Raw genomic sequence first — 144,179 nt, forward strand, 5'->3', positions numbered from 1 at the left:
TCTCTACCACATAGAAGTTCTAAGAGGTTTGGAACTGGATATATATCATTTACCATTATATCCCTGGTTCCTAGTCCAGTGCTTGGCACAAAGTAGGTACTCAATAAATTTTTGTCAAATGAATGAACGACTACATGAGAGAGACTGAAGGAAGATCTTGAACGTTGACAGTCAACTACTGCTTATCTGTTAATTCAATCCACCTGCTTGAGTCTTGCAGTTCCTCCTATTCTAAGTGGAGATGACTTCCAAACAGCTGAGGAAGGAAATGATGTGAGGCTGGTTTGCAGCGTGAAATCCAACCCCCAGGCTCAAATGACGTGGTACAAAAACAGTAACATCCTGATTTTAGAGAAGAATTACCAAGTCCATCAGACAAGTGAGTCTCTCCAACTGTCAATCACCAAAGTCAAGAAATCTGACAATGGAACCTACAGCTGTGTTGCAAATTTATCCGGGCGAATGGAGACCAAGGACTTCCACCTCATCGTCAAAGGTAACTCTCTTTTCAAGTAGAGTATGCAAAAAGTCAGAATAGGTTTTCATAAATATTTTTGTGGCAACAGATCACGATGACAATTATGATTAGTAGCCATGATTTTCTTCGGAGAGTCATCCCTATCCAAGGAATTTCCACTAAGAACTCCAGTTCTTCCATTTAGGATACCCATTCCATATACAGCACCGCTTTTTGGGCAAAGGTCCTTTTTAGAACCAAGTGGTGGAAGACAATTCTGGTTGGCTTTTAGGGAGGAGTACCTTTCCTGAATTCTCTTAGGCAACAAGGTTCGTAGGAACTGGACTTTGGAGTTTATAGCCTAATGACAAACAAAAAGAGAAGTCAGAAACACAAAGAGAAAGAATGATAGATAAGGAAATGAATCTTTAAAATCACTCCTGACTTTGAAATTGTATCTATAGGCTAAGCAGCAGTGAGGGAGGGGGAAGATGGTGTAAAAAGGTCTTTCTCTTGGCTTCATGCCTCACCTACCCAGATTTTTCACCCCTGAAATAAATAACAGGGAACAAATGAAGTTCCAAGTGTTCTTCCCTCCTCATACTTCTCATTCATACGAAAAGAGAAAGGGGACCTGTGCCGAGAAAACGAGGAAGATAGTAGAAAGAAACCAGGTCAGAGAGCGAATGGAACGCAGACCAGTGTTCTCACACCTCCACTTAACATAGGTGATTGGGGCAAAAATTGACCTTGAGGGGAGCCTGGATGGCTCAGTGGGTTAAGCCTCTGGCTTTGGCTCAGGTCATGATTTCAGGGTCCTGGGATCGAGCCCCGCATCCGGCTCTTTGCTCAGAAGGAAGCCTGCTTCCCCCTCTCTCTCTGCCTGCCTCTTTGCCTACTTATGATCTCCCTCTCTCTCCCCCTGTCAAATAAATAAATAAAATAAAATAAAATAAAATAAAAACTTACCTTGAGGTGAGCATCAGAAAAAGAAATTGTCAAGAACACAGGTGTGATCACTGGAATGGGAACGGCCATCTTGGTAGTAGGGTAAAGAGAACCACAGTCTAAGCACAGCAGAAAAGACCCTTGGAGGGTGTTCAGTCTTGAGGACTTCTTTAGACAATGCCCAGCCCTGAAAATTTTCAGATGTTGAAACAGGACAGTGTGAGATGAAAACTGGCAGCCATCAAGCTTGTCACTCATTCTTTGCTGCTATGAATCCAAGTTCAAAAATAACTTCCTTTTTGATACAAATTCTGAAAGTTTGGTTAGCATAGTTAAGTTTTCTTAGATAACATCTCTCTTAATTTGAAACAACCATTTATTAAGACCCTTAACTGTCAATTTTAGTTGCTGAATATACAGACAAAAACACACTAAAAAAAATCTTTAAAGTTTGCTTTCATGTTAAAACTGTAATTATGAAGTTGAGAAACATACCAGTTGATGTGATCTGCAAACTCGGGCAAGCCAAGTTAATTTTCTGGTTACAAAGCCTTAGTTTGGATACATGTAATGACTCCCTTCTCCTTCTAATTGGACAATGTGCATCGTTGAAATAAAATTTAATTTTTCTGAAAAACAAAAACAAAAACAAAAACAAAAAAGAGAAAGGCAAGATACCTGGAGTCGCAGATGCTGGAAATGCTCACACAAACATTTCCTGGTCTGAGGCCAATATGCTAAGAGCAGCCAAACAAGCTGAGGTTCTTATTTCTTGTTAGAACATTTTTCACTTTGTCATTTGCTTCCCTGTGCCCACACATTGCTTTTCTTGCTAGTTCCTGGGAAGCCAATTGAACCCCTGCCAGAAGTGTTGGACGATGTGAACACCAGGCTTATTTCCTCCCTCTCAAGGGGAGGTCGGGAACAGCCACCCAGTTGAATGCCCATGACTGTGATTACTGGCCTGTCCAGTAATTTGTCCTGCAGAGCGGTGACGGTATGCCCAGGGGCTGCTTGCTTTCAAACCCACAATAACCCAAGTACTCATGGGATCTAGAAGTGGAGGAGGAGGCCCCTTATTGAAGCCCTACCTATTCACCTCCCCTCCAAAGCATGGCTGGCGGGCACCTCCAGCCACAGCATTCTAACCAGTTGTGAAAATTACACACGGAGATTAGGGAATTATATCATCTCTCTTGGTTAAGAAGGAATCACAAGTTCTCTGTGCCATAAAAAAAAAAAAAACCAAAACCCACAACAACAAAAACATATGACTCATGTGGCAAGCAGGATGCTAGCCTGGCAACTTGGCTCTTGGATGGGTGGGGTTTTGGATGGAGCTCTTCCAAACCAACTTGTTTTTCTGATTTCTTCCCGCTCTATTATTTCCTTGGCTGTGGGCTATCTTCAAAGCATTAAGTGCTCTGCTGCTGGGGCTCAGGCTAAATACGCTCACGGTGAGCCTGGGCAGGCTTTGTCCTTCAGTAGGGTGGTTTCTAAATGAGGCCGTGGAAGCTGGAGTGAAAGCATGGATCTTGGGCACAAGAGTGTAGCCTGTGTGTTGGGATTATCTTGCCCTAATAAATATGGAAGGGAAAAAATACCAAGAGAGTAAAACAGGACAGCAGGAGAGGTGCAGTACACTTCTTATTTCCAATAAATTCCTAAAACACTATCTTAGCCAGGATTGGAGCCCCTCCCCCTCTGAGGGTGAATGCAGGGGCCTTAGACTTACACTTGCCAAAGCCACTCTCATGGGAAACTTGGAATCTGAAGTGAGCCAGTGGGTCAGGCAGTTTTCAGCTTGTTTGTGGAGTGAAAGCTGCCAGGAGTGGCTTCATTTTATTCAGCTTGGTAAAAATATTCAGGTCTGTGGATGATTTCTGATTTATTTTCCCAATTGTTCCTTGGCACTGAAAGTGGAAGGGGTCCCTAAGAAGGTGAGGGCCGTTTGGTGTCTCTTAGGGCTAGCTAACAAGAAGGCCCACGGAGGAGAATTTCTCCAGAGTGTTGGTGCAACTCACACCCTCATGAGAAAAATTTTTAGTAACAGCTAAAAGAGAGCGAGAGTAAAGGATGTTTAATCTACGTACTCCCCCAAATTACCCTGAGCAGAAACTGGATACATAACAAAGAGGAAAACAAGTAAAAGGTAAGTGGTTATTGTGTCCTACAGTTATGGGGGGATAAACCCTATTTTCCAATATTGAGGAATAGAGGACTTGGGCTTTGAATTGAGATTTATTTAAACTCTTCTCTTCCCCTCCTTCCCATCTTTTGCCCCTCGTGTACTATCATGTGAACCTGTGTCTTTTATAACACTGATCTCAATCTATAGTTTTTGTTTGTTTAATGTCTGTCTTCACGACTAGAATGTGAGCTCCTTGAAGGCAGGAGCCTTCCATATCTGGCCTATCTTTTGCAGGCTGAGCACAACCTACTGCACAGTAGTTGTTCAATAAAAATGTTTTGACTACACTCAATCAACAAACTCAATTGTATGATAAATAACACACTTTTAATTTTCTACAAATTCCTAAAATAATATCTTGACCAAGATTGGAGCCCCTCCCCCTCCTAGGGTGAATCCAGGGGCTTAGACTGGGTCATTTAAATATCTTTGTTGATCTGAATTAAGCATTCTTGAAAGTTTCATCCCATATCATAGCAAACATATTAAAATGAAGCTCATTAAGTATACTTTTTTGCTGTAAAATTTTTTTTTAAGATTTTATTTATTTGACAGAGAGATCACAAGTAGGCAGAGAGAGAGAGAGAGAGAGAGAGGAGGAAGCAGGCTCTCTGCCGAGCAGAGAGCCCGATGCGGGACTCGATCCCAGGACCCTGAGATCACGACCCGAGCCGAAGGCAGAGGCCCAACCCACTGAGCCACCCAGGCGCCCTGCTGTAAAATTTTTGAAAGTTGTTTGTAACTTGCATACATTTTGAATCTTATTATAAATAAGATATTAATTTGGTTCCTAAGGTTTAATTATTATTGTTATTATTATTAAACAGTTGAGTTACAGTTGACACAAAGTTATGTTTTATAGATGTTTAAACATTTATTAATTTTGAGTAATTTTGCCACTTTATTTTCACATTTTAGAAACTATATACATATATATTTTAAGATTTTATTTATTTATTTGAAAGAGAGAGTGCAAGCCGTGAGGGGAAGAGAGGGGTGGGAGAAAGAATCTGAAGCCGACTCTGCCCTGAGCCAGGAGCCCGATGTGGGGCTGATCCCACGACAGTGAGATCATGACCTGAGCCGAAAGCAAGAGTTGGATGCTTAACCGACTGAGCCACCCAGGCGCCCTGGAGTCAATTTTTTCCAGGTCTCAAATATTTTCATAGGCTTTTGGGACTGTGCCCACAGTGCTTGATGAACAAAATAGCTCTAGGTTTCCCTGGTGTTCAGAAAACGAGGGGATGGGTTTTCATTTCTAGCTGACACGATTGCTGCCGATCTCTTTCTAGCCCAAGTTAGAAGTAGACTCTGTTCTTCCATGTCGTTTAGAAAGGTATGAACATCTTTGCCAAATTTGGGAAGGCTGGAGCTTAGAGTCCTACTTCCCTCGGGGCACCACACAGCCCCCTTGTATAACATTTTGTCCCCTGCTTGGGGTATTATCACAACACTTCTTCTCGGGCCTCTCTCCCCTCAGTCCAGCAGGCTCTTTCACTTTTCTATTCCTTTTTTTTTTTTTAAGATTTTATTTTTAGGGGCACCTGGGTGGCTCAGTGTTTAAGTGTGTGCCTTCGACTCAAGTAATGATCCCGGGGTCTTGGGATCCAGCCCCGCGTCGGGCTCCCTGCTTGGCAGGAAGCCTGCTTCTCCCTCTCTCACTCCTCCAGTTTGTGTCCCTTCTCTCACTGCCTCTCTCTGTGTCAAAAAAATAAATGAAGTCTTTAAAAAAGAAAAAATATCTTATTTTTTTAAGTCTCTACACCCAACATGGGTCTCGAGTTCACAACCCCGAGATCGGGAGTTGCACGCTCTACCGACTGAGCCAGCAGAACACCTCTCAGTTTTTCTCTTCTTGCTTTTAAGTCCTTCTTCTCTCTTTTGTCCCCTGTGGAGATACCTCCAAATATCTTTGGGGCTTTTTAAAGTGCAGGAAAAACCACTGATATCAGCCTATTTCTGCCTTCTGTGTAGCCAAAAATTTGGATGAGGAAATCACAAAATGGTCTCATTACCTGCTTTGGGGGAGTTATTCCCATTACAATAAATTATCCTTCTCCAAAGTAATGGATCTAAAGCCTATCTCTGCTAGTTACTAGCTTGTGACTTTGGGTCAGTGGTTCATCACCCATAAAATGAGGGACCAATACCTACCTTCTTGGGTTGTTTGAAGGCTTTAATTAAGAGGATGGTCTATGTTAAGTATAAGGCACCATGGCGGGGACATAGTAGAAATATGTGAACTAGATTCATATAAATGTTAGCTCTTGTTCCTTATGTTTGCCTTTCCAACAGATAGAACTGTGATTATGCCAATAGAACCCATTATTGCTGCGTGTATTGTGGTCTTTCTGACGCTGTGCTTTGGACTCATTGCTAGAAGAAAAAGAATAATGAAGGTATCTAAGTATTCTAAGCTATGTGGGTAAAAAGTCATCTAAATACAGGGAGAGAATTAGCTGTCTAAGTGACTATGGAGTCTAAAGGTCTAAAATGGAAGCTGCTCAAAGGAGTAAAACTTGTACAAATACTCTGAGTACAGCTTTAACAAAGAATGGAAAGTCATCGGGACAAACCCCGGGTGAAAATAGCTGCAGGGGGTTGGGGGCTGATTTTTCTTTCCTTTAAATTCTCCTTTATTGTTGCTATGGTACCTTCGGTACAATAAATAAATATACGGAGAAACATCTGCTGTGGGTTCAGAGATCTGCATGAAAAAAATGGCCCTTGCTGCTCAACTTCTGAGGGTAGCCACAGGCCCTGTGACCCAAGGGTTGGAGCTTGAATTGTTGCATGGTTCACCTTGTTGGTTAGCTTGGTACAACGAATGTGTGTGCATAGGTTAATGCCATGCATTTGGCTCCACCAGTTATTCCAGTGCCAAAGGGAGGCAAATGCGGCAGGAAGCCTGTAAGAAAAGCCCAGTACGGTCTAGGCTTGTCAGTTACACAGCAAGACGCAGGCTTCTTGAAACATATGGTAACTGTGTGTGATTCGGGGCAACAACATCTCCCAAGAAGAAATTCACCCACCTTCTGGTGCCAATCCAAAGCAAATTCCCCCCCCCCGGGGGGGGCGGGGAAGAAAGAAAAGGAGAGTAAAAAGAAATATTCAACTACCTAAGAATCCTAGAAGCATTTTGATTTAAGAATTACATCTCTGTGGGTTCAATAGAGATAATTAATATGGCCAAAGACGTAAGACCTGCACCTGTGCAGAGGTGTCTGTATTTTTAGCCATCTCTGTATGGATGAGTATTTTTCTCGGTAGGAGATTAACAGCCATTTGGGTTTCTTATCCCTTGAGCCACTCTGGTGCATTCAAAATGTTTATCTACAGCCTCAGCAAAGCAGGCAAACTCATTGCCCTTGTGTTTGCTTTTAGCTGTGCATGAAGGATGAAGGTCCTCAAAGAGACACGGCTCTGTAAGTACTCTGGGCTGGGGCCAGTGATTTCCCAGAAGCAGATGGGAGTAGTGGCGTGTGTCATAAGCCCATCCTGGGCAAACTCCTCCTTAGATGGGAGGTGTTGGGAGGTACTGGAGGTGAAGAGGTTCAGACAAGAACAGAGGGTGGAGGAGAATCTGCCTCCACTTTAGAGGAAGACAGGTGAGGCGAGGTTGGAAGGTTGCCTAGAACTGAGAATACTGCTGCCATTGGTCTTCTTCTTTTTTTTTTTTTTTTAAAGATTTTATTTAGGGGTGCCTGGGTGGCTTGGTGGGTTGCGCCTCTGCCTTTGGCTGAGGTCATGATCTTGGGGTCTTGGGATCAAACCCCACATTGGGGGCTCAGCGGGGAGTCTGCTTCTCCCTCTCTCTCTGCCTACCTCTCTGTCTACTTGTGATCTCTCTCTCTGTCAAATAAATAAATAAAATCTTTAAAAAATTAAAAAAAATAAACATTTTATTTGCTTGTCAGAGAGAGAGAGAACAAGCAGGGGGAACATCAGGCAGAGGGGGAAGCAAGCTCCCCACTGAGCAGGAAGCCCAAAGCAGGGCCCGATTCCAGGACCCTGGGATCATGACCTGGGCTAAAGGCAGACGCTCAACTGACTGAGCCACCCAGTGTCCCCCTACCACTGGTCTTAAGCCTGCTCTCCACTTAGGAAGTTTTGGGCTAATGCTGTGTGCCTGCGTTGTATTGCCATCTAATGTAAATGGCTGAGAGGGCTTACCCTGGGGGAAGCAATACTGCTTTCTCCTTCACAGCGGGGTCACGTACCCCTCATTCTTAACATTGCTTTCTCTGTGACAGTTCCTGTAGTCTGTCAGCTCCAGCCTTGGAGAAGTAAGCAGTGGGTAAAAAGAACAAAGGTGTTCTTTCTGAGAGCATGAATTTTGTTTTGATTTTTTTTCTTATTGCCATGATCGTCATTGTAATTGATTTCTTGGTTCATTTCAGATGAGCAAGCTGAGATACCATCTCACACAGAAAGAGGTTTGGATCAGGACTTCCTTGATTTATGTAGTCCCATCTGTATTTATTGCTATTATTAAATTCACTCCTGTCAAATTGTCAGAGGTTATGAAAAGTGTTTCATTAAGCCCTGAACAGTAGTTGTTATGACTAATTTGATATCCTTGCATTTTTATGGAGAACACTATTAAGAAGGAAAAGTAAGATTCTGTTAAGGCTTCTCCTGGGAGGTTATGTTAATTAATGGAAGTTGGTTCCAAAAAGGTTGGTCACCATTTACCATTGAGTCTGTATTTTTCTAGGGAGGAGATGAACACACAATTTGGTTTTCACGAATGAGTGCCATACCAAAATGAAAAGGGAACCGAACACAGAGTGATCAATTTCTAAGTTGCCAAGGAAGCACATAAATAATATCAATTATCATCTACTTTCACTGTTGTCTCATAAAAGAAATGTTTTAGGACTAAAAAAAGGACGGATGTAATCTCAGAATATAAGGCATTCCTTTAAACAGAATAAATTTAGCATTGTGAAAAAGTCAGCATATGTCCTTATTTTTCTCATCTCATCCTGGTTTGGTGACACAGTCGCAGACTTTGCGAGCCTGCGTAGAGATGGAGATGAAAATGGCAGGGGACCTGGGCTAGCCAGCAGTTCTGCTCAGGGGCAGTCTTTACCCTTCTGGTGCAGTCCCTTGCCTAGATCCAGCCCCATTGATTATTAATCAGCCTGTATGTACTTTCCTCATTTACCTCCATTTTAAATTTCGGCTCTTCTGATTTATCATTAACCTTCCCCACTTCCATTCTTTCTTCATTCTTTTCCTCTGAGAGTCTGCTTCTCTGCCCCACGCAGGTGGGATGGGTTAGGAAGAGAGGTTGTCCTGGCCAGAACCACCTTAGATGTCTCTGCTGTGCTCACCCTCTAACTTAGAAACAACAACACAATTTTTGGCCTAATATTGCAGGAGCTAAATGTGCTACAGCAAATGATCTGCTATCAGCCAGGTGGTTCAAAGCTTCTTACTGACATGGAAGCAAAGAGAAGAAATGAGCAGATTGTATGAAATCTTAACAGTCTCATGTGTAAGAGGGACCCAGACACATCCTCCTGGAGGCTTCTCTCTGCTTCCTTGGAAACTTCTGCTTGGAATGGAGAGAGAGACTGTTGAAGACTGTGATTTTCAGATTTCTCTGTCTTCTTGGAGGCCCCAACAGGACTATGTGGGGAAGCCTCCAGATCTTGCTCCTCATTCAGGATTTCTTTTTTATTTTATTTTATTTTATTTATTTATTTGACAGAGATCACAGGTAGGCAGAGAGGCAGGCAGAGAGAGAGGAAGGGAAGCAGGGTCCCTGCTGAGCAGAGAGCCCGATGCGGGACTTGATCCCAGGACCCTGGGATCATGACCTGAGCCGAAGGCAGAGGCTTTAACCCACTGAGCCACCCAGGCGCCCCCCATTCAGGATTTCTTAAAGTAGACTTTGGAAGCCTATGAAAACGGTGTAAGGACAAGGTAGGAGGATTGTGAAAATCCGGAAGTTTAGACAATGAAGGAGAAGCCTGGAGACTATATGGAAAAAACACACATGTCTCTGGCAATGAGAGGGTTAGGATAGTTTAAAGTGGAAAGGGAAATGGGAAAAACTTACCTATCTAATTGGACTTGGAATCGGGAGACCAGAATTCCGGTCTTGGCTGTGTTACCTTGGGCAAATCCTTTAAGGTCCCTTGGGCCTTTGGAATATGAGGATGCTGGATTGGAAGAAGGATTAATTTTCATGTTAAATTTCATGTTAACTCATGTGATTCTCAAAGGATTCCCAAATACTTTAGTTAAATGCTGGAAGGAGTTGGCAAGAAAAACTGACAATGTAATACCTTTGACCTACGTGGTAGAATTATGAATCAGCTTTGTTCTAGGACATATAGCAATCCTTGAGTATTACGGGTCATCAGTAGGGAATTTCTTCACCCTTACAAACTCCAGTGACCTTGTACATTAGCACAGACAAGGAACATCAGTTTTAACAGAGCATAGCAATGTCGTAAATGATCACTGCCTTTCATTTTGCCTTAGTTTGGCAAAAAAAAAAAAACACAGAGCCTTGGGGCGCCTGGATGGCTCAGTGGGTTAAGCCGTGCTGCCTTAGGCTCAGGTCATGATCTCAGGGTCCTGGCACCGAGTCCCGCATTGGGCTCTCTGCTCAGCGGGGAGCCTGCTTCCCTCTCTCTCTCTGCCTGCCTCTCTGTCTACTTGTGATCTCTGTCTGTCAAATAAATAAATAAAATCTTTTAAAAAAAAACACAGAGCCTTTATTAAAAACTGTGTCTATTGTTATTTTTTTGAAGGGGGGAGGGGCAAAGGGAGAGGGAGAGGAAGAGACAGAATCTTAAGCAGGCTCCATGCCCAGCACAGAGTCCAAGGTGGGGCTGGATCTTAGGACCTGAGATCATGACCTCAGCTGAAGTCAAGTCAGACACTTAACTGACTGAGCCGCCCAAGTGACCCAAAACGGTGTCTCTTATTTAAAATTAGAAGTTGGGGCGCCTGGGTGGGTCAGTGGGTTAAGCCTCTGCCTTTGGCTCAGGTCATGATCTCAGGGTCCTGGCATCGAGCCCCACATCAGGCTCTCTGCCCAGCCTGCTTACCCCTCTCTCTCTCTGCGTGCCTCTCTGCCTGCTTGTGATCTCTCTCTCTGTCAAATAAATAAATAAAATCTTAAAAAAAATAAATAAAATTAGAAGTTCAGCCTACAACTTGTCTTAAAAGGACATGAAATTCAGAATTTAAAAGAAGCCCCTCTAGCCTTTTCCTAAATGTCTTCTCTATCTACTATCAGATTCTTGAATTTCCAACAATAATATTCTGTTTTTGACACTTTGGACTACAAATACCAGTGGAGAAGTGACAAACAAAGCCAGTTCTATCTTCTCAGCCTTTCTACCAATAGGGTCACCTTTTATAACTATCATTTTTCTCCTTCTTGGGCCCCATTTTTTGAAAAAAAAAATATATGGTCTATCAACTAACCAGTATTTATTAAGTAATAATATTTGCTTTCCCAATTTTCAAAACATCAGTGATACTGGGGCACCTGGGTGGCTCACTCAGTTAAGCATCCAACCCTTGATCTCAGCTCAGATCTTGATCTCAGGGTGGTGAGTTCAAACCCTGTGTTGGGCTCCACACCAGGTACGGAGCCTGCTTAAATAAAAATAAAAATAAATAAAACATCAGTGATCTCTACTTGCCAATCTGAACTTCCTTCATGATGACGCAATTACCCAGTTGATGTAATTCAATTTCAAAGCAAAGAAATCTGGTGCTTTACTTAACCTGGACCATCTTTTATAGGTTAACAATATAATCACTGCCGTTAGGTTTTTTGGATCACTGAAAATAGCTTACAAACTCCTTTGCTCACCAATTTTACCCCTGTTATTGTCACCATCACCCGAACCTACTGGCCAGGGGTCATAAAGTTAAACTCTTACAGTGGTCAAGCAGATCAGTGAAATAGGCAAGTTGTTAAACAATAGGGAGCGGTGAGGACAGGGGCAAATGTCTAAAAGAGGGCGAATAGTTGCCATTGGGGACAGATCTTCTGATTCTTTAAGAGAAGCCAGAACTCTGAATTTTTATGTGTAATTTTCTTAATTAAAAAATTTGGGGGGGCACCTGGGTGACTCAGTCAGCTAAGTGTCCAGTTCTTAGTTTTGGCTTGTCATGATCTCGCGGTGGTGGGATTGAGCCCCGTGTTGGACTCTGTGCTCAGTGGGGAGTCTGCTTGTCCTTCTCCCTCTGCTCTTCCCTCTACTCTTGCTCCCCACCCCCAATAAAGAAATCTTAAAAAAAAATTTTTTTTAAGTCCTGGATGTCTAGAAGTAGAAGAATCCTCTCACCCCAATACATGCTAGTCTCTGTTAGTTAAGTTACAACCCAGCCTTGTCTTGGGTTTTCATTATCTCATGGAGATTTTTATGAAATAACTCATGTAATTTTCACTCCTATCCTCCTCTCCTCCAAAGCTCAGGCACGATCACGAATAAGTAAATCAGAGGGAAATTAGTTATATAGTGCTGAGGACTTTTCCTGCATTTTTTTGATCCTGTCAACAACCCTTATGAAGTACTCATGACTGTCCCAACTTTGATGGCGAGGACACCAGGGCTCAGAATGCTTCACCAGCTTATAGAGAGTGACTAAGCTGGGATTCATATAGGGCTGATCCCAAGCCTGGGGCCTGGAGTAAGGGAGAGGATATTACAGAAGGAACAAAGGTTGAATAATAAAGACAAAAAACCTCACTTCGTTCATATATTGCCAAGAATGATGTCCAATCCTACCTTAGTGACCTATAGATAACTTAGTCAGTCAGGGGAATTTACGATTGTAGTTGGTGAGCATTTTGAAGTTGTTACAACACTCCCTGAGATCATTCGAGATGTCCTACAGTGTTGCAGTCTGGGAGCTGAGAACTGCTGCCCTACATATTTGCTTGTCCTTCTGATGATCGTAATCAACAAGTATTACTCTTTGCCAAAGGGTTTGCCTAGATAATTTCTTATCATTGCAACAACCCTGAAAGGTAGGTGTTGGAATCCTCATTTTATAGATGAGGAAATTGAGGATTAGAGAAACAAAATAAATTGGTCCGACTAGCACAATTAGCAAGGGGTGGAGCTGGGAGTCACTGACCTCACACTGACCTCACAGTCCTTGTTCCTTTCCTACACTGCACTATCCTGGGGCAGGGGGGGGACAGGGGTAAAGATACTGGAATGTGATTGACAGCATCTTACTGACCGGGATTTTGGGGTTGGGGCAGATATTTAGCATTAACTGAATATCCTTCTGTTCTTCACACTTCCCTGCCCCCTTTGCTATTAGGTGGTACATGTGACTAGTTCTAGCCTATTGATAGAATTAACAGTGTCGCTTTTGGGCAAGGCAAAGCAGAATGGGTGAGTGTTCCTTAGGTTCTTTTTTCCACTGATATGGCCACTATGGAGAGAGGTTAAGAGCATCTGTCCGCCTGAGATTCTGAGTAACAGTGCGGAACAGAGCTCCCTGCTCACAGGCAAGTGAAAAATAGACCCTTGTATTAACCCACTGGATTTTAGGATTAATTTGTTACGGCAGCATAACTTAGTCTATCCTAACTAATACAGGTGTTTCATTATAATAAGAAATCAAGAGAAGGTTTAATCTAGTTTAATGAGATGATGTTTAATTTCAGGCACAAGTTCATCATAAGCCCCCCACCCCCCCAACCAGGGACACTGAATCATTTAAAATGCTGAAAAACCTGCAATAAAATCACATTTTCCTCTTTGAATAAACTCACATCTTTAAAGAAATAGGGCAGCAGGGCACCTGGGTGGCTCAGTCATTAAACGTCTGCCTTTGGCTCAGGTCATGATCCCAGGGTCCTGGGATCAAGCCCCACATTGGGCTTCCTCCTCGACGGGAAGTTTGCTTCTCCCTCACCCTCTCCCCTTGTTTGTGTTTCCTCTCTCACTGTGTCTCTCTCTGTCAAATAAATAAATAAAAATCTCTATTAAAAAAAAAAAAAGAAAGAAATAGGGCAGCAGTAAGGCAAGCCAGAAAAAAATTAACTTGTCTCTCTAAAAAATCCGAATAATACTTAATCTCATGCCAGTGACTGTAGAACATAAAACCCATAATGAATCGCAAATTCTTGAACACTCAGGTAATCTTTCCTCAAGAGCCTATCTCTGCAACACCAAGGTTATTCTAGAACAAACAACTTAGAGCATGGGGAGTTTTCATCGACAGAATACTGGAAAACACGGAGGACACTATCGCAAATTCCCCAAAACCTGAGTTCTCAGAGAATTGCACACATGTAAAGAAAAAATTGGGGACTCTGACATCCCTGCCAACAGATTCCTACAGTCAAGTATTGCTGTGGAAATTCAGAAAATATCTGACTTTATTTCTTCAGATGCTCTCTATGGCCACAACAATAGCTTTAGCCTTTGTTTAAATTATGGTTATTAGTAACAATTTCTTACACTTTCAAGCTGCCTTACAGTTAGGAAACATTTTCACATAGATCTTGTTTGATCCTCACAGCCACCCTGGGACACAGGTAGGGCTGTCTTCTTGTATGATTTGCAACCGGAAATTCTCAAGTTCAGAAGGTCGAAGAGATCCATCCAAGGTCACACAGCTAGTAACAAGAGTCACCCCTCCTATCACCTGCCTTCAGGTTCTATGTAAAGTATTACAATTGCTTTCGGGTTTTGTTTTTTGTTTTTTTTTTATTTGACAGAGATCACAAGTAGGCAGAGACCAGGCAGAGAGAGAGGGTGGGGGAGAAGCAGGCTCCCCGCTGAGCAGAGAGCCTGATGCAGGGCTGGATCCCAGGACCCTGGGATCATGACCTGAGCCGAAGTCAGAGGCTTTAACCCGTTGAGCCACCCAGGCGCCCCGACATTTACTTTCAGTTTTGTCCAGGACGCTCATTCAGCCCTTTTGCCTCAGAAATATGCCAGGAAGAAGGAAGACAGAAGATGAGAAATTAAACTAGCACACACAATGACTTGGAACTGTCAAAATTGAGTTCTCTGAGTGACCTGAAGACAGGGACATCACATAACAATAGTTATACTCCTATACATACTTACCTTGTTCTGTCCTAAGCACCTGAAATATATTACATTTCACTTAATCCTCATAACAACCACACAGCAAGGGTCCTATTTTTATCATACCCATTTTATAGGAGAGGAAAACTAGGGCGCAGAGAAATTTAAGTCATGTGCGCCTTGAGTCACACAGCTTATTAGAGGCTAAACCAGATTTAGACCCAGGTGGTATGGTTTCTGAATTTTTAACCACCAGGAAAAATTACCTTTACATTAACAACTGACTTACACAGTCCTTCTTACATGGTAGGAACAAACATCCATGGACTGATTTAATCCCTATTAGTGACACTAATTGAATTAATTCAAGTTGTAGGTAGATGCAGAGAGATAGGGAGGGAGGGAGTGAAAAATGGGCAAAAAAAAAAAAAAAGGGCAGGGGTGAGGAAGGAGGGAGAGAGGATGGAAGGCAGGGAGAGAGAACAATGGGAAAGTACTGGGAGAGGCCAGCCATTCGAGTCAAAGAACATGTGGCTTGATATGAGCAAAAGAGGAGGAGGAGAATCAGCAAGTTCCCTCACGATTCTTTTTTTTTTTTTTTAAAGATTTTATTTATTTATTTGACAGACAGAAATCACAGGTAGGCAGAGAGGCAAGCAGAGAGAGAAAGGGAAGCAGGCTCCCTGCTGAGCAGAGCCTGATGCAGGGCTCAATCCCAGGACCCTGGGATCATGACCTGAGCCGAAGGCAGAGGCTTTAACCCACTGAGCCACCCAGATGCCCCTCCCTCATGATTCTTAAAGCGTGAGCATCTCATGAGCGGAGGACGAGTCTAGTGTCCAAGGATGTGCACTTTTCTTACAACACAGCTCCTGAATGCAAGCCAGCTACTTACTTTGGTTCCCAACCAAAGAGACAGCCATCTCTTCCCGTTCTGGAAGGAAAACCTTCTCTGCTGTGTTTGTTCAGAGGAGGTGTTTGGGTCCCTGAAGCAACACTTCCCCAGTGAATTTCCAAGGATGTTGATGATAATCAATGTTTGCCTAACTTTGGAACTTCATCCTTGAGTCTTAAAGCCAAACCCACTTGTATCATCCAACCTGATTGGTGCTAAAGGAGGTAATTGCTTTCCTGTAGTTTGCAATGCAATTCTGCTGTGTATATTCAAAGTTGCTCATGGAAAGTTTGAGCTACCAGTTGTATGTGAAGCTACCAGATGTATGAACAGTTGCTTCAGAAAACACGCCTGCCTCCGTTCTTGCTCTGGCGCTAATGAGCTGCTCAGCTCCGGGATGTCCCATAATCTTCCAGAGATTCCAGACTGAGGTTCTAGACCAAAAGATAATCTCTAAGATCCTGGGAGTCCTCATATGAAAATGACTGATAATGAAACACCTCTTGGGAGGCCTCACCACCTCCTTGTATGGAATTTTGCAAACTGTGTGTTTCTTCTGCAACAGATTCTCAGTCCCACATGGGTCATGTTTCACTCTAGCTGCCATTTGTAGGCTTTATAGGCCGCTCAAGGGCATAATTTAAAACATTCCGCCAAAGAGGATATAAACTTTGCTTCTGCTAAAGCAGCATAGCCTTGAATTCCTGAATTTTATAGTTATGGTACTCATAAAAGTGTTTAATAACAAACTTGGCTCACTTGGAAATCACCAGTCTAAAGGACTTTGCTCAATTTGAGATGTGTCATATTTGTTTTTAAGAAAATATTTACTGATTTATTAACGAGTTTATATTTCGGCTAAAGATTTCTGTACAATATCTTCTATTACTCTAAATGCAGGTGTGACGTGTTTTATGATTCTATAATGCTATCACTCAACCCTCCAAAGCTTCTGTCATTGATCCATTTTTGTCTTGTTGTGTGGTCTTCATGATTTTCTACTATCAGACAAATTAAAATGGGCCAGTGTGAAAACGTAACAGCTGCATATGTAAATGTCTAAGACAAACTTCCTGATTATATCCCATTTGTCAAAGCCTAGAACAAAAGCACCCATAAACCTGAACCATCCACAAACGGAATATCCACAATGGTTGCTTTGTTGCAAATTGGAAAAATGACATATGACACACAACAATTTATAAATCTGCATGCTTATTGTTTAGGCTGACATATCTAAAGTACTTCAGTTTCAAAATGCTTTCACTTACGTTGTCTCTCCTTTTTTTTTTTTTTTAAAGATTCTGTATTTATTTATTTGAGAGAGAGAGAGAGAGAGAGAGAGCACAAGCAAGGAGAGCAGCAGGCAGAGGGAGTAGCAGGCTCCCCACTGAGCAGGGAGCCCAATGCGGGGCTCGATCCCAGGACCCTGGGATCATGACCTGAGCCGAAGGCAGACGCTTAACCAGTTGAGCCACTCAGGCGCCCCTTATATCTCATGAGCTTGCATATACAGCTTTTGGAATCAGACTACATGGGGGTAAATCTCAACTCTACTACTTCACTAGCTATGTGATGATATCCAAGTTACTTAACCTCTCGGCTCATTTAATCCTTACCATGACCCTGAGTTAGCAGGTGCCTTCTATCACCATGCCCATTTTATAAATGAGGAAATGCAGGAACAAAGGCTTTTCCATTATAAGATCGTGGGATAGTAAGCGCTCACTAAATTTTGGGAATTACAATCGCTACCCTACTTTTCAGAACAAGAAATGGACTCTCGGTTTAAATTATTGTTTATGCCTATAAATAGGAGTTGGGACTAAAACCAGACTTAATGGACTTCAAACCTTGGCTTCTTAACTCCACGCTGCCTTTCTTATTTTACATAAAAAATCAGGTTTTCTATTTGACAGCTTTTAAGAAACATTTTTTTTTTTTAGTCGTAAAAAGAGGGACCAGTTTTTTTTTCACTCACTTTCAGGGTGAGAGGCATGTTGTCTTTTTTTAGTTTTTTCGTTTGCCCTGTGAATGTGTTCAGTTTTACTCTTATCTGATGAATTATTCTTCTTGGATTAGGGAAGAAAGAAAATTAAATGAAAGAAAAATAAGATGAGGTATAAAAATTAAAATCAAATGAAAAATTTTATAAAGGATACACATTGGAAAGGGTCCAATTTTATAAAGGATATTTTATAAATTTTATATTTTTTATAAAATATATTTATATTTTATTTCATATAAAATATATTTATATTTTATAAGTTTTACAAATTTTATAAAGGATACACATTGCTTTTGGGTCATCAACTCCTACATGTTAACTTTATTACTGAGATTTTTTAAATCCTTTTCATTTGACGCTTTTTATGCACCTCAAAAAGAGCCTCTTAAGAGAGGCCAAAAATGCCATAATTAAAACACTTCAGTATTTGCTTCAGACAGTGAAGAATGCAGTTCACGAACAAAAGAAGAATTACAGAAAGCTCTGGTTCTGTTCTTTATGGGTTTAAGGGAAACCAGTCTAACAACATTCTTAAAAGGAAACAAGGATCTACGGTCTTAGTGGTGTATTTATGTATTTATTATTTTTTTGATGTCATTTTTGTTTGTTTCAAGTTTTTAATTTAAATTCTAGTTAGTTAACATACAGTGTAATACTGGCTCCAAGAGTAGAATTTAGTGATTCACATGTGCACATAACATCAGTGTTCCCCACAAGTGCCCCCCCTTAATCCCCATTACCCATTTAACTCATCCTGGCACCTCTGCCCATCTCCCTCCAGCAACCCTCAGTTTGTTCTCTGTAGTTAGGAATCTGTTCTACAGTTTGCCTCTCTCTTTTTTCCTGCCCCCCACCCATGTTCATCTGTTTTGCTTCTTTCTTTCTTTCTTTCTTTCTTTTTTTTTTTTGAGTAGGCTCCACACCCAACACAGGGCTTGAACTCATAACCCTGAGATCAAGAGTCAGATGCTTAAGTGACTGAGCCACCCAAGGACCCCTGTTTTGTTTTTTAAATTCCACATGAGTGAAATCATATGATGGCACTGGGCTGACCCAGTGAGTGGAGTGTGAGAATCTTAATCTCAGGGTCATGGGTTCGAGCCCCACATCGGGTGTGGAGATCACTTAAAAAAAAAATCATATGGTATTTGTCTTTCTCTGACTGACATATTTTGCTTTGCATAAAACACTCTAGCTCCATCCACATCATTGCAAATTATATATATATATATACATATATACATATATGTATATATATATACACCTCAAATTTTTTATCCATTCATCAATTGATGGACATGCAGCCCCTTTCCATAATTAGGCTATTGTTGATAATACTCTTAAAAACATCAGGGTGCATGTGTCCCTTCAAATCAGTATTTTTGTATCCTTTGAATAAATACCTAGTGTAATTGCTGGGTCCTAGTGTAGCTCTATTTTTAACTTTTTAAAGGAAACTCCATACTGTTTTCCAGAGTGACTGTACAGCTTGCATTCCCACCAGAAGCGTAAGAGGGTTCCCCTTTCTCTGCATCCTCAACAACACCTGTTGTTTTCTGTGTTGTTAATTTTAGCCAGTCTGAAACGAGTGAGGTGTATCTCATTGTGGTTTTGATTTGTATTTCCCTGATGAGTAATGTTGAGCATCTTTTCATGTGTCTGTTGGCCAGGTTTATTTCTTCTCCCAATGGTATTTAATTATGTTCTTTCAGATTCAATTTCTTCTTTTTCATCTCTGTCATTTTCTCTTCTATTTGCTTTTTTTCCCCTTTCCTCTTCATTTCATTCTTTTTGTGATTTCACAAAATATAGGTTTTGGTGATCATTTTGTAAAAAATGATTAGTACAAAGAGAAGCATTTTCAGAATAGAGCCCGATCAAGACCTCCCCATAACTAGATTGACTCAGAGCATTGTATTGGTGCCTTCTTTTGTTGTTCACAGGGATTTCCTCTTTCCCTGGAAAAGGGAAAGAAAAATGGAGGCAGTTTTCCTGCATTTTCGGAATAAGGTCTCAACCCCTCAGGAGGCACAGTTGGTCCTCCATGTTTGACACCTGCCTTCTCTTAGTTCTAGCCGTGCTCAATGTCCTCAGTTCCCGAACAGCAACTTGTTGCCTTAAAATATTTTTATAAGTCATTACACCCACCTGGAATGCCTTTCCTCAGTCATCAGTTAAGGCATTTGTGATTGTCCCAAACTCAGATGATCTGTCATCTCTTCCAAGAAGCTTTTCCTAAAGCTCCCAGTCTGACTTAGATATTACTTTTGCGAGCTCTACCTTACATGTGCAAAGCTCTACCAGAGCATAAAGGTTAGGTTCGGGCTTAGGGTTAGGGCTTGGGTGATCAGCCTCTGAAATATATCCCATATATAGCCAATGATTTTTCTTCTCTATGGCTGCCTCCTGGATCCAGACCACCATTCACCTTTTGCCTGATCAAATTCTTGTTGCCTGGCAGGTTTCTTGCTTACCTTCCTGTCTCTCTTCACTCCATCATTTACACTACAGCTAGAGTAATTTTTTAAAAGATTTTATTAATTTATTTGAGAGAGAGTCAGAGAGATCATGAGCTGGGGGAGGACCAGAAGCAGAAGGAGAGGGACAAGCAAAGTCCCTGCTGAGTGGGGAGCCCAACTCAGGCTCAAAACCAGGACCCTGAGATCATGACCTGAGCCAAAGTAGGCTGCTTAATGGACTGAGCCACCCAGGCGCCCCTAGAGTAATTTTTTAAGAAGAAATATTTCATATACACAAAATTATAGATAATGTGTAAAATTAGGTATAATGAATAAAGTGAACAGCCTCCAGTATAAGAAATAAAATACTGCCTATCACTTTGAAGCAGACTGTGTCTCTTTCCCAAAGGTAAACACTATCCTGAATATGGTGTTTAATTTTCCCTTGTTTTTCAAAAAAATTTTTAAAAAGATTTTACTTTAAGTAATCTCTACACCCAATGAACTCATGATCCCTAAATCAAGACTCCCATGCTCTACCAACGGAGTCAGCCAGGCGTCCCTTCCTTTGTTTTGTTTTGTGTTTTAATTCTTTTCCCATGTAGGCATCTCTAAACAATGCATTAAGTTTGCTTGTTATTGAATCCTTAGATTTACACGCCATTTGCTTTGCAGTTTGTTTTTTGCACTCAATATCATGTTTCTGAATTTTATCTATGTTGATTTTCACTTCTGTGTAGTGTTCCATTTTATGAATGTGTCACAATTCATGCAAATTCCTGTTGATGAACTGTTGGAATTCTTCCAGGTGCTATGCAATCACCAACAATGCTCAGATAAATGGTCTTGACTATGACTTCTAGTGCACATATGCAAGAATTTCTCCAGGGCAGGGCTGTCCAACACAACTCACCGTGATGATGAAAATGTTCTAAATCTATACTATCCAATGCGACTACTACAACTGAGAAATTAGATTTTTTATTTTATTTAACTGTAATTAATTTAAAGTTAAACAGCCACAAGTGGCTAGTGGCTACCATACTGGATGGTATGAACATACAATAGAATATACACCAAAGAATAAAGTTGCTGGGTTATAGAGTGCATGTGACTTTAACTTTATAAATATTGACAAATGTCTTCCAAAGTGGCAATATTAATTTATACTTTCACAAGCTGTCTGTAAGAATCATCAACAGTATTTTTAATGTCTGCCTTTAAAATTTTTACCTGTCTACTGATTAAGTGGCATCTTATCACAATTTTATTTTCCATTTCCACCATGACTGTTTATTTGCAATTCATGCTTCTTTTTGGGTGAAATGTCTATTTTGCCTTTTTTTTTTTAAATACAGGGAAAACAAGAAGGTGGGAGTAGGAGCATAGGGAAAGGGAGAGAGAGAATCTTAAGCCAGCTCCACACCCAGCACAGAGCTCCACAGGGGACTTCATGAGGGACTCGACACAGGTTTCCATGCAGGAACCTAAAATGAATGATTGAAACGGCATGAACAGGGGGATTGGTTTAACAAATAACATTACACCCATACAATGAAATACTCTGGAATAATTAAAAATAGTCATATTGATCTGTATGATTTTATAAGGGGAAAGCTCCATAATGTATTATTAACTAAAAGAAGGAAACTGTTAAAATGATAGTTACCAGATTTTGCTGCACATTGGAGCCCGATGTGGTGCTCAATCTCCCAACCCTGAAATCATGACCTCAGCTGAAATCAAGAGTCATACGTTTACTGACTGAGCCACTGAGGCGCCCCTATTTTTCTATTATGTTGTTTATCTTTTTCCTACTAATAGTTAGGAATTCTTTGTATAATTTTAATATTATTTTTTAATTAAATGTGTTACATATATCTTCAGTGTATCCTTAAAAACATAAACCAGAACACATTTCTTCACTCCTTTCCATTGTACTCAGAATAAAATCTAAACATCTTACTGGTGTAGTGGGCAGGTTGACATCCCACAGCCATCCCACCCATCCTGCACTCAGGAGAAGCAATGCAATTTGGGGAATTGAGTATTGCAACAGGGATAGACCCGATAGATGGATGTAGGGGGTAAATCCCCTTCCCTTAGCCAACGACCGGTTCAGGAGAAAGCACATGACCTCATTGTGGACAGTACAATTCAGGGTGAAATTTGCCAGAAACTTCCAGAAAGATGGTTTTAACTCATAGAAGGAAGTAAGAAAATACCAGACTTTCCCCCACTGGACTTGAAAAAGGGAGCATGAGGGGGTAAAGGCCAAGAATGGTACTAACACTGGGTGTGGCAGATCCTGGAGCCAGAAGGAAGCTGGGTTCTTTCTGGCCTTGTTGGCTGCTGCTTGTTTCTATACTGAAGCCCTTGCCCTTGCTTTTCCCTTTTCTTGCTACTTTTTCCCAGAAATCCTCACAGGCCAGTTCTTCATTGCCGTTCAGGCTCAGCCCAAATGGTCCCTTCCTCAGATGGGCTATTGATGCTATACGTATCTCTGACCTGTCGCTCTCACATCATGTTTTATTTTCTTTATATCGCTATTGAAATTATCTGCATTTCTTTATTATGTCTCCTGCAGTAGAATGTAGACACCAGGAGGGCAGGAATCTTGTCTGTCTGTCTTTCCTGTGTATTTCTACATCTAACACAGTGCCTGACACATAGTAAGTACTCAATGAATATTTTTTGCATTAATCAAAAAATAATGATTGATTTTATTTTTTATTTTCTCTACTAGATTGACGCTCCTGAAGGTCAGGGACCAATGTCTTATTCATTTTTGTATTTCAGGTGCTTCGTGTAGTTGCTGCCAAATAGTAGATAGTTCAATAAGCTGTTGAATAACTGAAAGGAAGGAAGGAAGGAAGGAAAAGAGGGAAATGAAATATTTGGGAGAAATATAATACTAACCTATTGCCTTTACAGGCAATATTACTTGAAGATAATTTTCTCCCATTCTCCTTGCTACCTATGGGGGAATTTTCTGGATATAGTAATAGCCCCATGAATAAAAGATGCATGACCTTCAAAGTGCTTCACAATCTGTCTATAAACAATCTTTCCAACCTTATTTCTTACCCCTATATGTCTTCTTTCTCCCTATCATTTACTCTTGTCACACCAAATTCTAGCGCAGTTGAATTTTACACAAGGGATACGTTCCTGAAAACTTCACACGAGGTTAAAAACATCCATAATTCAAGACTGTTTAGAAGCAGTATTTAGCAAGACTATTTTGTTGTAAATGTAAATTTATTGCAGGGAGGATACTATTTTACTAGCTAAAATGGCTCCGCCATGTGGCAACAGCAAAAGTAGTTCATTCGTTCATTCGTTCCTTCCTTCCTCTCTCTTTTTCTTTTTTTTCCCCCTTTCCTTCCTTCCCTTCTCTTTCTTTTTCTCTCTCTCCCTTCCTTTCTTTCCTCCTTTCTTTCTTTCATCCCTCCTTCCCTCTCCCTCCCACCTTCCCTTTCTTTCCTCCTTCCTTCCTTCCTTCCTTCCTTTCTTTCTACATAAGTACTTTCTGATTGACTTAGCCACCAACAGCTTTGAAAGTATGTCCTCTCTGACAAATGTTAAACATTGTGAAGGCTTCACATTGCTTCAGATTTTGTGCATGCAGTAAGGTGTTATTGATAGTTTATCATGAACTATTTCAAATGTGTATAAATAAAATACTCACAAAACTTTTTCTAAATCACACTCAAACCCATTTGTGCCTCTTTGTCTTTGCGTATGCTGTGTCCTCTGCCTGGAATGCTCTGTGAGTAGCTAGCATCCAGAACAGCGAGGGAGTGGCAGAAACGTCATATCCAGAGGAAGGTATAATATGGCTGATACAACAATGTTGTTTTAGAACATGGACAATGTTTCAAAAAAAAAAAAAGGCACTGACATGATTTACAACTGATGTCAACTTTGAATCTGAAGGAGGGGTAGCAGGGCTAGATTAAGCCTACATGGAGTTTGGGAATGGCAGGGAAGGTAGAAGTCCTGAAGTTGTCAGTTACCTGTACTCAGATGGGTACGTCTGGAGGAAAAATGTAGTGAAGAAATACTGGCTCCTTTGGGCCCTAAGAGTCCCAAGATTCAGTATCTGAAAGCCTTATCCGAGTCCCCTCCTGTTGACATTACTCATCTCAGGGAGGCAAGGGTAGGCAGGAGTATAGAAGGAGAGAAGTCCTCCCAAACTGCACCTAGGTCACCCAAAATTAGGGGATGAAATACTCAAACATAAATAAATGTAATACATATAAATGAGTGAAGCAAGCTTGATATAAAGAAGTTTATATGGAATCCCTTCACTTGTAGTTCTTTTTTTTTTTTTCCACTTTTGATAGAGAAACGACTACCATGGGGAAACAATATTTTTCACTTTTGATAGAGAAATGACTATCGTGGGGAAACAATATTTTCAAAAGAAGCCAGTAGCCCAGATTTGTATACAAAACCTCTTGATTCTAAATATTGGCTCAAAAATTTTAAAACACCACGCAGGCCAAGTAATACATCTAGGAGCTGAATTTGGCCCAGCAGAGCACCAAAATGTGACCTCAGAAGCTTACTGTCAGGTTTGATGAACTATCAGAAGGCTTCCTGATCAAAGCAAATCTCAGCGTTAACTAAGGCAACATTTATTTATTTATTTATTTATTTATTTATCTTATTTTTATTTATTTTTAAAATTTAAATTCAATTAATTAACATATAATGTATTCTTGGTTTCAGAGGTGCAGGTCTGTGATTCATCAGTCTTATATAGTATCCAGTGTTCATTACATCACATGCCCTCCTTAATGTCCACCACCCAGTTACTCCATTCCTTCACTCCCCTCCCCTCTAATAATCTTCTGTTTCCTATGATTAAGAGTCTCTTAATTAATTGTCTCCCTCTCTGGTTTCATCTTGTTCTATTTCTTCCTCTCTTCCCCATGATCCCCTGTTTTGTTTCTGAAATTCCACATATCCGTGAGATCATATGATAATTGTCTGTCTCTGATTGACTTAGCTCGCTTGGTGTAATACCCGCTAGTTCCATCCATGTAGTGGCAAATGACAAGATTTCATTTTTTGATGACTGCGTGATATTATTTTGTGTGTGTGTGTGTGTGTGTGTGTGTGTGTACCACATTTTCTTTATGGATTCATCTGTCAATGGACATCTGGATTCTTTCCATAGTTTGGCTATTGTGGATATTGCTGCTATAAACATTGGGGTGCAGGTGTCCCTTCAGATCACTACATTTGTATCTTTGGGGTAAATACCCAGTAGTGCAGTTGCTGGGATGTAGGGTAGCTCTATGTTCAACTTTTTGAGGAACCTCCATACTGTTTTCCAGAGTGGCTGCAGCAGCTTGAGTTCCCACCAACAGTGAGGAGGGTTCAACTAGGACAACATTTAAATGTAGAATACTTGGGTTACATCCTAATCCAGAATTCCACCCAACATAAAAATCTGGTCTTTTCCATCAAAGTAGAAGCAGGTGAAAAACATGTCAAAGACCGGTGGACAGCACAGAACAGGGAGTGAGGACGCAGAATTTGCCTTGAGACTGGTCCTGTTTGCTTTAACTGGGGAGAACCCATGGGAGCAACAGGCGGTTGGCCCATCTACAATGACAGGTGGCCCCACTTCACAGGATTTATAAAGATTTTCTTTGCTAATATTGGGGACTTCCTACTAGAATTGTTTCTGCTTGCTTTGTTCTATGAGGTGTGACCGAGTCCAATAACATCTCTTCTGGACAGAGTTAGAGGGATAGGTCCTAAAAATTCTATTCTTGGGGAAATCTCTTGCTGGGTGGGTCATTTGGGGTGAACCCACTGGAAAACCAGTTTTCTTCTGCATTCCATCTCTGTGCTCACACGGGGGCTGGATACATGGGTGTGAGCTGCTGAGTGGAAAGCTGGTACTAAGGGTACCACCCTGACAATGAGGGCAGAGTAAGAGACCTGGCAAAGTGTTGATAGGAATCTCTGGGCATGGGGTGGGGAAATGTAATCACTGGCATGCAAAGGGTGGCACTGGCTGCAAAACTGGCCCCTCCACCTTCCCCAGAGGTTCCATCCCTCCTCTTTTTCTGGGTTCTTACTCTAGCCATTATACCCTTCTGGCATCTGGCATCTCTATTGGTTCCTGCCTTTCATCCTCCTGGTGGACATGTTTTCCTTTTCTCCCCAAAGAGCTTCCTTGCTAGTTCTTCCCTCTCTGCTTCCTGCAGTGTGGTTCTCCTCTCTAAGCTCACCCATGATCCAGTTGCCAAACTTTTCTGAAACTTTCAGTCCCCTTCACCATCTTCTCATTGCCCTCCTAGATTCCAAGACATAACACTCCATGTCTTCCTCTACCTCTCTGTCTGCTCTTTCTGTCTTTTCCTGCGGGCTCCTCTGTCTTCACCCGTTCCTTAAATGTTGCTGTTTCTAGAGTTAATGGTACCCCAATATGGCTTCCTTGTAATAAACAGTAAAAGATGCCCCATACTCTGAGCACAGCCCTGGGCCAGGGGCCGTGGCTTGGCAAGCAGAGCTTGGACTGGGCTTCAGGTCCTATTCACCCCACTCAGCCTGGCACCCTTGTGCCTCAAACACCCTACAAAGCTGCATGCTGCCACCCAGGGCACTATGCTTGGTCTTCGGTCCTTTTTTGCTTTACTCTTTCCCTCTGCCAACCTCGTTGAATTTCATGGCTCCAAGACTGGCATGTCTTATTTAATCTCTAGTCATCTTTTCATTCAACTCCTGTCCTTCTGTTCTTGAGGGTCCTGTGGGTGCCCCAAACTTGCCAAGGCCCAAACTGGATTCATTATCTCCCTGATCACATACTCCCAAACATCTATTTTCCTGTATTCCCTCTCTGGGTTAAAGACACTGCCATCCAGCTTCTCATTCAACTGAAAACTTTCCAGATTGTCTGCGTCTCTTCCATTTCCTCAGTTTAAGGATCGTTTCCCAAAGGCACTACTGGAACAGCTTCCTAACTAGTTTCTCTAACTTCAGAATCTCTCCCCTCTACGTCACTCTCCTCATCGCCATTGGGTTTCTTTCATCACACAGAATTAAGCATACTGCTTCTTTGTTTAAAAGCCAATTCTTCCAATTAACCATAGGATAAACTACAGATGCTGGAGCATGGCGTATAAAAGCCTTCATATCCTGACCAAACCCACCTTTCCAGCTCTATACCTCGCCCCTGATCTCGACACCTTCTTTGTTCTTAACCACATCAGACTATGATGCACAGTTTCTTTAACAAGTTCTCGCCATGTGCTTTAATGTTCGGTGCCTTTGCTGGTGCCTTGTGCGCCCTTCCTCTGTTTTTGGTTTGTTTGTTTGGTTGGTTGGTTGCTTGGTTGGTTGGTTTTGCCTTATAAAATCCCATCCACTCTAAGATCATGCTCACTCATCATCTCTTTTTCAGGCACTTCTGTCCCTAATTCACGGCTCTCTCCTCACTGTTACTACAATACTACTGGTATGCTAGTACAGATTGTCTAAAAGTTATTTTGTATCCTCCCCACCACATTGTGAATTTCTTAAGGGCTAGCCTAAGCTTTGTGGATCTTGGTATCATCAGCGGCTTGCTCTGTGCCTGGTACCTTGGAAGACATTGAGTAAAATTTTGTAAGTCGAATTGGGCAGGGTGCTTGGACATCATTTTGTGAAAGGACCAATGGCTTTTTTTCAGCATAGCTTCAGCCCGTTCCTTTTCTTCGGACATCAGAAGCATCTCAAAATAGGATGGGTTCTGTTGGAGACAGTTATGTCATATCCCCAAACTTTAGCTATGTCTCTGTAGGGACATAGAGATTGTACTTCTCAAACAACTAGTATCTGAGTGTGGATCTTTTGAGATAATAGAGTTCCTTAGAACCGGTCGTGATTCTCAATCTAAGACCTAGGTTCCGGATTCCACCATAGACTTTCACACTTCTGAGTAGCAGAAAGGATTTTCAATAAGGCAGATACATTTCTATTTGCTTTATCATCTGTGGGTCCCATTCCAACATCTCATTAAAGACTGAGAATTTCAGAGCACGAAAAACAATATAACAAGGCTTTGAAATCTCAAAGCCTTCTAAAACATCTGAGTTGTCCCGAAAGCTGGCGGAGAGGATAGGGACGCTCACTGGCAGGTTTTGGAGAGGGTTTGGCGATCCACGGTTAATGCGTAGGAGGGACCTCTGTCATTCCCCTTAGTTAAGCCCCTAGCACATGCTGGGCTAAGCAGGAAACATTCACTGACTCCCTGAAGCCCAGAATGGGTAGTTTTCTTGAAGTGAGCAGATGTGTGTTTGTAGAACCGTGGTAGTAGCTCCCGAGTGGGTGGGAAAGAGCTTGCTTCCAATTTTCCCTCAAATACAAGAACTTGGTTCTGACTAGAATCCAAGCAACAAGTTGCCATCGAAAATGCTGTGAATGGTCAGCAAAGGATGCAGACAGGAAGAGACTTTGGGAACGTGTGTGTGTGTGTGTGTGTGTGTGTGTGTGTGTGTGTGTGTGTGTGTGTGTGTGAAGACAGTCAACCGATCCTAAGCCTGCGCTTAATTATGCAGCCCCTCCCCTCCACCCCGCTGCCTCGAGCGCCCTAAAGGTTTCTGGAAAGGCTTACTGGGTTCAGTCCCCAAGGCCAGAGTATTCGGGCTCTGGGCCCAGCACGGAATCTCGCAGCCACCCCGGCAGCTAGGAAGCGGGAGCAGGGTGGGCCAGGGAGCCGGGGTCGCGTGGGACCCACTCCCGGCCGCGCCGAGGGGGAGCAGGGACGCGGGCGGGATAGACCGAGTCAAGAGCCCGCCCGGTCGCCCCTCCCCTGGGCGGGGCCAGCCCAGACGGCGCTGACTCAGCAACGCGAGGGGGAGTTTTGTCCCTCCGCGGACCCCGTTTCTCTGGGCCTCAGCCCTCCGCCGCCACCGAGCCGGTTCCCTCTTTCCGGCGCTCCGAGTGCGAGTGGCAGGTCCGGCCGCTGAGGCAGCGAGCCGTGGTGTAACCCCGGTGCTCCCCTTGAGAACCCCGAAGCTACCGGTCCCCAGGCAGGCGGCGTGGCCACCATGAACAACGCGGGTGAGGCGTCGCTCTTCCCCGCTGAGGCCCTAGCGGGGTCTTCTCTGGGGGGTGCTCAAGCTGGGCCCTGGAGGCCCGGCGGCGGGGAGAGAACCGGGCCTGGGACCGGGGGCGAAGGCGGGAATGGAGCTTTCAGGGCGGGCTGGAGCGGTCTTGGAGGGAGACAGCACTTGGGGGAGGTCGCCAGTAAAGGGCTTCGCCGCCGCAAGGGTCATCTCCGGATGGTCGGTTCCCCGAAGTTGGAGCCAAGCAGTGGGAGTCCGGGATCGGCCCTCTAAAGCCTCCTTTTGGTGTTAGAAATACCATTTGGTCTTCCAACAGGGCTGAATTCGGAGAAGGTAGCTGCTCTGATTCAGAAACTGAATTCCGACCCTCAGTTCGTACTTGCCCAGAATGTCGGGACCACCCACGACCTGCTGGACATCTGTTTGAAGAGGGCCACGGTACAGGGTGCCCAGCATGTGTTCCAGCACGCTGTGACTCAGGAAGGCAAGCCAGTCACTAACCAGAAGAGCTCAGGTGAGGTCTCACAGCTCCTTGCACACTTTACTGGACCTTCCTGACAGCGCCCCCATTTTGATGTCTTAAGAGTGGTCTTGAGTAGAAGTTTGTGTTGAAAGAACTTGAAGTAAATTTCCAGAGAACAGGCACAGGAAAAGGCAGATCCAAGGACGTTACCTTGTGACTTATTTTGGTCCTCTGTGCCTTGATAGTGTATGTTTTAAGCACTGAAATGACAAGTCCATGGTCATCTGTTTGAATGTAATTCACTTATGGTGTCCTGAAGTTAGGTGACTTTAGCCTGGTGTCTTGGAGATACCTTGTTTTGGTACAAAGGGAACCATGCAAAAATGTTCATGATCCAGAAACTCCCCAAAATGTTCTTGCCCTGAAGGCCATACACAAATGTATGAAATGGAAAAGACACGATGTTATTTTTAAGTAGGCTTTTTGGTTGCAGTTTGAGCAGATGTGCTAATGGGCTCACTTCCTGCCAATAGACCAGTTTGTAATACAGAAAAATAATCAATTCTCATGCCTCACTCCTCAAGAGCTCTTGTTCTGTTGTCTAGCACTGCTGTCAGAAAAACAGCTACGGTGAAACATTGGTTATCCAGGAATCTAAATAAGGAGGACATTCTTATAACAAAATCATACTAAAAGAACTTTGTAAAGTGTATCCATTTAAAAATTATTCCTAGTCTATTTTTTTTTAAGATTTTATTTATTTATTTATTTGACAGAGATCACAAGTAGGCAGAGGCAGGCAGAGAGAGGGAAACAGGCTCCCCGCTGAGCAGAGAGCCCGATGCGGGGCTCAATCCTAGGACCCTGAGATCATGACCTGGGTGGAAGGCAGAGGCTTAACCCACTGAGCCACCCAGGCGCCCCTCCCAGTCTTTTTTTTTTTTTTTTTTTTTAATTTTGTTTATTTATTTGAGAGAGAGAGAGCGCAAGTTGGGGAAGTGGGAGAGGGAGAAGTAGACTCCTCACTGGGCAGAATGAGCGATGTGGGGCTTGATCCCAGAATCCTGGGATCATGACCAGAGCTGAAGTCAGACACTTAACTGACTGAGCCACCGAAGCGCCCTACTCCCAGTCTGTTTTGACAGAAAGCAGATCAGTCCTTGCTGAGAGCCAGTCAGAACTCAAAGTGTACACTTCATATGGATATATTTTGTTGTATGTAAATTATACCTCAGTAAAATTGGTTTTTAAATGTTAAGGAAAAAAAAAGTCATGACCTTGCCATAATTACTGTTTTGCCATAGAAGGATGTGCTTGGGATGGTGTGGACTGTCAGGCTACAAATGATCCAGTTAGTAATGTCACAGTGGCCCTACACAGTCCGGATTTCAGTGACCTCTGGAATAGATCAGGTCTTATATATTCTGTAGTAACACTGTTATTTACAACAGATACCAATACCACATGAGCTATGTAGTTTATTTTCATGCAGTTTTCACATTAACAGTTCATCCAGATTTTTTCTTTACTGAGAAATAATATATAATATATATAAATAATATATAAGTATAATATACTTATAATAATAATATAAGAGAGGTGTCATCCAGACAAACCCAAGGTAAAGATGAGCTAAGTCATTAGTGACTTTCAAAAACCGCTATAGTTACTTATTTTTAATTGTTTTTTCTTGTTACAAAATTGTTATTTTTTAAAAAAAGATTTATTTATTTTGAGGGGGGCACATGGGCAGGGGGAAGGCAGAAGGAGAGGGAGAAAGAATCCTCAGCCAGACTCCCCTCTGAGTGTGGAGCCTGTCGTGGGCTCTATCCCAGCACCCTGAGATCATGACCTGAGTTGAAATCAAGAGCTGGCCACCTAACCAACTGAGCCACCCAGGGGTCCCACAAAATTATTGTTCTTCAGTGTAGAATATTTGCAAAATACCAACAAGTATATATTTTTTTCTGTCAGGTCTTTATTCTGTGTGTGTGTGTGTGTTTAATATAGGTGGATACCTTACATATTGTTAGGTAACCTGTCTACGTTTCTCACTTACCAATATAGCATAACATAAGTTCATAGCAGTAAAGAAGTTATGCCCAAAAAAGAAGTCAAGGTTTTTCCCTCTGAATTTTCCTTTAGGAAAGAGAGAGTTACCCTACCCTACAGAGATCCTCGTGATGAGCACTCTTGGCTAATTTATTTTGAAGTAAAATACAATTTGGCAAGCACTTTACTCTGAAATGACCTCAATCTGTGCTAGTTTTGGATGCTTATAGAGATCATTGGATTGAATCAGTTTTTTAAAAAGGTGAAAAATTTGAACATAGTATATTCCTAAGACAGGACCTCACATGGAAATGTTGGCTATCATTATAAATAGGCCAAAGATCACTTAAATCAGTACAGGTAATGGTAACATTGTAGAGTTCATGATAATCTGCTTACCAGACAAGTTAAGAAGATGATTGTATAATTGGCACTGGCAAACAGTTTTCAGGAACAGCATCATGCATGAATTCAAAACATTGCTGTGACTCAAACATAATAGATGGAAGAAAGATGATGTGTTCTAATTGTAAGAGTGGGTCTAATGATGGCAAAAGCACGATACCAAGATACAAGTGAAGAGTGAATCAGTGTGAAAATGACATATGTGAAAGTGAAAAAAACAATGCTACATCAATTTATTAATGTTAACATGACTTTAAATATCTGGATATATGTAAATTACTAAATGTTGTAGGTGGACATTTACTATTTCATCTCTATTTTTTAATGTCTGTATGATCCAGTTAGCTAAACAATTTTTTCTTTTTTTTTTCCTAAAGATTTTATTTTATTTGTTTATTTTTGAGAGAGAGAGTGTGAACCTGTGTGCAGGGGTCAAGGGCAGGGAAGGGGGGCAGAGGTAGAGGGAAGAACTCCAAGCCGGCTCCACACCCAGTGCAGAGCCCAACACGAAGCTCTGTCTCGCAGTGAGATCATGGCCTGAGCCAAAAGCAAGAGTTGGATGCTTAATCAATTAAGCCACCCATGTGCCCCCGAAGATTTTATTTTTTAAATAATCTCTGCACCCAATGCAGGGCTGGAACTCACAGCCCTAAGATCAAGGGTCGCATTCTCTACTGATTGAGCCAGCTAGGCATCCCAACAACTTTTTCTTTTTAATTCTCTTGGGAGACTGGGGATTGAATTATGTTAGGATCATCTTATATTGAAGCATATACTGTATGTTCCAGATTAAAGGGTGGGGTCTTTTTAAAGCTTTTGTCATATATTGGTATTTCATACCTGTTTAGATCTCTATCCAGACTTGTATAATAATGCTGTTTCCCAAATCCATCCCAATACTGGGCGTAATCAGTTAAAAAATAATGTATCCCCACCTAACATTTTGAAAATGTTTCTTTGCCATTTGTATCTTTTTTGGCCAGTATGTATTCATGATCTCTGCTCATGTCTTTCTAGCCATATTTCTTTTTCTAATGTGATTTTCTTAGGTGATTTGTATTGGATTCTTTAAATGATATGTAAGGAGAATTTTTCATATGTTAAGGATATTAAGTCTTTGCATATATATTTCAAATGCTAATTCCTACCTTTCTTGTTTTGGTGTTGTTTTAATCTTCCTGTTCTTTCTGATTTAGTTTTAAATTGTTCAAGATCTTCTCATGCATTCAGTTTTGGGAAACAGGGATAGGACAATGTTGTAATCTATGTGAACACTCAGTCTAATTTCTTGGTTTGCTTTCTTGTTTCAGGGCGATGCTGGATCTTTTCTTGTCTGAATGTTATGAGACTTCCATTCATGAAAAAATTAAATATTGAAGAATTTGAGTTTAGTCAATCTTATCTCTTTTTCTGGGACAAGGTAGGGGACTGATCTTGCAAGTTTCTTGTTTTAGTATCAACCTTGATAGGGACTGTCTCTTCATTCTTGCTTTTCCAGTTGTAGTTTGCCTTCCATTATAGATGGGACACCACTTATTCTGATTTCCAAAGTATCAAAGGTTGACTCTTCAAAGGCAGAACTGCTTTTGTTTGGTAGGTGGCTACTTTTTTGCAAGGAAATAATAAGTCTACTTACTGACTCACCTACTGCTTCTTTGTTTCTTAACTTATTTAAAATATTTTATTTTGTTTTTAGTAATTTCTCCTTTTACCATCTTTATTTAGGTTATTTGGTCTTTCTAGGACCTAATTTCCCATCTCTGGGTAGTACTTATATGAAAAACAGTAAATAATTTTACTTAATTTTTTAATTTTTAAAATGTACATCATATAAGTGTTCATTAGATATTTACTGATTAAGACTCTAAATATCAGATTTTGTTTCAAAATAAAGCAGTGCATGGTTTGGATAAACTATTGGAATGTAGCTATAGAAATATAAGAAGAAACTTTAAATATTCTTATGAAGCCAGATACTGATACTTAATTACCAACTTTAGTTTAAAAATACCTACTGTGGTGGGGCTATGGTAGGCCCAAACTCCTGTTGTATTGCTAGTGCCAATAAAAGTTTTAGCTTTCTTTTCCTTTAATTTTATTTAACTTCTTTTATCTAGGTTGAACGTTGTTATTTCTTCTTAAACGCTTTTGTGGAAACAGCCCAGAAGAAGGAGCCTGAGGATGGTAGGCTGGTGCAGTATTTGCTTATGAATCCTGCGAATGATGGCGGACAGTGGGATATGCTTGTCAATATTGTTGGTAAGAGCCTTTCTCTAATGGAACTGAAACTCAGCATGATCAAGCAAGGCCCTGTAGTTGGGCATGGACTGTCTCTTTGGTGGTTATATGCAGGGTAAAATCAGTCCCCCAGAAGGATGTACAGTTAGCTCTGAGAATTTTTATCTCATACTCTCACCTTTTAAGTACCTTTCTTAAATGAAAGGTAAGGAGATAGGTACTGTGAAGAGTTGGTTGGGGAAGAAACGGTTGTATTAAGTAGAACCAGCTTGCTATGAAAAAGTTTATCTTTTGTCCATCAATGTAATCAAGACACAGCTGTTTAATAACAACTGCAGCTGTTTAATAATATCCTCGTTCAAAAAAGTGGTGTCTTTTGGGAAAACCTCATCATGCTGAGCTCTTTACATAGTATTATGGATAAAAAGAGCAGAATTCTTTCTTAGATCTATTGATAAATATCCAGATTCAGTGACCTGTTTATTAATATGAAGCATAAGATCGTTAAGTTTTCTGATTTAGACCAGCAAACTATGGCCTGTTCTTTAAAGCGATAGCTATTTTTGCCACAGTTTCTAGTGCTGGAGTATGCTTTTACCTTATTGAACACCAAAAATGTGTTTTCTTTTAGAAAAATATGGTGTCGTCCCTAAGAAATGCTTCCCTGAATCTTATACAACAGAGGCAACCAGAAGGATGAATGATATTCTGAATCACAAGGTGCAGCATATGGAGCAGGGTGGGATTGAATTTAGTGTACTTACCTTAAAACTCTTAACTGATTTTCAAGAGGGATTCCTGGGCATTTCAGTGTACAGTTTATGTACGAGGTAGCTACTCAGTGTCTTTCACACGCAATGTAGCTACATATTAACTTCAAAAATAATTGAGCTTAGAGAGGTTTTTTTTTTCTTTTTAAAAAACTTCCACTTTTATTTCTATTGATTTAAATGTTTTCTTTTTTTTTTTTTCTTTAAGATTTATTTATATATTTTTTTGACAGAGAGAGAGAGCACAAGTAGGCAGAGCGGCAGGCGGAGGGAGAGGGAGAGGCAGGCTGTCCACTGAGCAGGGAGCCCGATCCGGGGCTTGATCCCAGGACCCTGGGATCACGACCCGAGCTGAAGGCAGCTGCCCTACTGACTGAGCCACCCAGGTGCCCCAATTTAAATGTTTTCTTATGGGTACTGAGGAAAGAAAGTCCCATGCTTAATATGGGCCATAAACCCATTGGGTTCTAGTGGCTGGGAGAATTTTATGTTCTAGTAAAACCAGAGAGAATTATTTGTGAGACTTTCTTAAAGAGTATGCAGAGTTCTGAGGAGTCCCCAAACCACATCAGTATAGTTTATCCACCCACTAAAGATTTGATGTAGTCACTGAACTGCTTTTTATTGCTTCAGTTATCTTAGTGAATCATTCTTTTTCACTACATAACCCATTTTCCCAAGGTGGGAGATATATATATATATATATATATATATATTTATATTTTTTTAAATTTTAAATTTTTAATTTTTTGAGTAAACTCTGTACCCAACGTGGAGCCTGAACTCACAAACCCGAGATCAAGAGTTGCATCCTCTATTGACTAAGCCAGCCAGGCAACCCCCCAAGAAAGGTTGGATGCTACTCCACTAGCCAGACCTCTTTTTTGAGAACTGGGAGTTTCCAGAATCGCCTCTCTTGATCTACAAGGCTGAGATTGGATTTGTCACCCCTGGGAGAAAGATTGGATTTTAATATAAACTATAGATGTGTTTCCCCAATATTAGAAGTAGGTTATTTTCCACCCAGGAAACTCAGAATTCTTATTCACAGGTTAAAAGATCCTTAATAGTATATCTTTGGATTTCATTTTAGAGGAGAGCAAGATCCTTTTTAGAGCACTGTGGTTAGATTTAAGACTCATCTTTATCTCAGGTACTTTCAAAATTGAAAACAACAAAAATGAAAACTATAAGGTTGGCATAGCTATTGTTATAATGATTTGGTAAGGAAGGAGAAGTGAACAAGCAGTAAAATTCTAAATAAAAATCTACTAGAGTGACTTAGTGGCATAATAATCTTAAGTCTCCTGCTTTTCCTAGGGGTGATAGGCATTATGGAATCAGACGTTTTCCCCATACCCAGGCCCATATTGGCACAGAGGGTATCATTAGTTGCAGAGCAGGAACAGGTCCCTCTAGAATTCTTTGGGAATAAGCCATGTTTTTTCCCTGTATGGAAAGTTTTGGCCATTTTAAGTGGACTGGTTGGGGAGATACATACATGTTTTTATGAACTTTGCCCTGGGTCTTGGTTTAGTTACACTTCAAAAGAACTAGTACTGGTCTACTAGGCTCATTTATATTGAAGTTGGGTTAACTGTTTGGAGTACTGAATAAGTTTCTGTCATAGATGAGAGAATTCTGTATACGACTACGGAACCTGGTACACAGTGGAGCGACCAGAGGAGAAATCTCAGCCACACAAGATGTCATGATGGAGGAGGTAATAACAATTATTTGGATTTTTTGTGACCATTCTAAAGATCTCTCAGAATATTTCCATCTGTTAAACTGATTAGGAAGCACAGTCATCGCAGTAAATGTAGAATTGAGTTGAAAATTAATTACAACTAAAAAACTGAGGTGTAAACTTTGTATTTTAATATGGGACTTGCACTTAACATCTTCTAATTCTCAATTTAATGTTCTATACAATTCATTCTTTTATTCATTTCATAAATATTAATATCTGCTAGGACTTTGGCACTAGGGATACAAAAAAGAGAAAGACATAGTCTCTACAAAGTGTTCAGTCTCTTGGAAAAAGAAACACATGTTTAGTTATGGTATATCCTGTGTCACAGGTGTGTAAAAAAGGATTTTTTAGTCCTCTAGGACTCCCTCTTAGAGGAGGGAGTAACTAATTCAACAAGATGAAGGTTTCATGGGGGAAGATATTTGAACCAGCTCTTAAAAAACAATAGGAATTTATCAGATGGCTGATTGGGAAGACCATTCTAGACAAAGGGAATTCCATGTACAGTGGCATGAACAAAGGTAGAATCCTCAAAGAACAGTGTAGCTGAAACATAGTATCTTGTGTGTGATTGGTAGCAAATAAAGCTGGAAAGGCAGGGCTGTAAGGGATCTTCGGTAGTGGCCAGGACTTTTGGCTTTATTTTGTAGGAATAAAGATCGGAAGCTATTGATGGTTAGTTATGTCACTTAAAATAAACATGTAAAAACATTTTGGAAAACATGAAAAGCATTAAGCAAATATTAGGTGGTAATATTTATTATCAACGCAGTTAATCTTTATTAAGACTATACATAATACAGATGGATATGTATCAAAGTATGAATTACTTTGAGAAAAGAAAAAGCATTTCCCTTTTTCATCCAGTGGGCCCATTACTAGTGGGTTCCATGACTAGGAACCAGTCAACTAACAGTTTCCTTTCAAAACTGTTTGTATAGAGTTAAAGTGGCCTAAGTTTTTCACTGCCATGGACAAACCTAATGCTTCACTTGTGTTTTCCTTTGAATTTCAGAGAGCCAGTTAAAGTGTAGTTGAGAGCATGGTCCTTGGAATCAGACTGAGTTCTAGTCTTCTCATTTTTTAACAGGTGTGTGACCCAGAACAGGTTCCTTAAGCTCTCAGGTCTGTTCAAGTAAATGTGTCTAGCCTAGTGCTTCACACAGTAGCTGTTTTTCCTTTCCTTTCCTTTCCTTTCCTTTCCTTTCCTTTCCTTTCCTTTTTCTTTCTTCCTTTCCTTTCCTTTCTTCTCTTCCTTTCCTTTCCTTCTTCTCTTCTTTTCTTTGTCCCTTTCTTTCTTTCTTTCTCTCCTTCTCTTTCTTTCGAATCTCAAGCAGACTCAGCGCTGAGCGCGGAGCCAACATGGTGCTCAGTCTCACAACCCTGACATGACCTGAGCTAAAACCAAGAGTAGGACACTTTACTGACTGAGCTACCCAGGCAACCCTGTTACTTAAATATTCATTGAGTGAGTTGGATGCAGGGGTTTCATTTTGCTAAGTGCATTTAAGTTATCTCCTATCTACCCCTTTTTTCTAAGGATTCCTATTTAAGAGAGGTATGTGAGAGTAATAGGAAAAAGTAGTCTTTGGAGTTAGGCATGGATTTCAGTTTTGGCTTTATCACTTACAGCTCTCTGATATGCGGTAATATGCTTAACCTATCTGAGATTCAGTTTGGGATTTAAAATATATTCCTCATTGGATTTTTGTGGGGATCAAATAAGGAATTAGTTAGAAGAATGCAAGCCATGGTCCCTGGCACATAGCAGTTGTCCAGTATGTGTTAATTCTCTTCCTTCAAGCTTGGAATGATCTCTCTTGTTGAGGCCATATTTCCTGCATGATTTGCCTTCATTTATGATTATAGTAAAATGGTAGGGTGTAAGCATAAAAGTTCTGTAAACAGTTCTGGAAAAGAGCCTAGATAATATTTCTTACAAATTGTAAGCATGCTGTTGGCTTTTGTTTTTTGCTTTAATGATCTTTCAAATAGTGTATCTAAGATCCGTGTCCTGACCCTGGGATTGGCTGATAAAAATTAAGGCAGATCTATTTCATACATTTTTCCTTCCCTACTCCTATCTTGGAAAAATAGTAAAACACCACCTTACGGAGTCCTGAGTATGGTGGATGTTTTATAAGATTATTTACCTAGTGATTCTGCGTAAACTGTTGACTCCAGAATTCTGTGTGGTCGGTCTTTAGATTTTTACAGACCCCTAAACCCTTCTTTATTGATTATGACTCTTTGGTAATGAAGAGTCTAGCTCTGGTTTTAAAGCCACAAATTAGTACCTATGATTTGCCTAGCCTTGTAGGCATATCAAAATAATGACTAAATCAACAGCCATGAAGCTCAGATGGCTTTGAATGAAATGTGTTTGTACTAAAGGCATTATTTAGAGAAGTGCAGGTTGCTTGTTGTGATGCCAGACCAGACAGAGCCATTTTGGAAACATGTAGTCCCCTTTACTGCAGTGTTTTCTTGGTGCATCTACATTTTTTCTTTTAGCCTCCAGATCTCCTTGGGATTATTAATGTAGTCTCTCAAAACTCCATTAAAAACAAAACATAAAGACTGGAAACAATATTTACCAGTGCCATGAAAAGAGATAGGAAGCCATTATGATTTGCTGAAGAAATTCTATAGCAGTGGCTCTCAGCTCTTAAAACTGGAGTATGGGCCTAGGCTTGCTCCAGGCATGCAAGATCAGTTTCTCTGAGACTGGAGTCTAATTATCTGTATTTTTATTTTTTATTGTAAAATCATCTTTGCATAAAAAACATTTTCTAAATAATCAAAAATATAAGAAGGTATACAGTGAAAAGTCTTCTTTCCATCATGTTCTCCATCCTTCTAGTTCTCCTGTATCCCCCAACCAGTTTTTTTAGTTTGTTTCTATATTAGTTGTTAGTTATCCTTCCAGAAACCTTTTTTTTTTTTTTACAATCCAATTTGAGTTTATATTATTTTCCTCCTTTTTTTGCAGAGGCGTTAGTCTATTACTCATATTGTTCTGCACAGTGTTTTGTTTTTTAACTTAACAATATGTCTTGGTAATCTTTCTATATTGATACCTAAAGAGTTTCTGCATTTAAAAAATATTTGCATAGAATTCTGTTGTATAAATGATTTATTTGGTCCTTAGTAATGGACATTCTGATTATTTCCAAGCTTTTATTAAAAATATAATAAATAATCTTGTACATACATTATTTTGCATATATGCTTGTATAATTGTAGGTATATTTCTAGAAGTAGAATTTTTTTTTTTTAGGTAGGCTCCATGCCCAGCATGGTGCCCAATGCAGGGCTTGAGCTCACAACCCTGTGATCTAGACCTGAGCTGAAATCAAGAGTTGGACACTTAACTGAGCCACTTGGGTGCCCCGAAGTAGAATTTTTTTAAAGTAAGCTTTACTACACCCAATGTGGGCTTGAACTCATGACCCTGAGATCAAGAGTTGCATATTTTACCGACTGAGTCAACAAGATGCCCCAAAGAAGTAGAATTTTTGAGTCAGGAAAATATTCATTTGTAATTTCAGTATGTAATGCAAATTATCTTCTTTGGGGATTATACCAGTTTATACTCACATCAGCAATATCTGATAGAACCTATTTCCCGTTAGTTTTACCAAGGCAATATACTTATCAAACAACTGGATACTTACCAGTCTGATTGATAAACGATTTGATAGGTAAAGTATCTCATTGTAATATTTTCTTACTTTGAGTGGGGCTGAGCATCATTTCTGTGAACTGTATATTCATATCTTTAACTTGTTTTTCTTCTCTTATAATTTCTAGGTACTCCTTACCTTGGCCCTTTTTTATATAAATTGCATTTTTTTCCTTTAGTCTTTTGTTTATCTGTGATATGCTTTTTTCTTGCTATGCAAAATTTTTTACTTAGATATAGTAAAATTTGAAATTTTTTCTAGTTCTTAAGTAGAAAGACTTTTCTCTAATTATGAAAGAATTCTTCCATTTTTCTTCTAATACTTGTAGGGCTTTGATTTTTTTATTGGAATCTGTAATCTGTTTAGAATTTATCCTGGCATAGGGTATGAGGCATGGATCTACCTTTTTTCCCTGAAGGCTACCCAACTTACCCACATTTTTTTCCTTTCCATCCTCTCTCTACCCCTTAATTTGATGCCGTTTTTATCCTTTTAAAGCCTCTGGGCTTTCAATTCTAATTCTGTTCTGTTTGTTTATTCATTTGCCAATAACTGTATTTAGTTGCTGGAGCTGCTTAGAGTGTTGTAATATTTGTGAGGCTAGTCCCGTCTCATTCTTCTCGTATTGTTTTCCTGGCTAATTTTGTTTTGGCATCTAATTAAGGCATCTGTACTTTTTTTTTTTTTTTAAGATTCTATTTATTTATTTGACAGAGAGAGAGATCACAAGTAGGCAGAGAGGCAGGCAGAGAGAGAGGGAGAAACAGGCTCCCTGCTGAGCAGAAAGCCCGATGTGGGGCTCGATCCCAAGACCCCGGGACCATGACCTGAGCCGAAGGCAGAGGCTTTAACCCACTGAGCCACCCAGGTGACCCAAGGCATCTGTACTTTTAAAAGCTTCTCAGATGATTCTGGTTAAGATCCACTACTATGAAGAAATAACATTTTCTAGTATGGTCTTCTCTTTTGGATTCTGGAAGAGAAAAGGGAATTATTCTTTTGATAGCCTTAGAGGACATCTCTGACACTGAATAAGGGAGTAACCTCAGGTTAGTTCTTAAAGGAAAGAGAGAATGTTCACCTATTATGTTTCCTTTCCCTTTTTACTAAAGAGATATAATCAGGAAAATCAGTGAGTACTTAAACCAAAGACTCTCATTAATAGTTAAAATTCTGAAGTAATATGAACTTAAGTATTTAAATTCAGGCAGTCTCTTAAGTATTCTGGAGCTGAAAGTTAGTTGACTGAATTCCTTCAGAAGTGAAAATTTCACATCTCCAAACAATATAAAATCCTTAGTTTAAATGGAGATAAGTTGTGTATCATGTTTGCTTACAACCCTAAATACATTTTGCATCATTATTTGTCATGAAAACCAAACATAATGAAGACATTTATTCTTACCTTTAAACTATCATTTAAATGTCTTCATTGGATCTGAGTCACATTTTTCTATTTAGCTCATTGAGAATCAGAGTTGTTTCGAAAATAAACCTGCATTTCTTCTATCATAGTTTAGTGGATATTCTAAAAAGAAACACAAAAGCCCATGAAGATGTGTTTTTCTTCTTGAAGTGGATGAAAAACTTTTATCCTCCCAGCTCTTGACTTGAAAGAATGTTCAGAATTGCTTGCTGAGTCAGACTTGGATCCAACCAGCCCAAGGTTCTGTTTTGATGGTAGCACTCACGAGGCATACTGTGTGAAGCATTCTGGACCCCCACAGCACTCAGTCACATATTTCTCAGTGCCTGTTATATGGGAGGAGTTGCAGATAATACATGTTAAGTAACTTACATTTAGTAGGGGAATAAAATAAGTAATACAAAGTGAAGTAAAGTAAATGTCTTAAGAGATATGCAAGCGTGTCTAACTCCAAAGATGGAATTGGTACATATTACTTGGGGGATCAAGGAAGGCTTCCTAGAGAAAGTTGCATTTGAGATACACTTTGAATGAAGTAAGTTTGGAGTGAAAAGCATTCTAGATAATGTTTACGGGAGATTTGGTGAGCAGTGAGTAGGCTCTTTTACCTAGAGTCTTGGGGAGGAGCAAGAATGGTATTTCTCAGAAAGTGCTGTGAAGTCTGTCTGCATTAGAATCATCAGAAGCTTGTCAAAAAGTGCAGATTTCTGGGTCCCACTGCAGATATACTGAATCTGAATCTCTGGGGATGGGCCCTGTAATCCACATTAAATTAGTGATCCTGAGACACACTGAAGTTTGAAGCTAGAATAATGTGGAAAGTTAGAATTAGTCATAACATCATGAGAGTTTTGAATATTAGTATATGTACTGCCAAAGCAAGCACGAGTTTTGAATATTAGGGTAAGAGTTTAACTAAGTAGGAAATGAGCAGGTAGAAAGATTGGAGGGAGTGATGTGAAGTAAAGCTGCCCTTTAGGAGATTAATTTAATTAGGTGAAGCTGGAAGGAGGAGAGTTAGGAGACCAGTTATGAAGCTGTGGCAGTTCAGGTGGGACTGATTAGGCCTGAACAAGGGTAGTGACAGTAGAAATGGAAAAGAGGGGAGAAACCGAGAGCTCTGAGAGGGAAAATCTCTATGACTTGGCAGCTTACCTACCAAGAATTCATCATTAAAAATAATGTTAAGGAAATGAATAAATACAAACAAGAGAATCAGATTTATACATACAGACCACAAACTGATGTTCACCCGAAGGAGGGGGTTGAGGGGATAGGCAAAATTTGGGGGTGAAGGGGAGTGAGGAAAAATGTTGATACTCGTTAATTCCATAAGCATTAATGGAGTACCTACTAAATACTAAGCATTTCTAAGTGCTAGCGGTATAGTGATGACCAAGATAGACATGGTCCCTGCTCTCATGGACTTTACATACTAGTGGAGGGAGACAGACAAGTAAATGAACAGGAAACTATCTGATGTGATATGTACTTTGAAAAACAAATAATATGGTGATTGGTGAGGTGGTCAGGAAAGGCCTTTCTGAGGTCAAATTTGAGCTGAGACATGAGTAACAGGGAGACCAGCTATGCAGAGATGTGGATACAGAGCATACCAGACAGAGGGGACAGTAAGTGCAAAAGCCATAAAATAGGAGAAAGCTTGGTATTTTTGAGGAACAAAGGAAGGCAGTGTGGCTTGAGCTTGGAAAGAAGGTGGGAATGGTTGGAATGGGTCATGTAGAGGAAAGGAGAACATGCGGCCTACAAGCCAGGGTAATGAGTTTGCATTTGTAACCATGGCAGTTTAAAAAAAAAAAAAAAAATCCCTCTGAGTGTTTTGAGAATGGATAGTAAAATAAAGAGAAAAAGTAGGGAGACTAGTTAAGAGGCTCTTCTGGTCCTATAAAGGAGAGGTTATAATGATTGGGACCAGGCTGGTGAGGGTGAGGATGGAGAGAAGGCCATACATTTTGGAATATATTTCCAAAGTGAAGCTCTCAGGACTTGCTTAGGTTGGGGGGACGTCAGTTGATGGCCTGGTACCTTGAGGGGGAGGGCTTGCAGAGACGAGAGAAGGTCTGTAGGCAGGGCAGTGTGTGGAAAGGGCTAGCAATTGCAAATGAGGAAAATAATAAATAATAAGGTTTTGGAGGAGGGAAAGAATAGATGTGGTTTGAAAGTAGTGCTTTCAAACTTCAATGTGCTCACCAGTTCCCTAGAGAGCTTGTTAAAATGCATATTGATTTAGGTCTGGGTGGAGCTGGAAAGTCTGCATTTCAATTTCTTTGATTCAAACGCGGCTCTAGAACTACTCAAAATCATCATTTGACTATTAGTTATCAGCTCTCTATATGAGGTCATTTAACATCACAGAGGGGCACATAGCTTTTAAGTCTACTTTTTAGTGTCTTTCCCTGCTTGAAAATATAGTTAATGCCTCCAGAAAGTATTTCCTCTACCTGCTTTTGCAGGCACAGATGGGTGTTTTATAATTTGTTCTTAAATTAATTAATTTATTTTAGAGAAAGGGAAAGGGGCTGAGAGGAGCAGAGGGAGACGGAAAGAGAGTCTCAAGCAGGTGGAGTCCGATGCGGGGCTTGATCCTGCGATCCTGAGATCACAATCTGAGCTGAAACCAAGAGTTGGGCACGTAACCTACTGCGCCACCCAAGGCCCCTCGATTTTTTTTTAACAGATCAGTGCCTTTCTTCTGTTCCCCACTAGAAGGCAGTAGAGAGCTGTCTTCTCTTCTCTCCATGGCATATCAGCAGGAGCCAAGGTCCCTACTCCTTCCTGCTTGTAACTAGCTTATTTACCCACCACACTGAAATTTTTCAAAGTTCAGCTCTTTCCTGCTACCACATTTGTGTCCTTGGGGCCTTTCTACTCTGAGATTGTAGGTCATTTTACCTTTGAGCCTGATTCCTTGGTCACTAAGTTGGAGCAGATGATTTTTCTTTTTAAGATTTTATTTATTTACTTGAGAGAGCTGAGTAGGAAGCCGGTTGTGAGGGGCTTGATCCTAGGACCCTGAGATCCTGACCTGAGCCAAAGGCAGATGCTTAACCAACTGAGCCACTCAGGCGCCCCAAGCACATGATTTCTTAGGGGCACTGTAGCTTTGCATTTTTATAACAGTAAAAGCAACTAATATTTCTTCAATGCTTTAGACTTTATTGTACACTCTCTCAACAACCCAGTGTTGTAAATACAAATGAAGATACCAAGATTCTCTCACTTCTGTAGTGGTTCGAAGCACTGAAATCTTTTAGCTCTGCCAGTTTTGCTCCATTACAAGTAGTTAGGTTGTTATCTTCTTTTTTTTTTTCCTTTTTAAATATTTTATTTATTTGACACAGAGAGAGAGATCATAAGTAGGCAGAGAGGTAGAAGGAGAGAGAGAGGGAAGCAGGCTCCCCACTGAGCAGAGAGCCTGATGCGGGGCTTGATCCCAGGACTCTGAGACCGTGACCTGAGCCAAAGGCAGAGGCTCAACACACTGAGCCACCCAGGTGCCCTTAGGTTGTTATCTTTGAACCGCCTTTCCATTCTAACCCTTCTCACTATTACAGCTTACCCTGTTCTGGGTCTGCCTGTAGCCAGCTTTAAGCTCTCACCCTTGTAAGGATTCATGACTGACTCTCAACTTTGTATCCTCCCTTCCTCCTCCCACTTGATGTCTGTCTCCCATTGAGCCAGGGGTATGGGAATTGACTTAGTCCCACATCATTTGTCTTTAAATTGAGATCTGTATGTTCCATGTTCCATGCCTCATGCCTTTTGTGTCCTTTTTTCTTTTTCAATTCCCTTTATTGATTTTATTATTCACCATGGTAGACTTCAGCAAATCATTGCAAATGAACAGATCTCTGTGATTGGGTACAATATTTTTAGAGACCAATCATAATGGACCTTTTTTCACAAAATTAGACTTGTGAGGCACAACCTTTCTTTATAATTTACATTCTGCCTACTTATAAGCCGTGTAATAGGTAATAATATAGGCAATAAGTATAAATGGATATAAACTGCAAAGAGGACTTGGGCCTTTCTGACCCCAAGTGAAGCTTTTCTGATACATTACAGGTTGTTCCACATATCCACATTGTGAGGTTAGTTTAAACTCCCAGTGACTTTTATATATATATATATATATATAATTTATTTATTTAACAGAGAGAGGGAGAGAGAGAGAGAGATCACAAGTAGGCAGAGAGGCAGGCAGAGAGAGAGAGGGGGAAGCAGGCTCCCCGCTAAGCAGAGAGCCCGATGTGGGGCTTGATCCCAGGACCCTGGGATCATGACCTGAGCTGAAGGCAGAGACTTTAAACCACTGAGCCACCTGGGTGCCCCAACTCCCAGTAATTTTAATTAGCCAAGGAGATGGACCCATAGAAGCCAGCTGGCCACAGGAGGCAGATATAGTTGCGGCCTATGGCAGTGAAGTTTCCCTTTACTCCCCAAAGTGTGCAAGGGAAGGATCTCCGTGAATCCTTCTCCAACATCAATTTTTGGCACACTACTGCCCTCTTATATTTGGCTCATGTCACAGTTTTAAGACCACATTCTCTACCAATCTGTACTTAAGGAAATAATTGCAAACATTGGATTCTCCTGGGTTTTTGTTGTCGTTTTCATTGTTTTTTAAACTGTAGTGAGAATCATAAGGGTTATCTCATTAATTGGCTGAGAAGTGAGAGAAAAACAAAATAAATTCTCTGGTAGCACTGATACATAGATCTCTCTGCCTTCAGCTTTCTAGCATTTTGGAAAGACTGTATTCCCTGAATCCATTCCATTGGCTCTCTCTTACCACCTTTTTTTATCGGGTTGGTTCCGACACTAAGTTTAATCTAAAATCACAATTACAAGTCATCTCAGTAAATATTTCTTAACACATTTACCTAGTAGTGTCTAGCTAGGCATTGGGGATTTAGCAATGAACAGAACAGATAGGAATTCCTGCCGTCATATAGTTTACTTTTCTAATAGAGAGAGATGAATAAAATATATAAAAAATATCATGTGCCAGAAGGTTAGTGCTATGGAGAAAAATGAAGAAGGGAAAAACAGAAGTTCTGGGATCGACACTGGGTAATTTCAGTTAAAGTCAAAAATATATTTCCCTAAATGGACTAATTGCGGTTTTCAATATGTACTTATATTCTGAGGAATATGGTTATAGTCTTACTTTATTCAGTTGTGTGCAATGACTTGTGTTCAATGCCTGGTATTTTCCTTTTGTCCTGAATGCCAAGTGCATCTTGTGAGAAGCAGGTGACACTCCCAGGTTAACCACCAGAGAGCAGACCTGGCTGTCTAAAGCTCTCTTGTCAGTTTTGTACCTTTGAGAACAGAGAATGTTATTTTAGAACAGCCGGGCCTCTTATCAAGAAGATATAGTATCAGGGCCTTTTTTTTTTTTTAATGTTAGAGCTTATTTAACTATTGTTAGTTGGGTTGGAACCAAATATTTTTTCCAGAGGGTTACACACTGACCTAAATGTGAATGACTTTGGATAATTTATAATTATGGTAAACAAACAATATAAAACAAAGCAACATGTCTCAAATTATAGTTTTACTAAAATTCAAGAGAAAGATGGTACTCTTATCCTCATTCATGCCTTCTAGGTATCTTTAATAAGAATTCAGACTTATAAAACATATGCATTAGGGCATAATCATTTGTCTTGCAAATGGATTCACCATAGAATCTATTTAGATAGTAAAAATGAATTTCCACTAATGCATTTTTAGGGAGAAGGAAGAAATGATTTAACATTGTTTCTTTAGATAGAGCCAAATGGACAGTAAGGTACTATGTATATTATAGTATAAAACATTTATATTTATATTTAAAATGTGCTTAAACAGAAATTGACCTAGTTGTCTTAATCTTCATTAGGCCTGGCCCTAGCCTTTCCCTTTTATTGGCCACCAATGTATGGCCATATACATGTGACAAATACTAGTTGGTAGTACACATCATTTAACAATGTGATGACTACCAGAAGGGAGGGGGATGGGTGAAATAGGTGATGGGGATTTAGGAGTGCACTTGTCATTATGACCACAGGATAATGTATGGAAGTGTTGAATCACTATATTGTACACCTGAGACTAATAGAACGCTGTATGTTAACTGGAATTAAAATAAAAACTTTAAAAAATGTTCATCATTTAGGTTTATGAAACCTTCCTCATCTAAGCATGTTCTAAATGTACACTTTCACTGTTATTGTCTTGAGCATAGTTACCAGGGATGGTGTTCTCCTCATGATGACAGATTCCTAAGGTTGCCATTTGTGGCCTTGGTGCTGAGCAAATACGAAGGATTCTCTAGTCCATGTGAATCCCAAACAGTTCATTAATCCATGGTTAGAGTAGCTCAGTGACAGTTGCTAATAAGATGCGCTGCCCCTTTGGTCTTAGAAACCAACCTGAGAATGATAGAGCATTAGGAGAGGGGTGGTTTAAGCACCAGCTGTTCAGGCTCTTATAGTAAATACCAGTAAAAGAACATTCTCTCTTGGCAAACAGAACATAACAAAATGAAAGGCAAGCATAACCTCTTCTGTTGGTTAATCTGCTTCTGTTGAGATAGCAGAATCATGCTTTGTCTTCTATTATAAGCCATGAATTAAGCTCTTTATCCTTAATTATTGGCCTCATGTCATAGGCGGGCCTGTTACTCTGTTAATTTCTGTTATTTTAATTGCTGTCACTTTCTAGCTTTGGTCAGAACGTAAGTTTGAACCGTGGTACCAGGTTTCAGTCTATCCTAAGGCTTTTGGAGGCCGGGAATGCAGTGGGGATGATGAAGAGAAAGTAAATACGTAGCAATTTCAGTTTTTGATGATGAAATACAAATGCAGACTGAGAGATCTCATGTGTGTGTGTTCCCTGATGAGTGAGGAAGTCAGACAGGGCTGGGGTTCTCTAATAAATTTCCCTCCAGATCAATCTGGAGAAAGTCCTGGCTTCTGAAATCAACCACTCAAGTAAGCTCAGAAGTACTCAAAACTAAGCTTGTTAAGTGGTCTTTCGGGGTGAAAGTAGTAGATGGGGATGGGAGAGGCATAGATTATCTGGTGATTATTCTAGAACAAAAGCACGAGCAGATATTTCTGAAGGGAAAGGACCGTAAAGTGGAGGAAGAATGTGGGTTCTGTCAGTTTAAGGACAATAGAGTTCTCCAGAGTAGGTGGTCCAAGGAGAGGAGGGGGGAAGAGTGGTGTTTCTTATAGGCTGTAGCTTTGTTTTGTCCTCTGAGCATTCCCTTTTGCCTGCCTTTAGGGTACCTTTGGGATCTGGCACAGGTCATTCTCTGAGATATGTCATCTTCCTTGGTTGAGACCACAGGATGGAAAGAGCCCATAGAATTAGTAGGACATTATTTTATTTTTTTTAAAGATTTTACTTATTTATTTGATAGAGATCACAAGTAGGCAGAAAGGCAGGCAGAGAGAGAGAGGGGGAAGCAGGCTCCCCACTGAGCAGAGAGCCTGATGCGGGGCTCGATCCCAGGACCCTGGAATCCTGACCTGAGCCAAAGGCAGAGGCTTTAACCCACTGAGCCACCCAGATGCCCCAAGTAGGACATTATTTTAAAAATAAAATAGCTCCACTGCTTCCAAGAATGACTGCAACATAGGTAGGTTTGGCCACCCTAATCTTATCCATATTTAGTATACCTTAAAATGTAGAAGGACCAAGTTTGGAGATTACTTCATCCTAATAGAGAATTTTCCAGAGTATAAGTTTCTAGTCTATGAAATGAGAAAATAACAATGTTACTTTGGGAGCCATTGTTCTTCTATTAACTGGAGGAGAGAGAGAACAGTCCTTAATGATAAGTAGAATTGATAGGTGAAGAATTACTTGTATAATCAGCTTGTGGCAGGTGTGAATCCATGGTCTGTTTGTCAGAAATGGACTGGAGCTGGTGTGTTTGACTTCACCACCACCAAGCTCTGCATGTTGGAGTATAGGAAAACATTGCCTGTACCTGTGAGTAAAGCCTTAATGATCAGAATGTTTTTAAAGAGAACAGAAGTCCAGTTCAAAGCCCCTAAATTCAAATTTCACACCAATGACTGGAGAACTTTTGATTTAAGAAAGCTGTTTTTAATAAGGTTCTTCTAGGGCTTGTTGCGCTACATCTAAGACCTAGTTACTGTCCCTACTGATTAAATCTAGTAGCAGGGGGAGACCTTAGAGAAACGTAAATGGCTCTAAGGACTCCGTTGTTAAATTTTTATGCCAGAAGTGTTCAGAGAATGGAACAGTTCGTGTGAGCTGGAATAATTAATTGGTGAAAACTTTCTGGGGGAGGGGTATCCTGCCCTGAGCTGTAAAATGGGAGTAGGATTGGGATCTAGGAGCAGAGGAAACGACAAAATTATGAAAGGGATAGTGAGCTGAATGCCTTCAGTGGACAGTAAAGAGAGACACAGACAAGCCTGACCTGAGTGTGGGATCTATGATGGGAAGTAAGGTTTGGTGAAGTTACAGGGAGCCTTTAAAAACTGGGAAAGGGGGGTGCCTGGGAGGCTCAGTGGGTTAAAAACTGGGAAAGGCAATTAAAACCACAGTGAGATATAATTACATAACCACAAAATGACTAAAATTAAAAATAGAATGTCAGGTATTAGGAGGAATGCAGTACAACTGAAATTCTCTTACCCTTTTTCCCTCTCATATTGGCGAGTATATAAATTCCTTTAACCCCTCTAAAAACTGTTTGGATAAAAATGTCCATAGCAGTTTTATTCATAATAACCCCAAACTGCAAACAACTCCTGCGTCTCATCTCAGGAGAGTAGATAAACTAATCTGTTTACACAGTGGAATACTAACACAGCAAAAGAGAATATGCTGTATGAGTCCATTTATATGAAGTTAGAGAAAGGCAAAATTAATCAATACTTATATAAGGCAAAATAGTAGTTACCTTGGGGGAGGTGTGGGTTATTGATTGGTAGTTACATGGGTGTGTATGTATGTAAAAAGTTGAATAGAGCGTTGTATTTCAGATTAGTGCACTTTACATACTCAATATATGTTATGTCATAGTAAAAAAGTGAGAATAATCAGATTCTGGAGTTTTAAATTTGTTGTGGGGGGTATTAGGGAAACGTTATGGAATCTTAACTGGAGGGGCTACTTGAAGAAACTGGTACTTCTAAAATGATTCATCCCCTAATAATGTGGAGAATGGGACAGTATTCAGATCAGTTGTTATATCTAGATCAGATACAGCGCTACGTGCTATAGGAGAGACAAAATAGCCAAGACCTGGTCCTTAGCCTTCAGAAGTTTATGGTCTTTTGGAGGAGATAAGTTATATGAAACCCAGAAAGTTAACAGTGATAAATGCTTGATTCATGGTGGTATGGAAACAGCACTGAAATCAGATCTGAGTTCAAATCATAATTCTGTCATGTATTAATTTTTTTACTTCAGTCAAGTTATTTATTTCCCTGAATGTTGGTTTCCTTATCTGTAAAATAAGAATAACATCTCCTTTTGCTGAGAAGATTCAGAGATGTGGTATTCAAAGATTATAGTATAACACAGTAATATTCAGTAAATGTTCCCTTTTCTTAAACCCTTTACCCATAGAGCGATACTTTTTTTTTAAACAACCTATGACCTTAGTTCAGATCATGGTTCGGCACTTACTGGCTACGTGACCTTAAGTAGTTTACTGAATTTCTCTGTCTCAATCTCTGGCAGGGAGGGGAAAAGGGAGGGGAAATTATACCTCAAGTGAGTGTTATGAGGAATTAAGAGAACCTAACAGATAGGTAGTATCTAGCATGAAAGAGGCACACTAAGTAAATATAAGATCCATTTCTCTTGAATGTAATGGACTATACAAATGTGTAATACAAATAATGCAAGTAATAAGTGATGAAATTGGATCAGAGTGGGTACTGCAGGGTAGAGACAGAAGAGGTTCATCATGTTGTAATTTTAAAAGACATAGCAAATTTAAGCCATCAAAAGAAATGAAATCTTGTCATTTGGGTCGATGTGGAGGAACTAGAGGGTATTATGCTGAGCGAAATAAGTCAATCAGAGAAAGACAGTTATCATATGATCTCCCTGTTATGAGGAATTTGAGAGGCAACGTGGGGGATTTGGGAGGTAGAGAGGGAAAAAATGAAGGAAGATGGGATTGGGAGGGAGACAAACCATAAGAGACTCTTAATCTCACAAAACAAACTGAGGGTTGCGGGGTGGTGGGAGAGGTGGTTGGATTATGGGGAGGGTATGTACTATGCTGAGTGCTGTGAAGTGTGTAAACCTGGCGATTCACAGACCTGTACCCCTGGGGCTAATAATACATTATATGTTAATAAAAAATTAAAAATTAAAAAATAAAAGACATAGCAAATTTAATATAGCAGAGGGAGATTTTCCATGCTGTGACCTTAAAGAAGGTATTTCTCTATGCTTCTATTTTTGTCTTTTTATAAGATGAAAATAATACAGAATATATCCTTGGATTATAATGATGCTAACTTGAAGGTGTGACATCATTAGAAACTACCACAACCCAAAAATGATGCCTACCACTAGAAATTATTCTTGTTCTAAAAATACTTCTAATAGGCATTGTTACCCAAGCTTCACCTGAAAAGTTAATGTTTTTTCTATGATTGGAGATCCCTGTCACAATCAAAGGAAGACCTAGATGCCTAAAGGGAAGGTAATCCATTTATAATATGTCCCTTTCTTTGTCACTTGAAATATAATCAGCAGAGCAGCAACCCCGGTCTTGTTGAGTATCAGTGGTGAGTGGTTTCTTGGCTAAAGAAGTTTAATTTGCAAGGCAAATACTAAGTACTAAATATTAACATTTCAGAATTGTATTGTTCAGAGTGTTTATGAACTCACAAGTCAGCTGATCAAATCCTGGACATCACATATTGCATGGAACACTGGGTGTGGTGTGTAAACAATGAACTTTGGAACACTGAAAAGAAATAAAATAATATAAATAAAATGAAAAAAAAAAAAATCCTGGACATCAACCTTCAAGTTTTTGGAGCAATGTTAGATGTCCTATGAAACTTCTGGCCTGAATTAGCAGCTGATTTCTAGTGTTTCCCAAGCTTGAGGAAAACGAAGAGGTAAAAAGCAACACTTTTCTCTAGCCATTGCTCATTTGCCCTCCTTCTTTCTTCCAGATATTCCGAGTAGTGTGCATTTGTTTGGGTAATCCACCAGAGACATTCACCTGGGAGTATCGAGACAAGGATAAAAATTATCAGAAGATTGGCCCCATAACACCATTGGAGTTTTACAAGGAACATGTCAAGCCGCTCTTCAATATGGAAAATAAGGTTGGAGACTGGCACTGGGAGCCACTGGCTCTTTACTTTCAAATATGTGTTGACTGGGGGGCCTGGGTGGCTCAGTGGGTTAAAGCCTCTGCCTTCGGCTCGGGTCATGATCCCCGGGGTCCTGGGATCGAGCCCTGCATCAGGCTCTCTGCTCGGCGGGGAGCCTGCTTCCTCCTCTCTCTCTCTCTGCCTGCCTCTCTGCCTACTTGTGATCTCTGTCTATCAAATAAATAAATAAATAATCTAAAAAATATATATATATATATATGTGTTGACTACAGGGAAGCGTCTAAGAGTTAACATGATGAGTTAACATTCTTGAGTTAACATGGATGGTCATCAACCTGGACAGTAAACAAACTTTTTTCTCCTTTCCTCGGAGGTATTTTATGTACCTAATGATGGAGTTGGTCATCTGAGGATCTCTCACCTTTCCCTAGTGCTTCTCTTCAGAGACTTCTAACCAGCAGTCAGTGTAATTCCCACACACTCCCCTGATTGAGGCCCAGAATCGATCTCAGGTGCAAAACAATAAAAGGAGATTAGGTGTTTCTCACTGTGAGTTCAGAGCATCTCTGTACCATGGGCCTCACTGGGAACTTTCACATGGAAAGGAGCACTCTCCCCTCCTAGTTTTTCCTACTCTCTTTAGGTCTTCTCCACCAATCTAGCAAGATGACCGGAGCCTCTTACTTCCTTGGCATTTTGACCCTCTTAGAAGCAAGTGGCTTTGTTTTAGGAATGGAGTCTCAGTGTGGTTGCTGTGTTGCCAGGAGTTGAGCCTGTCTTGTAACTTGAGAACAGGAGTCTTACAGTGATGGGATGTCCATCTTGACTTACTCAGTGCATACAATTCGTGAGAATTGGTTTTGGGGCAGTTCTTGCCAATAGGAAAAAACCAGTAGATGCAGCTCCCGAAGGATGTTCCTTGCACGAACTAGATTATGCAAGAATCTCTCTTCACATGACTTTGCCACCTTTTGTTTCTTTGTTATTTAGCAAGGTACTTGTAATGTTTTTTTCTTGCAGACAGAGGTGATGAGTTTGATGCCCATATATGAATTTAGAGGAGAGGTGAACCTTGTTTGACCTTCCTGGTTTTATGTTCTAATCAACATGTTACTAATCTCAATAGATTTGTTTAGTGAATGACCCTCGGCCGCAGCACAAGTACAACAGAGTTTACACAGTGGACTACTTAAGCAATATGGTTGGCGGGAGAAAAACTCTATATAACAACCAACCCATTGACTTCTTGAAAAAGATGGTTGCTGCCTCCATCAAAGATGGAGAGGTTGGTATCATTTCTGTGTCTTCCCCATTGGGGTTAAAAACCTCTTCTTCACTTGTTTGGTGTAATAGGAAGACGGGATTTTTGTTGACTTTCTTTCTTCTTCCTTCCTCTATTTCTAGGCTGTGTGGTTTGGCTGTGATGTTGGAAAACACTTCAGTGGCAAGCTAGGCCTCAGTGACATGAATGTGTGAGTACAAGAAATGTAAAATAGAAAATATCTGTGGGCTGTTGTTGGAGTGCACTCCTGGTTTGAAATGACTCAGTTGAGGTTTGCCCAAAGATTAAGGATGGCCTGAGGGTGGGTCTCTCTCTTTCCATCTTGTAGAGTTTGAGGGCTCATTGCATAAACTCTATATAACATATATGTTCTAACCTGGGAGGTCAAGATCATACTTCATATTTAAGTTGAAATTGTTGCGTATTCCTAAAAAGCCATCCTATATGAGAAAAGTACTTTTTAAAAAGAATTGATAATTATGTAAATCTGCTCAGTACATTTGAGATGTAGTGAAAGGTTTTCTACACTTCTTGTTTACTATTTCATCTTTCTTAACTACTACCCTTACTTTGATGCCTTATGTATTTTGTCTTTATGACTACTAGGAATAATTTGCACGCATGCTTTAAAGCATGTCTCCTGATTGTTTATGGCAGTGAGGTTCATTTGCTAACCAAATCATACAAAATTCCTTGACTATTAAAATAAACCCCTTTACAGTTTCTTATTATTAGCTATAAGAAGTTGAGTAAGTCAGTAGTTAAGAACAGAGAAATTTTCTAAAACAGAGAATTCATGATATTTTTTTAACTTTGACAATATTCTCCAATATTTCTGACATTATTTATTTAAATATTACTGTCAGTAGTGGTCTAAATGAGTTCAGAAACTGGGTGGTTCTGAACTGGGTAGTTCAGTTCGGAAGAGACTTTTTTTTTCTTGAGAGAGAGGGATAGGGAGGGGCAGAGGGAGATTGAGAATCTTATGCAGGCTCCACACTGAGCGCCAGCCCGAGGCAGGGCTCCATCTCACGGGGCTCCATCTCACAATCCTGAGATCATGACCTGAGCCAAAATCAAGAGTCGATGCTTAACCAGCTGAAGCACCTAGGTGCCCCCAAAAGAGACCCTTTTTTAAAGAGGTTACTTCAAAATATTTTTTTTAAGGTGTTCTTGCCAAAATGACCAATACAAACTCATCTTGTCCACCTTTGAGATGGGGAATTTGTTTAATACTTCATATTTTCCTCAGTACTCTTGTAGCACATAGAGAATGGAATCCCAACAAGAGACCAAATTCTGCATGTGTACCATATTCTCGGAAGAGCTACAGCCCATATTTATTCGGAACTATGGATCTCCTTAAGTTTCTTTTATGTCCCTTTTACAACCAGAAGCCAGTTTTCCCCCTTGATTGTACTGTCTTTATTCTGTACTACCATTCTTTTTACAGCTATGATCATGAGTTAGTGTTCGGTGTCTCCTTGAAGAACATGAATAAAGCTGAGAGGTTGACTTTTGGTGAGTCACTTATGACCCATGCCATGACCTTCACTGCTGTCTCAGAGAAGGTATGACCCTCAGCATGCTTACTGCACTGTTTGCACAGGTGGACCTACATTCTCTTGTAGACTGTTATCTAAAAGAGCTTCATTTGTGTGATTTCTGTTAAAAGTTAGCTTCCAAGCAAGACATTGGCATTCGTATCACTTGGGGTTTGGCTGCATGCTCGTAGATAATAAAAATGGGAACTTTGGGTGAGGAACAGAATTTGGGTCAAAAGGGAGTAGGGAAGTAACAGCTTTTCTGTGACTTTGGAAGTTCTTGATGTGAAGAGAGGTCAGCGAGAGAACGTGGGGGAGAAGATAACTTCTATGTGTACGGAATTAGAATATGCCCTGAAAGCATTCATATCTTGATGTCTTATGTTTTCAGGTTTACCTTTTTTTCATTCACCATTCAGATTCTTCTGCAGTAAAATGTCAATAACAATAATCAGTGGACTCCTTGCCCATGGCTGGATTTATACAGAGCTTTTCAGGAAATTGGATGTAAAGTGTTTAGAATTTCCTATGAAATACTCTGAGTAGTAGCATCACTATTTCTAGAACCTGGTGTTGGAAACAATAACTAAAATTTTACCTTTCACAAATAGGCTTCCCCGTTTCTAGGCTGTAGAGTATATATTTCACTCCTGTGCTCAGGGATCATAAGAAGAAAAGACTTACAACTACTTTAGTTCTTTACCACCACACAAAAAAAATGTTCTTTTTCTAGCCTAATTGCTGGAAAGAAAATTATAGAATAACTACCTTGCCATTAGAAGCTAAGTGTTAGAAGGAACTTTTCATAAAATACTATTTTAAAAAAACCAAAATACTAAAGTAAATAAAATACTAAAATACTTAGAATAAAATACTAAGTGGTTTAAATTTTATATTTTTATATTTATTTATATTGTATGTTTGGACCTGCTGTATTGGATTTGTAACAAAAGCTCCTTAAATTAAAGTTAAACTTTTAAAATTATTTAGTAAATTATTAAAAAAAACAAAAATAAATGAAAACCTGTAATTTCCAGGAGAGGTTCAGTTTTTTTTTAATCCTTTTCCATCTCTGTTATATTCCTAATTTTCAGAAATAAAAATCATATACACTGTGTCATTTTCTCTGGAACTTCTGTTCTTTGGTATGGCTTATTAACATGCCTATTTTTCCTCAGGGAAATGGAGCTACTTTATATGCTACTAGTATAAAGCAGAATTTATATTATCATAACTGTATTCTGTATTGAAATCTCTCTCTTCCCTCAGTTTGGGTTTTCGACCACCATACTAATTTGCACTGCATTTGAATGATTATGCAAAGATAAATGCTAGTAGCTCTATTCTGGGATATCCTTTCTTAGTTGCTGATTTCTTAGAATCACTGTGATGGAGGTCCAGGTATTATTTCTTATTTGTAGATGACACAGAGAAGAGCTGTCTAAGTCATGCAGGAATTCATTGGCCAAGGAGAGGAAACATTTGCAGACTCATTATAGAAAATGACCTTAGGTGGCATAGATTCTAACGGTGATATTTAAAAGGAAAGTAAAAATATACTATAATGGGGGGAGCAGAAACCCAAAACAGACGTCTGATAGGCTAGCTCCAAAATGTATAGTTTAATTATGGGGTTTTGAAGGTACCTGGGGCCAAGTTAAGAGGTAGTACAGATAAGGGTGTTTGAAACTGGTTGGCTTGATTGTTGGCTATTTCTGAGACTAAAAATTACTGAGATCTAAGAAAACTGCCAAGGGAAGAGTCAGATCCCATGTAGGTGAGACTCATGCACTTATATGCAAGTGGGAGTTGACAGATGAAATCATTAGGAGCCAGCTGTCTTCTCAAAGATTTGCATTGTTTTGACATCAGTGAATGCCCTGGGTAAACGTAAAAGAAAAAAGTCTTCCCAAATGGAGCCTTCCTCTTGTTCTGCTCTGTTCCTATAGTAAAGGTTATAAATGAAGGTTATCATTAAGTGTCATTGTCCCTTTAAAGAGACTATAATTGAGTATATTTTATTAATGAAGATAAAGGAGGGAGCACAAGAACTGTCTGAATTTTGTTACAGGAAAATACTCTTTTTACTTTGGTTTTGCCATTCCGTCTCTATTTATTAAATTCAGTATTTGTGTAACCGAATCAGTAAAAGCGCACATTGGAGCGTATCATTACTTGGTTCCACTAAATAGAAAATTAGGCAGTATGATGAGAATGTGTTTGTTTTCTTTTTAAAACTCTGACCGGGTCTTAGAGTCATTTCTAAAGTGAATATAGTGGGAAGCCTTTACAGAGAATGCTGACTGTTAAAAGCAAGGGTCCCTGGCTTCAGATGGTGTTCACCGCTCTTAGTAACTTAATATTTCATATTGTCAGCCAAGTAGCAATTTAATATGCTTATTTTTGGTTTAGAATATAATGTAAAGGAGAGAACAGTATTTGTCATTTTGTTAGGTATATTGCACTTTTATTCCCAAGAAAGTTAAAGCTCACTTCTACTAGAGTATCCCTTTGGTTATAGTAGAGTATGTATATGGTCCTGATCATGTCCATCATGGCTGTCTAGAGAAGGCTGTTTTTTCTGAGTGGCTGCAGAAGAGCTAAAATTCCATGACATGTTGGCAGGAGGGATCTGTTTCAGACCATACACCGTTATCCATTCTTTTGCAGGATGATCAGGATGGCACATTTGTGAAGTGGAGAGTGGAGAATTCATGGGGTGAAGATCATGGCCACAAAGGTGAGCTTAGTCTGGTAATGCTAACTCAGGGTGACTGGTGTCTGTTCTACTCTCTGCCTCCTAAGAGATACAAGTAAAAAGCTGCCCTAGTGTGGAGCATTTTTCAGTAATTAGTTCATTAGCTAGACTGTCCTACAGAAAATCTGAGGATCTAGTTTCCCTCCACGATCCCTGTGACCAGTGTGTTTTGCCTGAACCCACAGTTGATTCTGAGACCAGTGTGTGTGGACCTTCATTCCACCCCGTGCTGACCCCATAGACCTCTCTGCACTTGACCAACGAGCAGGTTGAGTTCCCTTTGCCGGGACACTTGCTGTATAGCATTTGGTGTGTTTTCCTCTACCTCACCAACTCTAGAAAGTCAGAACCTTCTCAGTGGGAGAATGGGATTGGCAAGAAACTTTAGCCATTTATTGGAGTCTCCTTAGAAGTTGTGAAGTCCAAAGTGCAGAGGAATACTCTGGTTACCGTTTAGAACTGTTGTGTTCTGGCAAATCAAAACCCAGGCAGAAGTCATAAGGAAATTATAGTAATTGAGCTAAAAGCTAACAGGTATTCTGTGAGTTATAGCATTCTACGAGTTATATATATATATATAAGCAAAATGAAGAAAGAAAATAAAAATATAAAGTAATCCTATCACCCGGAGATCACCACCGATGAACAGTTTAGGGTATATTCTTGCAAATTTTTTTTAAAGATTTTATTTGAGATGGAGAGAGAGAGAGCACGTGCGTGCATGCACAGGACCGGCGTGGGGGACAGAGGGTGAACCAGGCTTCCCACTGAGTAGGGAACCCAGCATGGAACTCCATCTCAGGACCCTGGGATTGTGACCCGACCTGAAGGCAGATGTTTAACCAACTGAGCCACTCTCGCGCCTATATTCTTGCAAAATTTGAGACCATACTTTTTAAAGACAGCTTTTCATAGTAGATAAAAGCTTTTTAAGCTGTGATTTAAGATTTTATTTATTTGAGAGAGAAAGTGAAGGAGCAGGGGGAGGAGCAGAGGGAGAAGCAGGCTCCCGGCTGAACGGGGAGCCTGATATAGGCCTGGATACCAGGATTCTGGGATCATGACCTTAGCCAAAGGCAGATGTTTCACTGATTAAGCCATCCAGGTGCTCCTAAGGCTTTTTTATTTCTTAATTTTTAGGGTTTCAAACCCAAAGTGGCAACTACCACAAAGTATGAGGCGAGAGAGCATGTATGTGCCTGTGTGTGGGTGGTATTTTGTAGCAGCTCTTTACCAGAGTCCGCATTCTGAACATTTAGCCAGTGGATTCTGGCTAGGAAAAATGTAGTAACCACAGCTTGCTAGACTAGCTAGAAGACTGACGAGGTGCAGGTAGGGAATCCAGTAAGAGATACCCAAACATTGGAATCCAACTTCAACACACATCCCCCCCAACCAAGAATCAGCCAGAAATTTCCTTACTAAATAAGAAAAAGAAAATAGAGATCTTAGCAACTCTTTGCCTGTTCCGTCTTTAGTGATTTCCCAACCGTGTTTGCCAGAGACCTAGGATTTCCAAGGGTAAGCGGTAGGGAGCAGGTGCGCATGTTTGGAGGTGAGCAAATATAAATGATGTCATTTATATTTGAAGACTACTGTCTTCAAAGAGTCTATTAACCTGAGTTTTGAACTTGACTTGAGTATGCTGTGATTCAGCAGCACAGCCTAAAACCTGGAAGCCATATAATTCGTTGTTCTATATCTTTTCCATCTCGCCATGATGTGATCCTTGGTGGATTTTCACTCACCATGCCTGGGATCTGCCATGAAACTTGGCAGCTCAGTGTCTCTGTGTAAACAAATACAAGCGCTCTTAGTGCATTTCTGTTCATCCTCAGTTGGGTGGGCCCCTTCCGTGAGTTCTGCGATTGTTCTGTGGTTATGGGCTGCTTGTTAAATTAACTATTATGAATTACAGGGCAGTATATTTTTAATTATCAATAATCGCGCCTCGGATAAACCTCATTGGCTACGATACTGCCACTGCGCAAAGCTGAGGGCAGTATATTTTTTAATTGGTGAGTCCTTATATGATGAATTTTATTTTAAGACAAATACACACTGGGATTAGGTGAATTAGAGACCTTAACAAACCTTGCAGAAAGATTAAGATAACTCATCATTTAGTTAATGCTGCAAATTGGTAGTAGTTAAGAAATGAATGCAAAGGAATAACTTGTCTTGAATTGGAAGGATTTTATATTTGTAACATTTTTTTTAAAATTTTATTTATTTATTTGACAGACAGAGATCACAAGTAGGCAGAGAGACAGGCAGAGAGAGGGGGGAAGCAGGCTTCTTGCTGAGCAGAGAGCCCGATGTGGGGTTCTATATTTGTAACATTTTAAAACATAAGAGATTGTTTCAGATGAACCTCTGTAGCATCTGTTTCATTTTTGGTCTAATTTGGTCCCTGTAACTGGGTTTGCTACGGTAAAGGTTAGTATTGAGGAAAAGGACTACAGTTACAGTTTAGATGAGCCTGGATCTGTTGGCTTGCTTCTGTGATATTTTTCCATCTGTAACTGTCACTTGGTTTGTAGGTGAATAGTATGTTTTTTTGTTGTTTTTGTTGGCCTGTCCACAAGCAGTGTTGTGGCTTGACCAGGCCTTGTGGTTTTTATTCTGGAATTTTTTTTTCTATTTTTTATTCCGGAAATTTTGAAAAAAAAAAAAAAGATTTATTGCTTACAGAACCTCGAAATTACAGAGCTCACCTGGGGCCAGACCTCGAGGTTGCAGGTAGACAGTGTGCATGTGCGGCGGGTTCTGCTTTAAAGGGGCTTGAGGGTGGAAGACTAGGGTCTCGCAGTCTCAGTGTTTATTGGTGAATTTAAAACATAAGAATAGAAGCTTAAAGCTTGGGAAGAGAAGGTGCAAGTGGCCTAAATGGTCAGTTATCGAATCAACTAAGATCTCCTAAAACAAAGGAGCCTCAGTGGGAGAGGTGGCCTGGCTCTTTATCTACTAGTGCAGGGCAGTGTGTTTATTTAAGATAGGCATCTTTTGTAGTGAGGCCTTAGCAATCAAAGCTTAAGTTAAAAAAAGAAAGAAAACTCTCAGGGTTTACACTATGTGGTGATATCCATTTAAGAGAGAATAAACACAGTTAAGTCTGGCAAATGCTCTGTTTTTGAGTAATGTGAGTTATTGTCTTTATTACTTTGAACCTAAATATTTATTCTTTTTTTTTTTTTTTTTTAGATTTATTTATTTGAGAGAGAGAGAATGAGTGAGCTCAAGAGAGTGGGGAGGGAGGCCAGAGGGAGAGGGAGAGGGAGAGAAAATCCTGAGCAAACTCTGCACCAAGCGCAGAGCTGACGTGGGGCTCAATCCCCAAGGTCACTACCCCAGCTGAAACCAAGAGTCGGAAGCTTAACCAACTGTGCCACCAAGGCGCACCCCTAAATACCTACTCTTAAAGAGGATTCTGGGCCACTGTGTTATTTTTTTCCCATTCAGCTGTACCTCTTCACTACTACTTAGTGATTTTGCTGATTTACTAATTCCGTTATGCTGAGAGCTGAGGTCTTGATTCCTGTGATCTCCCTATAATCCTTCTTGGTGAAATCTTTAGCTATCTAGTTAAGGTTAAACTAACTTTTTTGTTGTTCTTGAATAACTTAGCAAAGCATTTCAGTAGAGAACTAAAAGATAGGAGCTGAGTGGGGGTAGGGAATAGTTCATTCAAAGCCAAAATAAATTATTTTCGTGTATTTCTTAGTAATGTATGGGGGAGGGGCAAAGGGAGAGGGAGAGAGAATCTTAAGCATGTTCTGCCTCTAGCACAGAGCCCGACATGGGGTTTGGGGCTGGATCTGACAACCCAGAGATCATGACCTCGAGCCAAAATCCAAGAGTTGGATGCTTACTTAACTGACTGAACCATGCAGGCACCCCTTAGCAATGTTCCTTTTTACTTAACAGGAAGGAAGAAAAGAAAATATGATCTAACTTAATTAGCACACCTGGCCTGACCTTAGGAGAGTATGTGTAGTATGTAATTATGCTGATGCTATATATTCACCCCAGCGAGTCCCTCTTGTCTGTCAGCCTGGTGGGCACTGGCCAGCATGTGTGAGGCAGAACCTGCTCTCCGGAGAGGAAACAATCTTAAATAGCATTGCTGAGATTTTGTTTCTATAGAAAACATTGTTAACAGTCTGTTACTATTCTCTTTGAGATTTCTGCCTGTTAAGATGGATGGTTTCTGAAAAAGCAGTGTTGATGATACAAGCTAGATACAAACACAGCAGAGATACTTAGGCATGCTGCCCTTGCCCTCTGCCCAGTCCTGGCTTTGGTCTTCCCCATAGGTCATGGTCATGGCCTTTCTTACACAGAGATGACTAAGTAAATCGAATAACCTGTTTACCAAAATGGACAAAAGTACCTTCTGACCCCAAGAGACATAAAAGGAGAAATCAATTCTTGTCTTACTTGGGCCCATTGGGTTACTTCCTCTTGTTGAATTAGTGTTCTTAGTCAGCTGGACTGAAAATTGGATACATATCTAACATGCTGTATTAGCAACAGGGCTTTCTTTTTTCACTTGCTTCTTAAAATACTTGGCTGTGCATTTTGTACATGTATGGATCATATCAGAAATGGAGGGATGCTGGCTGAGTCAGTAGAGCTCTGACTCTTGATCTCAGGGTTGTGAGTTCAAGCCCCCACATGAGATGTACAGATTACTTAAAAAAAATAAAAATAAAAATCTTAAAAAAAAAAAAGTGGATTTCACATCGGATGGGGGAACAGACCTTGGGACTTGTTACATTGTCTTTCATTTTGAAAAGTTGGTAGGCTTATTAGAATAAAATCGTTTATAAAAACATCTAAGAATTTAAAGTAGAGGAAATAATCTTTAGTGCTTCTCTCTTAATCAGAAACTCACCTGAAAAGAGTATATTCTTTAAACCAAGATAACCTGCAAGTCATCTAATAGGTGATTGAGCCAGAATTATAATTCAGACAGTTTGACATGAGAGCCTGTTTTCTTAGCCATGAAACTCTGCTTTCTCTCAGCTTCTCTGTTCTAGTAGCATCCACTCCACTCATGGAAATAATGGATTGAGTCATGATCTTTGGTGATCAGAAACTAGTGGTAGAGGGAACATATAAAACTATAAAGAATCTGGAGACATCATAAATGTCCCATGCCAGCAGAAGGGGTTCGTGGAGTACCATTTAAGGCTGGGAATCTGAAGGAGGAGGGAGGGATGGGGTACCTGGTGAAGGTTTATGTTCAAATATAGCACATTGTGAGTGGGGCAAATAAAAAACTCTAAGCACCTATTATTTCCCAGAGTTCTTGTGTCTATGCTGCTTTATAATACGTTGGCCTTTTTTTCCCCCTTAACTTTTTATCATGGATAATTTCAAGGTGTATAAAGTAAACAGAATAGTAGTAAGGAACTCCCATGTACCCATCACCCAACTTCAGTAACTATCAAATTCTGGCATGCATATAACAAAGTGTTTCTGAGAGTCAGTAAATTGAATTCCTGGATATTCTTCCTAATGAACCAGTCTTATTATGGAACTTGACTTCTTCATGATTGGTTCACTTAATCTGAGATGTATTCTCATTTTAAAGTCTGATACAGCAGAACTGTGAACATGGAATTATCGTAACAAAGTTCTTCATGTTCATTAAGCCTAGTTTCTTAATATACCTAAATAATATAACCTTAAAGTGAGGGTAGGGAGAATAGTATTTTCAAAATCTGCAGTGATCACTGAAAGAAAAAAAGATTTTAAGATTTTTTTTTAAATGATCTCTACACCCAACATGGGGCTTGAACTTACACCCCAAGATCAAGAGTTGTTTGCTGTACCAACTGAGCCAGCCAGGCGCCCCAGAAAACATTTCTTTGAAAGATTTTGTCTCCTAGTTTTTATTTTGAATGAAGATTAGTTTTTCATTTTTTATATTGCTTTTGTGCCTTTCAGATACATGAATATTTAAAATTGTTTTTAACCCACATTCTTTATCTTTTCTTACAAATGGCCTCTCTGTTCCTGATTTAATTTTAGTGAAATTTCCAGACTTCCTCCTTAAAAGAAAGTATCTTGAGGGGCACCTGGGTGCCTCAGTGGGTTAAAGCCTCTGCCTTCGGCTCAGGTCATGATCCCAGGGTCCTGGGATCGAGCCCTGCATTGGGCTCTCTGCTCAGTGGGGAGCCTGCTTCCTCCTCTCTCTCTGCCTGCCTCTCTGCCTAATTGTGATCTCTCTCTGTCAAATAAATAAATAAAATCTTAAAAAAAAAAAAAGAGAGAGTATCTTGATTTCCGTCAGAGAGACTTTGGCATATTGGAGATTAATCTGGAAAGAAATTTATATGGCTGATTCAGATTATATCTGGAGTTCTACTGCTTCCTGAAAATTAGCCTTAGCAGCCAAACTATCCCATATGATTTCAGATATCTAGGCAAAAAAGTCATCATATCCTTCATCTAATGTTATATTGTGGAACCACGAGAGACAGTTACTACTTTCTTGATTATAGATCCTGGACCATAATTTAACTCTGTATAGTTTCTATTTCTTTGTAACATGGATAATTTCTGTTTCCTTATGAGGTCCTACAGTTTGTATATAGCTGTCAAATGAAATAATGCGTGGAAGCATTTTTCAGACTATATGCTGCTACAGAACTCTGAAGAGTTCAGTGAGTATTCCAGATTTCTGTCAGGGGTGCTCAGTATATATAATTCATAGCATCTTTATAAGAATTCAAAATTTGCTGATACATTTGCATTTATTTTTCCTCACGGCATTGAGTAGAGTAACTCAGGATATGAGCATGCATGATTATACCCATGTTGAATGTGAAAAAACTGAAACTTCAGGCACACTCCCCAAGCCCATTGCGGGGCTCGATCCCAGGATGCATTAGATCATGACCTGAGCCAAGACCAAGAGTGGGATACTTAACCAACTGAGCCATCCAGGCTCTCTGACAGAGACAGCATCCCTCAAAATGTGTGTTACCTCTAAAAGATAACATAGTATTTGCAGATCTGTTTGAGATCCCGTTTTGTATATCAAGCACAATTAATGTAAATTACAGGCAATATTGAGCTGAATGTACTGAAATAAGAGAAAATTGTATGAGCTAAAAGCAGAGGTCTCCGACTTTCTGGAAAGGGGCAAGATACAAATATATGATGTCACCTCGGAGTTTTCATGTCTCTACCAGCTTGGGAAAAGTGCTGCTGTTATCAACTCCCAGGTATCCGAGGTCCTTCAGAGGGATTTCTCGTCCTCCATCTTTATTAACCAAAGAGCCTGCATGACTGGGGCTAAACAGCAGTGCATGGGAGCGGGACAGAGCAAGCATGCGCTCTCAGGTTGACTGCTGCTCCCTTATCAAAGCGTGTGTCTGGGAAAGGGCTACCATGTGTGAGGGGGGACAGACTATGGCACAGTAGCTCCTTTTGACTGTAACCAGACCTCAGTCTCGGGGAAAAATCTCCTCACGTTCCCATAGAGTTTTGTGCATGTGTTTGCTTTCTCCTGTGGAGAGGACCTGCTGTTTTTACCTGATTGTCTCCAACATGTTCTTGCATTGGTTTGAGAGGGATAAAGGGGAAGCACAGGCTCTGGAGCCTGACCGCCTGGACCCTGGCAGTCCCATCTGTTCGCTCTACGACCTTGGTCATGGTATTTAACCTGCAAAAGCCATATGTTTCCGATCTATAAAATGGGTAATAATTGTACCTCCCTCGTATGGTTGTTGTGAGAACTGTGCCAGGCATACAAGGAGTGCTCAAAAAGATGAGCTGTCGTCGTGACCGTTGTTAATGTTACCTGTGGACAAATGAAGGCAGAACAAGAAGTCCCCCTCAAATGTTGTCTTCTAGAGTAGGGCTGTTTTACTTGCCCACAGCTCCAGTTTCAGATCTTGAAGAATTCAGGTCCATAGTGTGACCATTGCGCTACATGACCCGTTTACCGGATGGATGGCTCGTCATGCAGCCTTAGTTTCATGAGAGAGAGAAGTGGAAGCGACTAAACCTAGTGCTGAGGAAAAACCATTAGCAATAGCATCACCTCACATTTATTGATGGGATGCAGGGAACCGTGCACAGACCATGGTGGAATGAGTGTCAGACCCTCCAAGGAATTCATATGTATTCACCAGGGACACAGGAAGGGGACTTGAAGAGGGCTGTGATGGGACAGAAGTGGCATTCGTGGTGTGCTCCTCAGACTGTAAGATATAGGGTAAGTAGACCCAGAAAGGGAAAAGAAGAGATGATTTCTCCAAGAAGGCAGATGACAGAGAAAGAGGAAGACCTGGAGAGGGCCCCCACAGTGGGGAGACAGTAGGAAGGCACTGAAGCTTTTGTCGGGGAGGGGTTAGGGAGAAGTCAGGGAGAACTTGGTGGTGCATAGTGTGAGTGATGCAGTCAGAAAATGAGTCAAGGGAAAAGGCTTTGGGGCAGGTTTTAGAAAGGGAATGGAAGCCCAGCTGTCCTGTTCTACCACATCAGCACCAGTACCAATCCCTTCCAGTGCTAGGTGCGGTGAGGAGACAGGAAGATTGAAGCTGGGACACTTGAGATTGTAAATCTTGCTCCATATATAGTGTTTGTAATTAATTATAAGGACAAATAAGTAAAACATAAACACCAAAATAAGTGCAAAATAATGTAGGGGATAAATTGCAAGGTAGATGAGTGATTGAAACTGTGAAGGCTCCTTCGTGAGTCTTCAAGAGGGAATGGAGTGTTTAGGAAAGGTCCTGACTGTTTTGGAAAGGAAGTGGGAGGCCAGCCAGAGAAAGAGTAGCTGAAAAGAGCGTAGTGCCTGGCATGTGGATCATGCTTCAGGTGGGTCTGAGGAAGGAGGCCAAGACATAGTGTGAGCTTTTGAGGAGATCAAAGAGCAAGTTTCGCCTGAAAGAGGAGTTGTGACCATTCTGGGGTCAGAGAGAAGTCACTGAGTTTCAGTGGGAAAATAGACCCTTGGGTGCCATCTAAGTCTTTCCTCCCCTGTCCATTGTTAGAGATCTGGCAGGATTGTGTGTGTTCTCAGGCTCCTCTGGATTGTGCTTACTGGTCCAGGGAAAGGAGAAATCTGACTGGTTGGTTCATTGCCTTCTCTCCTCAGCCCAGAGGCAAACAGGCTTCTTCTGGACTCCAGCAGAGGATGCTTCCTCAGAAGTGTATGCTTCTGCTCATTGAACGTGGTTGTGACTTGATGGTTTAAAAAATACAACCAACCCATAACCAAAACAACTTTGTTTCCCTACCATATTTTTCACTCTAACTTCTCTAGCTTTTGTTTCTGAAAAAAAGCCTCTGGTGGTATTAAGCTATAAGAGTATCTTTTCTCTTACTAGCAAAAGGTTCGGGAACATGAATGTGCCCCACCATACAGCCAGACTTTTGTGTTTACTCTGGAGGAAAAAGAAAGCCTCTTCTCAGATCACTGTCCCATGTCTGTCTCATAAATGGTGCATTTGGTTCCCTTTCTCTCCCTCTTTTTTTTTTTAAACTCCCAGCCCATCCTGTTCTCTGACTTCTAAATATGTGCTTCTGGCACACATGACATCTCTTTGATTTAAAGATACAAAATATCTTGTAAGCAGCACCCGGACACATGACATGGGATGTGTGAGCAGGTGGAGTTGGCGCCAAACAGGTGTCCGAACTAGATGACGTGCTGTGACCTGCTGCCTCGGCCGTGAGTGCCAAGTCTCCGAGTGCCCTGGAGGAGGGGGCTGAGCCCCATGGAAAAGGCTGAATTTGGAGACCTGGGTTTGAATACAGGCTACATGACTTTAGACAATTCACACCAACCCTTCCTGCCTTGCAGTGTTGTAGGATTAAAATCATAATGAGGACAGTGGATATGAGACTGCATTGTGAAATGAAGCGCCCTATAGATTTATGTGTGTGCTTTTGCTTTGCTTTCTACAGTATAATTCTTGTAATAAATCGTAAAATCACAGTGTTCCAGAATCAAATTACAAAAAAGCATCTAAAAAGCATCTTGTTTCCCTCTCCGTCACTCTCCACTGCCCTCTTTCAGGTTGCCGTTCCTGTTAGTTTCTCTTTCCGGTTATCGGTGTGGTGTAGTGCATCAAAGGTAACACACCGTGTTAGCCTGCTCTGCCTCTTGCTCTCACTTCACTGAACAGCATGTCTTGGAGGCATTTCAAATCAGTATGTTTCCGTATCGGGACAGCGTCATTATTTTCCATTGTCTGGATGTACCATAGTTTATTCAACCAGTTTCCTTACTAATGGAACTTGGGGTATTTCCAGTCTTCTGCTATTACAAACAATGTTGCAGTGAGTTAATATATGCGTGATGTTTCGAGCAGTGCCTAACGTGGTAAGTGCCAAATGAGTATGTTATTGTGCATAAATACTTACTATGTTCCTGCAAGTATTATAAGTCTGTGGGACAAAGTCTCAGAAGTGGCATTAGGGAAAGGGTTAAATGCATTTGAAGTTTTTATAGACACTGCCAATTTTCATTTTATAGCGATTGTGTCATTTTCCACATTTGCTATATATTCTCTAGAAATGTAAGGTATTGCAGTACCTGGGTGGTTCAGTCAGTTAAGCATCTGCCTGTGGCTCAGGTCATGATTCCAGGGTCTTGGGATAGAGCCCTGAGTTGGTGGGCTCCCTGCTCAGCGGGGAGTCTGCTTTTTCCTCTCCCTCTGCCTGCTGCTCCCCCTGCTTGTGCGTACCCACTCTTTCTCTGTCAAATAAATAAAAATGAAATCTTAAACAAATTAGATAAAGATACGTACAAAGATTTAGTTGCAAAGATATTCATAGCAGTGTTGTTTCTAAGAATGAAAAAACAAGCCAGACTTCATCAGTAGGGGACTGATTAAATTCATTTTGGCTTGCTTATCCAAATTCCGCACTTAAAAATTATGATGTAGAATATTGTATTGTTTAAATTAATATGGAAAGAGATGAAGTGGAAAACGCAGCCTGTGTGGTACTTTGTAATAAAAGAGCATGTGTGATGTCTCGTTTTTATTAAATGTATAGTCTGTACGCAGGAACTTTATTAAAGGCTGGATGTAAAATCTGAATAGAGAGTATCTCTAGATGGTGGGATTGCAGGCAGGTCTTAAATTTATATTTCTTGGGGCGCCTGGATGGCTCAATGGGTTAAAGCCTCTGCCTTCGGCTCAGGTCAGGATCCCAGGGTCCTGGGATCGAGCCCTGCATCTGGCTCTCTGCTCAGCAGGGAGCCTGCTCCCCCCCGCCCCGCCCTCTCTCTGCCTGCCTCTCTGCCTGCTTGTGATCTCTATCAAATAAATAAGTAAAATCTTTTTAAAAAATTTATATTTCTTTCCTGCTCCTCATCCACCTCTTCCTCTTCCTCCTCATTTTCTACCTTTTCATCTTCTTCCTTTTCCCATGTTTCCAAAATCTGTTTTAATAAGTGTTTATTATTTGAGTAGTCTTTAGAATTAGGAGCCAGAAACCAGTACAAGAATTCTGAAGTTTTGGGCGCCTGGGTGGCTCAGTCTGTCTTTGGCTCAGGTCATGAACCCAGGGTGCTAGGATCGAGTCCCACATCGGGCTCCCTGCTCAGCAGAGAGCCTGCTTCTCTCTCTGCCTCTGCTGCTCTCTCTGCTTATGCGCTCTCTCTCTCTCTCTCTCTCTGTCAAATAAATAAATAAAATCTTAAAAAAAAAATAATTCTGAAGTTTTGAGGAGAAAATCACCTACCCCATTGAATAAAGTTATCGTTTTGTTATTTCTTGTAAGGTTTTTTTCACTTACATATCTGGATTCGTAACATAGTTGTGATTAAGTAAGATATATTGTCTGTATGCTCTATACTTTTATCGCTTAAATGTTTTCCATGTTGCTGCATGGTCTTTGCAACTTCATTTTAAATGACCGGCTAATGTCCCGTGAAGTAGTTTCTAAGTGTTTATTAGGAGGTTGGAAATACGAGACAAATGCCCGTGAGGTGTTTGCTTTCCTTTCTTGGAAGCTTTCTTCAGCCTTGAGTCATCACCATCAGGTGAGAGATCGGCAGTGATGTCACGAGGCCCTGAGAATCCAGCCTCCTTAGATCCGTGCTGCCAGGCACGCCCATCAGAGCAGAACAGAAACTTGATTTTGTCACACCTTTTTCAAAAAATAGCCCCCCCAACGCCCCACATTCACCACAGATCATTTGTTAGTGAGGTAAAATACCTCATAGAAGGCAGAGAACAAAAACCAGAAAACATCTAACTCATAAATGATAATATATTTACCACCTTAATCAAGTCTGAAAGGTTGGGAAATGTTAGATCTCTGGTAGAATTTCAGAAAACTGTTATTTTCAGGTAAAGATCTTCTTCCCCTTAAACTAACCTGTTCAATACTATTCTGTTTCTGAGTAAATTTGGCCTAATCAGTCTAGGGTTGTATCAACAGACACCGTTTTTCCCTTTACAGACCAACACTGCCCTTTCCCTTAACAAATACAGAAACACTGGCAGTTTTTTTGAGGACTGTTCACGTATTTTGTTTCTTTCTCATTGCCTGTAAACAATTTACAGCTTAAGCAAAATGTGATTTCTCCATAGTTCCTAAAACTGACTTTCTGTTTCCTTAAATATAACCTTGGGCTCCTTGTAGATTTTTCTTCTCCTGGGGAACCCCTGTTTCTGGTGGCCAGAGTGCTTAAGGACTGGAAGCTGCAATTTTCTTCAAATCACAATGGCCATTTTTAACCTGCCTGAAAAAATAAAACATAAACCTGCCTGAATGGGTACTTGCTGCTCCCGCACGTGGCACTCACTCGGGTCTCAGACATACTGATCCTAATCTCCAGCTCCCGAGACACGAAAGATGCAACAGTTACAGCAGCCCCAAGTTCATTATCTGCTCAGGGTGCAATTACCTGGCCACCACCTAGACTGTGAGGTTTTTGTGGGCCTCCAAAGAACTCATATCCTGAAGAAAGAGGCGAATCAAGGCAGGTCTTCTGGGTAGGGACACTGAGAGGGCGGATCGCAGTTGATAGGAGTTTTAATTTGTGAGGACTTAATCTGATCTGCTTTTGGAACAAGATAGTGTACATGTACTTATTGTCCATTTTCTCTGTGCATTCTTTGAAGACTCATTTGATTGTATGATGATAGTATTGTCGTAAGGACACAGAACTTTATTACACGAATCTGCCTCTGTCCTTCACCTGCCTCACTGTCCAGAGCCATTCCAGGGATTTATTTAGCCTGGGAAGGGGAAGGATGACTAATGTCTCAAATTGTGTGGTGTTTAGTAGTCTGGTTTCCTGCCCACTGAAAGCCCCTCTTGGGGAAGGCAGATAATGAATTTCTCAGGAAGCAGTGACTTGGGATGCAGCAAGAGATGGTACTGGTTGGCCCTTCCGCTGCCCGAGTGGATGGTTGGTGTCTGTTGATAGGACTTTCTGTCCGTTGAGAGAATTTAGTGGCACTCGTGTAGGGGATAGTGCGGGCCAGGTCCTCAACGGTAACAAGCAAAGCCAGGGGTTTGGGGGTACTGAATCCAGGCAGGAACCGGAAGCAGCCCTGGCTACAGCATCCATTGGGTCTGTGGTCCCCTTGCCCGTACCTCTGGTTGAGAAGAGGAGTGCTGGATCAGGAGGCGGGCACCAGTGGACAGAGATGCATTCCCTCAGCCGACTTGGAGGGAGCCCTTGAGCTCTTCTGCACTGTGTTCCCTTGTGTCGATAGATATCCTGTGCCACATCAGGGGGAGCTGTCCTTGGCTTCTGTCAGAGGTGAAGAGGAGAACTGGGCACAGGAGACCTCACCAAAACAGTTGTGTTTTCGTGTTAAATAATGTCCTCTGTGACACCATGTAGCTTACACAATTAGACTTGCCATCATGTTGCATTTTAATTACTTAAATCAGTCCGGCCTTTAGGGCAGCGGTTGTCAAAGTGTGCTCTCAGGACCCCCGCGGCTCCCTGGGACCATCTTAGGGGGTTTGCAAGGTCTTCCCTTCAACAGCATATCTGTATGAGGCCAGGTTTTCCTTCCTCTCCTTCAGCCAGGACAACAAATTGCAACATATTGCAGACAGAGCAGATGCAAGAATTCATTCGTCTTCTGTGAAGCCAGACATTAAAGTGTAAAACAAAACCATTTTTCTAACTAAGGTTTATTGTGTCTTAGAGAATTTAATGTTTTTTTCCTAAAAATGTATTATTTCTATTCATGTTTTTTTTTTAATTCTTATGAATTAGTATTTTAAACTTTGTTTTCATTTCTAATATGGCGAAGACCAGTAGGTGTTCCCACATAAACAACTTTCTGGCATCCTCATTCATTTTAAGAATATAGTGGGGCCTGGACATTGGAGAACTGCTCCCCTAGAGGACTGCCATGGGAGAAACACCTACAACTTCTTCCTTTTTCTTGGTCCCATATAGTGAGAAATGATACAGCACAGAAACCGATTTGCACAAACACTTTGAGGGAAAAATGGCTCAGGTGTCTAGTATAGAACAGGTGCCGGTTATGGTTAAGATGGGAGTGATGATGATGATGGTGATGAAGACTGCTAATTCCTCTGAGTCCTTGGATGTGTAGGTGTGCACAGTAGCCCTGTGTAAGTTCACATTTCTGTGCTCTGGGCTCTCTCCTTGACCAATTCTTATTTTAAATACGCACTTTAGTTGCTCACTTTAATTTTACTCTTTATATTATCAGTGGCCAAGTGAAGCATTTTTTCCCCTCTTTAGGTTTGTTGGAAGTACGTTCCTGAAGGGGAATTTGTTTTGTCCTAGTGGAGCCTGAAATACAGGTTAATCTTCCTAATGGGAAGAGGCAGGCTTCTAAAATGGGTGGATGATGGCTGACACCATGTTTTCTCTCAGCTGAGCTCTCAGCCTAGGGCATTCATACAGTCCTACCCAGTGGAGAGGTCTGTAAACTGTAGGGCCTCGCTGAGGAAAAGAATCAAGAAGCTGTCTCAGTCTTCCATTTCTGCCTGATCTTCACCACAGATTTTCCACTAGGAAAGCAAAGACTGTGTTATCATTTGACTTACACAGGATCACCAGCAAATAAGCAGCTACCTGGGAATGAAGACACGGTCCCCATCAGGTTTCCCCTAGCAGCTTAGCTGCTCGCAGGAATTTACAGGGGAGAGGAAGGTAGGAGAAGAGCCTGTGATGCTGAGGAGGTGGGCAGGGTAAGGATGAAACTAGGGTGCTTGCCCTTCTGATCCTAGAGATCAGTCCCCTTGGTGTTGGCTCTATGAACAAGAAGACTTTCCTCCTGTCTTCTAGGGTCACATGCTCCTCCTCAGCCCAGACAGGCCGGGCAATGAAACAGCACAGGATCTGCGAACAGTCTTAGGTCCGAGGCCCAGGTCGGAGCCTCCCCTGTGCGACCGGGCCTGTCACCTAGTTACTCTGAGCCCCAGTTTTCTGATAGATGAAATTATAGCCATGCCTGTCCCGTCTGCATCACAGAATGGTTAGTAAGACTTAGAGTAAGTGAGGTTCTAGACGGGAAAGCTGAAAGACGTATGCAGGTATAAGTTTTGTAAAAAGCTTCTTTAGAGTACTAGTGGGGCTTCTGCCCTTTGCCCCTTGCCCTCTGGTTCATGAGCCTTCTGTTTTTTCCTCCAGGTTACCTGTGCATGACGGATGAGTGGTTCTCTGAGTATGTCTACGAAGTAGTGGTGGACAAGAAGCACGTTCCCGAAGAGGTGCTAGCCGTGCTAGAGCAGGAACCCATCATCCTGCCGGCCTGGGACCCCATGGGGGCTTTGGCCAACTGACACTGCCTCTAGCTCTTTCCTCCTCCTCCGGGACCCGAAGTAGCTGCAACGGACAGATCCGAGGACTGAAGCCAAAGTTACATGGGTTCCCACAGGACACAGTCAGACTCTTGGATTTCTCCTCCAGGAACCTCTTCGGAGAAGTGTGCTTTATGATGAGACAAAATATTCTTAAAAGGAAGGATCAGGTCACACTCTGTACTCTCCTCATCCCCAACAGCTCAGGATCTCTTAGCATTTTAATTAGCTGTCATTGTTTGTCCTAACTCTGTCAAAAGGTCTGGCTTAGTGTCTTTTCAGAAGACAGGAGAGGACGAGCAATTGAATATGGAGAGAAAATGGACCTGATGCTCCTTGTTTCTAGGGTAGAGTTGGGGGAGGGTTATCTTGAGATTCGAGCTTTCAAACGGCATGCTGCCTGACAGCATCACTGTCCTTCCTAGGTGGCAGTCACTGAATCCCGTTTTTGTCAAGGTAGTTTTATGTGCCTCTGATAGCCCAGGAATCGAGTCTGACATGATTCCTTCCTGTTCCGAACTGTGGGGAAGCACAGCTCTCCTTGAGTGGAGGCTTAGAGAAAGAGGAGTGTGAGAACCACCAAAACCTTATCATGATCTGAATTATAACCCTTAGGGGGCGCTCTAGCCCAACGGTTTAACTGTGGCCTCTGGAATCTGGAGTCGGGTGGGCAGGAAAAGGCGATGCCATTCTTTCTGACAACTAGATGGTGCTGAGAAGCTTTTGAATAAAACACTTTGCTAAATGAGAGTAAATGGCTTATTTGATCTAGCTAGGAGTTTATTTAGCAACAAAGGAAAGCAACCAGGTGACTCCTATTCCTCAAAATGGAGAAACGGTAAGATCGCTCAGGGCTTCCCTGCTTCACTTTCTGTGTGGTCTCCATGGTCCTTCCCAGCCAGTGCTGACCCTCACTGGCTTCCCCGCAGAGGATGTCCAGGCACCGCATCTAGGAGAGCTTGTGACCCTGCCACCTTACTGTTTTTTCATCCAGATCTTAGAAGAGTAAGAAAGGAAGTTTTGCTGGGTTCAGCCTTGGAATTGGCTGGAGAGTATGTGCTTTACTGAGACTGGGTCTCCCTTTCACTGAAAGCAAATAAATATAGCCTCCTAATCAACATTTCCATCAGCGCCTGAGCCCCCTACCTTTCTGGCTTTCCTAGAATCTTCTCAGTCCTAGCAGGGGATACTGTCTGTCATAGCACTTTCCAAGATAACATTAGATGAAAGATCAAGCTTTAATCGAAGTGTCACTATTGTTGTAAACCCTTTCTGTTTCAAGCAAGTTAAATAAACCCATTTCTAGGCACATCATGGCAAAATGCTAGAACAGATCTTTAAAGCATCCAGGAACACAGATCATTCCCTCCAAAGAAAAGACCATTAGATTGACGACTGTCTTCTCATTGGCAACTCTGTAAGCAAGAAGACAGTGAAACATACCTTCAAGGTGCTAGGAGAAGTTAACCGTGAGCCTAGAATTTTATACTCAATGAAATTGTCTTTCAGGGGTGAAATAAAATACACTTTCAGTCAAACAGAAGGGAGGTGATCCAGTATGGAAGATAGGAAATGTGATTAGTACGTGCATCATCTAAACAGAAAGTGCCTGTAGGTAAGTCTAACAGGGTTCAAAGAAAGATGAGACTAAAATACCTGAAAAGAGATGATGATAATTAGGGAGGTGGTTGGACTAAACATATCCTTTGTCATTCAGGAAGAAGAGAAGTATATCGATTGACTTTAGACTTTGGTATGTTAATGATACATCCAAAATTTTCTAGATGAACTACTAAAAAATAAGCAGGGTATTTTTGTCCATGAAAAGACAAGATGGTGAGAGAAAAAAAAGTGCAAAACAAATAGAGTATCCAAAATAAGAGATAAATCTAAATGTGTCAGTAAGTACAATATATACATGTTCCTGAAAAAAGGCAAATTGTCAAACTGGAGGGTTTTGGGGGGTGTTTAAAGACTTTTATTTGAGAGAGAGCATGAACAGGGAGCGGCAGAGAGAGAGAGGGAGAAGCAGACTCTGCTGAGTAGGGAGTCCGACCCGGGCGGGGCTCGATCCCAGGACCTCAGGATCATGTCCTGAGCCGAAGGCAGACACCTCACAGACTGAATCACCCAGGAGCCCCTCAAACTGGAGTTTGAAAAGAAACTCAGCCATAAGCTAATTACAAGAGACATCGGCAACCTGGGATATGAAAAGGATAGGAAAGATACATCAGGCAGATACTAAGAAAAATAAATCTGGTGTGGCTATACTGATAATTAGCAAAATTAGGACTACTCTGAATAACAAACAAACTCATGCCAGGATCTGTTATTCACAGTCTCCCTGGAGTTGTATAACATGTCGACCCTGGAAATAGGTTTTAAAACAAAAAGCATGGGGCATCTGGGTGGCTCAGTCAGTTGAGCAGCTGCCTTCAGCTCAGGTCATGATCCCGGGGTCCTGGGATTGAGTCCCACATCGGGCTCCCTGCTCAATGGGAAGTCTACTTCTCCCTCTCCCTCTCCCACTCCCCCTGCTTGTGTTCCCTCTCTTGCTGTGTCTCTGTGAAATAAATAAAATCTTTAAAAAAAAAAAAATCATTACTAGAGATAGAATCACTGCATTAATTAGATGTTTACTTGGTTCCCCAGAAAAATATAAAGATTCTAAATTCTAAATTAGTATGTACCTAATAACCTCAAATTATATAAAACAAAAACATAACTATATGGAAAAATAATATCATAATGGAAGATTTTAACACACTTCTTGATTGTTGATAGATCAAGTAACCAAAACCTCAAGTGAATATATAAAAGATTTAAGCATTTAGTAAGTATGGTATAGTGGCCATCTATAAGACATTGCTCTAATAACTGCACAGTCTTGAGTGCACATGGAACTTTTTCAAAAACTGGCCATATACTGGGGAGTAAACCTCAACAAATTTCCAATAGTTCTTAATAGTTAGAAACTAAAATTAAGAGCTAACTAAAAGGCTCCTATATGTTTAGAAATTAAGTCATAGGTCCAAGAAGAAATCATAAAGGAAATTTAACCCAAACAATGGTTTAAAAAAAATACTGCATATTCAAAATGGCAGGTAGAGCTAAAACAGTACATAAATTTTATAGCCTTAAAATTTTATTAGAATGGAAGAAAGCCTGAGAATTGAGCTTAGCATCCATGTCAAGAAATTAGAACTGTAAAATAAACTTTAAAAAAGGTATAAGGAAATAAAATGTATGTGCAGAAACTAAAGTTCAACAAAGCCATTAAGTTGGTTCTTAAAAAAAAAAAGTAAATTAACAGATCTTGACAAGACTAATGAAAACACATACACAAGAAATTAAAAGGAGAGCCCTATTATAGATACTGCAGATATTTAAAAACTGGAAGATAAACTTTGTTAAATGATTCATTTAGAAGACCTAATTCCACAACCTCCAGAGCAACAGAAGAGACACAATAAGCTGGAAAGCAGACAGAGACATTGAGAAATTTAGCAGAGCTGAAACCATTGAATACTCAGCCCATGGCGGAGACAAGCAGTGCTCTGCAAACCAATCTACACTGCATAATACCCACCCCACCCCCAAATATGGCATCTCCAGATAGCCACTAAGGGAACTGGGAACAAAAGGAGGTTTACTGGAGGGTTGACTGTCTGTTAGATCCCCTCCTTACCTTGGGCAGCTGGGTAACTGTCCCTCCCCTGCTCTTTCAGCCAATTCAAGATTTATTCTCGAGAGAAAAACAGTTTATGGTCTGGAGGTCAGCAACAGAGCTGGGGATGAAAGTACCGTAAGAGGGTTGAGTCTTTGCATTCTGAATGTTCTCTGCCATCTTGTGCTCCTAGAACTCCAGTGCCAGGCAGGGGTGCCCAGGGGGCTCAGTCAGTTAAGTGTCGTCCATCAAGAGATGGTTTCAACTCAGGTCATAATCTCGGGGTCCTGAGATGGAGCCCCACATCAGGCCCGTGCTCAGTGTAGAGTCTGCTTGTCCCTCTCCATCCGCTCCTCCCCCCTCCCCTGCTCCCTGCTCTCCCTCTCTCAGAAATAAATAAAACTTAAAAACAAAACAATAAACAAAAAAATGTAGTGCCCAGGGGATTGGAAATCTCTGGGGAATCTCGGTTAGCCCAAAAGGATAGATGTAAGGAACTATTATGGTGGAAAGCATTGTCTTGTGAGACCGGCATAACTCTGACAAGGATAGTAAGAGGAAAAATTACATGTAAATCACACCCATAAACATAGATGCAGAAGTCCCAAAACAAATTATAAACCAAATCCACAATATGTAAAAAAATTATCTTTATAACCAAATATTTAATAAAAAATATTTCTCAAAATTAGGATCAAGTAGGGAGAAGCAAACAGCAGTGCCTATGGGGAAATGGGTCAAAGCTTAGCCAGAGACCTGAATTGGAGGACCTTGCTGATATTCGGGGACTGCTGAGCGCAGAAATAGGAAGGCGTGGCTGGGCACTCCTCTAACTGCTGCTCTGACGGGTGGAAAGTCCTTGGCGGCCAGAGGACTCTGGGGACATGTAGAGTCATGCTGACCCCACACACCCAAGAAGCCAGGACCTGATAATGAGATGTGCCTTCAGGATGTGGTCACGGACCCATGTGCTGTCTCCAGTTTGTCCTTAAAGAACAGCTTGATTCTAATGGGCTGCGGGCAGCTCCGGGGCCCTCGCGCTAACGAAGTCCTTTAGCTGGTGCTGCTGTTGATCACGGCCAACGCCACTAGTTAAGCTGGACTTCTTTAAGTAATTCCAGATGAGCATTCCCATATTTAGGACAACTTGTTCGAACCGTTGTTGCCTGATGCCAACTCTTCCTTCCTCCCTGGGGTCCATGCTACAATTTGATTAAAACTAGGAATAAACCAGCCTGGGTTTTGTTTCCCTTTATTTTTTTTTTATCCCTAAGAGAAAGAGAGTAAGTGGGTGTGGAGGGGTAGGGGAAGAGTTGGGGGGGCAGGCAGAGGGAGAGGAAGAGAGAGAATCTTAATCCGGCTTCATGCCCAACATGGATCCACTCTCCATCCCATGACCCTGAGATTATGATCTGAAGCCATAATCAGAGTCGCACGCTTAACAGACTGAGCCACGCAGGTGCCCCTTGTTTCCCTTTTCAAGTTCAGCCTTTTCCACTTTATCACAAGGAAAGAACGGGAGGGAGGGAATGTTTGATTTGCACCAGCTGCTGTCATTTGGGAACAACAGTTCTAGTAAGTGCCCTCCGGTTGCAAAGGGGCTTGAACTCGGAGAAGGGAAGAAATGCTGCCTGGTTTTAAACTAACTTCTAACCTCGGTGACCACAGACCTCAGTGAGGGTGATGGATGAGGGTGACGAGCTTGCCAAGAAGAGATGAAGGGGAAACCTCCCCATACACAGAGGCACGAGTTATCTTGAAGTTCCTAGGAGGGAAGAAAAGCGAAAGAGAGGGTGAGTGTTTTATAATTTTAACCGGCAAAGGAAAACTGGCAGGAGGACCTCAGGGCCTGGAAGCACAAGACAGGTGTTCTAAGAATAATTCTGGCCCTCTTGACCCCAACCCCAGTGAAGCCCTAAACGTCACCTCTCAGCTCATGGCATCCTCACTAGTAAATTAGTACAAATATTTGCCTCCTTCCTAAGGGAACAGACAAAATCACAATGGCGCTGAGTAACTTGGCCCCCTTTGGGGAGGAAACACGTCTGAATCATGGGAGGTACAGCTGCGCCCCCGGAAGTGCCTCCAGGTTCTGCTCTGTGGTAAGGCTGGGGCTCCCAGGATGTCCTCCTGCCTTCTGTCTTTCCCTCAGCTGTTTTCTTCCTTCTTTCTTTTCTCCTCCTCCTCCTAATTCTTCTTCTTCCTCACCTGTCTATTCTTGGATTTCAACACACATTTTCATTTTCCTCTGCCCAGCAAACTGAGCAACACCTGTTCTGCGTTTGCTTTTTTCCCTCTCATTTAACAATAAATCTTGTGAACCTCCCCAAATGAGCCCAGATCAACTGCCTCACTCTTTCCAACAGCTGTGTGGTACCCCAGCATTGGCTGTGCCAAGATTTTCCCCGGGGCCCTGGTTTTAAGGGCACCCAGAGTCTGTTGAGAGTAAAAGGCATTTCCGGTCACAGGGCCTGCTGTGTGTGGAGCTGTGGGGAGAGGTGGAGCCTCTTCCTGTGGGGACTCGGGGCCTAGCAGAGGAGGTGGGCCTGTAGGAGAGGGGCACGGGGGCTCTGCATACTGGGGGGCACACACACAGGGCTGCGGGGGCCCTTCTTGGGGCTCCATGCTGCTCCTGGTTTCCACTTCTCTGCCAAGGTCAGAGGTAAAACAAACAAACCAGCTTGCCTCCAGAATGTGGCCTCAGCTCTAGGTGTTTACTGTCAGATGAGGGAATTCTGTAGGAAGGAAGGAAGGAAAAACCAAAAACCCCGGTTCAGAGATGTTACAGCTAGAGCACGGGGTAGTCAAACACCTGTCAAACGTGGAGGAAGAGGCCTTGTTTATCTGAGGCAGGCGGCTCCTCAGGAACGAGGCAGAAGGGGCCAGGAAAGGCGACCAAAGCATCTTGCTCAAGGCCGAGCATGAGCCAGTCCCCCATTCCTGCCGCTGCCTAGCACATCGCCCCTCCCGGGACTCCAAGTGGGGCTGCCCCTCCCGTGCCCTTTCCTTGTTTCTTCTGGGTCCAGGAGGAGCAGCTGCAGGGGAACGCCTGCCCTGCCCTCTGAGGGGATGAGCGCAGGCCTCGCTGGGCAGCAGAGCTTGGCCTCCAGGCGCTGGCCTCCACACACAGCTGAATGTGAACAGAGTCACCCAAACTATGTCACCTCCCTGGCAAATCGGGGGGCGGGGTGGGAGTTTGTGCCTCAGAAGGGATGGCACAGGCAGACACATCCATTGCCAGGGCTGGGAATGCTGAGGAAAGGCCCAGAAGAAGGGGTGGGCCTCGTCTTGCATCTATGCATTAAACAGAAGGAAGGCAGGACAGACGGATGGCCCCAGGACTTCTGGAGGGAGAGGTTTGGCCTTACAGGGTTTTTCCTGGTCTGGCTCCACAGGGGAACGGTTTGCTGGGCCTTGAGAGACCCAGAACTTGGGAGTTCTTGATGGCCGTGTTTATGTGTGGTGAGGGAGAGAGGGCTGTGTTTCTTCTGCAGAGGCCAGAGCCGGTCGAACTGAGAGAAATTATTGCTGAACCAAGGTTGCCCAGTGGGGCTCTTCTCCTGGTCATGGTCACGCAGGTTCACCCCAGTTCCGGGCATCTTCGATAGACTCATCGCTTTCTGGACACTGGCCAGTCGCTGAGACTCACAGGTTCTCCAGTTTCTGACTTCCACCTCCTCCCTGTTCGTACTGGTACCTCCTGGCCTCATTCCTTCTGATCTGAGGACCCCGTCTACCTCCAGTACCCCCGCTCCGCTGCCTGTAGCCTGGCTGGAGCAGACATGGGATCCTTCCCAAAATGCTGATTTCCTGCCAGTAGACGGTGACGTCTGTCCGCTCCCCCCATGCGGACAGAGGATGGGCAGTGAGACCAGGGATTTCACCAGGGAGAGTCAGCTCCTGGAGATGACTGGGAAGTGGTGACAATGACAGGGAGAGGAATGATAGGGAAGGGTTCGCTTTAGGGAGGAGAGGAGGGCTGGGTTTGAGGAGGAGCAAGAGGAGAGAAGCCTGGCCTGGGTGGTCCAAGGCCAAAGAAAGAAGATATGGAAGTCTCCCTTGGGAGAAGAGGCGCACAGGGGGGCAGGCCATGCACCCGTCAGCCTCTTCACAGCCCCGAGCTGGGTGGTGCCCACCATTCACAGGATCCCTATTTTACACACAAGGGACCCGAAGGCCAGACGGATTGAGGTAAGGGAACTTACCCTGTGTGGGAACAAACCTACATAGTCCAGGGTCAGAGCTGAGATTTAACCCAGGCCTGTGGGATCCCTACTCTCTAGGCCAGCACTGCACCAAAGAAGGCAGTACCCACCCTGGAGTGGGTATCAGGATCTGGAAAGAAGGCCAGGAGTGGTGGGGCCAGCAGTTTGAGACTGTGGAGTCGTGTTAAAAAGCCACATTGGAACCAAGGTGGAGGACAGATTCTGGAGAGCCTTAGCCGAGGGCTTAAGTCACCGCCCCCTCCCCAGCTTGTGCCCCCCCCCCCCCCCAGTCTCCTCTTCCCTTGGTTCTGCCCTGTCCCCTCCTTGGAACTGCACCCTACATTTCTGCAGCCCGTTGTTCATACTGCGCTTACGCATGAGTTTAAGAAGGCCAAGCAGAACCCGGGGAGCAGGAACTTGTTCATCTGAAAGGGGATCCCTGGGGATTTGGTCCGAGATGAATTTCCCAAGATCGCCCAGGAATCACCAGCCTGGCTTTGCAGCCCCAAATGCCAGTTGGCTCACCACAACCTTGCAATCGCCCCCCTGACGTCTAGGGGGCACCAAAGCCTCACACTGATTCCTTCCAGGGCGGGAGAGGCCGCGGAGGGGGGTGGGGGGCGCAGACACCTGCTCAACCGCGCCGCGTACGTGCTGACTCGGTTCCTCCAAGTACTTAGGGGCTGCACGCTTGTGATTCTTTTCTTCCTTCTACTTTGCTCGGTCCCTGGCCGCCTTTGGGAGGAGGGTGATGGGCTAGTCTGTGCCCTCTCATCTCTGCCTCAGGGGCATCCCAAAAGAAGAACTCCATCTGCTCTTTTCAAAGGTTTAAAAAAAAAATTCTACTAAAAATCACTTTTAAACTTAGATTAAAAAAAAAATTATCAAAGCAATGTTTTCACACGGTTCAAAACAATACGCCCATGTTGAACCTCTTGAGATAATTAAAATACTGTAGAAAGTTCTTTACTGTAGCCACACCAGGGGCATATCCCCTCCAGCATCACCACCCGGACAATCTGTTCGATACCGCTTTGAAGTATGGCTAGTTAACCAAGGGAGAAATCATTCATTCATTCTGTCTGTCTGCAAGTAACTACTGAGCCACTAGGTCAGGGGCTGCTAGAGGCCTTGGGGATGGGATGGCCAGAAATGAGACGAGGTCCCTTCTGGCCCAGCGCACATCAGACCGTGGGGCCGATGAACCCCAGGAATGCCAGGTGCTAAGTCCTAGGAAGAAAACAGAGCAGGATGCAGGGTGGGGGTGATGGGCAAGTGTCAGTGGTCCAGAAAGATCGCTCTGCAGGAGTGATTTTGAGCAGAACCCTAAACTTGGGGAGCAGCTGGTGGGGGTGGAAATATACCTGTCGGTTGGGGAGAGGCCCGCCCACCCGCGAGGTGAGAGCGAAAAAGTTGGGATTCTTGGCTCTGTTGGGCCTTCTGCCAGTGGCCCCGCCGCGCGGGCTCTCTCGCTTCCTAGAGCACTGTCCCTCCCAGGGAGGGAGGCCTCCCCTCCGGTTCCTGGGGCCCCGCTCCGCCCCCTACCCCCTCCCTACGTGGCGCAGCCTCTCCACCCCTCCCCACCCCGCGCGAGCGCCGGGGGCGGCCAACCCCACCCCGGGGGGAGCGCAGAGCCGCGGCCACGCGGGAAACGTAAAGTTTCTGCAGCTCAAAGTGACGCAAAAATTCTTAAAGAGCTCTTTGGCGGTGGATATCTAGAGATCAGACCATGTGAGGGAACGAGAGAGTACAAATACGGCCGCTCTGGCGCCCGCTCCCGCACAGGCAGCCGCGCCCCCGGTGCCTCAAGGGCGTGAGGGCCGCCCCGCCTCCGAGGGCCCTGGACCAGCCTCCCCACGGACTCCCGGCAGGTGGGTCGGCTTGCCCCGCTGCGAATCCCAGCTCCTGCCGCACCCCACCCCGCGGGGGCTCCCCCGGGCGCTGGCTGGCCGGTGGGCGTGTGCGCGCGGTGGGCTCCAGGCGCTGCCGCTGCCCTCCAGGGGAGCACGGGTGGGGACAGCCGGCGAGCCCGGGGACAGGGCGCGGCCCAGGGGACTGGGGGACACTGGAGGGCTCCTTAGTCTGCCACCCGCGGGGGCTGTTCCGATGGCCTGGGGACCAGAGCAAGACCCTGTGAAGATGTGCTTTAGGCTAAGCGTTGTCCCGCTCATGAGGAAAAGTTGCTTTAGTTTCAGCTCGCAGCTCGGGTTTGGTCCCTTATCGCCGTGGCGGGCAGGTGGCTGCGTGCAGAGGCGTTTCTGCAGAGAGGCTTCTGGTCGACAGAAATGCCCAAGGATCTAGAGGAATCTCTGAATGGACTCTTAAGTGGGACGAGTCTCCGTGCGCCTGGGTTGTTCCCACTGGCAGAGCTGGTGCACGCTCAGCCACCTCCCGGGCCATTCAGAATTTATGGGAAACTTAGACTCCAGCGAGCTGTTCTACACGGTTCAAGTGTGGAACCGTCAGTTGCTGAAGAAAACGTGTGCATTTAAATATGTCTTTGAAAACACTCTCTGGAGTGGAAGGACCCGAGGGAGCACATCTCCTTTGGCACTGGGTCTTTTGCGTAAAGAATTTCTGGTTCACTTGGGGTTCTGAAGAATCTGAGAGGGGGAGACTTTCTAAGAGTCAGGCGTTACCAGCGCTTGTGTGTGTGCGTGTACTTTTATGCTCAATTTTGTCCAGAAAAATGAACCAGGTCAGTGGATTATTTATGAGTCCGCTAGCTCTCATCATGCTAAGACTGGATCAAATATTTAATGTGTTTTGCTTTCAGTTACATAGGAAAAATGTCTAAGGAAGCAACATTGGGATTTAGGTTTAATGACACGGAGGAGCATTAGCATTTGGGTTTTGAGCAGTGGAGGGAAACACACAGCTTTGACTCTGTCCTAGTCCTTGCTTTTGTGTGGAGCTGCTGGTGCCCAAAGGGGATTTTCCTACCACGGACTGGGGTGGGTTTGGCTGCTCCCAGTGCCCTGAGGAGAGTCCGGTTCTGATAGGGCTAACTAAGCAAGCCATTTTGTATATGGGCTTTTCTTTCTTTTTTTTTTTTCCACTGAACTCGAGCAAGAGCAGGTTGAGACTGCTTCACAATTCATCAGAAGGCCCCTCAGCGCTCTGGTGATGCCCGTGGGACATTTCAGGAATCTAAGAGCAGGACAGTTCCTCAAACCCATTTTTCTCCGTCTCTTGCTTAAAAAACATATACTAAGGGTGGGCAGAGGGGTAAGGGTGGGGATAGAGTGATGCTGAAGCTTCAGTGGAATCAGGAAAACCTCGGAAATTCCTCTGTGGGGGATATTTAGAGTTGGGAGAGTATTTTGATGAAACTCAGAGAAGCATGGCCAAGAGCTTCACAAATGGGCTGTGTGCGATGGTGTGGGGGTGCTTGGCTGGAGGGGGTCGTCTCCGAGGGCAGGCTTGCAGAAACATCCCCGATATCCCCTTCTGAAGAGAAACAGATGATTCCACGAATGAAGCCAGTGAGGGGCAGTCCCTTCTCCTTCGTATCACCAAATGGTTTAATTTGAGAGAACAAAGGCAGGGCTGCCTGAAGAAGTTTAATTTCAATTTGGCTTAATAAACCAACAGGATACGGTCATGATTTCACTTTTTTTTTTTTTTTTTTTTTTTAAGAAAGATGCCTGTGTGACCAAAGGGAGTAATTTTTCTGTCAGAAGCTACCTCACCCCTTAGTTCTTCCCATCACAGCTCAGCTCCTCAGCTACAAGTGAGCGGCAGAGAGGGCCCCACATAACCAGATGTCCGAGTCCCCTCCACTCCTGTGACTGTGACCCTAATCTCTCTGCTTTAAGCAAACACGACTGGAAATGATGCTGCCAAATGCCCGAGCCCCGGGACTCTGCCCAGATGTTGCCGTCCAGTCAGGGTCCCTTGGGGACCCCCAGGGGTCACCGGAAGGCAGAGGTTTGCACAAGTCAAATCCTGCACCTCAACCACCCACAGGAAACAGGAGCCTGGGTTTCCCCACCCCCCACATCCCCTTTGCAGGACACCCAGGGTGTGGAGCGATAGCAACGGCCTCCAGGCAGTAAGATCTGGGTTCTGCCCATTTTCCTTCCAGTCACGCATCTGTTGCTGGTCAGCGCCGGGGTCCTCTGAGGACTGTGGTGTTTCCACGTAACAGTCACAGGCTTGGTGTGGAGTCAAAGATCTGATAAATCGCCCTACTTCTCCATTCCTGGGACAATTAGTCTCTGGGCTGAACCTTCTAGCACCCTAAGGAAAGAAAAGCGGGCATCTTGCCGGAAGGGACCTGGGTGGAAAATAGATGAAAGTGGCCTGTGGGAGACACCTGGCAGAAGGGATTTTCCCTGAGCAGAGGGTGAACTGCCTTTCTTGGGTGGGTGCTAGACCCACCAGAGGCTGAACACACCCCCCCTCTTTCTAGGCACAGCTTATCATACTGACTTCGGTCCATTTTCCGAAACGATCTCTGAGTACAGACTCTGTGCAGGGGCGCTCCCTCAGCCTGACTGGAACCGGCTGCTGGTGACTGGGGAGATGACTGCTCATTTACTGGGGGTCAAGAACACGTTTTTAAAGCAAGGGAGTGTGCTCCCAGCCTTGTGTGGGGTGACAAAATGCGTAGAGATGAGGTCAGTGTGAGGCCGTTGGCCTTCTCTCTTCCCTGATTACCACCCCAACCTCAGCCAATGTTATTCCTTAGTGGGTATTTAAGCCATAGGCTTTTTTACTTTTTTTTTTTTTTTTTAAGATTTTCTTTATTTATTTGAGAGAGAAATCATGAGCAGGGGAGGGGCAGAGGGAGAAGCAGACTCCCCGCTAAGCAGGGAGCCAGAAGCAGGACTTGATCCCAGGATCCCAGGATCATGACCTGAGCTGAGGGCAAATGTTTACCCGACTGAGCCACCCAGGCGCCCCTAGATTTTTTACTTTTAATTCATTTATTTTATTTTGTTTTTAAGTTATCCGTACACGCAACATGGGGCTCAGACTCCCAGTCCTGAAATCAAGAGTCGTAGGCTCCACCGACTGAGCCAGCCAGGGGCCCCCAAGTGATAGGCTTTCTAAAAGCCAGGACTGGATATCCTGTCAGTAATCCCCGAACCCCCTGGACGGCAGAGCGAGAGATGAATCCCAGCAGTATGGAGACGTGGGGATCATATCCCCTGGGGCCGGCCCGGTGACCAGGGTCTCCAGACACTGACAAGTGGGAGATGGCATGGGGAAGGACTCCTGGGATCCTGAGGTCCAGCTCTTTATGCCATTATTTGAGGTAGGGAGGGAAGAAGTGGGGTGGGGCTGGGGGGACGTGGCGACAAGGCCAAGCCAGATCTGGGAGAGCCAGCTGTGTGCTCTGGGGGAATGCAGAGCTGGAGGCTGGGAGGCAGCCTGCATTAGAGGGAGCAAGTCAGCGGGACCTTTGCCTTCTTATGTTTTTGTATGATTTTTTTCTTGCCACATTCAAAGAAAAAGAACATTTTATTTCCATTACTACTGAGCTGCTGAATGAAGATAAACGGAATTTTTTCCCTCTCACTAAGGGACTCCCTCGATTTTAGGGAGGGGCCTAGCTGGCAGGGCTCCAGGTCCCCTGTGGTTTACTCCAGCTCACCCTTGGCTCTGAGGGCTCAGCCCTGCCTGGGACTTGTGTCTCCTGCACCTCTGTTCTTTCCTCTCCCCCGGGTGTGTTTTTTTTTTGAACACTAATCCAGCTAGCTGGCTCTTTTTCTTGTTTCAGAGGAAAGGAGCAGGGGCCGGAGGAAAGGGGAGGGAGGCCCTGCCCAGAGAGAGAGAGAGGAGAAAGGAGATATGCTATTCTGGGCACACCCTGGGCCCACAGGGAGATCTGACTGACTGGAGGTTTCCCAGCGCTCTGAAGACTAGAATGATTTTCCTCCCCCCAGTTTTTTCTTTTAAAACATTTCAACTGAGGGGTTCCTGGGTGGCTCAGTGGGTTAAGCCTCTGCCTTCAGCTCAGGTCATGATCTCAGGGTTCTGGGATTGAGCCAGTTATCAGGCTCTCTGCTCAGCAGGGAGCCTGCTTCCCTCTCTCTCTCTGCCTGCCTCTCTGCCTACTTGCGATCTCTGTCTGTCAAATAAATAAATAAAATCTTTAAAACATTTCAATTGAAAATTCAGAGAAATGGCCTGGTGAAACTTCTTCCCTCAGAGCTGCCAGTCGTTAACATTTTGTCATGTTTGTGTGTCCACTTGCTCTAATTTTTGCACGTGTACTATATGTAGTTTGATTCATTCTGTATAATATGTATGACATAGTTTGTGTAACAGTGAGACAATCTATATAGCACATAATTTTTTGTTGTTGTTGAAACTCAAGAGTTTGCAGACATCTAAATACTTGACATTTTGTCTCCTAAGAATGAGGACATTGACCCTACATAAGCATGGCCCCGTTATTATCACATTTGGGACACAATTGGATCAACTTTTATGAAAAACCCAAATATCACAGCCCTTATTTAAATTTCCCCCACTCTCTCAAGGGTGTCCTCTGTAGGATAGAGGGTTACTTCTTGAGACCAGAGACTCACAGGGGTCGGAAACCGCCTCTTGCCCCCACCTCTGTGCATCCGAGGCCTAGGTCAGTACTATGTAACGATGAACTGATTTTCATGAATGTCCCCAAGCCGCGTGCACGACACACTGTAAAGCACATTTCAGAACTTCTTGACCTAAGAGTGTAGGTCCCTGCAGGCAACATTTCCTAAAGCAGAAGCATTTCGTGGCCTCTGTGGGCCCCTCCTCTCTGCTGCCTGACCTCAGCCCTGGGCTGCTGTGTCCTCCCTGCTCCCTGCCCCGCCTGGAAAAACGGGGGCTCCCCCTTTCCTCTTGCCTACGCCACTCCCACTGTACTTAATTCGACTTCAAATCCCTTTCTCCCTGCCCACCCCTCTGCTTGGCTCAGCTGCCACAGGTAAATCTACCCTCACTTCCTAACACCCACCCCCGGCCGCCCCTGGGGTAAGGTGGGGGCTGGTGTTCTCCACCCTCCCCCGCACCGGCTCCGTTTGTGGGCCTAATCATGTCTGTTTCACGCAAAAGTAGTTGTAGCGATCTACTTTGTATTAAGGACGAGAAAATCTGTGTTTGGAGTCTGCCCCATTTTTTGATCTTGATTTCTATTTATGGCGTAGATTGCATGGCAACAATAAAGTAGGGTTTCGAAGGTATAAGGGGCACTCCTCAGCCTGCCCGATCTAGCACATCGGCTGTTTGAGTTTCCCAAGTCCTCTCCTGGCCTGTCCACGCTGAGACACAGCGGCAGAGGTTTCGTTTTCAGCAAAAAGTTGTGAGCTGTGGGGTTCAATGTGATAGAAACTGTGTGTCCTCACCTTCTACAGCTCTTAGAAGGCTGCCCAAAGACCCCTCCATAGAACCTGCCAAGAGTCTCCCCACTTCCTGTCCTCTCCTGAAGTTTAGTTCTGCTCAAGACCCAGAAAGAGCGTGAGGCCAGAGAGATGATGGGTGACAGATACCTCCCAATCAACTTCATTGTCCCCGCACCCCCTTTTGTCGTACTTAACAAAGCTGTGTCCCACAGCTTACATTTTAGATGTTTCTGGATTTTCCGGGCAAACCAGGATTCTGTAAGTGAGTTTGGGAGGCTACCCGCCCTTTATAAGGTGGATTTCTGTAGGGAGAAAACACATCCCACGTTCCAAACAAGCAACTCACGCATGAACATTTGGAGCACAGACCGCTGATGGGTGTGCCTGCTGGTACTTGTTTCAGAGTCTAAAAGCACAACCCAGACTCTTCTTTAATCCCAGACATGTCCGTCTTTTCTAGTCCAGAGTCCATGGAAATGACTGTTGTGACAGCCCCCCTCCCCCAGCCAAGATGCGCAGCTCATCTTGCCAATGGGTGAGGATTGGGGCAGGGCCCCTGAGAATGGGACCCTGGGGACCAAAGGGTTGTGCCTCACTTGAGGCTCAAAACCACCAGCATTGTGGCTGGGGCTCCCCAGGCCCTGCACCCAAGGAACCCAAAATACAACCTCCATTCTGGCGGCCGTGCCCGTATTTGAGCCCAGAGGTGTGTGGGTCACGACCCCGCTACCAAAGGCATCCAAAGCGAACAGACGTAAAAGGATGACTAATGACATCTACTAATCAGTGACAAGTGACGTTCTGGTGATCATACAGAGTAGAGAGAGATCCTTTGGGCTGGGGTGGTGAGTGAAGCTTCGTGGATAGAAACTGAACCCAGGCCTCCAAGGATGCGGGATAATTCGGGCAGCAACGGCCTGGGGTGGGGATACACTTGGGGGCGCTCAATGGCCCACCTGCCCCTGATGAAACTGGGGCACCCGTTAAGCATGCAGCACCCACACGGATCTCTTGAATTATAATCTCTGGGACGGCAGCCCAGGACTCTGCTGTTTACAGCTTTCCCAGTGACCCCATGGAGAGGAGCTGATTGGGAGGAACGATCACAGGGAGGGCTCGTGGGATGGGGTGCAGTCACTTCGCCTCTGGACCCCGGTCCGCCTGACTGGGGTGTGAAGCCGGAGGGCAGGAGGGACGGTATACGTGTGGTGGCCCAGTGGCTGTCAATGCCCTGTCATTTATTGACGTTGTCCCTATGCTAGACACTGACAAGTAAACAACCCACAGCATGTTCGTGCGGCCTCTGGAGCGATGTCGACCACACCACCAAGGGCTCATCCTCTCTACTCAGCACTCTGTGTGCAGAGACGGTCGAAGCTCCTCCCTCCCCCAGGCAGGGCAAGTTCTGGACAGGAGACCCTTGTCCTTTCTCGTGATGATTGGCCCAGACGGCCCTCAGGATTAGAGACTATTTAATCCCACTCCAAAAAATTGAACTGTCGGTCTCACACAAAGAATTCTTTGGTTGGGAAAGCAGTGTTCATTTCTAGCCCTTTTGGTCCAAAAACAGGCGGGTTTTCCCTGCGCTCCCCATTCACATGGTGAAGTCTGTTTTGTTTGAAAGGTGAGCCAGGAGTCCCTTTGGGCTCCTGGGCGTTTATGCTTTGGGCGACTGTGAGTCAGAACCCACTCACATCTGGGCCTCCTGTGACAGAAACTGCACAATAGGGAAAAAGGGATGACTTGTAGACTCTGAAGGCATCTTGGGGCTTGAAATGTGAGCTACCTCAACACGCTGCATCAGTCCGCAGGAAGCTCTGTTTTCAAAGGGAGACACAACAGGGATTTCGAGCACCCCTGCCTCTCCCTCCTTCGGCACAAGTACTGTTTTCCCACAGTCGGAGCTTGGCCTTGTTCCATGAACTCCATGCAGGCAGGACTGCACCTGCCTTGCCTCTGAGAGCCTGCCTGGCATGTAGTAGGCATACAGTGTGCCTTTGCAGAATTAGTGTTGCCAAGCCCAGGGGCTCCCCAGCCATGGACACCAGAGCTTTGTCATCGCTCTAGTCCTCAGGGAGGTGTGTTGGGAACGTCAGACGCCCTCTCTGAAGAGAGAAGGCAAATTTCCACTTGGCCATCTGACCTATAATTATTCTGTTCTTGTGGTACACCCATCATCCGTGCTGGGTCTGGTTTGGTTTTTGAAAATGGAAACCAAGTGTCCCAAGACATGAACTCACTTTGATCTCAACAAGTGAAGTCAAAGTACAAACTTTCTCCAGTGTTTCTGCTTAGAATGTGCTGATGGATGTCCAATGGACAAGTCAGGTCATGGCCATTTCCAAAGGTCTGGGTGGTTTCATGACTAATTGCTGTAATTATGTGCTTGTTCTGATGCTGGTTCCCCTGGCTACAAAAGCAGGGTTTGTGGAAAGGGGAATGGAGATTTGACCAGAAGTTTAAATAGAAACAATCCTTTCTCCTGAAGGGTATATATGTGTGTGTGTTGGGGGGGGGAAGTGGGGTGTCTTAGGCCACCCCCTGGGCTGAGAGGAAGCAGGAGTGTGGACAGAAAGCAGACTGTCAGCCTGCCAGAGGCATCACCATGCTGCTTGTGTGCGGAGATTTGGGGATGAGGGTCCCACGTGTCAGGCTGTCATCCCACCCAGGGGCAGCATGACATCATGCCACCCCAGCCGGTCACTTGGTCTGCCTGGTGCAAGAGCCCACATTTGAGGTGCAAAGGAAGGCTTCTGGGGCTTTCTCTGGCCACGGAGAAACTCAAAGGCTGCCTGGAGGAGGTCACAGCTGTAACAGTGACCTCGTTTGCAACCTCTACCCAGCAGGATAAAAATATCTTTTAAAAAAGAAAGCTTTGGGGGACACCTGGGTGGCTCAGTGGGTTAGGGCCTCTGTCTTCGGCTCGGGTCATGATTCCAGGGTTCTGGGATCGAGCCCCGCATCGGGCTCTTTGCTCGGCAGGGAGCCTGCATCCTCCTCTCTCTCTGCCTGCCTCTCTGACTACTTGTGATCTCGGTCTGTCAAATAAATAAAAAAAAAAAAAAAAAAAAAAAAAAGCTTTGAAGAGAACATTCTTAGAAGCCAATTTTCTTAACTCTTACTTCTATATTCCCAGGGCAGCCTGCTCTCAACGGTGATCTGCTGGACTCAGTAGGAAAAGGTGGCCAGTGCTCTATAGAATCAGAAAAGTAAGAAAGGAGCACGAGAGCCTCGGGCAGAAGGGGGTCCGGGCCAGGCCGTGGTCTCCTGGCTGTCTGGATGAGTCTCCGGGAGGAGTTTTTTTCCAGTTGGGAGAAGCAGAGAAAAAAAGGAGATGCGTATCTCCTGCCCGTTTGGTGGCTTTGGGTGGCTGTAACTTATGTTTGTACCCCAGGGTCTGTGATCAGGAGTGCCAGAGAGTGGAGCTGGCTGGAGAGTGACCGGCTTAAAGTCATGAGTCAGCCCAGGATCCCTCTTAACCTGCTTTCTTAGGACTTGGGCCATTTCAGCCTGTTGATGTAATTAAAAAAAAAAAAAAAAAAGTGCTGGGGGGATATATCAGGAAGCAAGGTCTTTGTAATGCTCACAACAAAAATAGAGAAGCACATACTATTCTTCTAGGAGCTGGTCGGGGCAGGTGCCAAGGAATCGAGATCAGTTGCTTTAGGGGACGGACCCCTGAAGATACTGAAGAACATACATTGCTCGGAAAAGTTCAGCAACACATGCACATTGTCCAGCCTCCCTGCAAGCTTCCCCAGGAGAGAGTGTACAGGAAACCTAGAACTCGACCCAGGCCTGAGGAAGTTCACAGAGTCACTAGTATGGCTAAGGGTTTGCTCCCCCGACCACGATACTCTTCGGAGATGGGTGACGTGTCTTTCCCATAGACCATGGGGGAATGTGCCAGAGAATGACTGGATGGTATAGCTGCTCCTTGAGCTGCAGTTTTTTTGTTTTGTTTTTTAAGTCATCTCTACACCCAACCTGAGACTCGAACTCACGACCCCGAGATCAAGAGTCACGCGCTCTAGGCACTGAGCCAGCTGGGGGGGAGGTCCCCTGAGCGGCAGTTTCAATGCGAGCAGCAATGCGGTATTCCAGATAGGGAGAAGTTCCTGCAAAAGCTCAGGGTAAAAATTCGAAGGTGGAGAAAGAAAGGTGGGGGAGGGGGAGCCTTGGTCAAGGCTGGCTCTGCCCATTGGGTGCCATGGGGTTGCACGGTAAAGCCCTTTATCTCTGTCATCTGACCTTCAAGTTCTTCAGTGTTCAATGCAGACAACAGGCCGATGATTGAGGCTGAAGGGAAGTGTGGAGGCCTGCTTCAGACAACACAACCAGAGACCACAAAGGGCAGGTTTAATTTAGCTCTGAGTTTAAATACTCTGACGCCTCATCATCTCTCGAAAAAATAATGAACTTTAAAAAAATCCCTCGGCCTGGTACGTGGTGGCTTATGGTGGATGAGAGAATGGGTGGTTAACCCGAGGGCTCCACAGAGGGGGACAGGGAGAGGCTGAGAGCAGCATAAAGATGGGCACAATGGGGTTTTATCTAGATCACTCCTTATCAAAATTCATGTTCGTTTGTGAGCAACCTTGAGCCCAGGGTGGGGTCAGGGGGTGGGGGCCAAGCAGGTAGAAAGGGTAGAACACGGGACACCCACCCTGTCCCCTAGAGCCATGGAGCTGGCTGGTCTCTCTCTTGTGGCTGTAATCTTTCTGGCAACAATCAAGCCCTTTAAAATTTTTATTTTCTGCTTTACAGAGAAAGGAACCCAGTGAACACAGAACTCTAAGTCATTTCTCGGTCATTTCTCGCCCTTGCCAATATTTATGTATGCAGTCATCGGTGTGAATCCATTCCTCTGCTCTCATTCCTTGCTACATTTTTATCTTCACGTTTCCACGTGTGGACAGTTCAGTTCTGGTCACTGAAAGCCCCAGAGAGGTAGGAGACAGACACGGCCATTTTTTATTAGCCGTCCATTTCTAGCCATCCTCCAGCTGTTGGATTTGAAGGGGTAATAGCAGATTTTTGGAGCTGTGAACAGCAATAGTTCACCCTGGACATCTCGAAAGGTAGACTATGACCTGAGCTAAACAGAAACCTGTTTCAACTCCCAGATTATTTCAAGAGCTTGAAGAGTTCAGGCCCAGATGAAATGAAGTGAGTTGGCAGGTCTTGGCTCCTGACGACTTTACAACAGGCCATAGGTTTAAAGTCCAAAAGGGCTCGAATTTCTGCTCCACATTTGATGTACGAGGCCTGGGTCCCGATTGCTGCTCTGACTTCCCCGCACCAAGGCCCCGGCAGGGCTGTGGAGGTGCCGAGGTCCCGGCCAGCCCTCGCCACCAGGCTGTGTGGGCTCAGAGACACCGGCCATGCCGGCATCTGTAACCCTCACGCTCCTCTCCCTGGCTCTTCCCGCTCTCCCCGCCTGCCCACTGTTGCCGAATAACAGGTGCATCTGGCTCAGGACCGCTGGGAGAGGCTGGCAGAACCCACGGTGAGCAGCAGGGCCCTTCAAAGCCTGGGCAGACCCGCAGAGGCACAAGGCGAAGGCAGCTCTGCAAAGCACAGACGGACTGGACACACCCAGAAGCAGCTAGAATCTCTAAGGGCTAGACCCCGGGAAGAGGGGAAAAGTCCACAGCTGAGGAGCTAGGGGTGCCTTTACTCTCGTCCTTTTAAAGCCATACCTATAATTTATGTAAAATACACGGCATGCTTGGCGTAAAGGGCTTAGGACCGTCCTAATTTATTGGCAGGCAGCAACAGCTCCTTTCTTTGGGTTTCTTTTCCCCCTCACAGCATCCAGGACAAGGTAAGTGCTCTGCAGAGCATTGGTGAAGCAAGCTCTCTTCCTACCTTCTTCTGGGTGACTGGTGAGCTCCAGGATGCGGCGCTGGTCCCTCAAACTGAAGCCGGTCCCTTGTTCTTAAAGCTGATGCGAGACCTGGGTGATTTGCTGTCCATTCCTGTTTGTTTTATTGTTTCAGGTTTTTTTTCCTTTTCAGGTGACTTGACTGTGATTTGATAACTCGTCTAGGTTGAAAACTGGGTTGATATTATTGACTGCCCTATAGCAAACAGGATGTTTTACGCTTGACAGATGCTTTTGTAATCCCATTAATTCACGGAGTTTACCATGTTTGTTGAGTTAATACCAAAGACAAGGAGAATGCGTAATTCTGTTCTCCCTTCACTGTGTGCCTTTCCAACAGAGCTCTCAATCCCGCTGATAACAAAGCTCGGAGGAGATCCCAGGATCTGAGCCCTGAATTCAGCTGGGGACTTCCGCAGATGGGTGTCGTTATAGTCCCCTAGCCAGCAGGATGGAGACCACGCCCTTAAATTCCCAGAAGGAGCTGCCCGCGTGTAAGGATAAAGACGATTGTCAGGAAAATGGAGTTCTGCAGAAGGGGGTCCCTGTCCCTGAGGATAAGGTGGAGTCTGGCCACATCTCCAATGGGTACTCAGCGGTGCCGAGCCCTGGTGCCAGAGACGACACTCAGCACGCTCTTCCAGCTGCCACCACCGCCCTAGTCGCCGAGGCTCACCAAGGGGAGCGGGAGACCTGGGGCAAGAAGATGGATTTCCTCCTCTCTGTCATTGGCTATGCGGTGGACTTGGGCAACGTTTGGCGCTTTCCCTACATCTGCTACCAGAACGGAGGGGGTCAGTATCTTGGGCCACAAACAGAGGCTCGGAGCCGGTGATGGTCTTTAAGGTCCTCTCAGGAGGCCACAGCAGAGATCATGTCTTTTCTGTCTTGTCTAAACTGATGAGTCTCAGAACATGACTGCTTGGACGTTCAAGCTGGTCCAAAAGATGGGTTCCCAGTAAGCCCAATGTTCAGTCAGCATGTCTGAGGCTCCCTGGGTTAGGAAGTCAGATAAAAGCTCTCCCAAACCTGACCTTGCCAGATTCTCTGCGTGCTTGTGCTTCATGTGTGGAAGGGCCCCCTTCCCTTCCCATCCCCGTAGGTCCCAACTGCACGCCACAGCGGGATGTGAGAATGGCCGTCAGCCCTGTGCGGGCTTTGCTCGGCAGAGGCCAGAGAGGCTAGATCTGTCTGAGGAGAAACTGGGAAGTGGCTCCAGGGTCCCAGGCCCTCCGGGACCTTTGGACCTGTGTGTGGTCAGAGAAGGGCTTCTGCTCAGGTCCGGAGTCTTGAGTTGGAATCTAAGCATGACCCAGAGTTGAACCCAGCCACAGCATGGCCTTAATAATAACCCCAAACCAGACACTGGATCTGCCTTCTGTCTCCTCCAAGACTGTTAGATTTTTGAGGCTAGAGATTATCTCCTTTTCCTCCTTCCACCCCCAACACTTCAGAGCAGTTAACTGGTAGATTATCAAAAAGAGTAGCGGACTGTAGGCAGGGCTGTGGGAGCTGCAGAGAGTAGAGTGGAGAGGAGTGAGTAATGTACGGTGCCTCTGTGTTGACGCTGGACTGGCTATCAAAAATGGGACAAGGACGAGAAATGGAAGTCAAATCAGTCGTTATTTATTTTGACAGAAGCTCTGGTAGCTGATTTGGGAGGGCGGCTGAAATGAAGTTTGGGGAGAATTCATTAGTGTCCTCATTTCCTCCATGGCCTGACGTGGAGTTGCCTAGGTTTGCCTCATTTTTAAAGGAACTAGATCCACGTGGCCGCAAAGGCAGCTGGGGGCTGGGGGGGGGGGGGGGGGGATGTGGGAAGCCCAGCCCTCCCTGCCCAGGAGGAGGGAAGTTATCTCCAGCTGGAGAGGGCTCACCTTCTATAAGGCGCTGGGGACGTTTGTCCCACACTCATTCCCCACCATTCAGCCAGTCAAGCCCCGTTGGGCAAATGCCACCATGAGAACACAATGTGGTTCTTATTCCCAAGCCAGATGTACCCAGAGCAGTTGTAAGTGAGGTGGGACCTTTCCAAGTTGCCCCAACTTCCAGTTTCTAGGTTCAAAGCAATTTCTGGGAGGGAGAGTCAGGGGGGGAAATCACAGCTGACCCACCCTTTGGGCTGAGACTCAGGCGACAGGTGAGCAATCCCCACCTCGGTGTTCCCAAATTCTGTGTCACTACAAGAGCTGGGGATGCCAGCATCCCTGGTGATGCAGCAGCTCCAGGCGTCCTCCTTTTGTGACAAACTACCCTTCTCAGCCACACCTGCCAAGGGTGCTCCGAAGGGAGCGTTCTGGCTTAGTGGAGTTACGGGAATAGAGTCACGTATCAGTGACAAGGGTCTGGAGCCACAGATAGGGACGGCCACAGATAGGAATTCAGGAACTTGCCGATTATTGGAGCCCTGGTGCAGGTTGTCACAGGTGATCTGTCTCAAGGGTCCTGAGCTCTGGTTGCATCAGAATCACCTGGGCGGGTCGCACATTTTTGTTGTGACACCCACACCTGGAACTTCCGCATCGGGGGTGTGGGTGGATCTGTGTCCTTAAGCTCACCAGTGATTCCGTGTGTGGCTGGCTTCGGGAAGCTGGGAAGCTCAGCCCTCCGCCACTGTCATTTCATAGGGGAGGGAACATGTTCCAGGAGGGGCAGTGATCCCGGTCCTCAGGGTGGGTTGACGTGCAACCCATTCCAGGGCCCGGAACCCAGGCTTTCTTGTTGATCCTGAACCCAGCTTTCTTTCCCTGTACTCTCAGCTGCCTTCGTTAACTCTCTTAAAGCCCCATTTGACCATGGAGCTCTGGGAAGGTGCTAAGTCCAGGAGATCACAGTGTGAGGTCACGCAGCACAGAGTGGCTTCATGAGACTTGAGCATCTTAGCGCCCCGTGAATCTCAGCGCGACCCTGGGTGTCCCGATCAGCTGGGCTGTCCTGGTGCAGATGTGGGCAGGGGGTGAAATTGTCTTTCATCTGCCTCAGGGGCTTTCCTCCTGCCCTACACGATTATGGCCATTTTCGGGGGGATCCCACTGTTCTACATGGAGCTTGCGCTGGGCCAGTACCACCGAAACGGATGCATTTCCATATGGAGGAAAATCTGCCCGATTTTCAAAGGTAACCAAAAGGCTTGAGTGGGTGGGTGGGTAGGTGGGTCCTGCAGGGGAGAGTATGGGAGTTGGGGACCTTCTTCCGCAATCAGCTGGGCCTGAAGGTATCTCTGGGCGATGACTTGAGTACTAAGTTTTTGACTGCTCGAGTGGTATGCGGTTGTTAAAGAGAAACAAAATAAATGGCAATTAAAAGCAAACCTGGGGCACCTGGTTACTAGAGCATGTGACTCTTAATCTCAGCATCATGAGTTTGAGCCCCACACTGGGTGTAGCGATTACTAAAAAATAAATAAACTTAATGGGGTGCCTGGGTGGCTCAATGGGTTAAAGCCTCTGCCTTCGGCTCAGGTCATGATCTCAGGGTCCTGGGATCGAGCCCCGCATCGGGCTCTCTGCTCTGCGAGGAGTCTGCTTCCCTCTCTCTCTGCCTGCCTCTCTGCCTACTTGTGATCTCTCTCTGTCAGATAAATAAAATCTTAAATAAATAAACTTAAAAATAGTAATGATAAAAATAAGCATTTTAGAAAATAAATAAAAGTAGATCTAATAGAGTCCTATAACTATAGAGGATAAACTAATGGTTGCCAGAGGGCAAGAGATGGGGCATGGGCAAAATGGGTGAAGGGGACTGCGAGGTACAGGCTTCCCGTTATGGTATGAATCCGTCATGGGGATGAAAGGCACCACATCAGGAATATAGTGCTGTCACAGCTGCTGTCATAGCGTCGTGTGGAGACAGATGGTAGCCACACTTGTGGTGAGTAGAGCGTTACATATATATCCTCAAATCACCTGTTGTCCACCTGAAACTAACGTAACGTTGTGTGTCAGCTGTATTCAAATAAAAGTATTTTTTAAAGCAGCCAAAATAGGGATGCCTGGGTGGTTCAGTCAGTTTAGTGACTGCCTTAAGCTCAGGTCATGATTCTGGGGTCCCGCATGGGGCTCCCCCATCCGGGCAGAGTCTGTTTCTCCCTCTGACCCTTCCCGCCTTGTGCTCTCTCTCTCACTCTCTCTCAAATAAATAATAATTTAAAAAAAACTTTTAAAAAATCTAAAGCAACCAAAATAGAGTTTAAAGCAGTAACAGCACAGACGTGTGTGTGTTTCTCAAACGTGTGATCCTGCAAATACATCTAAGGAATTTACCACATTGCCACCTTGTCCACCACCTCCCAGAGCCTTGGGGAATGAGGGGGATGGCAGCCCCCAGCAACCCCCACTCCGCTCCCTTGAGCTGCAAGGGCCCTACAAGGCCCCCCGGGTCTGTCAGTCACCGTCAGGCTGCCCTGTAAACGTGCCCCCCCTCCCCACTCCCCTCCCAGGGATCGGCTACGCCATCTGCATCATCGCCTTCTACATCGCCTCCTACTACAACACCATCATGGCCTGGGCACTCTACTACCTCATCTCCTCCTTCACCGACCAGCTGCCCTGGACCAGCTGCACCAACTCCTGGAACACCGGCAACTGCACCAACTATTTCTCGGGGAACAACGTCACCTGGACGCTGCACTCGACGTCTCCCGCTGAAGAATTTTACACGTAAGTGCATGTAAGTGAGGGGTGGTCTGGTAGAGGCAGGCCACACCCCCGGGGGTGGGGCTTCCGCGGAGGGAGGGAGGGGCTCTTCTCTTTCCTGGTGTCCCGGAAATGAAGCCCTTAGGGCAAGAGGGGTACGTGTAAGTGAACGAGGGGCAGGGCCGGCACCACGCTGATGTGGAGCTGGGAGACTCGACCTTGAGTGCTCCCTAATCTGGCCTTCTGCGCTGTTCCTCCCCCGCCCTCTGTAATGTGCCAGGCCAGGCTGCCCCCAGGTGCCCAGGCCGATCCCTTGGTTCACATTCCAAAATGACTCCTCCGCGTCAAAATCAGCCTTCTTCCCGGGCCCCGGCTCTGGCTCTGGCACCTTGTCAGGGAATCAAAGCCTCCCCCTGCTGCAGTAGTCCGCAGCTATTCAAGGAGTTTCTGGTTTCATGTGTTCACTTCACAAGCGGGACCTACCCTTTGGAAGAGGATGCCTGGAGTACGTCGTACTCCTCAATGCGGGGCTTTCCGGCAGCTGCCAACCACGAGAGCGGGATTTTGGGGTGGGAAGGGGCGTACTACCCAGACACCCAAAAGCTGCCCCAGCCAGAAAAGAGGGGGCCTGAGAGTCGTCCCCCGGGTGGGGGGAGGGTGGGTGGTGCTGAGTACTCTTCCCAGGGCCTGTGGGCTGGATGTGCTGTTCTGCTGCTCTGTCCCTCAGGACGGGCAGGGCCACCACTCTCTGAGGCTCAGCGAGTGCTGGGTCCTTGTGCCTCGATGTCTGTCCCTTCCCTTGGCATGCTGCCTGGGCCGCTCACTGCGCAGGCCATCTCACGCGCCTTTCTTTCTCACTGGCTCCAGGCGCCATGTCCTGCAGATCCATCGGTCTAAGGGACTTCAGGACCTGGGGGGCATCAGCTGGCAGCTCACCCTCTGCATCATGGGCATCTTCACTGTTATCTACTTCAGCATCTGGAAAGGTGTCAAAATGTCTGGCAAGGTGAGGAGAACTCTGGCTGCCAAGGGGCCCTCGGGAGCCTGGACAGCCATAGACAGAGAGGGGCACTGTTGTCCTTCAACACCAAACACGATCCACGATGCTCAATTTCTCTTCACCAAATCTGTTCAGGAATTCTAGAAATGGACCAATCCCAGGAACCATTGTATGATTTTTAAAAAAAAATTCCTTTAACCCCTTCCTGTGGTGTCACAATGAATAATCGTGGCAGTAAGTTGTTGAAAGCCCATGATGGGCTGTGGTCCATGCTTTATATCCACTGGCTACCGTCTTGTCCTTTGCTGGGTGTTTTCCCATATTGCAGGTGGGAAGTGGGTCTGGAGGTGGGAGTATTGGCAAGCTGGGAATCAGATCCCGTCAGATTCTAAAGGCTCTGATATTTCTGCCACATCACCCTGCCTCCTATAGTTACAGAAGAGGTCCATCTCCTTTCCTAGAGGTTTTCAAGCATAAAAGCCACCAAGACCCACAAGCTGACAATCTGTGTTTCTGCCCCCTTCCCTCACAGGTGGTATGGGTGACAGCCACCTTCCCTTATATCATTCTTTTGGTCCTGCTGGTAAGGGGGGCCACCCTCCCTGGAGCCTGGAGGGGTGTTCTCTTCTACTTGAAACCCAACTGGCAGAAACTGCTGGAGACGGGGGTAAGATAACAGGGAAAACGAGAGGTACCTGCCTGTCATTTTACTAAGGGAAACTAGTCCCTCCAGTAGGGACAACAGAAATGTAGGCTCAGTGGCACGTCTGCAATAATGTTTTAAATCAGAAGAACAAGCATGAAAAGTACAGTCAAGGGCAGTGGATTGGCTTATGCTTCATATTGGTTTGCACATGGTATGTGGTCGCCCCTGGGAGGAGCTCTGAGAGCTGGTCTTTCCGCTTTGTATGGAGCCAGGGCTGGAGGCCAGAGTGTGGCCCAGGCTTGGCCCTCACCCTCACCTCTGCTGCCAGGTGTGGGTGGATGCTGCCGCTCAGATCTTCTTCTCTCTTGGTCCTGGCTTTGGGGTCCTGTTGGCTTTCGCTAGCTACAACAAGTTCAACAACAACTGTTACCAGTGAGTATCTGGGGCTCCCCAGGCAAAGCTTGAAAGTGGGGTGAGCATTGTCAGCTGGCCCAGAAGAAGGTGCTCAAAACAATGGCCTCAGGCTTGGCCAGTCCCAGGCACCCCACAGGTCCCTGACCAGTTCCCCCATGGCCAGAGCACCCACCAGGTCCATAGCCTTCCCCAGGCCAGTCAGGGTTTGAGAGGGGCCCCAGGCCACTTCCGTTTTGTGAGAACTTCTCACACACACACAAAATTTTTTTAATTAAGAAATTCCACAGCAGATTTTTAAAAATTGCAACATATAGTAAATATTTCGATTTTACTTATTAATGTGTTTAACAAGAATTGTAATGTGATTATTTATTTATGTACATATTCACAAAAGTATAACGATTGAGCTATTTTGAACAAGGCAAAATGATTTTTGTGGCAAAGTCTCATTTCAGAAATTTAGATGAAACAGGGAGTGTTTTAGCAATTACGATTTCACTATCGCTTATCATCTTTAAAGTTAACTTTGAGTGCCCTCTCACAGAGGGCAGTGACTAGCAATCTAATTGTGCTGTTCATAAGATGATTACAGAGTTCACCTTCTCTTCCAAAGGAATCCACAACTGCCCTAAGCAATGTGGCGTTGCACTGGGACACCAGCCTGAAGTTGGATGACGAGGTCTTCTTTTAAAAAAGTGTCAGGAGGGACACCTGGGTGGCTCAGTGGGTTAAGCCTCTGCCTTTGGCTCAGGTCATGATCTCAGGGTCCTGGGATCGAGTCCAGCATCGGGCTCTCTGCTCAGCAGGGAGCCTGTTTCCTCTCTCTCTGCCTGCCTCTCTGCCTACTTGTGATCTCTCTCTCTCTGTCAAATAAATAAATAAAATATTAAAAAAAATAATAAAGTGTCAGGATATCCCTGGGACAGGCTCATACCTCATTTGCACATAGTGTCAAAAGTCTAAATCCGGGGACTTTATGAATGTGAGGCCAAGGCTCCCTCATGGCCCTGCCTCTAATCCAGACCCTGCTTCCAAGCAATTTTTTTTTAACATTTTATTTATTTATTTGAGAGAGAGAGAGAGGATGTATAAGGTGGGGAGGGGCAGAGGAGAAGCATGCTCCCCGCTGAGCAGGGAAGCCTGACCAGGCGGGACTCGATTCTGGGACTCCAGGATCACGACCTGAGCCAAAGGCGGTCACTTAACCAAAGAGCCACCCAGGCTCCCCCAGAGCAATTCTTGTTTGAAGTCAGGAGGTCTGGGTGGTTCCAGTTCACCACAGGACGTCACTATAACCAGCCCCAGGCTCACCTCCTGCCACGCATGGTGCGAACGGCAGCCCGTGCTTCGAGCTACCAACCAGTGTGAGAGGCCAGGCTGGGGCAGACAAGAGGGGACACCAGGACAGGTCCCTGCGGGCCTCGGGTGGAGACTGGTGCTCTTGAGACTCTGTCCTTGGAAGTGTCTCAGTCCCGGTGGGTTCTCTGCTCCAGAGACGCCCTGGTGACCAGTGTGGTGAACTGCACGACGAGCTTTGTTTCCGGATTTGTCATCTTCACGGTGCTTGGGTACATGGCCGAGATGCGGAACGAGGATGTGTCCGAGGTGGCCAAAGACGCAGGTGGGAGCCTGTGTTCTCTTTACGCCCCTTGCTGGATGGCTTGGCTGCTCTTTGGGTCCTTACAGATATCTAACTTTTGAGCTCTTTCTAAATGTTCTTTAAACATTGTCCAAGGTTTTAGAGAAACTTACCGCCTTCTGTGTGCTCAGCCATGGCGGGGGTGGGGGGCGATGGGGCAGCTGGATGACTGGATGAGGGCTTTTAAAAGCATTGGGTTTGGGTCTGGCAATGAGTCCAAGTCTAATAAGCAAATGATTATTAATCCTTAGAATTTCCCCTTGGAGAAAAACAAAATATAGATGACGTAGTCACGCTATTGTATTGTGAGGTTTTCGTGGAAAAGGAGCGACAAATATTGAAGAAGTGGCCATGGAAGCTTGTGGATGGAATCCCAGGGCTTTCTTGCCAACATACTTCTGTCTTTGACCTGATACACAGCTGTGATCATCCTTGTACCCCAAACGCAGGCACTTTGATCCAGCTCGTAAGAAGTGGAGGACATGTCAGTCACACTATCAAAAGGGACTTTGAAAATAGCGGGAGGTCTTTATTCCGAGGCCTCTATGACTCTTCTGGAATGTTTCACCTTTCCTACTGTTTTCTAGCTAATACCATCAGAGAAAGCTAAATGCTCTGGATATCAGTCCTGGCCCAGAAAAAAAAGCTCTGAGTTGTGATATGGTGGAAACTCTTATTCCCATGTGTAGCTTTGCTAGTGTTAGGGTCTTGGGTTTCTTTCCATCCATACCACCCCGCCCCCAACTGACTGAGAGTTTACACCTTTCAAGATGGCTGCGGTTCCTTCCCGCACGTGATGTCAGGATGGGCAGGTGGGATGGTGTGGAGTGTGAGCAAGTGTTCGGGGTGTGTTAAAGCCTATTTTACATGTAAGTTCTCGTGACAGAAGTGTAATTGTTGGTGTGGCTGCGTTTCCCTGAGACGTCTTCGCAGGGCAGGTGTTGGTGACCACCTCCTCCTCTCTCCCGCTCTGTCTCAGGCCCCAGCCTCCTCTTCATCACGTATGCAGAAGCCATAGCCAACATGCCAGCATCCACTTTCTTTGCCATCATCTTCTTCCTGATGTTAATCACACTGGGCCTGGACAGCACCGTGAGTGAACAGGGAGGGAAGCCTGGCTTTCTGGAGGAGATGAGCGGGTTGGGGAGGAAGGTGCACGTATACTTCCCATCCTGGCCACCCCAGGAGGTGTTGGCTGCTCCCTCCCGGTGCTCCCTCAGCCCCTGGTTCAGGCCTCCCTGCAGCTGCTCATGGCCCTCTAGGACCTGAGAGAGTCATTAAGGGGCTAATGAGGGTAAGAGGTCTGCCCAGGCCAGGGCTCAGGTATGTGAACTGCTATTACTGGGTGCTGTCCCTGCACCAGAGGGACCCTAAAGGTCCCTCTTGGGTCTCGGTGCCCTGCTGCCCCACATTTGACTCCGCACCTGGCACTTAGTAACATGGGAAGACTCTCAGCTTTGAGTTGGTCTTTCTGGCGAAGCCGCAGTCTCCCCGGGAGGCCTCACATAAAGCAGTCCTGTCTGGGCACTCTGTTTCTTTCCTTGATGTGCTTGGTGGGGGGGGCTTCTTTATGACTGTGAAAATGGGGTGATACGTTGCCAGCGAGGGCTGGGGTCTGTGGGGAGCCCATCATGACCAGCCACCCGCCTTCCCGTTCACTGTCCTCGAAGGTAACACACTGGCCTTGAGCCTCCCCTGTGACAGCTGGCGTGTCCCTCTCAGTTTGCAGGCTTGGAGGGGGTGATCACAGCTGTGCTCGACGAGTTTCCGCACATCTGGGCCAAGCGCCGGGAGTGGTTTGTGCTTGGTGTCGTCATTGCGTGCTTCTTTGGCTCCCTGGCCACCCTGACTTTCGTGAGTACCGCAACCCCCAGCTTTGAGCCCCGCAAGAACCTGTCCCTTTGCTTCCATCCTCCGTGGCGCCCTGGCTTTGGGGCCCAAGTAAGAGGGTTGATGCCGCTCTGAAAATGTCACCAGGGATCAGGAGGAAGGTTGTTTCTGGCAGTGTTTGTGTGTGGAATCTGCTCTGTGCTTGGTAGTTGGAGGGCTTTCCGTCTTGCAATCGACCCAGCTGGATTTCAGGCTTGACAGAGCGTCTGGAGAAGAACTGAGGTTTGCTTTTCCAGTCTTGAGGGCTGCTTTCATGGGATTACTGCCCTGATGTCCTGATATCCAGAATATCTGGAGGCTGGCATCTCCTGTTTGTAATCTCACTTTGTCTCCTCCAGAGAATGTGCAATGGTGAAGAAGTCAGACCCTCTCCCATGATTTTTTTTTTTTTTTGAAGCGGAGGCAAATACAGTTAAAACGGAATAAGATCACACCCACAGGCGTCCCTGGCTTATGTCCTCCTGACTCAAGGCAGATTTTGAAGACCTGCATCTTCAAGCTATGACCCCAGCAGGGTTGGGTGGGGTGCGGGGGGCACCCTGAGGAGGACCCAAGGGATTGGCAAGTTAAGACAGAAGGTGAAACCAGGACCAATGTGCTCAGCATGTCTGGTATTGTGAATTGGCCCAGGTCCAGTCTTTAGGGACTGGGATTCTTTAGGGCAGAGTATACAGTAGGTGCTGCATAAGTGGAAGGACGTTGAAAACAGATCCAGGGACTCTTCTGAGTCTGTCTCTTAAAGCTCAGTGGGAGAAGAAGCAAGGAGACAGTGCTCCGTAGCACAGGAAGGGACGTCTGGTGCCGAGCAGTCTGGCCCACGCTGCGAGGGCTGGTCTCAGAGGCAGGCTCTGGGAAATTTATATTAGGTCCAAGGTGGGACTGATCAAAGTTAAGAAGCAGCTTTCGGCCTTCCCCATGAAGAGGAGGCAGTGCGTCGGAGGGCCCTTAACTTGTTTGCTGTCTCCTTTCCAGGGAGGGGCCTACGTGGTGAAGCTGCTGGAGGAGTATGCCACGGGCCCCGCGGTGCTCACCGTTGTCCTCATAGAGGCCGTGGCTGTGTACTGGTTTTATGGTAAGATGCTTCCCTCCGCCAGGCGTGAGCCTTTCTACACCAGCCTGTAGCCCCCAGAATAGAGAAGGGCTGATTTCATCCAAGAAAGCCGGGGCAGGGTACCAGACGTCACCTCTCTGGGGGTCTGGAAAACCACGCCCGCAGAGTGGCTTCTTCAGAAGCAGGTCACCATGTCCTCTACACTCCGTGCCACAGATTCCCCTGGCTCATGGGAGGACGCTGTCTCCTTCTGAGTTTAAATGTTCACCCAGCGGGCATGGGCTGACCAGTTCCATAGAGCTCACCCGTGGAGGATGCTGGAGATGCTGTGGGGTCTGAGAGCGGCACAGACAACGAAGAACCAGTGCATGGGGAATGCATTTGGAGAGGGTACAATATACCCGTATTTTACAGAGCTCCCCGTAAAGCCCCAGGATAGAGTCTGGGAGATCCTCTTCCAGGGAAGAGGCAAGAATGTTCCTGTGTGGATTATTTGTTTTGGTAAAATCCCCAGTTCAGCCCCTGGGATGCTGATAGGGGTGCAACTCGCAGCAGCAGAGAGAGGAAGCTGACATGGGTCCATTGGCAGGGCTCCCAAGAGCCCGTGGGTGGGGATGGGATGACCTGGGCAATTGACATGAAGAGAACCAGGTTCAGGGGCTCCTGGCTGACTCATTCATAGAGCATGGGACTGGTTTTTTGTTTTTTTTTTTTTTTAAGTTTATTTATTCCTTAACAGAGAGAGAGCACAAGCAGGGGGAGCTGCAGGCAGAGGGAGAGGGAGAAGCAGACTCCCTGATAAGCAAAGGAGTCCAATGTAGGACTGGATCGCAGTACCCTGGGACCATGACCTGAGCCGAAGTCAGATGCTTAACTGACTGAGCCACCCAGGTGCTCTGAGCGTGTGACTCTTGATCTCAGGGTTTGAGTCCCACATTGAATGTAGAGATTACTCAAAATAAATAAATATTTGAAGAAAGAAAGAGAGAGAAATCAAAATCGGGGTTTGATCTAAGATTGACTCCCACATTGAATGTACAGATTACGCAAATCTTTGAAGAGAGAAAGAAAGGAGAGAGAGAGAGAGAGAAACCAGGTTCAGAGATACCTCTCTTCATCTTTAAAATCAAGAAGTGATTATTTCATTCTGAAAACGTATTGATTTCCCTAGTTTCTATGGTAATAGAACAGCCTTAGTCTGTTTGTCATTACACATAACATGAAGAAGGGGAGGCCCCGCATTTTGAGTTGCACATGAGCCCAGTGTTTTTTTTTGTTTTTTTGTTTTTTTTTTAAGATTTTATTTATTTATTTGACAGAGAGAGATCACAAGCAGGCAGAGAGGCAGGCAGAGAGAGAGGGAGGGAAGCAGGCTCCCTGCTGAGCAGAGAGCCCGATGCGGGGCTCGATCCCAGGACCCTGAGATCATGACCTGAGCCGAAGGCAGCGGCTTAACCCACTGAGCCACCCAGGCGCCCGAGCCCAGTGTTTTAAAAAGAATCCCTCCCTACCTCCTCAGTGATTCCGAGGACAGAGTTCAGGGTACGGGTGTGGTTGTGGACCTTGCTGTTGCTGAGGCTCTTGGGGAATGGACTGCAGGGCACCCCGCCTTCCCGTTTCCAGTTTATCACCAGTCGGAGTTCTCAGTTCTCACATGCACATATTTTTTATAGAAGAACCTTGATCTTGATCTGGCATGTGAGCGGGCGATCTGCAGTTAAAATTTCCTCTTGAATGTTTCCAATGTACGGTCCAAGTCCGTCTCTGTCAAGTGGGGTCACGGTTCCTAGATAAAATGTAACTTTCTTTTCTACAGTAACAGTAAAATCAGATGTGTGCTGAGATCTCAGAAGTCAAGCGCAGTGTGGGCACCAAGAGGGGGCTTTGGGTCCCTCCCCAAATGTCCACCTGTCCCACTCACTCCATGTAGAAAGAACGTTGCTGGCTATCAAATGCAGTTTTGTGACAAGTCCCCTGTCCCACTTTCAGACCAGATTGGTGCCCCTGAGCCCCCGCCGTGACAAACTGAGAGCTGCTCACTGTCTCTGAGGGAGTCCATGTCCTCCCTCAGCCGATCTCTCTTTCTCTTGCGGGTGACTTTAGGCATCACTCAGTTCTGCAGTGACGTGAAGGAAATGCTCGGCTTCAGCCCTGGGTGGTTTTGGAGGATCTGCTGGGTCGCCATCAGCCCTCTCTTTCTCCTGGTGAGTGGCCATTTCCCTCTCCCTGGCCCCGAAGAAAGGTTCACCCCAACTGTTATATAGAGTAAATCGTGCTGAAGTGTAACATAGTTACAGAAGAGTGTGTAAATCTTAAGTACCTCTCATCGCAACTTTATAAATCAAACATGCTTTCGCAGCAGGAACCATGCTAAGAGACAAAAACATGACCAGCCCTTGAGAAGCCCCTCCGGTGTCCCTCCCAGTCACTGTGTCCCCCAGGCTTCCCCGCTTTCTGGCTTCCAGCACCATGAAAGGGTAGTCGGGGCTTGGGTGCCTGCGGCATGTGCCCGTCACAGCCCTGCTCGGTGAGAATGACAAATAACATTCATTGAACATGACGCGCCAGACCAGACTTCGTGCTAAACTTAGACCCGTTGCTCTGTGAATCCTTACAACCGTTCCACGAAGGAGCTTAGAAGAACCTTGATCTTGATCTGGCATGTGAGCGGGCGATCTGCAGTTAAAATTTCCTCTTGAATGTTTCCAATGTACGGTCCAAGTCCGTCTCTGTCAAGTGGGGTCATGCCCTCATACCCCATTTTACAGTTAAGGAAATTGAAGCCTGAAGGGTCCCAGGTCCCATGTGACGTATAAGAGCTCTTCAAGACCTGAGAAGGATTTCCTCAGCTGCTCTTGAAGGCCCTGGGAGGAGGGGTCCTTGTAATTTCATATTCATTTTCTTCAAGATGCCCCACATGAAAGTCCTCAAGCGTGGACCTGAGTCAAAGGTAGAATCCATCTAATGCCCAAGGACCTGGGTGAGAACATTCAGTTCCAAGCATTGCCTCTTTGCCTTCAGTGCTCACCCCCCCCTGGCAGCAGGCGGCCCTGCATACCTCCCGGTGTCCCTCCGAAGGAGACACTTGCCCCAAGATGGCGAAGCTCCCTGCTCACCTCCCGGCTGTGCTCCGAGGCAGCCCTGCGTAAAGTGGCTCCGTGCCCGTCAGCAGGGATCACTCTCCAGTTCTTTCATTTAACTGTAATTTTATCTTGGAGGGAATTTTTTTAATCTTGTAGAGCCAGAAAGCTTGTTGGACTGGTCCTTCTATCCGGCTCTAGCTTGTTAGGAATGTCTGGGCCAAACATTTTGTCTTAGGGACATCTCTGGCTTTGACACAGAGGTCGTTGTTCCTTCCCCGTCTTGTTTAAAACAACAAGGGAAAATCCCTTCGTGTGTTCTGTTCTTTCTCTGGGCGGCCCTTTGGTACTTTTTGTGCCCGTACATCTGGACATGAACATATAAGATGAGCAGTAAGTTCCCTCTTGCCTCTGTGATGCTGCGTGAGTCTGTCTGTACCCCAGAAGCCCTTCTTGACTTCCATTCCCCTGACCCCCGCAGGTTTCCAAAACCAAAGCCAACCATTGCCCTGGGTAGGAGATAGTTCTCAGTGCCCAGTGGCTCTGGGAAGTGCTCTGGGCTCTAGTGTTCCCCTAGACTTGGCCTGGTAGTTCTTATTACCTTATCAGCTCACTGGTAGACTAAAAATACGTGTATGTTTTTCTTTAAAATTTTAAAATTCGAGTTAGTTAACCGTGTAATGTTTAATGTTTAGTATAGTAAAGTTAGTGATTCATCACTTGCCTGTAACACCCGGTGCTCATCACCACAAGCTCCCTCCTTAATCCCCATCACCCAGCCAGCCCCCCTCCCACCCCCTTCCCTCCATCCACCCTGTTTGTTCTCTATCCTGAGGAGTCTTTTATGGTTTGCTTTCCCTTGCTCTTTTTCCCCTTCCCCTATGTTCATCTGTTTTAAAAACATGTCTTTTTTTAAATCCAGAAGATGTAGTTGTTTTCCGTGAGAGGGTTGGCATGAACTGCCTAGCCTGCCATCACTAGACTCAGTTCTCACATAGATGGATCAGTAATTTATGTGATTACCTGTGCTTCTTGATAATCTACTTAAATCCTTTCATTTGGTTTTCAAAGAAAGAGGAGAGTTCCTTTGAGTTCCTTGAGGGAAGAAGCTCTGTCTCTCTACTTCAGTATCCCCAACCCAGTAAGGAAAGGATGTCCAGGACTGGGATTTGGGAGAGGCGAGTAAGGCATTCTGCCACAGTGTCAAATTGAAGGGGGGGGGTGAGGGGTTGTGCCAAAACTACTCAAAACTACTACATTTTAATATAACACTTTTTAAAAACCAAAATTAATGCAGGAAAGTCCCCAGTCAGCAGATTTCAACCTTTTAAATAAACGCAAGGCCTGACCTCAACTTGCATTTCTCACCTCGCTCACCTTACCCTACTCTGGCCCTGTCAGATTTTGTCTTTTTTTAAAATATTGCACTAAAGTATTCCCCCTTGATGACTAAAATCGACTTAACTATTGTGCCCAGGGTGAGGGCCTCACAGGCTCCCCCCTTATCCTGGCCCCAGGCTTTATAGTACTTTCATCTTTGTGAGACTCTGGCTGTCTTGCAGCCTGGGCAAACCCGTGGTGTGCAGTCAGTGAGCTCCCATGCCCAGCGGAACTCACGCACAGACTTGGGGGAGGCCCGTCACCCCTGATCCCTGCCGTGTTTGCTTTTAGTCACTTCCTCTAAAGGCAAGTGCTCCCGGGCCCAGTGAAGGGGAGGCAAATCCGTCTTCCACTTTTGGGTCTCTGTACCAGATCCCTGGCTCTGCGCTTTTTAAGGCTGCCTTCAGTGAACAAGGAGTAGCTTACTAAAACTATTCTTTTTCACTGAAGCCAAGTTTCAGAAAAAAGAAAATCTATATGAGCAGGGAGAGGCAGGGCCGTCCCTGCATGGGGTGTGTCCGGAGTAGCACACACTGGCTACCACAGGAGCCCGAGGCCTCTCAGAACTGGGCTGGATTTCACATACCTGACGTGAAGATGAGAGGAGTTATAGAAGGGAGGCTCTTCACGGTGCAGCCTTGCCATGTTCCAGAACTAGCTCCCTGAGTAGCTGGGTCCAGGGGTGAGGACAGCGAGACCTGAGAAGGGTCTGTGTTGGGAAAGCTTTCTCCCAGACTTAGGATAACACTGTTGGGAAGATGGATGTGTGTTTAACAACTTCCCATTTTATTACCTGCAGACAAAGAAGGAAAGATATAAGTAGTTGTTGAACCACACAAATAGTTTACATCACTGCTTTCTTTATGACTACGGAGTAATAAAATTAAATCAAGAGCAGTGACGATTTCGGCCCTGTGGTTACTAGGCAGAAACTGGTGTTAACGCTCTCCCTCTGGAAACCAAACTGAAGTAAGAAAACCTAGAAGCTGAGTGTTGAGAACACACTGTGGTGTTTTTTTGCGGGGAGATATTTTCATTCGAATTTTCTTTCTCCTTCCACGATTCCGGTCATGATGAGGGCCGGGGCGGGTGGTCACTCGTGGCTGAGACACGTCGTGGCAGGGCCATGCCTGTAGAAACCCCAGGCTAAGGCTCTCAATGCAGAAAGCAGAGACCTCAAGAAAAGAGGGGACACATATACCCAGGAGCCCAAGGCCTCTCCAGGTCTTGAGAACCTTAGTATCTCTCCCGGACACAGGTAACTTCCATCTGACAGCTGGCAAATGCAGGAGGAAGTGAAAACAGAACCTAGAGAACTGTGGGGCCCTAGGAGGGGCAGATGCTGTGGAGGGGCCACCCAGATCATTCTTCCACTGTCTGGCAAGACAGGGCCCAAATCACTTTTCATAGTTGCCGGTGTTTTCCCCTTTGCGCCAAAAGGATTACTTTAACTCCTCAGAAACAACGTTCTGAGGCCTTGGCATCCTCGCTTGAAGGGTCGAGATGGGGGGTGGAGAGGAGAATCAGTACGAGCACCTGGCTGTTTCCTGGTCTGCAGCTCGGGCTGAGCAGTGAGTGGATTCTATGCGTCAGAGTTCAATCAAGGATCTCGCACATTTGGGGGATTTCCTGAAAGGATCCCAGCTTTAGCATCTGGGGTCCGTGGTATCAGAACTGCCCCTATCTGCAAGGATGTCATTACAATTTGTAATGTTTCTTGGCATTCCGGTTCCAGTTCATCATCTGCAGTTTTTTGATGAGCCCGCCCCAGCTCCGACTTTTCCAGTATAACTACCCTCAGTGGAGTATCATCCTGGGTTACTGCATAGGGACCTCGTCTTTCGTCTGCATCCCCACATACATAGCGTACCGGCTGATCGTCACTCCAGGTACATTTAAAGAGGTAGGTTCTCGTGCGTGTGTTCCGACTAGTAATTGTTTTGGGAGAAAAGGATTCTCTGGTTGTGCTCGGTTCAGAGGAGATGAGTCCCCCATGTGAAACTCACCCGTTGGCTCTCGATCTTCTATATTTCTATATCTACATCAGTGGGCGAGCTGTAACAGCTGCCACTCCCAGGAGCCTTCGATGCAGTGATGAGAGAGGGCTGGTATTTGCATATGCACCACAGCCCACAGCTTGAGCTGTGTATAGCGTTCTAAACTTCTAGATGACCACTTTGCCTTCTGCTTGCCATCGGGCATGGACATCAGATCTGTCACGTCTGAAGCAATACGCACTTTTTATGTTTTCTGTTTTATCACAACCTCATTCCCCCCCAAGGGCCTTGGACCCTGGTGTTGCTTGAAATACACACTCAGACCCAGAACTGTTGAATTTGTTCCTTTAAATCTTCCTTTATTGCAGTCCCTTGGTTCCATTGTTACAATCCAGAGGTCATAGTCAGGGGTGATCTGTTTCTTAGATTGTCACCTTGTAAAAGGTCATGGCCTGGCAAATTTTGAGAGCAATGATAGTCTGGCAACTAGAATGCTACCAAAACAGGGAAAACAAAAGTGGGCCTGGCATTTTGGGAGATCAGCAGCCAGAAGGGCAGCAGCACTGGTGGCTGGGGACTAGGACACAAAAGCCAAAAGTTCTACTTTTGTTGTTCATGATACCGTTCCACCATACATCTTAGTGCTCTCTGCTCTTCCTGAACAACACGGCTCCCCTCAAGACTAGTTAGAATGATCTGCGTCCAGTTCCCAATTAGCAAGACTTAATTCTGCTTAATCAGTTACAGCTTAAATACTCAAATACTCATCTATAGGGAGGGATGGTTTGTGAAATTATGTTTTCAATGAACTGAGACATCCAGGGCTGATGTGGGCTACAGCAACTTCTTTTTAAGGGGATTTCTGGCGTGAGACTTTAGTTCTTGAATGTGAACTTGATTAGGAACACAAAATATACAGTTTTGTTAATGTCATTAACTATGCAGATGGAACTATTTGAATTCCATAGGCCCTGCTCTGTAAAGAAGAACAGACTCCCAGAATCAGGGAATAAAAGATTGAAGGACTGAAACTAATGTAATATTGTATAGGAACTATACTCAAAAAAAAAAAAAAAAAAGAAAGAAAGAAAGAAAAAGACTTTCATTTTCAATGCAAAATATAAAGGATGAGTAGCAGAGCTTCACCTACAATCCATAAATCAAAAATGCTTTCAGATCCACTTTTGCCCACTTCCTGTACATACTCTCAGCTATCAAAAATTTTACTAAGCAGCTTCATATTTTTCTAAGCCTCTGAGTTGCTGCTGTTTTCCCTTCTTCATGTCACCCCGATGCTAAGTTTTACATGGTGGGCTATATATTTCATACCCAAGCCCATGTGTATTTCAGATCGTCTTAAAGCTTCTGTGTATCTCAGCTGTTTCCAAACTAAAAATTCCTAAAGTCTTCCCTGTAATGAGTCCTATGTCAACATGAGTTTGCTTTAGGAATGATGATTTAAATCATCACATCTTTTTAAATTTTGTGATAATTTGTACCTTTGTATGAACTAACCAGTACTTCTTCACAGGCAGATTCATGAGATCAGGGACATCCTAGCCATTGCAGTGGCTGCGTTCACATCATGCGTCTGGTGTGTGTGCAGGGTGCAAGGAGCCTGGCTGGGGCAGGGGTGCAGGGGGCAGGGGGTGGACAGAGTCCAGCATTCTCTCTGCTCCCTGAGCCGTGTGTGGCCACAGGAAGCCTCCTTGGTCCAGAGAAAAAGATTTGCTTTCCCAGGTCCTTGAAAGCATGTTATATCCCAGTGGAGGTTCTACTGAAAGTTCATCATTTTCTCCCATTAATATTACAATGATCTTGTAATTAGTTGACAGATGCTTATAGTTTCTGAATATGTCATTTTTAAAGTTGTATTTATTTATTTAAGTGATCTCTACACCCAACATGGGGCTCAAACTCCTGACCCTGAGATCAAGAGTCACAGCTTCCAACTGAGCCAGCCAGGGGCTCCCTGAATGTATCATTTTTATCTATAGTTGGGAACAAATAAATTGGGAATGCCTTTCTTAAGGAAAGTCAATGAGACTATTTCCACTTACTAGTAAATGCCATTAAAATGCTATTTAAATGTTTTCATATTAATTTTGAAATATTTTTGCAATACTATTAAGTTTTAATGAATGTTTTTAACATTGTATTTTCTTCCCAACAGCGTATTATTAAAGGTATCACTCCAGAAACAGCGACAGAAATTCCCTACGGGGACATCCACTTGAATGCCATATAACATGCTTCAGTGAGAGGAAAATGGCTTCCCAACAACCTCTTCCTCTGATTCTGACAAGTCATGCCTCGCCTTCTCCCCTCTCAGTGAACGAGTTTCCAGCTACACCTGACAATGGAAGGGCCTTCTTCATGGAGAGACTGTCCCAAAAGACTATGGTGCCCAGACTCTTATGGCCTCCAAGTACTTGTTTCTGGGAAATCTCCTGGACATATCACCATGTTAGCTCTATGACCAGCTAAACTGGACTCTTTTGGATGTGTGAGGGTGTGTATGGAGGTGATGAGAGCCACCATCTCATCAGTTAGGATTAGGTTTAGAATCAAGTTTGTACAAGTCTCCTGCATCGTTTCTTGTTATGATCATTGGTATCTGATATCCACTTGCTTCTAAAGATGTCACTGTTGATGAGTGCATAAACCACGTAGGAGAAAACAGGGATGCTGTTTTGTTAGCCATATATTTTCCGAGTAGCATAGAATTCTATAACTGGAATCTTCTAGAACCCTGTAACCCGTGTGCCTTTGTGGAGTCAGGAGAGGAAGATGTAGAAACTAAATGGAAAAATAATGTATTCATGTGAGCATGTGTGTCTGTGTCTACTATTGCCTCGGTGTATCCTTCTCTCTATTCCAATACTTTGGGCCCATTACAAACTATATGAATTTCCTCTAATTTTTCTTACATTAACAATTCCACCTACTCAAATGTGTGTGTATGTTATTATAAGGGTATCATTGCCACCTCTGCCTTTTCCAGTGACACACTTCAGCGCACACCTTCCTTTATGGGCCCGTGTTCAGCGTTTGCTGCACTTCATTGCCATCTTCCTGTCCCTGCCAGCTAAACATGCAGGATAATGTCCCACAGGCAAATCCGGCCCATTTCATTAGTGACTGTGGCTTGGCCGTAAACCGCTTTGAAGGTGGATACTGACAAATGCTTCTTTGGTGTTCAGGTGACCATCTCGTTTAAACTGTTTCAGATGACCTGGTTTGACTGCTCAGGTTACTTCGATTTGTGAAGAGAGGATTAAATCCAATTCTTGCTTACAGGGTATAAAGGTCTGGTACCCTGACCTTAACCAAGGTTGCCCTCAATCCAGAAGTAATTGGAGACTCTGGATTAGCCTTAAATGGAATTCCCCCAACACTTCCTGGTTGACTACCAGGATTGTGAGCCTCCAGATAATATTCAAGATTGAGGCTAAACTAAGTAAGGCTAATTGGAAAAGGGTCAGTTAAATGAATAACCTTGCATTCCACATAAAACCTTGAATACGGATCAAGTAAATTTGACTCCGGGTGGCTTATGGCTTTCAGATGCGTAAGTAAAGAAGTAAATTTACCTTGTAAGATTTCCTCACCAAAATCTTAAAGGGAACAAACCTAGTCAATGATAAAAGGACTCCATCATCTTGCTGCACATCATTTCAGTCCTCTATATATATAGCATTTAATTCTAACAGCCTTATAGAAAGAAGACCCATCTAGCAGAGACTTGGTTTTATCCAATTATAGATTTTCCTCTCTTGGCTTCTTTCCCCCACAATCTCTGCCCCAGCCATCTTCTCGTATTCTCCCTACATCCTTCTATTTCTGATTCTTTGCTTCTCCCAGCAGGATATTTTCCTTATAGAAGTGAGCTGCTGAGAAGTTTCCCAAAATATTAGAGGAAAAGAGTAGAGGAATTAAAAAGTCCCTCACTGACCTACCTTCATTATCTTTACTCTTTCATTCCTTCATGCTCCTTATTTCCATTCTCTTCACTTTCTAGCATGCTGAAAGGAGAGGGGTTAAGGGGCAGCATAAGTCAGTGGTAACCAGCTTTGCAAATTTAAAGAACTACTTTATGAAGATACTCAGATACGGATTCTTTCTGTCCCACACATACTTATGCATGTTCCAAAGACATCATTTTTAAAAAAGCACTTTTTCAAACAGAATTAGAGTTCTGCCAAGCCAGGTGTTGAAGGGATTATATAGGTGTTTTGAAAAGTTTCAGACTTCACTAGACTTAAAAAAATAATAATCTCTGTTCTGCACAGTTTTCATTTACTTGATCCCTATTTATCAGTACTACTACAGATTTTTTTTTTTTTTAAGGAAAACTTAGAAGTAGGTAGATGGACTTTAAAACAATCTTTTAAAGACCTTTTACATCTAATGTAGTATTTACATAAAAGTAAAAAATAAAATGGAATTGAATTGTAAAGTTATTTCACTATTGAAGTTAATTTTTTTTTCTGTGATTTTATTAGTAAGCAACACCCAGGAAAGAGGCAATACAGAAGATAAAGGTATGGAAGGCAGCCAGGGGAATTCAACTGATTAAGGTTGTTTCCTATATTGATAAGTAATGAAGCCAAAGAATTCATCTCATTTCCAAAAAACTAACTTCCCTGGTGGTCTAGTGGTTAGGATTTGGCACTCTCATTTCCAAAAAACTTACAATCTATTTAAAATTTATTCTATTTGTTGTTTAGAATGCATATGATTGGTAGCCTAAATTCATTGCCCTGTCTGCCCCATCTGAGAAGCACAAAGTCAACACAATAGCTCCAAAATCAACTAGTGAAAATCATATCAAATAATAAAATCTAACAATAAGGCAAAAAAAATGTTTTTTGGTGAGATGAGTCACCCCCTCACCATCCTCTTTTTACTAAACTTGTTAATTTGGTTAATCTCAACATTTAAGCTTTAATATGAATTTCCATTTAACCTATCCATGCCATCCCCAAGCCCGAAAAGGGAGATTACTCTTCTAGAAGTAAGGATACATCTCTCTGATAAGTAGGAACCCGTTGTATAATTGATTTGGGTTTCACCGTCAAAGCGAGGCTTAAAACTATGGAATGCAATGGCTTAACTGTGGTGTTCTTACCCCATATCTTGGTGCTTAGCTACAGAATTGGACAATCCAAGCCTGGTTCCCTTCTTAGCATATGTCTACTCGTAAATCAACAACTGGTGCATAAAATACCAGAATTGTTCAGAATGATGGTGGTCATTCATACGGTAGCAATCGGAGGACATTTTTCACCATCCCTTTCTCCATTCCTTTTTTTTCTTGGTTCGGGGGCTAGTGGGGAAAAGCAGTAGGTTCCCCCGAGAGACTATGTGACAACCTGTCATCCCATAAGTAATTAAGTAATTTAATAAAAGCAAAATAGTCCTATGCTCAGTGGGAAGAGTTATATACTTTAAAGTCAACATGGAAGGGGATGGAGCAAGATGGCAGAGGACTATGAGACATAAATATCATCGGGTCCCAGGAGTTCAGCTAGTTACCAAACCATTCTGAACACCTACAAACTCAACAGGAGATTGAAGAGAAGAGCAGCAATTCTAGGAACAGAAAAGCGACCACTTTCTGGAAAATGGGATGTGCAGAGAAGTGAGTCAGAGGTGATCTATGGGATGATATACTGTGGATGGGAGGGGCCAGCTCCCGGCAACCATAGAGCAGCAGAGCACAAAATTGGAACTTTTAAAAGTCTGCTATACTGAGGGACGTCATTCCAGAGGCTAAGGAGGGATGGTGCCCTCACGGGGACAGTGTGGTCTTAGTCCCTCAGGGTCACAGAAAGACCGGGGGTGTCTGAGTGCAGCAGAGCTCTCAGGTAGTGGAGCAGGGAAACCGGATGCAGAAATGGACCTGAGTAGTGGGCTTTCAGCTCAGGGTTACCTTAAACTGTGATCTGGGAGACAGTTGGACCACTATTTTTTGAGCAGGGACCCCACAAGTGGCAGATCCAGGGAGACTCACCTTCCTCCTCCAGGAGCGGTAGAGGGCAGCAAGAATTTGCTGGGTTTGAAGACTCCAAACGGGGCCATGCACCAGAGATAGAAATGCTCGGTCACAAGTTGGGTGAGCATGGAGTGTGGCTGGAGACCAGAGATTGACTGCTTTTCTCTGAGGGTGCACTGAGGAGTGGGGCCCTGAGCTCTCAGCTCCTCCAGGCTGGAGATTGGGAGGCCGCCATTTTCATTCCCGTCCTCCAAAGTGGTATGGAAAGTGTTCAGGGAACAAAAGCTCCAGAGAGCAAACCCTAACAAATTACTTAGCTTGGCCCCTGGCAAGGGAGGTGCAATTCCGCCTCAGGCCAAGACATTTGAGAATCTCAGCAACAGGCCCCTCTGCCAGAAGATCAGCAAGAACACCCAGCCAAGACCAAGTTCACCGATCAACAAGAACTGCAGAACTCCAGAGCTAGGAGAAAGCAACACATAGAATTCATGGCTCTTTTCCCATTCCTTGGTCTTTCAAAGTTAAATTTTTTTGAATTTTATTTTTTTTCTTATTCTATTTAAAATTTTTTTCCTCTTTCCTATTTTAATTTTTAAACTATTTTATCTTATCAATACCTTTCTAAAAATCTTTTTCAATTTTCATTGTTATAGTCCTATTCTAACCCTTCATTGTATTTAACCTCATTTTTTGTATACATATAGGTTTTTCTTTCTTTAGAATTTTGGGATACAGTTTCTTCTAACAGATCAAAATGTACCCTATCTAGTGCATGGCTTTGTGCTAGTCTCCAGCCTGATTACATTCTCTTTTTTCCCCCCTTTTTTCAACCAAATTCTCCTTTTTTAAAGATTTTATTTATTTATTTGACAGAGAGAGATCACAAGTAGGCAGAGAGACAGGCAGAGAGCAAGGGGGGAAGCAGGCTCCCTCCTGAGCAGAGAGCCCAATGTGGGACTCGATCCCAGGACCCTGAGACCATGACCTGAGCCAAAGGCAAGGGCTCAACCCACTGAGCCACGCAGGCGCCCTCAACCAACTTCTTATCAATTTCTTTTTTAGAATCTTTTAAAATTTTCATCATTACAGTCATATTCCATCCTTTCATTGTTTCATTGTGTCTACCCTTTTTTTCATATATATACATATATATGAATATATATATGTATATATATATATATATATATATATATATGAATATTTCTTCATAATTTTGGGAGGCAAGTTCTTCTATCAGCCCCAAATGCACCCCAAATCAAGTGTGTGGCCCTGTTCTATTCACCAGTCTTATAGATACAGATATATATATTAGATATATATTAGACTAGTGAATAGATACATATATATATCTAGATGTATCTATATATAGTTATATATATATAGCTATAGATATAGATAAGTGATACCATAGATATAAGTGATACCATAGATACCATATATATAGATATATATCTATATATCACTATATCTTTATCTATATATATATACTTTTTTTTTCTTCTCCTTTCTCCCTGCTGGTTTTGGGTCTCTTCTGATTTGGTTAGTGTGTATTTTTCTGGGGTTGTTGCTACACTCTTAGTATTTTGTTCTCTCATTCATCTATTCTTATTTGGATAAAATGACAAGGCGGAAAAACTCACCTCAAAGAAATGAACAAGAGGCAGTACTGATGGCTAGAGACCTAATCAATATGGACAATAGTAACGTGTCAGAACTAGAGTTCAGAATGACAATTATCAAGGTGCTAGCTGGGATCAAAAAAAGCATGGAAGATACTAGAGAATCATTTTCTGGAGAAATAAAAGCATTTTCTGGAGAAATAAAAGAACTAAAATCTAATCAAGTTGAAATTAAAAAAGCTATTAATGGGGTATAATAAAAAAATGGAGGCTCTTACTGCTAAGATACATGAGGGAGAAGAGAGAATTAGTGATATAAAAGGCTAAGTGATGGAAAATAAAGAAGCTGAGAAAAAGAGAAATAAAAAACTACTGAACCACAAGGGGAGAATTTGAGAGGTAAGTGATACCATAGATGAAACAATATTAGAATAATTGGGATCCCAGAAGAAGAAGAAGAAAGAGAGAGGGGCAGAAGGCATATTGGAACAAATTATAGCAGAGAATTTCCCTAACTTGGCAAAGGGAACAAGCATCAAAATCCAGGAGGCACAGAGAATCCCCCCCAAAATCTGTAAAAAATAGGTCAACACCCTGTCATCTAATGGTAAAACTTACAAGTCTCAGTGACAAAGTGAAAATCCTGAAATCAGCTCAGGAGAAGAGGTCTGTAACATACAACAATTAAATTGGCAGCAGATCTACCTACAGAGACCTGGCAGGTCATAAAGGATTGGCATGATATATTCAGAGCATTAAATGAGAAAAATATACAGCTAGGCTGTCACTGAAAATAGAAGGAGAGATTAAAAAAGCTTCCAGGAAAACAAAGCTAAAAGAACTTGCAAACACCAAACCAGGTCTACAGGAAATATTGAAAGGGGTCCTCTAAGCAAAGAGAGAGCCTAAAAGTAACAGACCAGAAAGTAACAGAGACAATATACAGTAACAGTCATCTTACAGGCAATACAATGGCACTAAATTAATATCTTTCAATAGTTACCCTGAATGTAAATGGACTAAATGCCCTAGTCAAAAGACACAGGGTATCAGAACGGATACAACAACAAGACCCATCGATATGCTGTCTGCAAGAAACTAATAGACCCAAAGACACTGCCAGATTTAAACTGAGGGGGTAGAAAACAATTTACCATGCTAATGGACATCAAAAGAAATCCTTATATCATGGCAATGATATCCTTATAATACTTATATCAAGGGTGGCAATCCTTATATCAGATAAAGTAGATTTTAAGACAAAGACTATAATAAGAGATGAGGAGGGACATTCATGCTAAAAGGGTCTGTTCAACAAGAAGATCCAACAATTTTGAATATCTATGCCCCTAACATGGGAGCAGATAATTATATAAACCAAACAATAACCAAATCAAAGAAACACATCAACAATAATACAATAATAGTAGGGGACTTCAACACCCCCCCCTCCCTGAAATGAACAGATCATCTAAGCAAAAGATCAACAAGGAAATAAAAGACTTTTTACATGACACTGGACCAGATGGACATCACAAATATATTCAGAAAATTCTATCCCAAAGCAACAGAATACACACTCTTCTCTAGTGCACATGGAACATTCTCCAGAATAGATCACAACCTGGGTCATAAATCAGGTCTCAACTGGTACCAAAAGACTGGGATCAATCCCTGCATATTTTCAGACCACAATGCTTTGAAAATAGAACTCAACCACAAGAGGAAAGTTGGAAAGAACTCATATACATGGAGGCTAAAGAATGAATGGGTCACCCAGGAAATTAAAGAAGAACTAAAAAAAAAATTCATGGAAACAAATGAAAATTAAAACACAACTGTTCAAAATCTTTGGGACACAGCAAAGGTGGTCCTGAGAGTAAAGTATATAGCAATACAAGCCTTTCTCAAGAAATAAGAAAGGCCTCAAGTATACAACCCAACCCTACACTGAAAGGAGCTGTAGTAAACAAAGCCTAGATCTAGCAGGAGAAGAGAAATAATAAAGAACAGAGGAGAAATCAATGAAATAGAAACCAAAAGAACAAATCATGAATGAAAGAGGAGAGATCACAACCAACACCAAAGAAATACAATTATAAGAACATATTATGAGCAGCTATACACCAGCAAATTTGACAATCTGGAAGAAATGGATGCATTCCTAGAGACATATAAACTACCACAACTGAACCAGGAAGAAATAGAAAACCTGAACAGACCCTTAACCAGTAAAGAGATTGAAGCAGTCATCAAAAATCTCCCAACAAACAAGAGCCCAGGGCCAGACGACTTCCCAGGGGAATTCTACCAAACATTGGAAAGAAGAATTAACACCTATTCTTCTGAAATTGTTCCAAAAAATAGAAATGGAAGAAAAACTTCCAAATTCATTTTATGAGGCCAGCATTACCTTGATACCCAAACCAGACAAAGACACCATCAAAAAGGAGAATTACAGACCAATATCCTTGATGAACATGGATGCAAAAATTCTCATGAAAATACTAGCCAATAGGATCCAAGAGTACATTAAAAGGATTATTCACCACGACCAAGTGGGATTTATTCCAGGGCTGCAAGGTTGGTTCAACATCCACAAATCAATCAATGTGATACAATACATTAATAAAAGCAAGAACAAGAACTATATGATACTCTCAATAGATGCTGAAAAAGCATTTGATGAAGTACAGCATCCTTTCTTGATAAAGTCAACATGGAGCTCACACATCATTAAAACACAAGGTGAGTTACACAAAAGGCTTTTCACTAGGAAGTTGAGCTTATAAAGTGCTTATCTGAGAAGAATGTTAGAGAATTTATAAATCCAAATATGGGAAGAGAAATGTTACAGAAGAGATTATCCCTAAACTGTAGAAAGCTTGAAAGGCCCACTTGAAATGTTCTGGGTTTTGACATTTTTTTTCAGTATCAGAGATAAATATATTATCTTACTAAAATTCAGTGTGATTAGCTCTGGATGGAATATTTCAAATCTCTAATTTTTTTCTTTTCTTACTTTCCCTTCATTGCTTAACTCTCTCTAAATTTTGACACTAGAACAATATTTTAAAGTTCAGATAACTACATTACAGGAAGAGCAAACCTGGTGATCTAGCTAATTGCTTTTCCTGGGATCTGGAAATTTCTAAATGAAGGTGAAGTTTTTTCCTCTGCTAGAATGAAATAAAACTCCTATCAGTTGGTTTAGTGGGCATTTACCTCCATGAAAAAGATAAACATTTTAGGATAGAATCTTAAATATGTCTGTCCTTCTGTTTCATATAATTGGGATCTATTTAGTATTGTTTCTAAACTGGGTGTTTCAAAACAACTCACCTTTTCAAGGGAAGTCTTTTTTTTTTTTAAACAATTCACAATATATTTCAGTTGGAATTTCAGATGGTATTTCTCTTACCAACACATCACAATATCCATGCCAAATTGATCGACGAAATTATAGTAGATCATTATTTTTAGCAATCTGTAAACACTGACAGCCCAAACAACAAATATTTGTGGAGGAGGAGTTATTCCATCTTTATGCTAAAATACCTAAAATATTATAATCAAATAAGAACATTTTTCTGTTTTTTTTTTTTAAGCTATTTTGGGGGTGTCTGGCTGGCTCAGTTGATAGAGCATGTGATTCTTGATCTCAGAGTTTTGAGTTCAAGCCACATGTTGGGTGTAGAGATTACTATAGAATAAAATCTTAAAAAGAAATAAAAGCTATTCTGAAAGATGCATCTTATTAAAACTCAAATAGTAGAAGTGCACCTTAAGAAAACTTGATATATGAAAAAATTTTAAGATAAAATTAGGGACTTTAAGAGTTTGCCGTTATTTCTCCAGTGGAATTTAAAATAGGATTTGAGGGGTGCCTGGGTGGCTCAGTGGATTAAGCCTCTGCCTTTGGCTTGGGTCTCAAGGTCCTGGGATGGAGCCCTGCATTGGGCTCTCTGCTCAGTGGGGAGTTTGCTCCCCCCTGTCTCTCTGCATGCCATCCTACTTGTGATCTCTATCTGTGTCAAATAAATAAATACAATCTGAAAAATAAAATAGGATTCAATTGGGGCACTTGGGTGGCTCAGTTGGTTGCGTGTCCGACTCTTGATTTCAACTTGGGTCATGATCTCAGGGTCATGAGATTGAGCCCCCCCGAACCCTGCACACAGTGGGGAGTCTGCTTGGGATTCTCTTCTCCCTCTGTTTCTCCCTGACTCAGACACTCTCTCTCAAATAAGTAAATCTTTTTTTTTTTTTTTAAAGATTTTATTTATTTATTTGACAGAGAGAGATCATAAGTAGGCAGAGAGGCAGGCAGAGAGAGAGAGAGGGAAGCAGGCTCCCTGCCGAGCAGAGAGCCCGATGCGGGGCTCGATCCCAGGACCCTGGGATCATGACCTGAGCCGAAGGCAGAGGCTCAACCCACTGAGCCACCCAGGCGCCCCTCAAATAAGTAAATCTTCAAAATAAATAGGATTTTACTTATAAACAATTTTTCAGCACACTTTGTATGTTGGACATATCAGTGAGGTACTTCAAGTCCTGGATTATGGTTAATTGAATTATATAAATGGTATTTCTTTCCCCTCACCCTTACTTTCTTCTTCCATATTACCCACAGCTAACATGATATAAATTCTTTCTTCTATTCACTTCTGTTAACAGTGGTAAAATGAAATTTCTCACTGTTATTTTTTACATAAACATTTTTAAACTTCAGTGGCAGGACTAAGTTTTATTTGTATAAAAGTAGAATCCCCTCTTTAAGACACATAGCATACCTCTGTATTCATTTATGCAGTTTAGTCATAAATGGTCCAGGTTAGATGAGCGATCTCAGCAAATGCCTTATGTTGTGAACTGTCAACTGTAATAACTCTTAACATCATGATACATAGATTTGTTCTGTCTCACAACAAAAACAAAACTTCCAAACTCTTAAGGTTAAGATAAAAATCTCAATCTTAACTGTATATTATCAAAACATTTACACCATTCCCCAACACTGCATGTCATTTGCAAATACTTAGTATCAAAACTACCTAGAATTAGAAATATTAAATTTCAGTAAAGCTAGATTACTACAATTCTTTGCAATTTGAGCACAACTTTAGTTTATAATGTGTTTTCACATGTATCATCTCACATGATCATCAGAGCGCTGGGTGGTGTTGCCAATGAGGAGCCTGAGTCTCAAAGTCAACTAATTTGCCCAAGTTCACAGCTGAAAAGTTCCAGGACAGGACTTACGTACGCCTTGGTTTTCTGATTCACGCCAAAAGTTATTAACTTGCACGCTGTCTTTAAAATCATTACCCATCAAAGCCTAAATACACAGATCCTAAATTCAAAAATGAAAATCATGATGGATATATTTTCAACAAATAAGGACATTCTCCTTCATAATCATAGTACAACCATCAAAATCAGGAAAGTGACATTGATACCTCACTGCCATTTAATCTCAGACCCCAATGACGTCCTTTCAGCAAAAGGATCCAGTCCAGAATCACACGTTTCATTTAGTTTCATGTTGCTTTTGTCTCCCTCAGGCCAGAACAGGTTCCTAGTCTTCCCTTGACTTTCACGACCTTGATACTTTTGAAGATTACAAGTCAGATATTTGGCAGAATGTCCCTCAGTTTGATTTGTTTGATGATGAATTCCTCATGATTAGATTCAGGCTACATATTTTTGGCGATTATTGTGGGAATATTGCTGTGTTCCTCTATCTGGTAGAGCACAATCTGATTTTGTCCCATATTGATGTTAACTTCAATCACCCAAATAAGGTGGTGTCTGCCAGGCTTTCTGCTGTCAAATTTCTTTTCTTTTTTATTAGTGTTTTGTAGGGAATGTTTCTCTGAGATTGTGCAAATATCCCCTTCCTCCTCTTTTATTCATTTATTTTTTATGGATTCCTATTTCGTTCAGTGGACTATAATCATTAATTTTGATGCTCAAATCATCCCATATTTAGTCAGTGAGAGTCTTTGCAAGCTGTCCCTTTGACATGCCCCCATCAGTTAGAACACGTCCTTACTTTCTGAAGTAAAATGTTCCAGGATCATTTTGTACTTTCCCTGACACAGCCTTCCCTCTAGGAAGCCCTGGTTCCTTTTAGTGAATAATGTATTTAGAAACCAAAATTTAAGGGGTAGGTATGATCATTGCTATTGGGCTGTCACTGATCCCAAGTCCTCTCATTGGACAGAACAAAAGTATGTGTGTGTGTGTGCGCACGTCTGCATGTGCACGTGCACACCCACACACACACACTTGCATCCATAATTATTTCTCCATCTCTACCGTGAAAACTGAGTTCATACTAGTATCTCCAATTCTAACGCAACACTGCAAAGTTCTCTCTAGTTTTCTGTCTATATACGTATAACCCCTCCTAGGACAATGAGAAACTTGACTTCCATTATCCTGAATACATTTACCTATTTGATCAGTGTCCCTGAAACGTGAGCAATATTTTACAGCTGCTGGTTTCCTTATCCCACTTGGGTCTGACACCTCATGCTGGGATTGTTTCCTGAGCGAATGCCCTTCTCACCTCGCTCAGGCTGACCACCTGTGTTGTGCAGTCACACCACCACTCTATGGAGGCCTTCTCCACCACACCTGGGCTCAACGTCTTGCATAGGCCTCCTCTTTGCATGATTACCCCCCCACCCGCCCTCATAGATAGGGCTGATAGAGTGTAGGCTGCTCCTATGTAATTCTTTTCTTCACTAAAAATTAGGTGTTTTTTAAACACTCAGTTAAAAAACTGGGTGTTTTTAGTGACACCCAGCTCTGGGCCATGACAGCTTTTACCCCACAAAGCACCACTTAATGGACTGAATTGCTAGGGAAGGGATGATCAGAAGGGGAGAGGATCAGGTTACATTCATAATTATAATTATAGCCTTAAAAAGCCATCATATTTTCTTAAGGGGCAAAGTGAGGAAGGGGATTAGTAGTATAATCGGATGGGCAGAGCTTGGACAAAGAAAGCATCTTTCAGGGGAGAAACTTAAGTGTATTTTTAAACTCTTTTTCCCAACCCACCATCTTTCCTGATAACTATTCCTTGTTTCTTCTTTTAGGCTTTGTCTTCTTAACACAATGAACAAGAATCTGACACATCTGGCACATACCCCTCAATCTGCTAAATGCATGAAAATATATTGTATTTCATGTCATTCATCTGGCCTAGTTTCCCTCCATCTGAAGTATGAGTGATGCCATATATTTTTCCAAAAGCAAAAAAGTTCCCTGCCCCAATGCAAAGAACAACCAGATGGGATTGAGAAGACAAGCGCTCAAGTCCTTTCTCAGCAACTACCAAACTAAGTAACCTTACATAAGTCACTCAACTTCACTGGTCTCATCTCCTCACGGTAGTAGTAATGTAACTGATGACAAATACTGGTATTTACTGGGTGCTTACTAATGTTAGGCACAACATTGCATGCCTTGTTTTAAGCAATTCTCACATCAATCTTATGAAGGACACTCTTCTATTTTTTATTTTCTAAGATTTAAGTAATCTCCAGACCCCACGTGGGGCTCAAATTTACCACCCTGAGATTAAGAGCTGCATGCTCCACTGACTGAGCCAGCCAGGTGCCCCCAAAGACACTTTTATTAGCCCCATTTTACAAATGAGACTGAAGCTTAGAGAACTGAATTTGTCCAAGGTTATGCAGCTAGTTTAGTAGACCCTAGAGCTCTAAGTCTCAGCTCTTAAACATGATGTCATTCATAGTGCATTAAAAACATTTTAAATTGGAGGGGTTACATTAGATGATCTCTAAGGTCATTCCAGTCTAAAAATTCTGATTTTAAGAAATGCTTAAGGGATATTAAGATAAAAGAAACAAACTTTGCATTATAGTAGGCAGTAGGCATATAAAGTTGAGATTGGATCTTTGCCCTCCAACAACATACTGTCATATTATAACACATAGAAATCAAAGGAAACAGGGGTGCTACTGAAACGGTTATTAAGAGAGGCTTTATGGAGGCAATATCACTTTAGTTCAGTTTTAAAAATAAGAAGTTAGGTAGAAACATACGTGGCATTCTAGGCAAAGTCAAGTCTGTAGAAGTCATGATTATCATGAAACAGCACTATGTATTTGATATGACTGCAGTGAGAATCAACAAGGGAAGGGAGTGTTGCTCGGTGGGGAGTCTTTTTCTCCCTCCAAGTAAATAAATAAAATCCTTTTAGTTTTTAGGATTTTATTTGTCTGAGAGAGAGGGCAAAAGAAGGGGGAGGGGCAGAAGGGAGAGGGAGAAGCAGACTACCTACTGAGGGGAGCCTGATGCAGGATTCGATCCCAGGATCCCGAGATCATGATCTGAGCTAAAGGCAGATGCTTAGGCGCCCAAATAAATGAAATCTAAATCCCCCTCCCCCAAAAAAAACCACACATCACCAACAAATCTAATGAATTTCTTACTCATACTAGCCCAAATCATACTTCTCAACCGCTGCCCTATGCGTAAGCCATTCTATTAATCAACATCTCTGTAGATTCTTCCTGTAGAAATGACTAAGATTAACCAGGATGGCCAATGTTGTTACTCTGATACATGTATTAGAAATTTTAAGATTATAAAAATGTTGTGGGATATATTACACATAGAGAATCTATAAAACATATTTACAATGAAAAGAACAGCCAAGTAATTACCACCCAAGTCAAGAAAAGGGTAAAATGAATGCCAGAGAGGCAAAAACATCCATGTATCTGGAGATCAAAACAACATCTGTATTTAATTTGTAGTTTGTCCCTGAATTATGTCAAATTTTGTTGATAAAAGTAATATATAGCTTTTTCTATCCAAAGCATCCAAGCTGCTTTGTGAAAAGTCTCTAAACCACTGGGGGAAAGAAATCAAGTTTCTTATCAGATCTGACTCATCTCTCCCTCCTTGACTGTTATCTTACATACTATGGTTAAACTAATCTAATCTATGGCTCTACTTATAGCAACTGCAACAAAGGGACCATATTCCCTACAGAGGTTGAAGATTTTTAGCCTGTCACTCATGGTCTTCCATCATTTCACCTTAACTTTTTCATAGTTATGATAGGACTCCCCTTGTGTACACGTATTCAGTGCTTTTTTAACTGTTTGTTACTGATCTATTTTATTTTTATTTAAAGATTTTATTTATTTGAGAGAGAAAGAGAGTGAGCACACACACAGAGGCAGAGAAAGCAAAAGATTCCCGGCTGAGCACAGAGCCTGACTTGGAGCTCAATCCCAGGACCCTAAGCTGAAGGCAGACACTTAATTGAAAACCACCCAGGTGCCCCATCACTGGTCTTTTTAAATTATTAGGATGCAACTGATGTTTAATGTGTCAGTTAAGAGATATGGGCATTAGATTTTTTGTTAGTTTCCCTTCTTGGGTTTAAAGGTATAATAAAATGATTTATGAATGCTGAATTTGATCCTTAATATCATGTCTTTTCTAAAAGTCCTTTTTTTTTTAAAAGAGAGAGAGCAGGGGGAAGGGCAGAGAAGGCGAATCTTAAGCAGGCTCCACATCCAGCACAGGAGCCTGACGTGGGGTTTGATCTCACAACCCTGAGATCATAACCTGAGCTGAAATCAAGTCAGACACTTAACCACTGACCCACGCAGGTGCCCCCAAATGTTAAGTTTATTAAGTATATAAAATAAGACAGGCTCTTAAATCAGCTACCTGAATCTCCTCCATCTTTTCACCCTTACCTAAAACTGACTGAAATAACATAACCAATTAACTTGACAGGGTTTCGGAATTAAAGTGATTTTTTTTTTTTTAAAGATATATTACCTTGACAGAGAGACAGCGAGAGAGGGATCACAAACAGGGAGAGTAGAAGAGGGAGAAGCAGGCTTCCCGCTGAGCAGACAGCCGGATGCAGGGCTCAATGCCAGGATCCCGGGACCGTGACCTGAGCCGAACGCAGACACTTAACAACTGAGCCACCCAGGCGCCCCAATTAAAGTGATTTTTAAAAATTTTTAAAAAAGAGGAATTGCGGCATAAATGAGCGACATACTTTAAAAATAAACTATGTGCATGAATTAAATGTACAAACACATCACTATTTTTATTTGCATTTAAGCCAAATGCGCTGTGAGATAGTTACTTAGGATATCTGATCCATATTTTATCCATTAACACAAATTTCAGAATGTAAAGTATAACAACAGTTTCTACTTTATTGTTCAAATCCACATATTTTTATCCAGAATACAGTATTTATAAAATACCTCCTGCAACAAAACCAACATTATTAGGGGGTTGTTGAAATTATTTTTTAATGGCTATAGTAGAGCCTACTGTCCTCATTAAGTAACTATAGGGATTTAACATTCTTTAAGTTGCTTGAATACAAACAAGAATGTGGTACTGATAATTAAATATGTATCAATTCATTCAAACATTCAAGATAAAAGGACTTATTTTTTTACTTAAACCAAAAATGAATTTTGAAAATATATTTAAAAATGCCATCCCAACCACTGTTAACACACTCCTTTATGCCTTCACAAAGTATGGTCCAGGAGTTACGATTTTTGTGCTTCCACAGTTCTTTCTATTTGGGCAGTTATCAGTCATCTTCTTTCTCAATATATGTCTTTGCATTAACCCGTGCCATTTGCCTGGCCAGGTACCTGTCTCTAGCCGACATTACAGTTTCTGCATTGCTTCGCTTTGCAAACTTGTTCCCCACCTCAGGTGGTCTCTCTTGTTCTTTGCCCATCTCTTGGCTTCCCTCTGTGAGTCTGTGTTTTGCTCCTAGGGATGTTTCAGAACTGGAGGGTTTCTCTGGGTTTCTTTCTTTGTCCTTTTCCGTATTTCTCATTTTACTGGATCCTTCCCGGTCAAGAAACCTATCCTTTGCCCTAGAATTTGGGCTGCTTTCTTTTTTGTCTCGGCTTCTTTCTGAAGATTGAACACTCACTTCCCGTTGCTCTCTATCTCTGTACTTATCGCTGTTTTCATATCTTTCTTTCCTTGTTTTCATATGTTCTTCCTTTTCTTTGCTTTTCTCTTCCTTCTCTCCTCCTCTCTCACTGTGTCGGTTGTGATCATTTCGTTGTCTATCTCTGTCTTGTTCTCTTGGGGAGTATTTCTCCCTGTCTTTCTCCCTTTTCCAATCTCTGTCACTTCTTTCTCTTTGGTCTCTTCCCCTCAGTTTATCTTCATATTCATGCCTCTTCCAGTGAGAATCTCTATGACTGGCCTCTCTGTGCCTGTGAGAATCCTTCTTTTCTTTTCGGTAATCATGGTCAGTGTAATAGTTTTCATGATCCCTGGATTGTCTCTCTTGGTGCTGATCTTCCCTTTTCTCATGAACTCTTGACTTGGACCTTTTTGTGTGGCATTTGGTACCATGCTCTCTTTCTTCACTAGAAGACCGTGAGTGCACTTGATTTCTCTGATGCTTGGAGTCACTCTCGGAGGTCTCTGTGACCTTTTTCCTTCTGCAGTTCACTTTATTATTTTCTTCCATTTCATCATTCTCCCTATTAGCATCAAAGTCACTGTCTGCATCTGGGTTTTCCTCTGCTTGCACAACAGTTTGGACACTGCTTTTCTCATGTGGTATTCTGTTCTCTGAACTTACTTCATCCGAATAGCCTCTTGATTTCTCTTCCTTTATCCCAGATCTTAAAACAGATAATATAACACAAAATGCCACATTATCACTAGAGTAAGCACATGAAGTGGTCACGTAATTTTTCTCAATACTTAAACCAATATAACTACTAAATGCAAAAAGGTGCTATTTACCCTGTAAACATCTACAAACTAATATTTTCCAACCATTCAGAGTATTTTCAGAAAAAGTTAGAAGTAAATAGAGCAAATCAGCCTTTCTGTATTGGACCACTAGAACCTTCAAGCATAAGTCTGTGTAAGGTCTTCATTTCTGTTCAGCATGATAAAGAATAATTGGGAATAGTAAGATATATTCCGGATCTAAGTGCTATTTTCACAACATGAAGTTCAAGTTGCAGCTTTGACAGATTCTTATTCCTCGCTTTTCAAAAAATTCAAGAATAGTCCTTGAAATAGCTGAAGATATTTCACAGCAAAATGATAGCAAAATCTAATTCTAAATATCACTACATAATTTCTTATGATTAAAAAGGCATGAGCATCCTAATATAACCCCTGGCACCTATCACAACAAAACAGGAATACGTGAATTCATCTGATTATAATAAAAACCACCAAAAATTATTTACATCACCTACATTTTCCCAACTGGTAAATGTGGCTAATTTATTTACACTAGCCACACATTTATTCTTACTGATTACATAGTAATAGTACTAACAGAACTGTGGTTCTCTGGGAATTGCTGGCAGAACTGTCTTGACTAAAGGATTATTTAATAGCTAGGAATCCCATTATTAGACTCTGAGAAAAGTACAACTATAAAATGACATTATGGAATTTCATGGCTGGCCTCACAACTATTCCAGAAGAAACTCTAATAGAAATTCTAATTTTCTACTCAAAAATCTCTCTTCAAATACACTTCCTTAGACTCCTAATTTTCATCAGTTTTGTAATCAAACCCAGAATTTGGCAGGGGGAGGGAAGGTGGAGTATAAATCTAATTCTGGCTCTTCAGCCCTAATTCTTCTCTTTCCTTTTCCTAGCAACACAGACTTAGATCCTCTAATCTCAATGTTTCTGTTCCAAAAAACCATTTACTCAGGTACAAGCTTAGGACAAATTCTCCCTTTTAACTTCAGCTTTATACTTATGATAGTCATTTCACCATTCCTACGATACCTTATGATTTTATCAAAAAACCCCTCCAATCCTTATTTTCTATGCCAATGCTAATGGGCGTATCTACAGAATGGTAATGTTCATATCTGCTCCATCTAATATGGTTGCCACTATCCAAATGTTGCAACTGAGTATTTATAATGTAGCTACATATTAGGTAGTACATTTCTAGCCCTTGATAAGTGAATCTTCTGTTTTATAGAGGCCAAGTTCTATTTACGAAAATAAACCACTTCCCTTATATACTATTTGAATATACATGTAGGATTACTGCAGAACAGAAATAAGTAATCTGTGGGTTTTTAATTAAGAAAGTGTAAATCCCTAACAATTTCATTAGGTCAGGTTTGGCTGACAACACAATATGCAATACTGCATTCCTTTATCTTTCAGAGGGTTAAAGTGATCCCATCACAGATCATGAATGGAATCTTTCTTCTACTATTCCATACGTCGCGTCTTACCTGGCTTCACGAAAGCTGCATGTAGGTACTTCCTCTTCACCAACTGCTTGATTTAACAGGTGTCTATAAAATCCACTGAGATCTTTCTGCTTGGTTACATCCAAACGTGCTAAGAGGAGGCAAGCAAAGTGAGAGAAATATATTCAACAAGGCATAACACAGTTCAGTTTTTCAGATACAGAGAATGTAACACACATAGTGTATAAACTACTCCCTAGATCTAGTTAGCAAACTATAGCCTGCAGGCCAAATGTGGCTTACTGTTTTTATAAATAAATTTTTATTGGAATGTAGACTTGTTCACTTATTGTTCAAGGTTGCTTTTGCATTAGAAAGGCAGAACTGAGTAGCTCCAGCAGAGATCATATGGTACACAAAGCCTAAAATATTTACTTATCTAGTCCTTCACAGAAAATCTGCCAACTGATATTCTATATAAACACATAATACATGCTTAGAATATTATAGATTTTATTTTCTTCTATTTAAAATTGATGAGCATCTGCTAATTAAGCTATTTATAAGTATACAATGCACTTAGGTCTTGAGAAATGACCATGAGCACAAAATACTGAAGTAAAGCATTAAGACATTCTCTGGCTCCTGCACATCTTTGTTCTTTCTTGAATTAACGTTACTATTTTTCTAAATGCCTACCCAGTTCCCCGAGTGATGTTACTTCAAGTTTTCTAAACCCAGAAAATATATAACTAGGATTTAAATCTTGGTTTATAGTGCTTCTGAGAAATATTGTGGTATTATGACTTGTAATAAAGGTTTTTACATTTGGAATTATTTTCTAAGGCAATGACTTGTAATGGCTATAGTTTTAAGCAACAAAATGAGAGATATGAATTCCAGTAGAAGTAACAGTTACTAAAAGTACAGCTAAGTTTTTAATCATCTTTTCTCCATTTTATAGTATCACAGACTATCGTATCTACACCTTGAATTCATATAAATGAGGACCACAACATCTAGAACCTAGAAGTTCAGGGACAGAGCAAATGGCGAAACCACAGGACAGAATTTTGCTGCTTCTGTTTCCTTCTCCCCTCCTCCCTCTTCCAGTTCACCTTCGAGTGCAGCAGCCCTTTTTTCTCTTTCTTCCTCTTCAGCTCTCTCTTGAAGTTTTTTCTTATAGGCAGATGTCACAAATGCCTCCTTATCATCAAACTCTCCCTTTTCCATTTCTCGTTCTCTCTGTATTTTCTTTTCCATTCTCTTTTCCTGTTCCTTTTTTCTGATCTCAACTGCTTTTAGTAAGTTGTGAATATATTTGGGCTAGAGGAAAAAATAAGATAATTCAGGGAAGAATCAAAGATAAAAATTAAGAATATTCTGTTTTTATCATGAATTTATTAAGATAACAATGGCTAGTCCAAATAAGTGGGACTGTCATCCTCTCAAAAAATATAAATTTATTAGCAAGACTGAAACTAAAATTCTTTTCAATAAAAATTTAAATGTAAAGACAAATTATTAAAAATGCTATTTTACTTTTTTAAAAATCTCAAACTAATTTTTCCACTATGTTTCACCCTTTTTACAGGTATTGTCTCAATACTTACAGAAAGTAAATCAGAAAGGTTCTTACTAGTTTTTCACATTAGTTGAAATATGGTTATTTAAAAGAATAGATGGGGGTGCCTGAGTGGCTCAGTCAGCTCAGGTCTTGATCTCGTGATTGTGAGTTCAAGCCCACCAATGGGCTCTACATGGAGCCTATTTTTAAAAAAAGCTGCAATTTTACACCACCACCCTACTCGTACTACTATAAAATGTAAAGATCTTTAACAATCAGTCTGTGCTTGTGAAAGAAATAGAATGTTAGAAAATTTGGACTTATATTAAGACCCCGCTCTCAATCATTTTTTTGAAACTAAAAATATGCTATGTGCAGATGATTCAGCTGTCAGCCTGAAAGCAATAAAGAAATGAGAAGATGATAAAACACAAAATATGAACAGGAAGAGGAGTTACTAAACAAAGACTTTCTAAGGAAAATTTTCAAAAATTTATTTGTGGGGCGCCTGCGTGGCTCAGGTGTTAAGCGTCTGCCTTCAGCTCAGATCACGATCCCAGGGTCCTGGGATGGAGCCCCGCCATCATGCTGCCTGCTCAAAGGGAAGCCTGCTTCTCCCTCTCCCACTCACCCTGCTTGTGTTCCCTCTCTCACTGTGTCTCTCTCTGTCAAATAAATAAATAAAATATTTAAAAACAAGACAAAACATAAAACTCTGTTTAAAAAAAGTTTATTTGTGAAGGTGATAAAACAAAAAATCAAAACTTAACTGTTTTTATTGTTAGATAATTTACTCGTTCTTATTAGGATACCAAATGTAGGGCTTCTTGAGTTCTAAATCAAATCTATGTTACCAGGAACTAGGGGCTCTTCACACTTCAAATACCCTTATAAAAGGTTTTCCTTAGGGGCGCCTGGGTGGATCAGTGGGTTAAGCCTCTGCCTTCGGCTCAGGTCGTGATCCCAGGGTCCTGGGATCGAGCCCCGCATCGGGCTCTCTGCTCCACGGAGAGCCTGCTTCCTCCTCTCTCTCTGCCTGCCTCTCTGCTACTTGTGATCTCTGTCTGTTAAATAAATAAATCTTAAAAAAAAAAAAAAAAAAAAAAAAAAAAGGTTTTCCTTAGATCATTCCTCATGCTAAGGAAGATTAGATATAAAATGCAGGTCAAGGGGTACCTGGGTGGCTCAGTCAGTTAAGTGTCCGACTCTTGATTTTGGCTTGGGTCATGATCTCAGGGTTTAGTGAGATCAAGTCCCACGTCAGGCTCCACAGTCACTGGGGAGTCTGCTTGAGATTCTCTCCCTCTACCCTCCCCCCACTTGTACATTCATGCTCTTACTGTCTCTAAAACAATTAAATAAATCTTTGAGGTCAAAGAAATTTGTATTTTCAGCTACAAACCTTCCGGTCTTTTCCCAAAAGCAATTTGGGATTATTTTCTTCCTTTTTCTTCTGCATTTCATCATAAATACTGTCATATTCATATACAGTAGAATCTTCTGCAAGGGCCTTCTGGATTTCTAGTTTGGTCTAAAACAAACAAACAAACAAACATGTCTAAAAAAATATGAGCCGGCTGAAACATACCATAAAAATTCTTGGTTAACTTTTCTGAGAGAGGATCATGAATCAGATATATATTACAAAATTCAATTACATTTTAGACTAAAAATATAAACATCAGCCTGGAGCCAGGCTGCCTAGATTTGAACCCTGGCTCTATAACTTATAGGCTACTCTGAGTAAGTTTGTGTAAAATCTTTTCTTGCCTCAGTTTTCATCTAAAAAAATTAGGAAAATAATTGTATCCACCTTCTAAGTTGTATTATCTGCTTTATATAGTTCATCCATATATGATTTTTAAAAACAAGCAACAAACACCTCAAACCAAGAGCAGTGGAATTCTGAACTTGGCTTCACAATATTTATTTACCAATGACCTAATGCAAATATTATAGCTAAGGATGACATTTAATAGGTTTTCCAGTGAAACAGGGAGTCGGATAATAACCATCATCGGTTCTGTGCACTTGAAGAACAGATAAAAGAACAGAAGGAAAAAAATTGTTGTCTGGCTATTAAAATAACCCATTCCTTAAAAGGAATCTGAATCAGCAAAGAAGTTACACTCTCACTCTTCGCAGATGATGTGATACGCTCTGTGGAAAACCCGAAAGACTCCACACCAAAATTGTTAGAACTCATATAGGAATTTGGCAAAGTGGCAAGGTATAAAATGAATGCAAAGAAATAGCTGCATTTTTATACACTTAAAGTAAGAGAAAAAGAGAAAAGGAATCGACTTCATTTACAACTGCACCAAAAACTGTAAGATACCTAGGAATAAACCTAGCAAAAGAGGCAAAGAATCTGAAAACTACAGAGCCCTCATGAAAGCTACTGAGGAAGACATAAAGAAATGGAAAAACATTCCATGCTGATGGACTGGAAGAACAAATATTGTTTAAAAGTCAATGCTACCTAGAGCAACTATACATTCAATGCAATCTCTATCAAAATAACAACCAGCATTTTTCACAGAGCTGGAACACACAATGCTAAAATTTTTTTTTTTTTTTTTAAAGATTTTATTTATTTATTTGACAGACAGAGATCACAAGTAGACAGAGAGGCAGGCAGAGAGAGAGAGAGGGAAGCAGGCTCCCTGCTGAGCAGAGAGCCCGATGCGGGACTCGATCCCAGGACCCTGAGATCATGACCTGAGCCGAAGGCAGCGGCTTAACCCACTGAGCCACCCAGGCGCCCCACAATGCTAAAATTTATATGCAACCAGAAAAGACCTTGTATAATAGTCAAAGGAATGATGAAAAAGAAAACCAAAGCTGGTGGTATCACAACTCTGGACTTCAGACTACTACAAGGCTGTAATCATCAAGACAGTATGGTACTGGCACAAAAACAGACACATAGAATGGAACACAATAGAGAACCCAGAAATAGATCCTCAACTCTATGGCCAACTAATCTTCGACAAAGCAGGAAAGAATGTCCAATGGAAAACAGACAGTCTCTTCAACAAATGGTGTTGGGAAAATTGGACAGCCACATGCAGAAGAATGAAACTGGACCATTTTCTTATACCACACATAAAAACAGACTCAAAATGAATGAAAGACCTCAATGTGAGACAGGAATCCATCAAAATCCTTGAGGAGAACACAGGCAGCAACCTCTCTGACTTCAACTACAGCAACTTCTTGCTAGACATGCTGCCAAAGGCAAGGGAAGCAAGGGCAAAAATGAACTACTGGGACTCCAGCAGGATAAAAAGCTTCTGCACAGCAAAGGAAACAGTCAACAAAACCAAAAGGCAACCTACAAAATGGGAGAAGGTATTTGCAAATGACATGTAAGATAAAGGGCTAGTATCCAAAATCTATAAAGAACTTACCAAACTCAACACCCAAAGAATAAATAATCCAGTCAAGAAATGGGCAGAAGACATGAAAAGACATTTTCTCCAAAGAAGACATACAAGTGGCCAACACATTAAAAAAATGCTCAACATCACTCAGCATCAGGGAAATACAAATCAAGACCACAATGAGATACCACCTCACACTAGTCAGAATGGCTAAAATTAACAAGTCAGGAAATGACAGATGTTGGCGATGCGGAGAAAGGGGAACCCTCCTACACTGCTGGTGGGAATGCAAGCTGCTGCAGCCACTCTGGAAAACAGCATGGAGGTTCCTCAAAAAATTGAAAATAGAGCTACCCTACGACCTAGCAACTGCACTACTGGGTATTTACTCCAAAGATACAAATGTAATGATCTGAAGGGGCACGTGCACCCCAAAGTTTATAGCAGCAATGTCCACAATAGCCAAACTATGGAAAGAGTCCAGATAGCCACTGAAATCTTGCCATTTACAACGACATGGATGGAACTAGAGGGAATTATGTTAAGTGAAATAAGTCAGAGAAAGAATTATATGACTTCTCTCATATGTGGAATTGAAGGGACACCTGGGTGGTTCAGTCAGTTCAGCACCTGCCTTCAGCTCAGGTCATGAATCCCAGGGTACTGGAATGGAGCCCTGAGTTGGGATCTCTGCTCAACTGGGAGTCATCTTCTTCCTCTCCCTCTGCCCCTCCGGCTACGTGTGCTCTCTCTCTCTCTCACTCTGCTCTCTCAACTGATAAAATCTTAAAAAAAAAAATACGTGGAGGGGTGCCTGGGTGGCTCAGTGGGTTGAGCCTCTGCCTTCGGCTTGGGTCATGATCTTGGGGTCCTGGGATCGAGCCCCACATCGGGCTCCCTGCTTGGCGGGGAGCCTGCTTCCCTCTCTCTCTCTCTGCCTGACTCCCTGCCTATTTGTGATCTCTGTCAAATAAATGGATAAAATCTTTTTTAAAAAATGTGAAATTTAAGAAACTAAACAGAGAAGCATGGGGGAAGGGAGGGAAAAATAACACAAGACGAAATCACGGAGGAAGACAAACCATAAGAGACTCTTAGTTCAAACTATGGAAAGAACCTAGATGTCCATCAACAGATGAATGAATAAAGAGATGTGGTATATATATACAACGGAATACTATGCAGCCATCAAAAGAAATGAAATCTTGCCATTTGCGATGACGTGGATGGAACTAGAGGGTATTATGCTTAGTGAAATAAGTCAATCAGAGAAAAAGACAATTATCATATGATCTCCCTGATATGAGGAAGTTGAGAGGCAACATGGGGGGTTGGGAGGTAGGAAAAGAATAAATAAAACAAGATGGGATCTGGAGGGAGACAAACCATAAGAGACTCTTAATGTCACAAAACAAACTGAGGGTGGCCGGGGGGAGGGGGTAGAGAGAGGGTGGTGGGGTTATGGACATTGGGGAGGGTATGTGCTATGGTGAGTGCTGTGAAGTGTGTAAACCTGGTGATTCACAGACCTGTATACCTGGGGCTAATAATACATTATATGTTTATTTAAAAAATTACAAAAAATAAAAATAAAATAAAAAATAAAAAATAAATCAATTTTAGAAATGTGTGCATTAAATCATTTGAGACTGTTGAGTTACATGTTATATTCCAGTATGAAACAAAGATATTATCTTAACATTACTAAACTACGTAATTCTGTGCCCATTCTCCAGGGTGGTAGTAAACATAATGGCTAAAAGCGTGCACTTTGCAACTGTACTGCTTGGGTTGAACTACGAGACCTCATAAAAGTCACATAAATCCTTTGCCTTCATGTCCTCAACTACAAAATGAAGACTGTATCTATCTTACATAATTATTTTAAGAAATTAATTCTTAAAAAGTAGTTGCCATCTGGGTATTCTATAAGATTAAGGAATCTTGGGGCGCCTGGGTGGCTCAGTGGGTTAAAGCCTCTGCCTTCAGCTCAGGTCATGATCCCAGGGTCCTGGGATCGAGCCCCACGTCAGGCTCTCTGCTCAGCCAGGAGCCTGCTTCTTCCTCTCTCTTTCTCTGCCTGCCTCTCTGCCTACTTGTGATGTCTGTCAAATAAATAAATAAATAATCTTAAAAAAAAAAAAAAAAAAGATTAAGGAATCTTAATCTGACCTCCACCTCAGAAACCAATAATACATTATATGTTAATTAAATGAAATTAAATTCAAAAAATTTAAAAATTAAAATAAAAATTTTTGTTATGTAGCATTTCAAATAGAAAAAAATAGCATATACACACACCCACACAATAAAATGCACACTTAAGAATGTGTCACCCAGCTTAAGAACTAGAATATTACAAGTATCTTCAAAGTTATCTATGTGTTCCTCCATGAATCCCTGTGCCTATTACAGAATTAAATAATATTCAAAATTGAATGCTTATTTTCTCCCCCCTTTTCCCCCATATATGTATATGGCTCTAAATAATGTACTGTATGATGTGCTATTGTTATCAGCTTTATATAAATTGTATCAGCTTCATTAAAAAAAAGTAGTTGCCATAAAATCTGGCACATTAGAAAGTGTTTAACAAATTTATCCTTATGCAGGATTCAAGGTAGAGAAGGGAGAAACAGATGTCAAAAGTTAAAGAAAACGTGGAGGGGGGAAAAATTAAAATTAAAAAGAAAGGTACCATGACATTGTTTAGTTTCATTATGTTCTACAGCAGCTAAATCTAAGATACAATAGGCGTAGTAGAAAAATCAGCAGACCTTCAGGCCTAGTTCTGTAATTAGTTGTGTGATCATGAGGGGTAATTTATCCTTTGAAGTTTCAGATTTCTTAATCAGGACCATGGGCAGGTTTGTGAGAATTTTAAAAATGTAATGTGTGTACAAAAAAGTGCTTGCAAATATGACTAGAGCACTATACAAATATAAAGTATGAGGCAAATCTATTGAAAATTATCAGATATTCCCCATTCTTAGTAGATGAATTTCAAATATAAAATTATGAAACCACTTTGGTGTGAAGAGACTTTTTTTAAGCAAGTAGGCTCTCTAGTAAGAATTATTAAACCATATAATCCACTGTTAAGACTACTGAGTCATCTGAAAAGAGAAATGGGTTTAATCTACAACACAGCAATGAAGAGTTAATTCTTCATTGTGCTTTTTCCTTGAAAATTTATCACAAAAAACTGAAATATATGTAAATCAAGAAACATCTTAAACATTTTCAGAAAAGAAGGGTCAAGATAAAATTATTTCTTTATACACAACTACTCTGCTCAGTCTTAGGACATAGATGCCAAAACTCATACTGAAATACTTATCTCACCAAACACATTTAATTCACTCAGCCACCTTACCTGTTTCATTGCTTGTTTCTTAGCAGCTTCCCTCTGAAGGCTTTCACTCACGGAGGTCTATAAAACATAAAAATGTTGTCACTGTTTAATACAATTTAAAACTTCTTTTCCAGTATTCTGTTGGCAACTAGTTTCTTACTTATACGAAAAAACAGAAAAGTATTAGGAAAAAAATATTATAATTAAATTAACATTTTCAAGGTCTTTTACCAAAACCTAAGGAAACAAATGAATTTTCTGGTAAATCAAGAGCATAGTCTGTAAGGTGTAAGAGAAAATAGAATGGTACAGGAAACAATAAGGTAACATGGCTTTTTATTCCCAACTTCACCACTAAAGCACTCAGTCTCTATGGATTTCAATTATTTTGTGTGCACATGTGAATGTGAGTGTGTGAGTGTGTATGTACTGACTGGGGGGGAAAGCACTGGTTCCTTCCATCATATTTAATGGTATGATTCCCAGCAACAAAAAGCACGTTTTTTTAATTAAAAAAAAAAAAAAAAAAAAGAAAATAAAAAAAAAAAACATTCACCATTATATATAGTATATCAAGTTCTTAGTATATGCTTAAGGCTTGGGGCAGTCAGAACTATCTGGGGTTATAATCATTCAATAAATATGTACTAAGGCATTGTCCTAGTTCCTCTAGATAGTAGGGAAAATAAGAACAGCCTCTATCCCTGAGAGAAAATGGCCTGAGAGGGAAGACAAGTAACTAAACAGATAATTATAATATAGATGTGATAAGCTATATAATAAAGGAATTAAAAAAAAAAGGGCTGTGGGAGCAAAGAATCAAGACGGCCTTCCTAAAAGAGATATGACATTAGACTTTAATCAAAAAAATTTAAGACAAGGCAAGAGGTGTTTAGGAAGTGGTAACCACAAGGGCAAAAGTAAATATTCACAGCTAAGAAAAAAATATATAATTAAGCTACTTAAAAAATGCTTTCTCTTAGAAGTATAGGGTTTTGTAAATATACTAACACTGAAAAGTATACTTTAAAAGGGTGAATTTTATGTTATATGAATTTTATCTTAAATTAAGTCTGCTGATGAATTTATCTTTTATTGAAAAATATAATCCTCAGCCCTAGGACTATAGTTCTCTAGCCTATTGATATTTGCTGCTTTCAGCTGTACAGTATGAACTGGTGCTTCCTTTATTTTCCATGGCAACAAACAGAACAAAATAAATAAACCCGATTCTAGTTCCCTATGACCATGGAGATAAAGTTAATTTACAAAGGCCATACAAGTAATAGAACACATACTTAATCAATTAAAGGAAGTGGATAGGCAAAGAACTAAGGACATTTTAGGTGACAGTAAACGGACTACAACTAGACAAAAAGATACTGATTACAAAAACAACAAGAGCTAACATTTATTGAGCCAGGTGGTATGCTAAGTGTATTACTTGTATATTATATGTATTACTCATTTAATACAAATTCCTGTCATGTGATAAATTTCTCATTAGAATATCAATTTTAAACATTAAAATATTAAATACTTTAATAAGCATATCTCATGAATTCTTTCCAATCTATTTT

The 144,179-nt window shown here is 42.8% G+C and overlaps 4 protein-coding genes across 6 annotated transcripts in view; 3 read left to right on the forward strand and 1 right to left on the reverse strand.

The window, feature by feature from the left end:
• LOC111151209 (transmembrane and immunoglobulin domain containing 1) overlaps window positions 1-7,025 on the forward strand; it is a 13,633-nt gene extending 6,608 nt beyond the window's left edge. Inside the window, exons 4-6 of the mRNA XM_022509006.1 lie at window positions 221-496; window positions 5,892-5,995; window positions 6,981-7,025. Of these exons, the coding sequence (XP_022364714.1) occupies window positions 221-496; window positions 5,892-5,995; window positions 6,981-7,025 (425 nt within the window). The remainder of the gene's footprint in view (window positions 1-220; window positions 497-5,891; window positions 5,996-6,980) is intronic.
• Window positions 7,026-28,844: 21,819 nt separating this feature from the next.
• LOC111151732 (bleomycin hydrolase) lies at window positions 28,845-75,540 on the forward strand. Its single transcript, XM_022509901.1, has 12 exons — window positions 28,845-29,060; window positions 29,382-29,579; window positions 33,296-33,405; window positions 34,103-34,244; window positions 34,855-34,943; window positions 36,624-36,716; window positions 53,066-53,221; window positions 54,357-54,515; window positions 54,635-54,702; window positions 55,966-56,083; window positions 58,727-58,796; window positions 74,428-75,540. The coding sequence occupies exons 1-12, from the start codon at window positions 29,048-29,050 to the stop codon at window positions 74,577-74,579; spliced, it is 1,368 nt and encodes a 455-aa protein (XP_022365609.1). The 5' UTR covers window positions 28,845-29,047; the 3' UTR covers window positions 74,580-75,540.
• Window positions 75,541-84,260: 8,720 nt separating this feature from the next.
• LOC111151547 (solute carrier family 6 member 4) lies at window positions 84,261-117,717 on the forward strand. The gene is made up of 14 exons (XM_022509611.1): window positions 84,261-84,340; window positions 96,037-96,490; window positions 98,679-98,813; window positions 100,135-100,354; window positions 101,198-101,336; window positions 101,863-101,997; window positions 102,305-102,408; window positions 103,884-104,011; window positions 105,009-105,121; window positions 105,752-105,883; window positions 106,892-106,991; window positions 109,074-109,174; window positions 113,166-113,333; window positions 115,601-117,717. The coding sequence occupies exons 2-14, from the start codon at window positions 96,148-96,150 to the stop codon at window positions 115,673-115,675; spliced, it is 1,893 nt and encodes a 630-aa protein (XP_022365319.1). The 5' UTR covers window positions 84,261-84,340; window positions 96,037-96,147; the 3' UTR covers window positions 115,676-117,717.
• A 13,421-nt stretch (window positions 117,718-131,138) lies between these two features.
• The window catches only part of LOC111151797 (nuclear speckle splicing regulatory protein 1), an 89,472-nt gene continuing 76,431 nt past the window's right edge, over window positions 131,139-144,179 (reverse strand). For 2 of the 3 annotated variants that reach the window (XM_022510001.1, XM_022509999.1), the window contains exons 5-7: window positions 135,410-135,617; window positions 134,334-134,442; window positions 131,139-132,731 (exon numbers count right to left, since the gene is read on the reverse strand). In XM_022510001.1, the coding sequence (XP_022365709.1) occupies window positions 131,669-132,731; window positions 134,334-134,442; window positions 135,410-135,617 (1,380 nt within the window). In that variant the 3' untranslated portion in view covers window positions 131,139-131,668. Of the gene's footprint in view, window positions 132,732-134,333; window positions 134,443-135,409; window positions 135,618-137,260; window positions 137,390-142,620; window positions 142,700-144,179 lie in introns of those variants that run through there. The other variant, XM_022510000.1, reaches the window with a different exon arrangement.

The sequence above is a fragment of the Enhydra lutris genome, unplaced genomic scaffold (genome assembly GCF_002288905.1).
Source record: "Enhydra lutris kenyoni isolate GAN:26980312 unplaced genomic scaffold, ASM228890v2 scaffoldscaffold26, whole genome shotgun sequence".
NCBI lineage: Eukaryota > Metazoa > Chordata > Mammalia > Carnivora > Mustelidae > Enhydra > Enhydra lutris.

Coding starts and splice junctions, on each gene's coding strand:
- LOC111151547 (XM_022509611.1), top strand. CDS start 96,148: ATGGAGACCACGCCCTTAAATTCCCAGAAGGAGCTGCCCGCGTGTAAG. Junction 106,992..109,073: donor GGCTGTGTACTGGTTTTATG/GTAAGATGCTTC, acceptor GGGTGACTTTAG/GCATCACTCAGTTCTGCAGT. Junction 109,175..113,165: donor TCAGCCCTCTCTTTCTCCTG/GTGAGTGGCCAT, acceptor TTCCGGTTCCAG/TTCATCATCTGCAGTTTTTT.
- LOC111151732 (XM_022509901.1), top strand. Junction 33,406..34,102: donor ATCTCTTTTTCTGGGACAAG/GTAGGGGACTGA, acceptor TCTTTTATCTAG/GTTGAACGTTGTTATTTCTT. Junction 34,245..34,854: donor TATGCTTGTCAATATTGTTG/GTAAGAGCCTTT, acceptor GTTTTCTTTTAG/AAAAATATGGTGTCGTCCCT.